At 36.6% G+C, this 144,179-nt stretch overlaps 1 protein-coding gene across 1 annotated transcript; it reads left to right on the top strand.

Annotated features, from left to right (window-relative positions):
• Positions 1–37,346: 37,346 nt before the first annotated feature.
• Positions 37,347–118,024, top strand: FGF10 (fibroblast growth factor 10). Its single transcript, XM_032851439.1, has 3 exons — positions 37,347–38,573; positions 113,286–113,389; positions 116,823–118,024. The coding sequence occupies exons 1-3, from the start codon at positions 38,222–38,224 to the stop codon at positions 117,018–117,020; spliced, it is 654 nt and encodes a 217-aa protein (XP_032707330.1). The 5' UTR covers positions 37,347–38,221; the 3' UTR covers positions 117,021–118,024.
• Positions 118,025–144,179: the final 26,155 nt, after the last annotated feature.

Below are 144,179 nucleotides of genomic sequence, written 5' to 3'. Positions count from 1 at the left end.
TTTCTTTTTCAACCAATTTCTTATTTTATCACCTTTTTTTTAAAAGTCTTTTTCAATTTTCATCTTTACACTTACATTCTATCCTTTCAATGCATTTAATTTTATTTTTGCACGTATATAAGGTTTTTTTCTTTACAATTTTGGGATATAGTTTTCTAACAAAGGGATCAAAATACATACAGAATCCAGTGTATTGCTTTGTTCTGTTCGTCTGTCTGATTATTCTCTTCCTCTCTCTCTCTCTTTTTTTTTTTTTTTTTTTTGGTTCTGGATCTCTTCTGAATTGCTTAGTGTATATTTCTCTTGGGTGGTTGTTGTCATTTCAGTATTTTGCTCTCTTGTTCATTTTTTCTTAGGGCAGAATGACAAGATGGAAAAAGTCACCTCAAAAAAGAAAACAAGAGGCAGTACTGACTGCCAGGGACCTCATCAGTATGGATCTAAGTAAGATGTTAGAACTAGAGTTCAGAATAATGATTATAGAGATACTAGCTGGGCTTGAAAAAAAAAAGCATAAAAGAAAATCCCTTTCTAGAGAAATTAAAGAACTTAAATCTAATCAAGTTGAAATAAAAAAGGCTATTAATGAGATGCAATCAAGAATGGAGGCTCTAGCTGCTAGGATAAATGAGGCAGAAGAGAGAATTAGTGATATAAAAGATAAAATGATGGAGAATAAAGAAGTTGAGAAAGAGATAAACAAGTACTGGATCACAAGGGGAGAATTTGAGAGATAAGTGATACCATAAAGTGAAACAATATTAGAATAATTAGGATCACAAAAGAAGGGGGGGCAGAAGGCATATTGGAGAAAATTAGAATGGAGAATTCCTCTAATCTGGGGAAGGAAACAGGCATTCAAGTCCAGGAATTCAAGTCCAGAGAAGGACTTGAATGGAAAAGAAAGGAAATAGGAATTCAAGTCCAGAGAACCCCTTCAAATTCAATAAAAATAGTTCAACACATCGACAGGCAATAATGAAACTTGCAAATCTCAGAGACAAAGAGAAAATCCTGAAAGCAGCTAGGAAGAAGAGGTCTGTAACCTGTAAGGGTAGAAACATTAGACTGGCAACAGACCTAACCACAGAAACCTGGTAGGCCAGAAGGATTGGCATGATATATTTAGGTTGCTAAAGGAGAAAAATATGTAGCTAAGAATATTTATCCAGCAAGGATGTCATTCAAAATAGGAGAGAAAGAAAGCCTCCAGGACAAACAGAAACTAAAAAAATTTTTGATCCTAAACCAGCCCAGTAAGAAATATTAGAGGGGATCCTTTAAGTGAAGAGACAGCCTAAAAGTAACATAGATCAGAAAAGAACAGAGACAATATACAGAAACAGTGACTTTACAGGTAATATAATGGCACTAGATTCATATCTTTCAATAGTTTCTCTGAATGTAAATGAGCTAAGTGCCTCAATCAAAAGACATAAGGTATCAGATTGGATTTAAAAAAAAAAAAAAAAAAAAGCAAGACCTACCAATTTGCTGTCTGCCAGAGATTCATTTTAGACCCAAAGACTTAGACTTTAGACTCCAGATTAAAAGTGAGGAAGTGGAGAACATTTATCATGCTAATGGACATCAAAAGAAAGGTGGCATCCTTATATCAGACAAATTAGATTTAAAACCAAAGACTGAAATAAGAGATGAGGAAGGATACTATATCATAATTAAAGGATCTATCCAAAAGAAGATCTAACAATTATAAATATATCCCTATTGGGAGTCACCAATTATATAAACCAACTAATAACAAAATTAAAGAAACACATTGATTGTAATACAATAATAGTAGGGGATTTTAACACCCCACTCACTGCAATGGACAGATCATGTACACAGAAGATCAACAAAGAAATGAGGGCTTTGAATGACACACTGGACCAGATGAACTTCACAGATATAATCAAAGCATAACATCCTAAAACAACAGAATACACATTCTTCTTGAGTGCACATGAAACATTCTCCAGAATAGATCATATACTGGGTCAAAAATCAGGTCTCAACCAGTACCAAAGGATTGGGATCATTCCATGCATATTTTCAGAACATAATGCTTTGAAACGAACTCAATCACAAGAAGAAATTTGGAAAAAACTCAAATACATGGAGGCTAAAGAGCACCCTACTAAAGAATGAATGGGACAACCAGGAAATTGAAGAAGAGTTAAAAAATTCATGGAAACAAATGAAAATGAAAACACAACTGTTCAAAACCTTTGGGATGCAGCAAAGGCAGTGTTAAAAGGGAGGTACATGGCAATACAAGCCTTTCTCAAGAAATAAGAACGGTCTCAAATACACAGCCTAACCTTACACCTAAAAGAGCTGGAGAAAGAACAGCAAAAAAAAGCCTAAACACAGTGGGAGAAGAGAAAGAATAAAGATCAGAGCAGAAATCAATGAAATAGAAATGAAAAGAACAGTAAAACAGATCAATGAAAGCTGGTTCTTTGAAAGAATCAGTAAGATTGATAAACCCCTGGCCAGACTCATCAAAAAAAAAAAAAAAAAAAAAAAAAAAGAGAAAGAGAGAGAGAGAAATTAATAAAATCATGAATGAAAGAGGAGAGATCACAACTAACACCAAAGAAATAAAAACAATTATAAGAACATATTATGAGCAACTGTATGTCAGCAAATTTGACAATCTGGAAGATAGGGATGTATTCCTAGAGATGTATAAACTACCAAAACTGAACCAGAAAGAAACAGAAAACTTGAAAAGACCCATAACCAGTAAGAATACTGAAGCAGTAATCAAAATTCTCCCAAAAAACAAGAGCCCTGGGCCCAGACAACTTCCCAGGGGAATTCTACCAAACATTTAAAGAAGAATTAATACCTATTCTCCTGAAACTGTTCCAAAAAACAGAAATGGAAGGAAAACTTCCAAATTCATTTTATGAGGCCAGCATCACCTTGATCCCCAAATCAGACAAAGACCCCATCAAAAAGGAAAATTATACACCAATATCCCTGATGAACATGGATGCAAAAATTCTCACCAAAATACTAGCCAATAGGATCAAACAGTACATTAAAAGGATTATTCACCATGACCAAGTGGGATTTATTCCTGGGCTGCAAGGTTGGTTTAACATCTGCAAATCAATCAATGTGATACAATACATTAATACAAGAAAGGACAAGAACCATATGATACTCTCAATAGATGCTGAAAAAGCATTTGACAAAGTACAGCATCCTTTCTTGTTCAAAACTCTTCACAGTGTAGGGATAGAGGGTACAAACCTCCTTATCATCAAAGCCATCTGTGAAAAACCCACAGCGAATACCATTCTCAATTGGGAAAAACTGAGAACTCTTCCCCTTAGGTCAGGAGCATGGCAGGGATGTCCACTATCACCACTGCTATTCAACATAGTACTAGAAGTCCTAGCCTCAGTAATCAGATAACAAAAAGAAATAAAAGGTATCCAAATCGGCAAAGAAGAAGTCAAACTCTCACTCTTTGCACAGGACATGATACTCTATGTGGATATTAGAGTCACTGCATGAGGGAAAATAAAACAAAACTATACATGTCCAGGTTCCTATTCCAGAATTTGGGTCAGTTGGTCTGGGGTGGGGCTCAGAATACAGTATCTTTTAATAAGTTCCCTAGGTGATAGTAATGTCAACCAGAGTTGAGAACAGATTTTAGATATAATATATTTTATTGTATTACATGAAAAAATTTGTTTTTGCTGAAATGTTAATTTCTATAGGCAGGAAGAGGCTGGTAATTTACAAATTTACAATAAAGTCAATTCACTGTTTCTCAAGTGGTAGTGAAAGGATCCCCTACACCATCTTCTTTCATGTATTAATTCGTTAGACAGCTGTCCCAGAACATAACTTTTGTAAGCTCTGTGTATTAGTCAAGGTTCTTCAGGGAAATAGAAATAAGATATATGTGTGTATAAATTTGTGTTTGTAAAATACATATATTCTACATAATATTTTTATATATTTTGGGGCTTTTTAAATTCCTAACTACAGATTTAAAGCTATGAAATGTGCATTTCTTGGCAAGTTACACAAGTGATTTTCTACTGATTCACATTTCCAATAAAAGCTTAAGGAAACAGACACAAATACAAAGGGCAAGAAAAATACAGCAACAGCCTCAAAACAAAAAGATTTAGTAACAGGAAAAACTCTTCACAGTCGAGGTTCAATAACATTAAAATTATCCAAATAGTACAAATGCTCAATTCAAATTGACGTCATGCACTAAACTATTAAGGCTTATCCCTTGAAGCTGAAAACTAGAAAAGTCACTCACATATGGAGAAGGAAGAAGGGAGAAGGAAGAAGAGAGAGAGAGAAGAGAAGATTTTAAGGAATGGTTTATGTGATTGTAGAGACTGGCAAGTCTAAAAATCTGCAAGGTAGACCAGCAGGCTGGAGACCCAGGGGAAAGTTGCCCCTCTAGTTTGCAGACAGATTGGAAATAGTTTCCTCTTCATCAGGAACCTCTGCCTCATTTTTTTTTTTTAAGCCTTCAACTGGTTGGATGAAGCCCACACACATTATGGAGGGTGATCTGCTTTACTCAAAGTCTACTCATTTAAATGTTAATCTCATCTAAAAAAATACCTTCACAGCAACATTTAGAAGAGTAGTTCACCTGGGTACTATGACTAGGTAGATTGACATATGAAATTAATTGTTATACTTTACTAACTACAACACAAAAGAAGGATGAAACAACTTGATTTTTATAAAACAGAATTGCATTTTCTTACAAATTCAGCTTCTTGGTTACCTATGTGTTCTAACCAGCCAAAGTAAAGAACTGAAAAAAGAAACCATGGTTTCCTTTATTTCTAGACCTATGCTCCTTTCTTTATATTTTGCTTCTCTTAGGAGATGTCATATTGAGAGAATCCTCTCAATTCAAGGTCTCTGGCATTAAAGAACTTATTTTTTTCCTTTTCCTCTTCATTTTTCCATTTACTGAATTAACATTCACCTGAAAATAATGGACTCACTTTTTTAAAGGCGCTCAGAAGTTAAAAACAACTTAAAGAACTATGGAACTAGAAGGTATAAGTTTCGGAAGTTTGTTTATACTAACGTGGCAGTTTTAGAAAATGGTTAGTTTTTGTTTTTGGGGTTTTTTTGTTTGTTTGTTTTTGTTTTGAAATTCCTCCTATCCAAAGGAATGTCCTCTTTCCTTGAACCTGGGAAGCCCTGTGTCTGCTTGAACAAATAGAATGAAGCTACATAACTTCAGGCAAGGTCATAAAAGACCTTGCGACTTCTCTCAGGTTTTCTCGGGATGATCACTCTGGGCGAGGCCAGCTTTCATGTAAGAAATCTATTCTGCTTGTCTGAAACTGCCATGCTGGAGGGGCCACACAAAGGCATTAATGCAGACAGTCCCCACTGAAGCCAGCTGTCCTAGGTATCACTGCTGCAGTGTCAAACAAATGAATGAAGGCATCGTAGACTCTACAGACCAGCCTATTGACTGAACATCATTACATTACTTTATTTGATACCATAAGGAGAAAAAGAACTAAAGTTCTGCCTGAATTCCTCACTCACAGAACCCATGTGATATAATAAAACAGTGATTATTTTAAGCTTCTCAGTTTTGTGATAGTTGGTTACACAGAAATATACTGGTAACAACTAGTAATCAATATAAAGGACTATAACTAAGAGCTGAGACATTTATCTTTTATCTTGAGTCAAATGTAAGAGCCAACTTACACGGAGCTGTTTAATACAAACTATTAGCTTTCCTAAAGCTATATATTCTTTGGGTAAGCTAGCACAGGTGTGATGATAATATCATTGTGTTCTGTGGCTACTTACATCTGCTTTATTAAAGATACTTCAGAGAATACATGTTAAAGGCCATTTGATTTTCTGTCCTAAACCTGACCCATCCCCAATCATCGCATATCCACCCAATTGCACAAGAAATTCAGAGTAACCCTAGCCGTCCCCCTTCCCTTCTATCAGCTCAGTAAAACCTGTCATGTCCACCTCTAAAATATTCTTCTAACCTATTCTCTTTTCTGCATCTCTGCCATCACCACCCCAGGCAACCATCATTTTTTGTTTGGTTTATGGCTGTAGCCCCCTAACTGGGTACATCACTTCCTCTCAGTTCTTTTTCACTACCATACTTAAAAGTCTCACTTTATTTTCATTATCTTTAGAATAAAACTCATTATCCTAAACTTACAATAAGTAAATAAGCCGTAGACACCTAATGTACAGCATAATTAATATAGACAATATTATATTCATATAATCATCAAACTAGCTAAGAGACTAGAACTTAGTTATTCCCTAAAACAAAAGGATAATTATGTAATGTCATAGAGGCACTAATTATCACTTCAGTGGCAATCATTTTACAATATACAAATTTATCAATTTAAGATGTTGTATACCTTGAATTTACACAATGCTATATGTCAAATGTATTCAATAACACACACAACAAAAACAAAAAACTAAAAATGTCACCATGACCCATAAGATGTTTGATCTGGCCCCTACCAACACTGGCAGTCTTATATCAAGCAATACCACTGTTTATACACCATGTTCTAACCACACCAGCTTTTTCTAAGCTCTTTGAACTTCCCAAGCCTTTTCTTGCCACAGTGTTTTTATGCTTGTTCTTCCCTTTGACTACAACACTCTTCTCATGAATGACTTCCTACTTGCACATCCCCTGATCTTCTCTATTAAAGGGCCCTTTTTATTTCCCTCATAATACTAATTTCAACATTTATGATCTCACTTACTAATTTTTATGCTATTTTCCCTATTGGCAAATAAGCCCCAAGCAGAGCCAGAGGTCTCATTTCTGTTATCACACGTGTTAACACCCATGCCTAGCACTGTCCATAAGCAGAAGAAATGCTCAGTGAATGTTTCTGAATACCTGAGTGATTGAATGAGTACTTCAAGTACTTGACACTTTACTCCATGTGTAAGTAATAGAATAATCTGATTGCCTAGAATTACCTAAGAGCATAGATTCTATTGTTGAGTCCTGATCTACTTAGCTAGAGCATTTTCAATAAATATTTTCAGTTATCAACACAGCTGTCATACATCTATTGAGTCACACATGTGTTGAATGTCTGCTTTGTGCCTGATTACAGGGTAGCATAATACAACGCACATATGCCTCACCAACCTATGGCACATCTTAGATCACGTTAATATTAGTACTCAAATATTGTTATTTCCAACTTCCCATCTGCTTATTCAGGAACTCAAATGCCTTGACCCTCTCCCCCACTTCAGCAACAAGGGTCTTCTAGGCACTCTAACATCAACTAAACCATAGCTCCCCTCCCTACTACTCCAAGCTCTGCCTTTAACACTCACTGATGCTCTGGTTATCTCATACAAGCTTCTGAACCCGTTAAGGTGCCTATTTTTACCTTTCATCTACAACATTAATGCTTTCAGCCCTAACAGTACTACAGTATGTCGGTAGCCTTTGCAGTGTTCCAGCTTACTATATTAGAAAAGGATAGGGTTCCATAGGTGGATGGGTTGGGCATCTGTACCAGAAAGGATGGACTTAAAATTACACCAAGTGGATTCAAAACTGTAAAAGGCTCAAAGCAATAAAAGTTCATTTCTTGATCATGTGATAGTACTAGGTGGGAGAACATGTTGGTGGGGCAGCCATCTCCCATATAGTCATTCAGGGACCTAGATGTATGAAGGTTCTGCCATCTTCTGCAAGTGGCTTCCAAAGTTCCCTGGGAGAGGTCTCCACTATAGGTATTAAAAAGAAGAAAGGAGCACAGAGGAGCACCATGTGGGATTTTATAAGCCAGTCCAGGAAGTAGCACTATCACTTCCTATCATAATCCATGGGATAGAACTCAGTCATGGTAATAACACATAATGACAAGAATAGTTTGGAAATGTGGTACCAACACAGGAAATCACTTTCCAATAATAATTCATAAACTTTTAAAGGACAATAGGCTAAGCCTGCCACAGCCTAGTGTTTCAGAATATAGCAGACAGCTTTTCAGTCCACACAAAGAGCACTTCATATCCCTAGGATCTGCACATGCTTCTGCAATAGATCAGATTCACTAGGATCTTTAGTCCATGTGGCTAAATGTAAGAACTTCTACAAAGGTTCAAGGTCCTCCTTGTACCTTGACTTTTGGAGTTTTCTTCTGAACCATAAATTATATCTGCAGCTTTAGTATTTAAGACAAAATGTAGTTTTCCACTTCCAAGAAACTCATCAACCCTCAAAAGAAAATCACTAGAAGCAAATATATGTTCTGACAGTCATGTTGTTTAAAATTACCCACCAGTCATATCTTATACCTCAAATCCAACCCTTCTGGGATCTTTGTTAGGAATTTGAGATGAGTCTAAACATTGGTAGGAATTTATATTGGAAGTATTTGAGATGAACCTAAGAATTTGAGATGAGCCTAAACATTGGTAGGAATATATACAGGAATAGGGACTAAAGAAAGAAATCTAGATGAGATGTAAAATTTGAGCAAAGAGCAATGAGAATTTATTCATTCATTCACTCATTCATTCAGGGTCACAGACACATGAAGAAGGTCCTGCCATCTTTTTCAAGTGGCTTCCAAAGTTCCAGTTTATAAAGCAGAAATACTATTCTTTACAAAAACTATAAACTACCTTATTATAGGTGCTATCTATTATTCTCTTGGTAATTTTCATAGAATTTACTATAAAACCTATTTCACTAAAAATTTAAAAGTCTAGGGATGTCTGGGTGGCTCAGTCAGTTAAGTGTCTGCTTTTGCCTCAGGTCATGATCCCAGCATGGCTGGGACTGAGTCCTGCATCAGGCTCCTTGCTCAGTGGGGAGTCTGCTTCTCCCTCTGCCTGCCACTCCCCCTGCTTGTGCTCTCTCTCTGTCTCTGACAATTAAATAAAAATAAAATCTTCAAAAAAATTAAAAGTCTAGCTTAGAGTTCAGAAATAATTCCTGGAAGCTTTACACTATGATTTCAATGATGATCTTCTCTTAAGATCAGAAAATTAGGACAAATTAAATAGATAATAGGCATTTTCAAGATAAATTTAGGAAATAGACAACCAAAACTAAGGCTGAAAATAGGATAATATATTTTAGAATTGTAACCATAGGCAAGAATCCATGTTCATGAAACTCAGTCTTCAGAAAACTGGTTAAACAATGACATTTGGGAAAATCAGTAAGTGGCAACTCTCCAATCCCCCTCTCTGAAGGAAAGCCTGGACAGGCCTGCCCTAGCTGGCTGGAATTTGAGGGGCCTCCTCAGAAGGTAGGAAAGCTCTTGCCTACATCTGTGGTTTAATGGCGCCAGAATCCAAATACCACTTGTGTTCCAAGAAGAGATGCCAACGGTCAATTTGCAGAAATGTGTCCAAATGTGCTGTCAAACCAAAGAAGCCTTAGAGTCAAAGCCAAGAGAATCCAGGCAAGGCTACACCAAGAAACAATGGGTCAAAAATGGGAACTGGGAGGTAATGACCAGGATCTAATGATTTTGGCCATCCTTCTTTTAGGTGGTTTGTAAAGTAGAACACGCCAGTATATTAAATAGAACAGAGCAGACAGTGAGCAAATTGGCTTTAAAACATTAGGATAAAAATTAATTCTACCAGAGAAGACTTCTAGGGATATGAAATAAATCATAACAAATGTAACTTGATTTGAGAAAAGCCCATAGATCTTGGCTTTTCCTAAACATATTCTTTATTGACTCAATTTTCAAAAAGACTTTTGAAATTTAACCACTAAAATCATTGGTGGAAAATAATCAATTACTGAGAATAGACTTACATAAAATCTGGGAACACCAGCAAAACACTAAGTCATGTATCCTCTTTTGAAACAGTTTAATTTGTTGTCACCTAACAAAGCAGAGGCCTAAAGAGTAAAGGTTTGATTATGACAGGGAGAGAATTTAATAGCAGTATTTTTTGAGTGTAACTTTCTTAGATTGGATTTCCCTGAAATAGACCCAGCTACAAGAATTCATGTGCAAGTGATTTATGAAGCAAGCGCTCCCAGGAAAAGCCAGTAAGGAGTGGGAGAAAGAGGACACAGGGAGGGGGAAAACCCAAACAAGAATGCAATTTCAGCAAAGCCCCCTGCCCCAGCAGCACAGTAGCAACCTGATTCCACCAGGGATCTCTGGAGTGTAGGCTGTACCTCAGAGTTATCCTGTCCCAGAGGAGGAGTGCCTTTCACACCCCTGTGTTGTACCAGACAGCATTAGCTAGGAGTCACCCTGTGCAGACATCAACACCAGGTACTTCTAGCTCTCTTCACAGGCAAGCAAAAGTAGTTTTCTTATGAACAAAGGTACAGGCTGCTGGAAGCCAAAGTGCAACACACCTAGGGTTGGGACTCCATGAAGGAATAAAAGACATTTGGCCGGGGCGGGGGGCGGGGGGTGGAATCTGGGCAGAAGACTGATAATTGTGGTAGTGTCACAGATGATTTATATATTTACTTATTTATTTTTAAACAAAGAGAGAGAGATCACAGGTAGGCAGAGAGGCAGGCAGAGAGAGAAGGGAAAGCAGGCTTCCTGCTGAGCAGAGAGACCGATGCGGGGCTCGATCCCAGGACCCTGAGATCATGACCTGAGCCGAAGGCAGAGGCTTAACCCGCTGAGCCACCCAGGCGCCCCTCACAGATGATTTTAATCTATGTATGTAAACTTTATTCCATGAATAATATTTTTACATAACATAATTAAATTTTCTTTTAGAATAAAAAGCAGTATCTCTTATCATATCTGAAGCAACACAAGGATATAAAAATGGGAGAAAAATTACATTCCCTAAGTCACCAAGGTTAAAATCATTAGTTGTTTATTCTTAACATCTTTACCTATATTTATGTAAACCATGAAGTCATAAAGGTTTTTATTTAAAATGGTAACAGCATACACAATATTTTTCCTTGCCCACTTAAAAATATTACACAGCCGTCCTTTCAGATAAATACACGCACATACACACACATATACAATTCATTCTCAAAGAAGAAAAAGTGTTCAATATGGATAACAAAAAATATATTAAATTATTTCCCTCTAAGTGATAACATTAAAGATGATTCTGTTTCTATGTCACTGTAAATAATGCTAAACTAAAAACTTGTGTACCTATGTCCTTATATGCCAGTGTTTTATTACAATAGGAGAGATACTAAAAAGTGGGATATCTGGGTCAAAGAGTACGTAGGTTTCTAAATTTTAAAAGGTAAAGAGAAATTCATCTGAGGACCTTGTTTCCTATTTCCCTGATACAATAGAAGCAATCAGAGAAGAATCTTCACAAATTGCCTCAGATACATTTCCCACTGGCCAGGATCTGCATCATGTACCATGTATTTCCTCTGGTCACAAATGATCCATCCATTCTCCTCTCTAAATCCAATGTCTCTGTCCATAGACTCTCTCATTCCCTGCTTTCCTGCCCAAGAACATTTTTACTCTAGCAATGCACTGCACTTTCTCTCTCGTACACGAATTCAATTTTTCCATTTAGTTTTAATATATGTTAGGATATAACCACTTCTCACTATCTTTACTGTCACAACCTTTAGTCTAAGTTATCATTCTTTCCTGGATCCTGGCCCAATCTGCCAAAATGATCTCTCTCTTTCTATCTTTGTTCCCTTATAGTCTATTCTCAACACAGGAGTCAGAGTCATTCTTAAGATATATCAGGTCTCCAGAGTGAAGATTCTCTAACAATCCTATTTGAATTTTCTAATCATCTCCAATGGCCCAATCCCTATACGGCCCTTGCTTTCTTTTGTAGTGTTTATCCCATTTAAATAAAATCAATAATTTACATATCCTAGATTATGCTGGATACTTTATACATTAATGCAAATCACATTCAGTTCTCATCATTGCATTTTTATCTTTATATTTTCCAAGATTATGAAAAATGTTTAAAAATTAGAAGGGATTCTTGCAACAGACATCTAATACGCATCACCTACATTTGACCAGTAACATTTTACCGTATTTGTGTTATCATGCTTCCTTCTCTATCCTCATTCCATACAGCCATCTTATTTTTTATACACTTCACAGTAAATTGCAGAAATCAGGCTTAATTTTTATGTCACTGATGCCTGATGATATTCGACATTTTTCATGTGATTATTGTCCTTTCATATATCTTATTTTATAAAATGTCTATTCAAATATTTTTCCTACTTTTAATTAGGTTATTTGTTCATCAAGTTACAGGGTTTCCTTCTATATCCTAGATACCACTTCTTTGTCAGATGTATGCTTTGTGTATATTTTCTTCCCATCTGTGGCTTGCATATTCATTTTCTTAATTTTGTATTTTGAGAAGCATAATTTTAACTTTTGATAAAGTATAATTTATCAATTTTAAAATTGCTGCTTTCTGTAACCTTATAAACTTTTGCTTATACACACATGGAAAGAACATTTTCCGATGTTTTTCTTTTTTCCCCTGAAAGTTTGATGATTTAAGCTTTTGCATTTTAGTTAATAACTCATCTTGAATTAACTTTTGTGTATACCAAAGTAGGAGTTAAGCTATTTCTTTTTATTAATTAATATATTTTATTTTTAGAGCAATTTGAGATTCATATCAAAACTGAGCAGAAAGCACAGAGAGCTCCTGTCAGTCAGAGTACTGTGCATTACCAGTTACCAGGCTCAGGGTGGAACTACAAATATTTCTGTCCACTGGATCTTAGTAGGAAATCACAACACAGTCAAGCACTAGATGAACTAATACTTTGTTTGCATAGAGAAAAGAAAGAGCAAAATCAGCTACCATATTTTGTGTGACACATGGCCAACAGGTCTCTCCCCACAGCCAATACAGGACAACTTGCTCACTTATATCCTTCTCTAGACTTGGGACTCTCTTGTGGAGTCTGCAATACTTGAAGCTGGGGGAATGCCTGAGGGCCAATGACTTCCATGCTGAAGCAGAACAAAGGAACACTCATTGCTCCTGAAACAGGAAAAGATACTTGCAGACAAGGTGGTAAATCCCGCACAGGCTGTGAGGTTCTTCATCTGTTGGTGAGTTACTGTTGCAGGCTCAAGGATCCTTGTTTTACAGCAGAGTGGGGATCGAAAGACTGAATGCATGAGACCGCATTCCGCAATAATTCCCACATACAGCCTGTCCCCATACATGCATAACCTACCCCCACTATCATCATCCTGCACCAGAGTGGTATATTTGTTATAACTGACACATTGTTATCAGGCAGAGTTCATAGTTTATATTTGGATTTACGCTCAGTTTGACAAATGTATAATGACATGTTTCCACTATTTATAGTACTGCATGGTAGTTTCACTATCACAAAAAACCTCAGTGATCTGCCCATTCATTTCTCCCTCCCACTCAAGACTGGTGACCCCTACTTATTTTGAGTGTCTTCATAGTATTGCCTTTTCTAGAATGTCATATAGTTGGAATCATACAGTACATATGAATCCATTTGTGATTGGCTTCATTCACTTAGTAATATGCATTTAAGTTTCCTCCATGTCTTTCATGGCTTGATATAGCTCATTGCATTTTAGTGCTGAGTAATATTCCATTCTTTGGATGTACTACAGTTTATTTACCCCTTTACCAATGAAGTATGTCTTGATTGCTCCACCGTTTTGGCAGTTATGAATAAAGCTGCTATGAACATCTCTGTGTGGGTTTTCCTGTGAACGTAAGTTTTTAAATTCATTTGAGTAAATACCAAGAAATATGACTGCTGGATCACATGGTAAGCATAGGTTTAGTTTTTTAAGACACTGCATGTCTTCTAAAGTGGATATACCATTTTGCACTCCCATCAGCAATGAATCAGAATTCCCGTTGTTCCACATTGTAGCCAGTATTTAGTGCTGTCAATATCCTGGATTTTGGCCATTCTAATAGGCATGTAGTAGTATTTTTTGTTGTTGTTGTTTTAATTTGGAATTTTCTAGTAACATGATGTTGATCAACTTTTTATATACTTACTTACCCTCTGTATATCTTCTTTAGTGAGGTATCAAAGTCACTTGCCCATTTTTAAATTCAGTTGTTCATTTTCTTATTGTTGAGTTTTAAAAGTTTTTGTCTATTTGGATAATGGTCCTTAATCAGATGTGTCTTGAAAATATTCTTTCACAGTTTATACTTGTCTACTTTTTCTCTTGAGACCGTCTTTTGCAGAGCTTAAGTATGTAATTTTCATGAAGCCCAGCTTATCAATTCTTTCTTTCCTGGATCACACCTTTGGTGTTGTTTCTAAAAAGTCATTGCCATATCCAAGGTCATCTAAGTTTTCTCCAATGTTGTCTTCTAGGAGTTTTATAGTTTTGTGTTTTGCATTTAGGTCTATGATCCATTTTGAGTAAATTTTTGTGGAGGTGCAAAGTATGTGTCTGGATTAATTTTTTTGCATGTACAAGTCCAGTTGCTCCAGCGCCTTTTGTTGAAAAGACTATCTTTGCTCTATATCTTGTCTTTGCTCCTTTGTCAAGGATCAGTTGACAGTATTTTTCTGGGTCTATCTTTGGGCTCTCTATTCTGTTCCATTGATCTATTTGTGTATCCTTTCACCAATACCACACTGTCTTGATTACTGGTAGCTTTAGTAGTCTTGAAGTCAGATAGTGTCAGTCCTCCAACTGTTCTTCTCTTTCATTATTGTGTTGGCTACTCTGGGTCTTTTGCCTCTCTACAAGAACTTTAGAACCAGCTCATACAAAATAACTTGCTGAGATTTTAATTGGGATTGTACGGAGTCTACAGATCAGGTTGGAGAAAACTGACATCATAACAATATTTAGCCTTGTTATCCATGAACATGGAATATTTCTCCATTTATTAAGTTATTGATTTCATTCATTGGAGATTTGTAGATTTCCTATCGATCTTGTGCATATTTTATTAGTTTTATAGCTAAATATTTCATTTGGGGGATGCTAATGTAAAGGTTTATTTTTTTTAAGATTTTATTTATTTGAGCATGAGTGGGGGGCAGCAGGCAGAGGGAGAAGGAGAAGCAGACTCCCTGCTGAGCAGAGAGTCTGATACAGGCTGGATCCCAGGACCCTGAGATCATGATCTGAGCCAAAGGTAGATGCTTAACCCACTGAGCTACCCAAGCACCCTGTAAATGTGTTTTTAATTTCAAATTCCACTTCTTTATTACTGGTATACAGAAAAGTTATTGACTTTTATATATTAATCTTGTATCCTGCAATCTTACTATAAATGCTTCAGCTCTATAAGGTGTTTGTTTGTTTGTTGTTGTTGTTTTTAAAGTTTTTCTACATAGGGGCACCTGGGTGGCTCAGCTGGTTAAGTGTCTTGCCTTCAGTTCAGGTCATGATCCTAGGGTCCTGGGATCCAGCTCTGTATTAGGCTCCCAGCTAAGCCGGAAGCCTCCTTCTCCCTCTCCCTCTGCCTCTCCACACAACTTGTGCTTTTTCTTGCTATCTCTATCTCAAAAAAAAACCCACTAAATAAATAAATAAATCTACATAGATATTTATGTCATCTGCTAAGTTTTCTTTCTTCCTATTCTGTATACATCTTCTTTTCTTGGGTTATTTTGTTAGCTACATTGATTGTACAATGATGAAAAGCAGTAGGTAAAAGGCATCTTTGCCTTATTCCTGGATCTAGTGGGAAAGCTTTGAGTTTCTCACCATTAAGTATGATGTTAGCTGAAGGTGTTTTGTAGATGTTCTTTATCAAGTTTTAAAAGTTTTCCCTTCTCTTCCTAGTTTGATGAGAGTTTATACCCATGAATAGATGTTGGGTTCTGTCAAGTGCTTTTTCTGCATCTACCTATATGACCATATGATTTTTCTTTTATAGTCTGTTAATGTGATGGATTATATTAATTATTTTTGAATGTTCAACTAGTCTTGCATACCGGGGTAAATCTCACTTGCTCATGGTATATCATTATTTTTATACATTGTTGGATTTGCTTTGCTAATATTTTGTTAAATATATTTGAATGAACATTCTTGGCAAATATTCTTTTCTTGTAATATCTTTGTCTTGTTTGGTATTAGGGTATGCTTGCCCCATAAAATGAGTTAGGGAATATTCTCTCTGTTTCTAGCCTCCGAAACAGATTGTAGAGAAATGTATAATTTATTGCTTTAATGTTTGGGAGAATTCACCAGTGAATCCATCTGGGCCTGCTGCTTTCCATTTTGGAAGGTTATTAATTATTGACTCAGCCTATTTAATAGATTAAAGTCAAGTTCAGATTCTTTATTCTTCTCTGGGTTCTGGCAGATTATGTCTTTCAGGAAATTGATCCACTTCATCTAGGTTACCAAATTTGGGGGCAGAGAGTTATTCATAATATTCCTTTATTATCTTTTTATTATCCATTAGATCTGTAGTGATGACTCCTATTTCTGATATCAATAATTTATGTTTGTTCTGATTTTTTAAATTAATGTGGCTAGAGGCACATCAATTTCATTGATTTTTTTCAAAGAACTAGCTCTGGTTTTGTTCATTCTCAATTTCACTGCGTTTTGCGGTATATTTATTATTTTTCTTCTTTAAATTTAATCTGCTCATTTTTTAACTTCCTAAAGTGGAAACTTAGATCTTAATTTTAGCTCTTTATTCTTTTCTAATATATACATTCATGCTACAAATTTTCCTCTAAGCACTGCTTTTACTATATCCCCCAAATTTGGTAAATTGTATTTTCAATTAATTCAAAATATTTTAAAATTTCTCTTGATATTTCTTTTTTGAACCATGTTTTATTTAGAAGTGTGTGGTTTAATCTCCAAGTATTTAGGGATTTTTACAGATACTTTTTACAGTTATTTTAATTGTTACTGACTTCTAGTTTAATTTCATTTTAGCCTGAAAGCAGATGTTTCATGATTTCTATTTTTAAATTTATTGAGGTGTGTTTTATCACCCAGAATGTGACTTATTTTGGTTAATGTTCTATGTGAACTTGAGAGGAGTATTTAGTCTGCTGTTGTTGGATGAAGTAATCTATAAATATCAATTATATTTAGTTGAATGATGGTGCTGTTGAGATCAACTATGTCCTTACTGATCCTCTGTCCTTACCTGCCATTTCTGATAGAATGTTTTTAAAATCTTCCAAATATGATAGTGAATTCATTTATTTCTCCTTGTAGTATGTCAGTTTTTGCCTCAAGTAGTTTGATGCTCTATTGTTAGGGACACACACATTCAAAATTATTATCACTTCTTGGAGTACTGACCCTTCCATCATTATGAAATGTCCAAGTTTATCCCTGATAACTTTCCTTGCTCTAAAGTCTAATATAGCTACTTCAGCTTTCTTTTGATTAGTGTTACCATGGTAGAACTTCCTCCATTAATTTACTTCTAATCTATGTGTATTTTAATATTTAAAGTGGGTGTCTTATAGTTAACGTATTGTTGGGTATTGTTTTTTGATCCAATCTGACCATCTGTATTTTAGTTGGTACATTCAAACCATTGCCATGTAAGATCTTACTGATATTGCAGGATTAATATGTATGATATTTATTACTGTTTTTATTTGTGGCTCTGTTCTTTGTTCCCATTTTTGTCCTCCACATTTTTTCAGATATTTTATGGATTTGAGTATTTTATATTATTCCATTTTCTCTCATTAGCATATCAATCATATTTAGTATTGTCCTATAGTTCAAAATATACATTACAACTAATCTAAGTCCAATGCCAAATAACATATACCACTTCACAGGTAGGGCAAATATCTTCTAATAATAAAATATTCCTAATTCCTCCCTCCTATAATTTGTATCATTGCTATCTTTCATTTCTCCTCTAAATAGTATACATTAGCATACATATAATCAAATACAGAGGGGCTATTATTTTGGACTGTTATTTGTTTTATCAATTATGAATAAGAAAAATTTAAAAATTACCTTCATTTATTCATTCTCTTATGTTCTTCCTTTTTTAAATGTAGATCAGAATTTTTTACCTACATCAGTTTCCTTTTCTCTGAAGAGTTTCTTTGAACATTTCTTACAAGGCATATGTACTGACAAACAAGTCTCTCAGTTTTCATTTGTGTGAAAAAGTATCTTTCTTCTCCACTTTTGAACAGTAATTTTTCAAGGTATATAATTTTATGTTGGCAGGTTTTTTTCTCTCAACATTTTAAAATATTTCATTCCATTCTCTTCTTGCTTACATGGTTTCTGAGATGTCAGATGTAATTTTTATTTTTTTTTATTTTTTTTTATTTATTTTTTAAAAGATTTTATTTTATTTATTTATTTGACAGACAGAGATCACAGTAGGCAGAGAGGCAGGCAGAGAGAGATAGAGGAGGAAGCAGGCTCCCTGCTGAGCAGAGAGCCCAATGTGGGGCTCGATCCCATGACTCTGGGATCATGACCGGAGCTGAAGGCAGAGGCTTTAACCCACTGAGCCACCCAGGCGCCCCGTAATTTTTATTTTTGTTCCTCTATAGGCATTTTTTCCTCTGGTTTCTTCCAAAATGAATTTTCTTAATCTTTGATTTTCTAAAGTTTATGCCTTAGTACTCTTTGAGGCTCCTGAATCTGTGATTTGGCTTCTGACATTAACTGGGGGGAGTTAATTACTGCTTCTGTTCCTTTCTCTCTTTTTTCCCTTCTCGTATTCCCTATGTGCATACATTATACCTTCTACAGTTATCCCAGTTTTTAGATATTCTTCTTTTTTTCATTCTTTTTTTTTCTTTGCTTTTTAGTTTTAGAAGTTTCTATTGTCATGTCCTCGAGCTTAGTGATTCTTTTCTCAGCCATGCCCAGTCTATTAATGAGTCCATCAAAGGTATCCTTCATTTTGATTACAGTTTTATTGTTGTTGTTCTCTAGCATTTTTTATTTTGTTAGAATTTCCATCTCTCTACTTACATTACCTGTTCTTGCATATGATCTATCATGTCATAAAATTTCTTAGCATATTAATACAGTTTTTTAAAATTCCATCTCTGATAAACACAACATTCTTTCCTTATCTGACTCTGGTTTTGATACTCGTTTAGTCTCTTCAAACAATGTTTTTTGCCTTTTAACATGCCTGGCAATTTTGTGCTGAAAGGCAGACATGATGTACTTGTTAAAAGGGACTGTGGTAAATAGGCCTTTAATAATGCAATGGTAAGCTGTGGGGAAGAGAAGCATTTTGTAGACCTATGATTATGTCTGCCTTTTGGTGAATCTACACCCCTGGACTATGAACTTCACCATGACTTCTCAGTACACCTTCCTATCCTTAGATGGAACAGGATGGCTACATTGGGACTAGATTTGGTATTTCCCTTCTTCTATATAGAAAGCTAGGGCCTGCCAGAGTTGGATATTTCCTTTCCAATAGTTAAATTAGGTTCTGATAAAACTCAGAAGGTTACACTCCTATAAAATAATTTTTCCTGAATAGAAACCTCATTAAGAAGAATGTAATGCTCTGGAATATTTAAACATGGTTTCTGTTCCTTCCTCTTGTGGAAGCTGGAGAAGATTTTTCTCCAATATTCACTGTGAGGACCTGGTAGAGTTCCTGGAAGTAAAATTCGCTGTGGAAGCCCTCCTATGTCTGGGTCCCCATAGTTTTTAAGTCTCAGAGTTGTCCTCCAGCAATTTGTCAGTAACAGCTCATATTTTCCTGCCCTGGTGCTGGTTCCTATGGAGAGAACTTCTCATGGATTTCTGCTCTAGCAAGTTCTGTTTCCTTGTATCTAACTGTCTCTCCAATATTTGGGTCAGTGGTTTGATCTATGATCTCATTTCTCTAAAAAGATCTAGGAGGATTGCCTGGGTGGCTCATTTGGTTAAGTATCCAACCCTTGATTTCAGCTCAGGTCATGATCTCAGAGTCGTGAGGGGCTCCACGTTCAGTGGAGAGTCTGCTTCTCTCCCTCTTGCTCTGCCACTCCCCTCACTTGCACTCTCTCTAAAAATAAATAAATAAAACTTTAAAAAAAGATCTAAGAAGAGTTGCTGATTTTTCAGTTTTTCCAGTTTTTGTTGTTAGGACAGTTGTTATGACTTCTACGCTGCTTACATGCTGGCCTGGAAATCCTCAATCTCAATTAAGACTTTTTTTTTTTTTTAATTTTTAATCTGGATACCCAGTTATTACAACATCATTTGTTGAAAATATTTTCCTATACCACTGGATTGCTTAAGTAACTTTGGTGAAAATCAAATCACCATACAAGCATGGATCTGTTTCTCAAATTTCTCTTCTATTCCATTGTCACTTTTTTTTTTTTTTGGACTGTCCCATGCTGTCTTGATGATGCAGAATTACAGTAAGTCTTTAAATCTTCTATTCTTCTTGAAGAGTGCTTTAAATATTTTAGATTTTTAGATTGTTATTCACATTTTAGAATCATTTTTAGATTTTTACAAATGAAATCTATTAAGACTAGGATTAGGATTGCATGGAATCTACAGATCAATTTTGAAGCAATTAACATCTTAAAAATACGGAGTCTTTCAATTTATGAACAAGGTATATTGCTCCATTTATGTAGGTCTTTTTAATTCCTCTCAAGAATATTTTGCTGTTTTCAATGTCAATATCTCGTGTATTTACTGTTTAATTTACCCTTAAGTACTATACGTATTGTGACATGATTGCCAACATAAATTTTTTATACTTTATTTTTCAATTGTTTACTGCTAGTTTGTAAAGGTACATAGGTTTTTTCCATATTAACATAATATCCTATGTTATTGTCAAATTTAATTTTCAGTACTTTTTATAGATTCCTTAGGATTTTCTATATAAATAATCATATTATCTGTGAATTACAGACAATTTTCTTTCTTTCTGATCTTTACATCTTAAAATGATTATATCTTGTCTTATTCCGATGACTAGCCGGACTTCTAATCAATGTTAAATAAAGTGGTGATAATAGGTATTTTTACCTTGTTTCCAATATCTAGGAAAAAATAATCATTATTCTATCAATTGGTATGATATTAGCTATCTATTTTTACATATGTCATTTAGCAGATTAAGGAAATCTCATTTTATTCTTTGCTGAGAATTTTTATCATAAATGGGTGAATTTTCTCAATTTTTTTCTCTGCATTTATTCAAATATTTTTCTTTGCTTTGTTAATACAGTGATTTACATATTTATTTTAAATGTTAAAATAGGATATTTTAAAAGTAAACCCTGCCTAGTCAAGATTTAACATATTTGATTTACATATTTATCTTATTAAGGGCACCTTGGCCCAGGTGGTTAAGCCTCTGCCTTCAGTTCAGGTCATGATCCTGAGACCCTGGGCTTGAGTCCTGAGTCAGGCTCCCTCTCCCAAGCCTCTTTCCTCTGCTCACACACTCTCTCTTTCTAATAAATAAAATCTTTGTTTAAAAAGGCATTTAAAACACTGTGTAGTCAAGATTGAATGTTTTTTGTGCTACTACTTATTATGCTAATATTTGGTAAGTGATTTGTCTATATTCCCAAGAAATATTGGTCTTCAGTTTGCTTTTTTTGCAATGTCTCAGACTATTAGTCTCATAAAATAATTTGGGAGCAATTTGTCCTCTTTTTCATGAAATGTTTAGTGTAACATTGGGATTATTTACTCATTAGTGTTGCTTAAAATTCATTTGTGAAATCATCTGGGCCTATAGTTTACTTTGTGGTAAAATTTTCTATAATAATTTGATTTACTTAAGAGATATACAGCTATTGCTCATGTGAGTTTGGGAGTCACTGAGCTTCTGTAAATCTATAAATCTGTGTCTTTCAGAATTCTAGTTACTATTTCTTCTCCTTTTCCCTTTCCTCCTTATTTTTGTCATATTTTCTCCTTTCTCTCTTCTGGAGTACCAATTACATATATATTAGAACTTATAATATAATGCTATAAGTCCCAGAATCTCTTTTTTGTTTTTAAAATGTTTTTCTCAGGGTGCCTGGGTGGCTCAGTGGGTTAAGCCTCTGCCTTCGGCCTAGGTCATGATTTCAGGGTCTTGCTTGGATGGAGCCTCAGGCTCTCTGCTCAGCAGGGAGCCTGCTTCCCTCTCTCTCTCTCTCTGCCTGCCTCTCTGCCTACTGGTGATCTCTCTCTCTGTCAAATAAATAAATAAAATCTTTTTAAAAAAATGAAGAAAATAAAATGTTTTTCTCTATATACTTCAGATCGTTACCATTGATCTAGTTCAGTTTTACTGATTCTTTCCTTTGGAATCTCCATTCTATTATGAAGTGACATTTTTAGTAAAGTTATGGTTTTCAGCTTCAGAATTTCTATTTGTTTCTTCTGTTGATTTTTTTTTTTGATCTCTACTTTGATTTCCCACCTTTTTAATCATTGTTAGTATATTTTCCTTTATCTCAATTTACCTCATTGAATACAAACTCTTTAGAGTCTTCCTATGCTAATTTCAACATTTGGGTCACCCTGGCATTGGTATCTGATGAATGTCTGTTTTCCTAAGAAAGGGTCACATTTTCCTGATTCTTCTGGGTAATAATGAAAGCAACCATCTCTGTTTAAAGAAGTCTTGTTTAGGAGGCATGACCAAAATAGTTAGGGATGAAGTCTAGTTGGTTCAAGAGTAAGACTGATATTAAAAGTGAAGTCAACTTTCCACACAGATGAAAGGGAAGGACATGGAGTATTTCCTTGGGATAAATTCCTAGAAATCACCTGCTGAGTTAATTTGGGTTATATACTGGATATTATGAATGATAGGCTGAGGATTCTGTTATATTCCTGACTGATTACTTTAACTGGATTCAAGTTGGATGCAAATTCTTTAGTAGCTCAAATCCCAGCTCAGTTACTTTATTTTTAGCTAGGGTCTATTCTACATATGTGTATTATAGGGTTTAGCCAGATAATTGTATCAAACTTATACAGAGAATCTGGGGCTCCCATTCTCTGGCCCTCCACTTTCCAGAATTGCTCTTCACTTTACATTGGTCAAGGTCATTATCCTGTATTTTGGTGTTTCAGACCAAAAAGTTTCTGGCTTTCCATCAGAGTTTCAGTCATCCCACATGGTTCTCACTATTGTCTGCTTCTCCCTTCAAGATACAAACTCTGCTGCAGTTCAAGAGACTGCATCTACCTATGACAATGGCTGGCTGAAGAAAAGAGGGATCTCCTTATTTATCAGTAAGATTGCCAGAAGCCTTCCCTTATGCCAGAACTATGTCATATGCCTATCCTAAATCCAATTGCCAACAAAGATAATGGTATATTATGTTTGATTCAATGAGTTCCATGGCCTTGAGGAGAAGGGTGGGTTCACCAAATAAATTAGAGCCGGTCTTAACGGGAAAAGCTGGTGATCATTCCTGGATGGCAGCCAATAGCATCTGCTACATAAACCTCTGCATTGCAAAATACCAAGAGACATTTTTCACATAGACTAACAGAGGAATGATAGAATCCAGAATTGTACAATGCGGTGCTGCTAAAACTAATGATGAAGTAATTTTATGAAAACAGTATTGAGAAATGTATAAAGTAAAAATTGATTCATTTTCATCTAACTGCATAGCCACTTAAATGACAGAGATTAGTGTTGGTTAAGAATTCAAGGTATGAAAAAAAAAAGAATTCAAGGTATGGATACTCTAAGCATGGATATACAAGAAAAAAGGAGAAAACTATAGCTGGGGAAGTATATGGAGTGATATATAATCATACTGAGAAAAAATATGGATAAAAGGATATCATTAGACTAAGATTTTATTTTTAAGATTTTATTTATTTATTGATATAGAGAGAGACACAGTGAGAGAGAGAACACAAGCAGGTGAAGTGGGACAGGGAGAAGCAGACTCTCCACTGAGCAGGAAGCTCAATTCGGGGCTTGATCCCAGGACCCTAGGATCATGACCTGAGCCAAAGGCAGATGCCCAATGACTGAGGCACCCAGGTGTCCCTAGACTAAGATTTTCTTAAGAAGTCTATGGTAGGGGCACCTGGGTGGTTCAGTGGGTAGAAGCCTCTGCCTTTGGCTCAGGTCATGATCTCAGGGTCCTGGGATCGAGCCCCGCATGGAGCCCTACATCGGGCTCTCTGCTCAGCAGGGAGCCTGTCTCCCCATCCCCCCCACCTGCCTCTCTGCCTACTTGTGATCTCTGTCTATCAAATAAATAAATAAAATCTTTTAAAAAAAAAAGTCTATGGTAAGTTTTCTCAAAAAAAAAAAAGTAAATAAAGTATATTAAAAACAAGAAATGTCTGGTAATAATGAAAGCAATCTTCTCTGTTTAAAGAAGTACCTTAGAGAAGACATGACCAAAATAGTTAGGGATGAAGTCTAGTTAGTTCAAGAGTAAGACTGATATTAAAAATTAAGTCACCTTCAGATGCTGGCGAGGATGTGGAGAAAGGGGAACACTCCTACACTGTTGGTGGGAAAGCAAGCTGGTGGAACCACTCTGGAAAACAGCATGGAGGTTCCTTAAAATGTCAAAAATAGAACTACTCTATGACCCAGCAATTGCACTACTGGGTATTTACCCTAAAGATACAAACGTAGTGATCCGAAGGGGCATGTGCACCCGAATGTTTATAGCAGCAATGTCTACAATAGCCAAACTATGGAAAGAACCTAGATGTCCATCAACAGATGAATGGATAAAGAAGATGTGGTATATATACACAATGGAATACTATGCAGCCATCAAAAGAAATGAAATCTTGCCATTTGTGACGACATGGATGGAACTAGAGGGTATCATGCTTAGCGAAATAAGTCAATCAGAGAAAGACAACTATCATATGATCTCCCTGATATGAGGGAGAGGAGATGCAACATGGGGGGTTAAGGGGGTAGGAGAAGAGTAAATGAAACAAGATGGGATTGGGAGGGAGACAAACCATAAGTGACTCTTAATATCACAAAACAAACTGAGGGTTGATGGGGGGAGGGGGGTTGGGAGGGGGGCGGTGGGGTTATGGACATTGGGGAGGGTATGTGCTACGGTGAGTGCTGTGAAGTGTGTAAACCTGGCGATTCACAGACCTGTACCCCTGGGGATAAAAATATATTATATGTTTATAAAAAATAAAAAAATTAAAAAAAAAATTTAAGTCACCTTTCTACACAGACAAAAGGGAAGGCCAAGAATTATTTCCTTGGGATAAATTCCTAAGAATCACCTGATGAAAGATTATATCATTGTTCTGCTCATTCATGCAATTTTTTGACAATTTCTTTTCAAAATATCCTACTGACTCAGAACTTTCAACTGCTGATCATTCCAGTGTCTTTGGGGACTTAAAATATTAAAAATATAAATAATCAAACACAGTGAGCTCATCAGGGATGCCTACAGTTACTCTTGATTTCTTACCTTGAATCAAATATCAGGGACTTGACCTCTAACCCTTTCCCATCCTAAAGAACCTAGATTTTTGCCAGTCTTTTTACAGTTAAGTTACATGAGAGTTTTAAAAAGCTATTAAGTCAAAGTACCCCTTAATTCACATTTGAATTTACTCACTATATTTCTTACTATATTACTATCTTTCTAAAATAAACAAACAAACCAACCTGTTTTACACTGTTTTTGCTGCCATAGATGGATATAATGAGAATAATGGGAAGTTGGGGTACACACCTTCTAAAGGTTCTCTCACTAATTTGGTGGATAATGTTGGGCAAGTAATTTTTCCTTCATGGACCACACTTGCCTCATGTGCAATTATAGGAAAAAAGTGAAGAGACCATTTGGTATTAGATGGGCATTTCTGTTCCATTATTCCATGATTCTAGAAAATAAGTTGGGTAACAAGATCCCATGTTCAGTGTTAAGTATCAACCATTTTTCTATTGCCATGGTGAAGTGCTGATAAAATACAACCTTCATTATTCTGGGTCTCATATGTTAAGAGAATTTTTAAAAAATATTTATTTATGTACTTGACAGGGAGAGAGTGCAGAGGGAGAGGGAGAAGCAGACGCCCCGCTGAGCAGAGAGCCCAATGTGGGACTCCATCCTAGGACCCTGAGATCGTGACCTGGGCCCAACAGAGACGCTTAACTGACTGAACCATCAGATGCCCTATGTTAGAGAATTTTAAAGCCAAAAGTTATTTATCCCTTTTCCTAAATATTAGTCCTAGGCCTCACAACTGTTTGTGCCAGAATCAGAAATATAATCTAGATGTCCTAACTTCCAGGTCTCATACATTCCCTCTTTTTTCACCTGAATTTGTAATAAATACACACTGACAAATATTCTGTATTGTTCTTTCCTCCCCCACGTGAACACTGTAGTTGATACTATCAGTGGAGATAATTAAAACACAGGTTTATCAAGCATTTGTCTTTCCACATCTTATTTGTTTCTGGACAGACTCAGTATCCAACAGTATGAAAGTCTTGAAAGTAAAGGCTGAGAAATTATATATTTTCCTATAAGGAACAGCTCCAGGAAATTGTCAGAAAATAAACCCAGAATAACATTCAATAGCACACAGTATACACAGCTGCTAAGGCAAAAACTGATTTGAGTTTCAAAATATTGTTTGATTTAAAACACATTACCTTCCCTTTTTATAAATTTTAAGGCCTTTTTAAATGAAAAATAATTAAAAAATCTACCGGGTAAAGATTACCTCCCTCCCAAATAAAAACATGTTACTTTTTATTAGCTTTAATAATATCCACAGAGTAGTGCTAAAAATAAAACATTATCAGAAAACAGGGATGATTTATCTAAACGATGTTAAAATGCTGTCTCTTTTGCAAACTGTGTATGGGGCGGGGGTGGGGGGGGACAACCACTCCCCTCTGTCCCACTCCTGTCTAATCTTCCAGCCCCCTCCCCAGGAACCTCACACTACTCTTAGACTTGAGCACAGTGCCTCACCCACTTTTTTCCACCAAAGAGGAAAGTTCCTGGACTCTGGCTCTCAGTCTTACACAGCTACTTTGGTGCAAGACAGGGAACTAGATGAAAGCCCCTCCATCATATGCCACTCTCCCTCCCTCCCTCCCTCCCTCCAGTGGGTGCCTATAGGGAACAGCCTCTGTGATAAAATATCTCACCTTAACCTCCTCCCTTCTCAAATGTAATTTAATTCCAGCTCCTGCTCTTTCCTGGTGGGAACTGAGGGATACATAGCTTTCTCTTTATCCTCCACCAACATAATGCCAACCACAAATTTCCAATTTTCCCTAAGAGTCACTTAGTGGGGTGGATTTGAAAAATTCACTTGGTAGTAAAGACAAGTCAAATAGGAAGGAGAAAAAAAAAAAAACACACACACACACACACACACACACATTCCCTCCAAATGACAGAAACAAATTTTTTAAGACAAAAAATTATGTAAATGAAACTGGCTCCCAAAACTTTACACAATTAATTTCTTCCTAAAACATTTGCCTGCTGTCATGTGGATACAGTCTTGTGTATTTTTCAGTAGGCCTAAAAGGGTAATGTTTATCAATAAAATGTTCCTAAGTACCAAAACTAATTATACTTTATATTGCTAAATCTGGAAGTTGCTTTATTTAAAAAAAAAAAAAAATCTGAGGTTTCTATCTTTACCAAATATGTGGCTTCCTTGCTGTCTGTATTTCATTTCCCTTGCTTATTTACCAAAAGATAAACTAGTCACATTTTCCCCCTGGCTTTGCTTAGTTATAATTTTTTTAACCTCACAGACAATTTTATTTTGGAGTTTGAGAATGGGTGATCCTCTCCTTAGGTTTACTGTGTTTGTTCCAATTTAAAATTTTATCCAATTTAAAAATGCATTAGCAGAAATTCAGCCGACACACGCAAAATACTAAAACAGAGTTCAAAATGGCTGCAGAGTTTGTTCCCCATATTCTAACACTAAAGCAGTGAGTAAATAGGGATCTTTTTTTCTGTCGAAACCCCCTTTGTTCTCTAAAAACTGACTTGGCATCATCCCCCAGGTCTTTAGTGCGCAGATTGGGATCTGGCGTTAAGAATCCTCACTGAAGGAAGCTCGGAATGCTCACTGGAAATATCCTCCAGTAGCTCAAAAAAGTTTTTTCTCCACTCGTTATGTAGAACCTATGTGCATCCATCCAGCCCTAGGTTTCTATGCTAAAAACCAAATCACATTTTATCTTTGCACAAAGCTAGCTAAGGAGTCAGGTCTCTGTTCCAAGCAAACGTAGGGGAAGAGTAACACGACACAAAGAGCACAGCCTCCAAGTTAGGGGGAAAAGCTCTCTTTACTGTTACTGTGGTGGTACCAATAATCCAAGGAAAGAGGCTGTTGTGCAGAACAAGTGTCTATGTTTAGGAAGGGAATAAAGAAGCAGAGGGCATGCTTTTGAGTATGTATTCAAAACCCAGAACTTTCTGGAAGAATAAAATCAGGCACCTGAAAGAGAAAAATACAAAAACATCAATGTAAAAAGACCCACTGTCCTTACTCCTGAGATCCTTCCAATACAGATAGCCCCAAATTTTGAAATCGACATTTCTGAAGTTCAAAGCACTCCACCTGGGCACTCCACCAGCACTTTTCTATTCACAGGATAGTGGCAAAAGATGAGTCCTGCCCCCGCCCCACTTGAGCAGGTTCTTGGACTTCAGCACCTATGTCTAAGGTCAATACTCATCTTTGCTTCCCTCTCTTATTTGTCAATGACGAAGAACTCACATGTCTACTCTCTTAGCACCGAAGTTTCTCTGATAAATCAAGTATTCAAAGTTGCCTTCCAATTACACTGGACTACCTTCTCTGTTATACTAAGTATTACGTTTACTGGTGTTATTACTGTCAATCTAGAAGCTGACCTCTAGCACAGAGAGAACCCAGCACTAATTGATATAAATAACACTCATCTGTTTTAAGTAAATATCAAACAAGTGCAAAAGCTGTTTCTATATTTGGAGGAAGGTAGTCAAAAGGTACAAATTTCCTGTTATACATAGTTACCAGGGATGTAATGAACAACATGATGACTACAGTTCACACTGCCATATGATAATATAAGAAACCTCTTACAAGAACAGATCCTAGAAGTTCTCTAAAAAGGAGAAATCTATTTTTTCTTTTCTTCTTTTTGTATCAATATGAGAAGATAGATGTTAACTAAACCTATTACGGTGAACATTCCACCATATATGGAGATCAGACCATCATACTGCATACCTTAAACATATACAGTGATGCATGTTAATTATTTCTCAATAAAACTGGGGGGGGGGGAGAAAAAGAATGAAAATGGGTCATTTTAGCTCTTGGCCCATCTTCCTAATTGATGCTTTGGAGTTAAAAAAAAATTATTTTTTCAATCAATTCCAGATAATCTGAGAGGCTTTGACTTTCAAAATTCAAAAAAAAAAAAAAAACTACATGTCTAATAAGAGGTACTTGAAGGGGTGTGCGTGTGTGTGTGTGTGTGTGTGTGTGTGTATGTGTGTGTGTGTTTAAGAAATGGGTTAGGTAACTTCTCACAGTTATGTTTCTAATTGCAGAAAATACAAGATTAAACCACTTCTTATATACACTTCCTTATTTTTAACCACAGCAAATATAGATAAAACAGTAAAAACAACACTGGCTACATAAATAAGTCCAGAAAACATTGCTCTCTAGTGCTATAAAGTAGGAAGAATATATCCTAATCCATCCACAAATGAGCATGTCTTTGGTTAAAGGCAAAACAGTATTTCTTTCTCACAAATTAGCCAAAAAATTTCTAAGCCCTTTCTCCCTCTGCCTATAAAATTTAAATGTATCAAACCCAAACATCCAAACCTCACTGACAACTGAAACAGGAATGTGGAAGCCAGAACGGTAGGGACAAGGAGCAGCCTCTGTACATACCTGAGCAAAAAATTCATTTCAAAATGACATATTTTTTTAACTCTTATCCTGAGGGCAGGCTCTTTCTTCCTTAGCTAGGATTCAAGCGAGTTATTGAGATGCTCTCCTAATTTAGGGATAGTCTAGTATCTTCTCAACCACAGGGACATGCTCTTCTAAAGGCATAAGTTGGAATAAACTCTGAGAATTTTCCAAACAACATGCTAAACGCCTTGGAGATTATGAAATGTTCTCCCTCCCTGTCCCACAGCTTCAGCAGAGGCCACTGCTGTTCCTGCAAGTGTATTACATCTTTTAAGTATGTGAAGCTTTCCTGCATCCAGCTAGCTCAGCGCAGGTGTGGTAGCTCAACACTCACGCTGGGCAGCTTGCTCCATCTTCCCAGGCCACCGCCTCCCTCTCCTCCTGTCCACCCCCCTCACCGGACCCCCCACCCCCACTTCCCTTCCAGCTTATCCTACATCTGCTCCACCTCCTCCTCTTTCTCCCCCACCCCCAACCTGTGAAGTAAGGGCAGCAGGACTGGGAAGTTCAAGTCTTTTCTGCCTATAAAGGTTCACAATTTTATCATCATTCAGGCTGATAAGGGGAGAGAATAAAAGACAAAGGCTTGATCCGAGCTCGGTAAGTCCTGGGTTATATTCATTTCTGTAAGAAGTTACTTGTCTGTGAAATTTATGGAATTATCTGGACAGTGATCAGTCCACAAAATTATCTATATATATAGTTTATCTTGGGAGTTTTTGTACTGTACTCAGCTTTTACGTGTAAGGCCAGCTGCATCTCCAGTTTTAAAGAATCGTCTTTGGAGAAAAACTAAGTAGGCTAGAAAATAATATTATTTATCTCCCTCCTTCCTTTCTAACTAAACTATACGTAAAGTTCAATGTAACAAATTTGCTCACAAAAAATTAACTTTAAAGATTAGGAAACATTTATATTTTCCATACTAAATTGAAAAGAAGAAAGGTAAATTTTTAAGGTAATTTTAATATGGAGCTTTTACTATAGCTTTCCACAGATATATGTTATTTATGAACATAATTTCTACTTAACTGGATTAATTTTCTGAAGTTATTTGTGTGAGAATATTTTATGGAACATTTAGCAACCTTTGATTTTGGACCTCAAAGACATTCACTAAATTTAAAAAAAAAAGTCTCTGCAATAATTAATCACAACTCAATACCAAACTATGTATTTCTTAAGGACAAATGCCATGTGTCATTAACTTTTGTGTAGTTCAAAGAATAGAGCATAGCAAGCAAGCACAAGATGTTCCACAATGCACTTCGTATTAAATTACACTCTTCTGTTACCTTGTACATATACAAAATGTATTACCACACACTGGTCACTCACTGCAAAAGATGTACATTCTTGTCACTGTCCTGACTATGACACAGAATTCATCCCAATTGATTCAGATGAAAAGACTTGAACAAAGTTACCAATTATAGAAGTACAGGTCAGTGAAATAGACAAGCAAGGAAAAATGATGGTAGACCAGCAACAGAAAGGAAATTTTACCACTCCTTAAGCTTATAGGGCAAGGGGAGGAAATAATATTGCAGCGACTCCATTCAAAGTTGGAACCTGCACGAGGTGTCATCCAGTAGGAAATGTGGATCTGGAAGAAGGTGGCCACTGCCGGAAAAGTTATGGTCAATTGAAGAGGAGGAGGAGTTGAAGAAATACCCAGAGCTCTCTCTCTCCTGGGCTCTGATCTTCTGCCGATCTCTTTCTCTCACCAACAAAACCAACAGCAAGTCATTGTCCAAGGGACACTGGTGAGGCACAGGTGTCAGCCCAGAGCTGAGCAGAAGAGGGCAGGAAATGGATCTGGGGACAAATCCAAGAAAAATCCAGTGCCACGAATATCACATTCTCCCAACACAATAATATTTCTAATAGTAATTATTGAAGAATTAATCTTTGTTGAAGTCCATTTAACAGAAGCAAAATTTGTCATGTAGGGAGAATGGGTTTCAGGTCAAATTATATTTGATAATACATAAGTTTTAATAGGAGGCACACAGAAGAGTATATAGGTAAGGAACTCTTACTGGGAAGTAATTAAAATAAGCTGGAAAGCATAAAATAAGCATCTAAATGTCTGAGAGCAGAAGGTAAGGAGAGCAAGTTAGGTTGAGTTGGCAGAAAAGATGCAGCCCAAATGCCCAGTCTGCAGAAGAACCTGTGAGGGATTATGTGAGGGACACGTAGCAGGAAAAGATTGAGTCTTGATCCTGTGTGAAGCCAGAAAACAGAAGTTGCAGTTTCCTCCTAGCTCTTCTGGTAGACAGTAGGACAACCAGAAAAAAATTTCAGGGGCTCTTTTTCCTCCTCTCAAATCTCTTCATTTGCTTTCTGAGTCCTAAGATAACTTTACTTTGTTCACCATTAATAATGAAGTACCTAAAGTCATTCTACTCGTTCATTCATTCATTCATTCATGCTTTTTACAAGAAATGTTGCTCTGTCTTATTTATTTGTAAAATTCCGCACCACACACAATGCCCAGCTGGCACATAATAGGTTTCCATAAACATCAGTTAAATAAAAACCAGTTAATGAATGGATGAAGAAAGAAACTTACTATAAATGTTTGTTGTAAGGTACTGCAACTTTGAAGAAAACATCATGACCTGCCAATTGAATCACAAACATGAATGACATATCAGAAGGTTTAAAATTCTGATCAAGGATACAGGACTAGGAAACCTAGAGGGCTCGAAGTGGAAGGAGGCACAGCTCTACAAAGGGACAGCTGGAAACACAGAAAACAAACAGAACGCTTCATACTTCACAGCTTTGTCAAGGGAAGGTTCTGTTTACCATCAGCTGGGAGGAGACAAATAGCAGCTTTGTGGAATTATGTTTGGTGTGTTTGGTGCCAATAGGCAGAGTTGAGTTTCCAAGAATGTTTGTGATTTATTGGATAACTTAAACATTCTTACATAATTTTTTTTTCCTTCAAAAAATCTTTGCCACTACCTTGGCCATTTTTCATTCTTAACAATAGATTGTTAAGCCTGTTTGAAAGCTTGGGAATACAAAATTTAATCTAGTGTCAAGCCCTGGAAAAAAAAAATTATTTTAGCCAATACCTGTGCTTTGAAATATCAAATTTTATGAAAATTTAATCCTGGAATAGAGAAAGCAGAATCAAATTATAAATCTACTTTTTTAGAAGATGCCATGAATTTCCTGGAGGAGCACTTATAAATTCAGATTATATAGAAAAAAAAATTCTTGATTATTCTGAAAACATGTGGCATGCATTGCTTTCTAATTGGTTCATTTTCCAAGTTTTGATAACATAGCCCCCTTTGCCAAATATGTACATCAATATTTATTCGGCTAATCAACCGGTACCCAATTAATAATTCGACACCAACTTATTTTATTACTTTTCTCTGGCTAATCTATTACAGCAAAGATTTATTAGTTTTGCATAAGTAAAGCCTCCTAACCCCTTATCATTTCCACCCTGGCAACTCAGACATTAGAGTGATGAGTGGTCAGTGATAAGAAGAAGAGGAGCCGAGAGCGGGGAAAGAGAAAACAGACAAGGCAGGTGTTACCAAAAAATTTAGGACAGTAGCCTATGGTTGTTAAAATTCGGACTCAGCATCTGAGTTCTAAACTCTGTTCTACCACTGAGTGACTTCAGCATCAGTTCCTTCAGCTATAAAGTAAATGAGCTGGATTCAACTACTGCTAAGTTTCCCCCTGGCTCTCAAGTTCTGTACCACTCTCTTGGGTTTTAAGACCTCTCTTCCTTTCAGCTGAAACCCCCTCTTAAAAAAATAAGATATCACTATTTGCTTTGGCCCAAATATCACTGACCACAAGCATCATCTCTAGCTACATCCTGGAAAGACCAGAAGCCCCAACAATGCCTTAAAACTGGCATCTTCCTGGGCTTCCTGGGCTCAGTCGGTTAAGCGTCTGCCTTCAGCTCATGTCATGATCTCAGAATCCTGGGATCGAGTCCTGCATCGGGCTCCCTACTCTGTGGAGAACCTGCTCCTCCAGCTCCTTCTGCTCCTCCCCCTTCACTGTGCGCATGTGCACACACACACTCTCTCTCTGCACTGAATACATAAAGCATAAAACAAAACAAAACAAAAAACAAAATCCTGGCATCTCCCATATCCAAAAGGGAACATGGGCTGGAACACACAGTCACAAGGACTACCCTTGCAGACTTCAAAAATGAGGCCTGCACATGTCTACTTTGTCAAACAGCCTGGCTGACTTTTGACCTGACTTCTTCTTATTTGAAGCGGCTTACTGACACTGCCAATTACATCACACATAATCGAACACACATCTTGTCACCGAACCACAGATAGTGCCACGCAACATAAAGGCTCCGGGAAATACATCCTTAAAACGTAAACCGCTCACACAGAAGAGCTACCGAAGGATCTGAAAGTACATACGCAAACGGCTCCTCTGAGGTTAAATGGTCACAGTTTAGGATTCTTCAGGGGCTGCTGCCACGCACTTGCTTTTAAAAGCTTCAGTAGCTTCTTAAGACATCACATGAAACAAAAGGCCACATCTATTTCCTCCAATAAAGAGCTAGCCCAATATTCCTGGGTATGTTTAGGACATAGAAATAAAGCATGCCTTCCAGAGGTTGGAAAAAAAAAGAAAAACAGCCTTTTAGAATTAGTTTAGGCACCACTCCAATCTGAACCTTGTACCGTCCTTTTCAATCGCTGCAGAGAAACAATTAATAAAGGAACCCATTAAGCCGTGATTATTGCTGCTAAAAAAGGAAGGTAGAATTTCAGTCCTTTGAAGTAACTGAGAATGATTCAGGCCTCATTACAGAGATATAATCTACATTCATACATTTATGTTAGTGATTCAAATCTATTGGGAGAGATTGAATTCCGTTAAATAGTGCATCTTTCCTGTGGAACTTTTCTCAGGCTTTCTCGGGGTAACCTCAGAGGTGACCTAACAATGCAAAGCAGAGGAGTATTTAGGGATTCAGCTGTGCTATAAAAGAAAGGCTGTACAGAAAAGAAAAAGAAGAATGAGATATAATCTAAAAAGCTATGTCAGCTTTTCCTTTGGGCTGTTTTGTGAATGCCCTTCCTGTCATCACGCTGTACAGAAGAACGGCGAAAGGACTGTAGAAGTTTTAAACACTGCACCTGCTGCAACTAGATTTTAATATGGAAGTCTGACGATGTGTTTTTTTCCCATTTCAAACAGAATGAAAATATGAAACTTCTCACAAAGAGCCCAACAGCTTTCTCTGTTGGAGCAGAAAGTCAGTAGATGTGGGGGTGAGGGGAATAGAGGGGGGACTACCTTCAGGGTAGGAGGGGGTGTCTTTTGTGAGTCTAAAAAAAATTAAGAGGATCTCAAGCTGGCATCAATAGTGTTGATGTCCAGTGTAGAGAAACCTCAAAATTACAACTTCCTATATTTTATAACTTTTTACTGCAGAATCTTTACTGTATGGTTTCATCAAACATTAAAAAAAAAACATGCAGTTTTAATTAGTTTTGTCAGTTCAAACATTTGGATTCTACTGAACAGTTGGACTGAAACTCAAATCCCTTAGAAACACTACGCTTTCTTCCAAGCATTCGTTAGGTCAGGTATAAAACTGTGAACTAGAAAATTAAAATTAGCACAGTGATTTCATTTTTAAACAGCCAAGCTTTAATGAAAGAACAAAACTTCGAGCATACGAATGACGTATGTTCTTTATTTAAGTTTCCAATTAATGCTACAAAAATCAAAACTAATTGTATTAAATTAAAAAAACCTACTGTGCTATTCACCACATTGTCAAAATCTTTTCAGTAAGCATTGCAATTGGTTATAAACAAATGCAATTAAAATCCTGATTCTAGCATTACATGGTTCTATTTCAAAGGCTCTGAATGCATAGGAAAGTATAAGCAGATGCAAGTAGTCATTTTTTTCAGGTCACTAAACAACGTAATTGGGCAATTATTGCTAATGCCCATCGCTAAAGTTAGATTTTTTATTTCTCTGTATTTTCTCCTCTTCACAATGAAGACTAAGGTCAAATGCACATTGTAGGGATTCTGGCTTGTTGTATATACAGACACCAGCCCCTCTGATTAGCTCCCTTCCAATTACAGTTACAGAGGTCAAACTCCCAAGTTCACCTTGAAGCGATTCTCCATCTTAGAACAGCAGTCTAACTATTAAGTTGAAGCATATGAAATTGCCGCTCTGGAAGGTCAAAAAATAGAAAATGCAGCAATTTCATATGCTTCGACATAACACTAATGTTTAACTGCCTTACAGAACACAAATATTTGACGCCATGACATCTTCAGTTCCTCCTCCCAGTCAAGCCTTCCCTACCCAGTACACAGCAATTCTTGTAGGGATCCTCTTGGAACTATCTCTTACTGGGATCAGAACCGATTATCACAGTTATCTGCGTCTCGTGCCTCTTAATTCTTGGCAAGGCTTCCTAGCCAAGGATTTGGTTCTATCTATACCTGGATTGTGAGCATTGCTAGCGACCCGGTGAGGGTGAGAAGGAGGGAGAACGGGTAGTGCAGCTCTATCCTAAAATAGAGCCCTCTTGACATTAAATGTAAGGATAGAAAAAAGAAGGACGCCCCTATTATGGCCAAGTGCAAAGGAAATCGCATGGAAAACAGCAGAACATTCGGCCAAAGCCTACGGGTAAATCTTCGCAATTTCAGTAAAGTGCGTTCGCTTTGAAGTGCACGCGTGATTCAGTAAAGGGCTCATGCTAGCAATTAGAAACTGGTCCTTTCGGTCCCCTGTTTCATTTGCGCCAAGGGAGAGGCGACTTTTAAGGGTGACGATAAATCTCCCTCAGCTTAAAAGGCAGAGAGGGCCAAAGTGTGAACTTTTTACTTCAGCAACGGAAGCGAGAAACCAGTGATTCATTAAAGCGGAGACCTCCTTGGAAGCTGGCAGAAGAGGAGGAAAAGAAGCTAATTATGTCTCCCTTTTCTGGGCTCACTCCGACCAGTTTATAATCTGCTGCTTTAGAGGGTGTATCCACGGCATCCTCCGCTTTCTCCCCCAGCCCGCCCCTCCTTCTGGGAGCCAGAGGGGGAGGGAAAACGTCCGCCAGGCGGCAAGCTCCAGGTGGCTCAGAAGCGCTTCTCTGCCAAAGGAAGGGGGGAAAGCTCCTACGCTGGAGAACAAGTGAGAAGGGGGCTCCCCAGAGGGGACCGGTTCAGGCTGGAGGACCGCAAACTTCGGAGAGCCCGAGAGGCAGCTCGCGCCGGCGGCCCGCGCAGCCCGCACGCCGCCGCTTCCCAGCAGCTCGCCGGAGCTGGAGGCGCGGGGCGGAGGCTGCGGCCGCGGGGCCACGGGGAAGGGACCCGGCAGCCCCCAGCTCCGCGGAGGCATCGGGCTCTCTCCTCCTTGCTCCCCTACTCTCCCCCCTCTCGGCCCCCTCCCCCTCCCTCTCCCTGGCGTTCCCAGCAGCCGAGGGTTTCAGATGTCCCACCGCCGTTTGACCCCCCTCCCCCCGCTTCTCCACCCCTGCAAATGAGGTTTGACCAGCAGAGGCAGAGCCCACCTCTGGCTTAGAATCACTGACATTTAGACTCCAGGCTTCAACCTGTTTACAAGCGGGCTTTCCAAAGGAAGGGGGTGGGGGGGGGAGGGAAACAGGGCCAAACAAAACACCAACCGCCATCTCCCCCAAACAAGAAGTGACTTTCTGGAGGCTTCAAATCAACAGGCACCACCAAAAAGAGAAAGCAAGAGGGGGAAGGAGACAACGGCGACCGGCAGCTCGCCTCCAGTTCTGACAACTCCAAACGGACGCGCTTTTAGAACCGGCTAGCAGGCTGGGGCTCTGCGGAGAGGGGCGAGAAGGTGCCAACCCCCGAGAGGCGCAGATCTCTCCCCCAGCCTCCCACCCCGACCTCTGTGGGTTTTGTTCACCGTGCTGTCATCTGTTTTTTAGACTTTTTTTTTTTTTTTTTTTTTTTTTTGCATCTAACATGGTGAAGAAAGGAGTGAAGAAGAGAACAAAGTAACTCCTAGGGGAGTGGAGATCGCTGGTGACCAACACCACCACCGCCACCACCAGCTCCTGCTACTGCGGCCACCCACGTCCACCATTCACCGGGAGACTCGAGAGGCGCACGGCAGCGGATCCGAGAAAGGAGCGAGGAGAGGCAGCCGGCCCTTCCGAGGAGTTATGGATGTTGGTGCATTCACTTCTGGCCAGATCCGCGCCCAGAGGGAGCTAACCAGCGGCCGCCACCTCCAGCTGTCTCCTTGCCTCGCACCAGGTCTTACCCTTCCAGTATGTTCCTTCTGATGAGACAATTTCCAGTGCCGAGAGTTTCAGTACAATGTGGAAATGGATACTGACACATTGTGCCTCAGCCTTTCCCCACCTGCCTGGCTGCTGCTGCTGCTTCTTGTTGCTGTTCTTGGTGTCTTCCATCCCTGTCACCTGCCAAGCCCTTGGTCGGGACATGGTGTCACCAGAGGCCACCAACTCCTCTTCTTCTTCCTCCTCCTCCTCCTCCTCGTCGTCTTCCTCCTTCTCCCCTCCTGCCAGTGCGGGGAGGCATGTGCGGAGCTACAATCACCTCCAAGGAGACGTCCGCTGGAGAAAGCTATTCTCTTTTACCAAGTACTTTCTTAAGATTGAGAAGAACGGGAAGGTCAGCGGTACCAAGAAGGAGAACTGCCCGTACAGTAAGTAACAAACGCGCGCTCCCCTCCTTCCAATTATCCACCCCCCACCCCACAAGGGGGGGAAAATCTGTTCCAGATGTGGCCAGCTAAATATTTACGTCCCCAACCCCTGTAAAATGATTAAGTGGAATACTTTCACACTAAATCACTCCCCCCCATACATTGTGCTGCCGCACCCCCTCTCCTTGGCGCAGCTCCCTCCACACCCCGGACTCTTTGCCACCCCTTCTGCCCCGTCTCTCCGGCTTGTCATTCCCAGGACCACGCAGGGCGCTGGAGAGTTGTTGCTGTGCCTAGATGCCCCCTCTCCGTCTCCATAGCCCTTCCGCACCTCATCTCAAGGTCCCCTCTCCCTCCCTTCTGGAAATGGCTCGAGTAAACACATTTGGTTTCTTTTCGCTGGCAATCTTATTAAGAGTTTTGGGACAGTTTCCTCAAGCTGAAAATAATTATCAGCTGTCAATTATAGGGGCTTTATGGGACCTTTATTTAAGAAAGAAAAGTCAATTCCGCTGGCTCCCCACCCCGATCTCTTTACCCCACTACCTATCTAGACAGGAGTGCAAACGTTTTTCTGGTTCTGATTTCCCCCCCCTCATGTTGGTCTGAGTGATCGCAGTCCATGAAGTCAGCTTTTCAGGCACCACCGCTGCTATTTGTCTTCTGCCTGCCTTCTCTCTTGGTAACATGATGCTCATGTCTGCATTGTCAATGGCATATGCGCTGCTTTGTGGTGTCCTGTTGTACTCCTTTCTTCTGAAACCTCTCATATTGCAGAGCCATACTACTACAGCACTGTAAACATCTGGGACTGGATTCACACAGACCTCACACAAATTTCATTGTCATTCTTTTATTTTCAAAGTAAAAGTCATAAGTCTGTTTCCATGGCTATAGTTTGTCCCCTTGGATGAGGTTTTCTGCTAAGGACGAATTACGCCCTCCGCCTCATCCCTGGATTTCTTTCCATTTTCTTCTCTCTCTTTCCTTCTTTAGCTCTTTCGCTTCTTTCTTGCAGGGCTGTGGGCTGGGTAGAGGGAGGGAGAACTAGAAGAGGAGGGGTGGATATTGTGTCTCTTCTTGAATCAGTCCAGCAAAGCCAGATTATTCCGTTGGCTTCCTTTCCTAGTTACTTTCAAGTGGTGAGACTTATTCACTCTCTATTGATTGCTGTTTGAAAGGATCCTGAGGCTATGTAATGGCACACTGAGGACAGTAGACAATGACATTTAAACATCTTTAATGACCATTTAGCACTATCTCAATGGTCCTTCCAAATTACCCTTTATGTGTCAGTTGTTTGGGAATTTCTTGCCAACTGACTTAAATACAAGGGTTGGACATTCCAAGATACCTTGGCCCAGAAAAGTATCTGGTACTAAGGGGAAAGACAGTTAATCAGAATTTAGCATTCTCTTTTTAAATAAAGATTTATAGGAATTAAGACTTAAGATTTCTTATTTGGGGATCCACATATATTCAGCATTAACTTCTGTTCCTCTTCAGCAGCTGCTTCCATTTACTAAAATTAGCAGTATGTTTAGAAGTAATAAATGTACTTGTGAAAGTATTTTAAAGTATTCCATCTTGTATTTAATATAGAGATGTTAAATAGTCCATTACCTATTTTTTTTCCATTCTGATTCATAGAAAGTGGCTGAAATAATGTCATTTATGATTTTTTTTGTTTGAAAGTCATTTGTTACCTGAATTCATTAGATACTGTGCATAGATGTAATAGTTGTTGATTAAAATTTAATACCTTTGTTCACTTCTAAAACAAAAGAGCTGTGTCATCCAGGTAGGATGATAGGGGAAGAAGTAAGCTAAACACTTGCTAAAGAGTGAGATGGGAGTTTAAAAAGAAAAAAAAAAAAATCCCCATTGACTGAAACCTTGCTTTGTATTTTTAGTTCATGGAGATAAATATATTTTCAAAGTGTTAACCTTGAGTAAAATTCCATTTTTTTTTCCTGACACTAATTTGATTTTGCTATTGGTATATTTTAAGTGTCTTTATAATGTGATACAAGGACCAATCTATACTAGTTTGTTTACGCAACTGAAATTAATATTTTCTAAAATAATAATTGTGTGTGCTTATTTAATAAAATGATTGTCAGGATACACATAGAAGTATATTTTTACAAGACTTATCTGTGAAGAGAAAAGTATATAAGTTTTATTGCATAAAAACTAGTGTGGAAAATTTCCACTTTAACTATCCAAAATATAATAATATCTCTTCCATATGATAAAGTGTAGCAACAGCCCTTGTTAAAATATCATATCTTATATAGTAATGCAATGTTAATTAATGGTTGAAAATGAAAGGGGGTGGGGCTTACTGCTAAATAATGTCAAACCAGAATAATTTAGGCTTTCCAAGAACATCTGTATCAAAACATAGCAAGTGAAAAGTAGAGGTTGAAAAAGTCTTAATTTCACATGTGGCTGGGTAATCAGAACACTGCTACAATTTCCAGCTGGACTGATTCAGCTGAACTACATGGTATCATTAAGATATTGTCTAAATGTTGCATAATTACATGTGAACAAACTTTTGCCATGCCTACAGGGTAACCAGCCAGCCAGCCCACCAAATGGTAGCCTGCTAAATATTAGGGTTTCTGAAGAGTGTCAGTTCCTTGTCCAAAAACCACTTTTCAGTAACATTTTCCTAAACAAGTTATTAATTATTCTCAATATACAAAGCTGTTCTTTTGAGGTTTGCTTATTTGAAGCTTAATTTTCTTTGTTACTTTTGACCTTAGTATTATTGCTGCTAAAATACAATAACAGCTTATCTAAGAGGTTACATGTTTGGGATGTCCTGGGTAATTAAACAACTGCTTTACTGGCTTTTTGCCAGCAAAATACTAACAAAAGGGAAGTAAGGAAATCACCCATAAGCATTGCAAAATCATTTTTAACTTCTACCTCCAAAGCTGGTTCCCAGAAATTGGATGGTTCTAAAAATATTATATGCCTAAAGAAACTCTTCGCAATTTGGGTGATTATAATTTTTTTTTTTTTTTTTTTTTTTTTTTTTTAGTGGAAGAGGGGTGGTTTTGGTTTGCTTCTATGCCATTATATGAAAATAGAATAAAGGGAGCAAAGATGAATTATGTTTTTCAGCTAGAAATCTAAGAAAGCTTGAATAATTTAGAATAGCTGTAGTGTATCTGTCACTAGGTTTGCTTAGGCTCATTTAAGTTTGTTTTATCATTCTTTACATCTAGCGCTTTGCCCTTGAAACATTACCACTCAGCTCCAGTTCTGGCCTCCTAGAAAGGCTGGATACAGCTGTTAGATACCCTTGCAACTGGGACTGGGTAGACTTACTTCTGGATGTGAGTGGACTGTGGGCTTCTCCTACGGTGGTCACTTGTAGAAAAGGGGAGTCTAGTGAAAAGAAAATGTATCCCTAAACTTGAGATTGCCGAGAATGGCTATTCTCAAAACAGAAAGCCACAGTGCTTGGGAGTCTTTGCAGGAAAGGAGCTCCGGAAACAACAGAGAAATCAGTGTAGCATGTGCTTATTTCTTCAAATATATAGATCATTTAACACATCATGGTCCTATAATTAAGGTATAACTACCCATATTTTTTCAAAGATGAAGCTGAAAAAAGGAAATTATCCAAGGTCATTCAACTGGAAACCAAATCTATTTGGTTATTTCTTTTACCTCCACTACTGGCAACATTGATGCCAATAATATTCTAATTAGATGCCTCAAACCTCTAAACAACAAATTCTAAAATGGTAATCACTTCTTGCAATGAACACAGACAGTTCTTCAGGTTCAAACTGGAACAGTAGTAAATTGGGAGAGGAACAGAAATGAAACATGTTCAAGGTATCGTCACTGCGGGTGGCTACATGGTATCAGACAAGGTTAGTGCATTCTCTAAGTGAAATATCTCTTTCGGTATTTTGTTTGGGAATATATCTGCTTATGGAAATACAAAGTACATGTACACAGATCTCATCTCTTGAGCAGGGCATTAGAAATACATGACCATTTAAGAAAAACCCGTGAATGTCATTGTGTATAGTAATTGTTTTACAGCTGAGGGCAAAATGTTTAATTGTTCCCACGTGTAATAAAGTAATTTTTTTTGTAAATACCAGTGTGAAATTGGGCTGTTGCAGAAACTTCTGATATACGACTCTAAAAAGGGCAAAATCGTAGAGACCTCAAGCTATATATGTATATTAAGAAGGCTTTAAAATGAGTCTACAAATCTAAAAGGTATTTTACCACATATAAATGACAAATTACTGTCTAGGATTGAAGGTTTGCCTTATTACTTCTGAATCAGGACTAGGACTTATTATAGGAAGTAAGGGCAAGAAAGTAATTGTTGAGAAAAATAGGGATTTGAATATCATCTCCCAATAAATATACAATGGATTTTTGGAAAGGAAACCTATATACAACTGTTATCTTATTTAAGTTGTGGTCATTTCTAGAGTTTGATTGCATAATTTACAGCTGACAGCACTTAATCATGCGCACTGAGGATTTATGCAGGTGGAAGGCACTGTATTTAATGTTTACATGACACTGTCCTGTTGCCTTTACTGCATTCCTACCATATGGACCCTCCACTTTGATGGCTTTGTTATAAATCCATTTAAAAAATGCACAGTTACAGAGTTTCCTCTTCATAAACCTGATTTATAACCTACTAGAAGAAACCCAAGAAAACAGTTGGCAGAAATCACATGCCATATTAGAGTATGAGAACTCAGAAATGCCAATTTCTAGGTAGGTCTTGGGTATTTTAGGATTCTATTAGGCAAAGGTATGGCCCATTCTTTAAAAACAGGTGTTTTCAAAATGATGATTAAGCACAGAATTTAAAAGAAAAATTGTGTCTCACAGAGCGAAGGAAACTCCATTGCATGCATATTTTCTTCTATACTTTTACTGTCTGGTTTAGAGCAAAAAGGCAGTTCATTTTTTTAGTGTTTAATGAACTTATAGTAGAATATGAATGAGCACTTTAAATTCCTGCACAGTCACCTTCATGTGCAGAGGCAAACCCCATTTATTATCCAAATGTCTGACTTTCCACAAGCCAAAAATGCTGGAAAAAAGTTGACAGCTCATTTGAAATGGAGCTAATGTTCCTCACATTTATGAGCTGCCTGTGAATATCTACATCTTTCCTAAGCCTTAAATGTCTGGATACTTATCCAAAATTGTAGTACAAATGATATTTCTTTATTATCCTTCAGAAAGAAGAGTAATACATGTGTATTAGTTCAAAGTGATTTTAATCTATCTTAACATTAATTCTGTGAACTCTGCAATGAAGAGTAATTCAGATGACATTTTTAGTATTACTATTCCAACATTTGTTCGCATTAAGAGTTGATACTTGCTTAATATAAATAAGTAAAATATTAGCATTTTCCTCCCAGAATTTAAGTTCTTTTTCAATCTTCCAGTATGATGAGACATAAGATTTATGGTTATGTAATTTTAATACAGCTTTATCACAGTCTAGAAGATAATGAACCTCATTTTGTCTCAAGTCTTTTATGCAGAAATATCTTCATTTTTTATGGTGTATTGCAATGATTTCAGACTCATTTACATTTACCATGTGACCAGTGGTGTTGTTACTTGGTTTTGCCAATCAAAAATACTTAACTTTTCATCACTGGCATTCTTTTTTTTTTTCCCCCCCCAGTGCCTGCTCCCTTTACCTGTGCCAGTCAGTCTGGATGACAAGTGACAACCTAGAACTAGGCCTCTAAAGTTAGTGAAAGAAAATGTACCCGCATCTTGGGAAGTCATCAGTAACACTCTGACCAAGAATTAATGAATATTAAGTGTCAATGTTTTATAGAATCAGTTTAAAACCAAATATTTAATCAGTACAGAGTTGACACAAATAGAAAGTTTCAAGATGCCTAAAAGGGAGTCAGGTCATTCACCAAATAATAGCCTTAAAGGCTCCCTGGCCTTAAAATCAGGTCAGTTGTGTTCTTTCTTTGAACACTGTGTTCTAATTGGAACAATAAATCAAAGAAGACACTCGGAGTAGATTCCCATGTAAGGTGGACAACTGGACAGTGACTTTTTACTGCTGCTAACACGTGCATCCAATTACCATCTGAAAGATTCATAGTGCTGGCAGTAAAGCATTGCCTCATTTTATAGTTCACCTAATAATTCTTTAGCCTAAATCTGTCCACCTTTACCTATATCTAATCTGTCAGTATGTGTGTTATCATTAATGAGGAATTTTCAAATGTTTGGCATGCTTCCTACAGTGAATGATGACATGGAGCGATTAATGAACCATTTAATTAACCATAATAGAAGAGGCAAAGTATTGATTAAGTCGATATATCCCCAACTTCAGGTAACTGTCAACTAAATATAACCTAATAACTGCACCACAGCTATCACTTAATTATGAATAGTGTGGGGTAACTGCAACTCAATTCCAAATAGCAATGTTTAACTGCAAAATTGAGAACTTTTAAAAAAGATCATTTTTCTATAATCATTATTTTCTTTCAAGCACCTGGTGTTAACATGCTTTACTGAAAAACGTATGTGTTGGTTTTCATCCTTAACCTTGTTTGATGCCTTGCCCCTAATTGAGGATAACCCGACATATTCATAAAGTCTCTACAAGTCAAGGCTCATCAACTTCTAATAGTTGTCTTTTTTTTTTTTTAAGAATTTATTTATTTATTTGACAGAGAGAAAGAGTGAGAGAGGGAACACAAGCGGGAGGGGGTGTGGGAGAGGGAGAAGCAGGTTCATTGCAGAGCAGGGAGCCCAATGCGGGGCTCCGTCCCAGGACCCTGGGATCATGACCTGAGCTGAAGGCAGACACTTAAAGACTGAGCCACTCAGGGGCCTCGATAGTTCTGTCTTGAGACATTTATACACCTGAAATATTAGCCACCTGTGGTAGCCCTGCCTCTGATACTTTTTCAGAAACCATGATGCCTTTTCAGTTCTTCATTATTTTCCTCCTCTTTTTCTCGTCCCCTCCTCCCACCCGACTTTTCCCTGGTTTCCAAACCCTTTCCATACCACTTGGGCCAGGGAAAGTCATCCATTATCATTGCTTACATGTCATATTTGGAGTCAGCAGCCTCAACCTTTTTGAATGTGCAACATCCAAGATAGATAGCTTATATTCTATGCATAAACTTCTTCAGCAATGTAAATTCCACATACCCCATCAGGAGTCGCTTCTCATGTTGAATCTCCAGTGAATTCTCTCTTATCCCAGCACTCAGGTCAATTTCTTATAGCCTTGCCTTTAGTGAAATAGGCAAACCATAGAAAAGTACCTTCTGTGAATGAATGCTGACTGGTTATTAAATCATCCTTCTGTAGTTTGTCCCAGATTAAATATTCTGTTTCCAATTACTCTCTTTACAGGTTCCTTTTACCTTTCTTTTAACTTGTTTTAGTACATGTAACACTTATTAGCTACTTTGTCAATTTCCCTACCTTTCTGTCTTTGGACTCCTGTGAGAGAAAGTAAAGACGATTTAGAGAATCAAATAACTATTTTTCTTCTATTTTAGTCAACATTTATTTCAAAGAAGATGAATGCTAACCATAAAGGTTTTTACTATTTCCAATTTCATGATTTTCCTTAAATTACAAAGCTTCTCTGTACATCCCTGCCAAATGTAGCTTTAAAAAATAAAACTCGTTTTCTTATTAATAATGATTGTCAAAAAATGTAAAATACACATGCATATATATACTCCAACCTGACCAAATATAGAAATGCATATATCTTTGTTGGAAAAATATTAAGACACTGACAGGAGTTAGAATTTGAGTTAATAGAAACGTGTTCGTATTTCTTTCAAGGAAGAGCCTTTTTGTACTGATGGCTGAATTAATTTATTTTTATTATATACAGAATCTGACTATATATGTTAGATTGCTTTGTTACCATAGTAATTAAAAGTCAAGCTTCTTTTTACAATTGACTTCAAATTAAAAAAACACAATTGGTTTCAAATTACATAAATATATAGATGTAGATATATTCCCAAAGCCTAAATTTCTTTGATTTATTAATAGAATTATTAAAAGAAAAATTAATATTTTGTACCATGGGGAAAATGGTGACATTGATATTAATTTACAAACTATTTCTCATCTAAAGTGCGCTATATTTACAATGTTATTAATAACAGTAATTACCAATTTAGTAAACCAGATTTCTAGGGCATTTTTTGGAACATCTCCATAGAAGGGTATGATTCCACAAATATGAAAAAAAAAGTGCTAAGCGTGTTGATCAGATTATGGAATAAAAACTTAATAAACAAAACTACAGAAGTGCTTTAAAGCTGAAGCAAGAGAGACAGTAAAGGACATATAATTAGAAGGTTCGAAGCCAGAGGAAAAGCAGAAGAAGCCAGAGAGCATTTAGACACAGACTGTGGAAGGAGGAGGACATGCTTTTTGCTAGAGTGATGGAGACAAGGGTTTTGAACTCCCAGGAAAGAGATCAAGCTAATGAGTAGCACTGCAAAAGGGCTGACATGACAAGAAAGGTGTGAAGGAAATATAACCCAAGCACTGGCATTTGATGGCATGTTAAATTAACTGAAATGAGAACCTGTGATCTAAAAAGAATCCTACAGAAGTAATCGCACCACGGTATCAAAGTAAGAAAGGCTAAGTCCAGAGTTCCTGCTAAAGAGGCAGTAGGAAAGAGGGATTAAAAGTGTGGGCTTTGATTAAAAGTGATTACAAGTATGGTCCTGGATTGAAAATGCGCTTTGAAGACACAGAAGTCGGTGTAGTTAAGGTTTTGAACTGCCAGACAACAGTGTATGACTTGGGCAAGTTGTTATCAGTAAAACAACAACATTAACAATACCTTCCTCTTTCCTATATGGTCGCAATTAAATGAGATTATTCATGCATGCAGCAGAAATTGGGTGTCTGCTTTGTGTCAGATACTGTGTGACACGTACATACAGTACTGAAAAACGATGGTTTTGCTCTCATAGTCTAAAGACAGTGACCGAAAGAAAGAAAGAAAGATCAAGTAAACAAAGATGTGATGAAAAATTGGGGTAAATGCTAGGAAGAAACAAGTAGTATACTCTAAAAGAAAACAATTGGGAACTATTCTAAACCTCATGGTTAAAAGGCATCTGAAGGTAGGGGGTAGGAAGAGGATGGCGAGTGATGCCTCCTCCAAGAAGTACAGAATCAGCGCACTGAGCCTGGGGTTTGGTGAGAAGTTTGGAGAAGTCAGACTTAATGAATGGACTAGATTAATAGTGCCTGGTGCCTAATAAGGCCTCATCAAATGGGTATTATATAAAGAAAATGTAAAGATGATGCTTCCCTTTGTTTTAAGGAAAAGGATCAGTAAAGCAACTAGCAGATTATTTGCTGAAGAAGGAAGTAAAAATACTGGAACTGAAGAAAGGCAGGAATTAGGAATCACTTAACATTTTTATTAAAGGGAAATATTTGGACATCTGAAATTATTTAAGATTTGCAATTGTAGTATTTGTAATGCTCTAAAGTTTGGGCGGAAAGAACAAAGATCTGATTTATTAAGAAACTAATAACAGATATTTGAAAACTGAAGATAATTTGAGGAGAGAGAGAGAGAGGAGTTGAAAATTAAGAAGATAACACAGGAGTTCAAGGACATATTGTAAAAGAACAAAGGAAAACAAACAGGGAAGAAATAGGTCACCGTGGAGACTGGAGGAAAGGAGATTATTGCAGAAAAGGCAAAAAGAGAAAAGCGATTCTAGGTGAGATATTTCAAGACAAACTATGCTTCCATTTGTGATACGATTTTGAGCCAGGATTATCAGAGAGGCTCAGCTCTCAGTAAATTCTGTAGAAGGTTCTTCATTCTCATCCCATGACTGTGGCCTTTTTGGCCACATAGCCTCAAAGGGTTTACAATCTAGACATAGATCCTCACGAGGGGTTGGAAGATAATATAAGACATTTATATTAACCACCAAAGAAGCAGGGCAGAAACAAAGCGGACAGCAACCCACGCAATGCATGAATGACATGGGCAGGATCACACTGGCAATAAGGACTCCAGCTAGACATCGATAGAACGAAAGGAGCAAGAATGTCCTAAAAGAGAGCCCAGAACCTTGTATGAAGTTTCCAGGCAATAACAGGTAGGCAAAGGAGGTGGAGCAGAGTTTACAGGCTGGGGCTACCTTATGAAACACTAAGTAACATACACTAGAAAGTGCTGTCCTGCGGGGCGGGACTACGGTATATAAATACCCTTGTATTTGAGAACTTCAATTTTCTGCTAAAATGCTACATGAACAGATTTTTCATTTAAAATTGGCCTTCATTATTTGTTTTACTTCTTGAAGTAAAGGAAAAACAAAGAGAAAGCAGAGAAATATTTTACAAGGCTGTATAAATTATAGTATAATAGATGTAGCCTAAACATACTGAAATTCTAGCTTGATCAGCAAAACAAACCAAAACTCAAAACTGACTTTATATTAGGGACACAAAATAGTTCTTATGATCCATCCCAAATGGCACTCATCGTTATTTAAAAATTTAAAATAGTCTCTACTGCAGAAGTTCTTAAAATACACATAGCGCTGGGAAGGGTTTTGTCATTTCTCAGCCGATTCCCAAAGGCTACTATTGAAGCCTCATCAGTACTTGCTCCCATTGTGTATTTCTTCTTGTCATTACTGTTCTAAATTAGCTCAGACTTACCTGGTTTAGGTGATTAGGAAAAGAAAGTACTACAGCTCCTTTTCTTGCAAAAGAATATACTTAAATATATTTTTTTAAGATTTTATTTATTTATTTGAGGGAGAATGAGTGAGAGAGAGCATGAGAGAGGAGAAGGTCAGAGGGAGAAGCAGACTCCCCAAGGAGCTGGGAGCCCGATGCGGGACTCGATCATGTGCGGGATCATGACCTGAGCTGAAGGCAGTTGCTCAACCAACTGAGCCACCCAGATGCCCTATACTTAAATATTTTTAAAACAAATGAGGCTTAAGACATGAACAACAAATATGAAACTTACACCCAAGATGAAGCCCATGAGCTCTGGAGGCCAACTTCTTGATACAGAATCGGGGTTCTAAAGCATGGCAGCTTTGTGGTCTCAGACAAATTACTACATCATGATCTTTGCAACAATTAAGTGAAGATAATAACATCACCTACCTCATCAGTGTTGGCAGGAGGAGTTTGTAAGCTTACAACTGAGACTATAAATGTGAAATTCTCGATACAGGGCTTGGCACACTTTAAGAGCTCAGTATGTTAGCTCTCATTACCATTTTATGCTAGGACTGCTGTGTTTTTTAAAATTATTTCATTTTCTGAAATGATCCCTAAGTCATGGCCTAATATAAGATTAGACAGAAAGCTGATTATCATACTACTATACTTTATTTTATAGTTTATAAGGCATTTTTATGTGTTCATGAGTTGATTCTCAGAAAAAATCTATAAAATGAATAGTCATTGTTACTCTCATACTTTATTTAGAGGAGAAAACCAAGTCTGAAAGTTATGATGCCAGGCTCAAGTGTGATAGTTAGCATAAGTGAGTCAGGATTCAAACCTAGTCCAGGATCAGCAAAGAGAACCTTCTGCCTTGGTGCTGGGACAGTCTCACCATGTACCTCTTGCCCTGGCATATTTTCAGTGGCACCCTATTCACTCTTGAAGGCCAGTTTGTTCTGTGTAAGGCACAAACCTACACAAGCTAGTTCCCTATTAAATACTTTAATTTCTTCACAATGCCCTTGAACAAGAACAAGATCTACATTCCTTAACAGGTCCTGTGAGGTCCTCAGTATTTCTTCCCTACTGATTCCCCACCCCATTTCTTACTATACTCCCCATTATAGACATACTGAGTAGATGTTAGTTCCAGAACATTCCTTGTCCCCTCATGTCCTGACCTTGTATATACAACTGGGTCTAGCTAGAGTGACATTTCTTCCCTTGCCCCTAGCACTTCTTCCTTTCAAAATCCTGTTAGATTTCATCTCTAGGAGACCTTCCTGAACACTCCCCAAACACTTTGTTTCTAGTATTTTAACACACTCTCACATGTGATTAGTTTACCCATCTAGTTTCCTGATACACAGAAGACATGTTGAGGGTAAGGACTGTACATATTATACTCACCTTCACATGCAAGCCCTCAATACAGAGTCTGGCATATAATGGGTCCTTTCTATACATTTACTGGCTAAAAATTGTTGTTTTTAACTGCTTATCCTCAATACAAATCACTTAGACTCTTTGGTTCTGTCACTTTGTCTGGAAAGCATGATTAATATACTGCCTACCCAAAAAAATGTGGTTTAAGTAAATTATCTTTTAAAATTCCATTGGGTTCTAAGTTCTACAATTCTAAGAACTCAGAAAATGTTAGGGCCATCATTACTTAACTGAATGTCAAGTACTCAAATTCACACAAACTTCTTGGTGCTGGGACAGTCTCACCATGTACCTATTATATTAATATTATGTAATCCTTGAATTGGACCCTTATTAATATTATGTAATCCTTGAATTGGACCCATATTTCTCCAGTTTCCTAAAGTTACTATTGACTAGTCAGTGGATATAAAAGATGACTTTATTATCTTTTAAAATTGATGTTGGCTGTGAGATACTTTTTTTTTTAGAGTTATAGTTGGATACTGGAATAATTTGGTAACAATTAAGAAATGAGCAATTCTTGGTAATTCATTTAGAGAAGGAGAATGTACTGCAAAGAATGGGAGTAAAAGTGTATGGTTCATAGTCTTAGTTTGTCAAAACATTTGCTGTGCAATCTTAGGATGCCATTTACTTTAACCTGACCTCAGACACCTCATCTACAAAATGAGTGCAATGAACTAAATTATTATTAAAATATTTTTACTCAATACACTCATTGCCTAGATTAAGGACCAGATTCTGCAAGCATACCAATATTAGGATATAACAACTATGATATGTTGAATAATAGCCATCCAAAGATACGAAGTCTTAATCCCTGGAGCCTGTGAATGCTACTTTTTATGATAAAATTTTTGCAGGTGTGATTGAATTAAGGCTTTGTAGATGAAGAGATAATCCTACATTATCCAGATGGGCCTTACATGCTGTCACTTGTTCTTATTATAAAAGACAGACAAAGGGAGATCAGACACACGCAGAAGGCAATTCAGTGATGGAAACAGGGGAAAAGAGACTTAAAGATGTGATGCTTTGGTTTTGAAGATGAATGAAAGAGATGTGAGCCAAGGAATGTTGCTGTAGAAGCCGGAAGAGGAGAGAGTGTCTCCCCCAGAGCCTATGGAAGTAGCTTGGCACCTTCATTTGAGCCCAGTCAAGTGGATATTGGGATTCTGCCCTCCAGACTGTGAAAGAATCAATTACTATTGCCTTAAGACACCAACTTTGTTGCAATTTGTTACAGCAGCCAAAGGAAACTAATATAGATTTGATACCTCAGAGTCCGGTACTGCTATCACAAATACCTAAAAGTGTGGAAGTGAGTTCAAAATTAGATAATGGGAATAGGCAGGAAGAATTTTGAGACACATGATGGAGAAAGCCTTTTTTGTCTTAAACAGACTTCTGTAGAAATACAGGCATTAAAAGCACTCTGGCAAGGGCTCAGAAGGATGTAAAGAGCAGAGTAGAGAAAGCCTATGTTATCTTAAAGAATACATATCTCTTCACAAATGGAATATTGGTAGAAATATGAATATTAAAAGTGATTCTGGGGGCGCCTGGGTGGCTCAGTGGGTTATGCCGCTGCCTTTGGCTCAGGTCATGATCTCAGGGTCCTGGGATTGAGTCCCATATCGGGCTCTCTGCTCAGCAGGGAGCCTGCTTCCCTCTCTCTCTCTGCCTGCCTCTCTGTCTACTTGTGATCTCTATCAAATAAATAAAATCTTAAAAAAAAAAGTGATTCTGATGACAGCTAGAGGAAATAAGGAGCATGTTACTGGAAACTGGAGGAAAGACAATCCTTGTCATATAGGGGCAGACACTTATTTGAGCTGTGTATTACAGTTGTGTGGGCAGTAGAACTTGTCTGTGGTGAACTTGCAAATGTAACTGTGAGGAATTCCAAGAAAAGTGAAGATGCAGCCTGATTTCTTGCTGCTTTTAGTAAAATGTGAGAGAAAAGAGATAAAGAGAAGAAAGAACTATTAAGCAAAACAGAACCAGAACTTGGTGATTTGAGAAATCCTCAGCCTACCCAGTTAGGAGCTACACTGGTAAGGAAGTGTGCTCTACAGAAAAGGCCCAAGGTTGGGGGCGGGGTTGGCTGGAGAGCCTTAATCTAGTGCTGGAGAGATTAGCAATGTGACTAATAGGCTCCCTCAGCCATTTCAACAGAAGCTAGGAATAGAGATTATAAAAGGAGGATCTGAGGAAGACCCTCTGACTACCAACATGGATGCCTATGACATACATAGGAGACCCACAAGATTTTGAGAATGTTGTATCAGCAGAAACACTGCCAGCTTAGACTGAAAGAGACAGAGCTGTCAGATTCCCACAACTGTACAGGCAGGAAACAGGCCAATAAAACTATTTGGCTACAAACACATGGTAGCTTTAAAAAAAAAAAAAAAATGGAAGGAAGGAAGGATCACCAGGATCACCACGAGGGCAGAGCCTTAGGCACAGAAGGCAGAACCACAGGTATAGAGACAGATACCCTAACCACTGGCCCAGAGATAAGACCCATAAGCTATGGATGACTATTCTAAAGCACTAAAATCTACAGGAATTTTCCCTACTAGATTTTGAAATTGGTTGGGACTGGTGACACTTTTCTCCCTTTTTCTTCCTTCCACTTTCCTTTTTTGGTAATGGAAATGTCTGTAACTGCCATACTATGCCTGTCCCACCATTGTATTTTGGAAAGAGATACTTTATTTTCTGGTTTTACAGATTCAGAGATATAGAGGAATTTTGCCCCAGGATGGAGCAGTGTCTTTCCCACAACTGATTTAGATTATGTAGACGATGAGCCTTGGGATTTCTTAACTGATGATATTTCAATGAGATTTTGGAGTGGAGTTTATGTTGTGTATAAACTTTGGGGGATGTTGGGATAGGACGAATATAGTTTACATAAGAGATGAATGTGAATTGTGTGGGTCCAGAAGGTGGTATATTATGCTGAATAATGGTCATCCAAAGATATTGGGTCTTAACCCCTGGAACATCTGGACGTTATCACATATAGTGTTTTTGCAGCTGGATTAAATCAATGATTTTGAGGTGAGGACATTATCCTAAATTATCCAAGCAGGCCCTAAACACCATCACAAATGTCTTTACAAAATAGAGGCAGAGGGAGATTGGACATACACACAGGGTAGAGGATGATTGATGATGGAAGCAGAGAGAAGATTTGAAGATGCTGTACTACTGGCTCTGAGGACAAAGGAAGGGCCATGAGCCAAGGAATGTGGCTCAAGAACCTGGAAGAGACGATGTATGGTTTCTCCCCTAGAGAGCCTTCAGAAGGAATGTCACCCTGCCAACCTTTTTATTTCAGCCCAGTAAAACTGATATTGGACTCCTGAAGTTCTGGTTCCCAGAACTGTCAGAAAATAAATTTCTGTTGTTTTAAGCCACCAACTTTGTGGTCATTTGTTATAGCAGCCTTAAGAAGCTAATACAGTCACCTGTGACCATTTTATGTGGACCAAATTAAAGATAATTTGACAAAAATAGTGTCTTATCATGGACAGTACTAAGCATTAATTCAGATGTAAGTGCGAACACTTTATCCACTTCTTAATTGTCTAAGTGTCTAGATTCTTCATCTGATCAATAAAGAGTAAAATTTCTGTAAAAGTATCTAGCCAATTATCAAGCTTATAACAGAACCTCAAATTTTAGTTGAATCTAAATTGACAATGAGTTTAAATGACCATGTATCTTAAAACATTGTTTAACAAATACAGTTTATCTGCACATAGTAGCTTGATTGCTGGTCACTACCAGGGCCAAAGAAGGGCTTTGATTGTTTGATACAGAACTGTGGCCTGACTTTTCCACTGGGTTATAAATTCAGTGTGGATTAAAGAGTATCTGTTCTCTTTCTCCTCAGTGGTCTAAGAGCCACACTCCTGAACCACATGCTAAGCCCATGGAAACCTTTCCAACTTAAAGATGCCCTTTTAGAGTTAAAGGTGACAGAAGATCTACTTAATAAATGGATAATATAGGGGCACCTGGGTGGCTCAGTGGGGTAAGCCTCTGCCTTCAGCTCGGGTCATGATCCTGGGGTCCTGGGATGAGCCTCACATCGGGCTCTCTGCTCCACAGGGAGCCTGCTTCCTCCTCTCTCTCTGCCTGCCTCTCTGCCTACTTGTGAGCTCTGTTTGCCAAATAAATAAATAAAATCTTAGAAAAAAAAATAAATGGATAATATAATTAAAAGGTAAACAAGTGGTACTTTCCAAAGTATTTCAATGTCTCAATATGTTGAAGCCACATTTGCTTTCTTTGAAACTATACCCTGCATCCTCTATCCTCTGTCGCTGTGGATAAAATTCAATAATATCCTAGTTTAAGCTTTTCACATCACAAAAACATTTCCATAATGGTGCCACTCTCCTAACATTTATTATCATGACTGTTTATATCACTTAAAATTTTAAAGCTGGAAAAAAGCATGGTTCTAAAACTGGCATTTCCTCTTACAGAAAATTAGTTCCTCTCACAGCAGTAGGGGCTATGAAGTTGCAGACAGCAGATATGTGTTTTGTTGTCATGTCTTAGGGTAATGGGGCTTTTTTTCCAAGCTTAGGCTGATGATGACACCTCCTAAGTTGGAGTTTGATGGCACTCATTCCTTTTTCTCCTTCACACTCAGAGTTAACAGAGTGTTGGGTCTATAGTAACTTGAGAAGAGAGGGAATGGTAGTGATATTGGGAAAGGTGGGTGCAATTAGGAATAGGGCTGTCATACAAGGGACCTGGGTAAAAGATCTGATCCACAGTTATCTTCAGCACAATGAGCATGCTAGGCATGAGGATCAACCTTCCCATCCCTGGTGGCATTTGAAGATTTTTACTTCTAGTTTCTGGGACTGCGCAAATAGCTTAGGTCCCTACAAACCTACAGGAAGCTTCCAAAACACGCTTAGCAATACAATAGAAGTTGTCAGCTCTGACTTGAGAGGCAGTCCCTACCGAGTTCTCTTAATAAAAATAAGATTCCTTCTAATAAGTACATAGAAAAGACATTTGGAGCAAAAAGAGCCAGAGAGGCCAGATTTGAAATAGCTAGTATTAAAAAGCAACATTAAGTATTCTCAGAGTTGGGCCTCTGGACCACATGATCAGAATGAACTAGGGTATTGGCTCAAAATGCAAATGGTAGGAGTCCTCTTCTGCAGGGACCGCACAGGGGCAGGGGAAACTGGTAAGAGGTACACACCCAGGAATCTGAACTTTAATAAACACCTCAAGTGATTCTTAATACCAACAAACCTCTAAGAAAAAGTCAAATTAAGGATGACACTAAGTTAGGTGTGGAGGTGAGGAGATAAAAGGCCAAAGGTGTCTTGAGCTTGGAATAATCTGAAAAACTTGGCAGAATGAGTTTTGTACACATACTGCATGTTTGCATATTTTCCATTTTTGCACATATTCTGGGAATGGGGAAAGTGTCAGTGTATTTTGTAAAGAGAAAGTAATTTTAAAAGTGAGCTAAAACATATGCTGGAATGTAAACACTCTCTGGTTGGTGGAAGTTACTGGTAAACCTGAGGTGAGGTCAGTTCTCAGCTCACTGTGTGACAGTCTGAGGCACGTGGGCCAAGTCTGGGGTGAGGGGAGAGATGATGTGACACCTGTGTGAAGCCGGCTGTCTTCTCCCCATGTCGGAGTGCCCTGCCACGGCTATTTATGAGCAAGAGCTGGGGATGCTACATCAAATGACAATGGTGTAAACAAGCTTTCAGTGATTCAGGGCTCCTCCCCACTTGTTTTGTTATTATTATTATTTTGAAGCCACAGGAATCTGTGTACAAGCACCCCTAATCCCAAGAGTGTTAGCAGGAATGGAAACCTCCAAGTAATCACTTGACTTTGCTGCACAGTTTCCAAAGCTAGAATCCTGAAGCTAGAATACAGATGATAGTCTAGAGTTGCCTGAAAATGATCTTTCAAACCCCAGCAGCTCTTTAATGACTTAGGCATTATTGAGAGGAATTCCTCCCTGTTGTGAGGCTCTCTTTCCTTCAGTTGTGGAAATTACCTCAGCACCATTTCCCATATATGACCTTTTTTTCAGGTGATTCCGACTGGCAGGCACTACAGTGAAGGCTGTGTGATATGCCCACCTTGGGTATTCCATGAGTATGCAAATAATGGCTTCCCTTCTGGTTCAGTGACATTTCTTTATTCCTACAAAAGATATCTTGGACCAGATTTACAGTTCAAATAACTTACAGAATGTCTCTTGCAAAGTCACAGGGAATATGAATCTGGAAATATTAATAAAAAATCAACAATTAGCACACCCTTTGATGTATCTTTTTTCCCATGTTTATTTCTTCTTACATATTTTTTCTTTGTACTGAAAGCTTCAAAGTCATTTAATAAGATGAGCCAGAATATGTCCATCTGAGTTGAGCTATATGTAATCATAATTTATTAATCTGAAATGGCTACTGTACTGACCAACCTCAAGTAGTGTGGTTCCGTTTTTCACAGTCCAAAAAGACTTCATGGGGTTTTAAACTATTTGTTATAGCCTGCTGTTCCCTCTGAGGTATCTGGCCAAAGATGTTTTTGCCCTAATGTCCTGTGTTCCAAAGAAGGCATCAAATTTTTTCAACTTTTTAAAAAATCTCATATTGAACACTGCTGTTTTATTCACCAGAAATATGCCATCCATAAACTGTTATATTATTTTCCCTTTTGATGACAAGGATTATAGAATAAAGCATCCTGTTCTGGACCTTTCTACTACCCCATGGTCTTATTCAGTGACTGACACTTAAACTGAATTAAAGTTTTCAACTAGTAATAGTAACCCTTTGTCTTACAGTAAGAAGTCCTTCTAGAAAGAAACTAGAAAAAAAAAAACAGAAAAAGTTGTATTCTTAAATTCATTCTTATTTTACCTTAAACATAATAAACATTCAGTAATACTCTTACAATCTCTTAGATTAACTGCATGGAAAATCCCCGTTTTTCCATGTTGATCACTGAAAATGTTTGGAGGCAGTTCAGTTTTAATCAACATATGGGTTCTTCATGTCCCACTGATTGTTTATCATTTTGGATATCAACAGAATCCACTGAATACCCAGGTAAAGTTTTATTTAAAAAACAATATAACAGCAATTTTATTAGGCAACATTGAATGATTGGCGTAAACTGGGGGAACAGTCTTAACTACTGATACCTAGCTCCAGAGTTGTAGAGATTGTTTCAATTCTGTTTTTAGAATGGGATAAAAGAATAACAACTATTGGCATGCCATTAGTTGTTTAGTTAGTCCTATGCTTAGTTAGTCCTAAATACTTCACATGTGTACTCATTTAATTTTCGAACAACCCTACTACCACACTACTAGTATGGATACTAGTAGTGTCATCCCAGCTTGCAGATGGGGAAATCTAAAGGTGCCAGGAGGCTGAGTAATTTCACTGCAGTCTTAACAGCTGATAAGAGGTGGAGCTGGGACTCGAACCCAGGTAGAGTGGCCCCAGTGAGCATGCGCTTAATCAGTATGCTACAGCGCCCTTCCATAGGATACTACTTACAACCAGTCAGATTTGAAATCCTTTAGTCGAGCAGAGGCAAACTGTCAGTATGGGACATTAGGAAATTAAACCTGATAGCTGGAGTTTTATGCAGTGTTCTATGCTTTCTTGACCCAATTTTGCCTACTAAAGACCAAAGAAGATCTCTTCTTGCTATCTACCAATTTGTACCTGCATCTTCAAAAGGCTGATAACGTTTGTCTTGATACTCAAGATGACTAAAACAGAAACAGAGCAAAAAAAAAAAAAAAAAGTACTAGGGGCGCCTGGGTGGCTCAGTGGGTTAAGCCTCTGCCTTCGGCTTGGGTCATGGTCTCAGGGTCCTGGGATCGAGCCCCACATTGGGCTCTCTGCTCGGCAGTGAGCCTGCTTCCCCCTCTCTCTGCCTGCCTCTCTTCCTACTTGTGCTCTCTCTCTCTCTCTGTCAAATAAATAAATAAAATCTTTAAAAAAAAAAAAGTACTTTTCCAACAATAAACTTTTTAAAGAATGATAAACTGGAAATGTTTTAAAAAAACAAAGTATTATAGTACAAATTTATTTTTCTATCAGTTCTTTCAGCTCTAAATTCTTTATGTCATTTATGTACGATCAAAGATGATACTTTTGACCTAATCGCCTATGAGGAAAAAATATTGTGTTTTCATGCAGTTTGGGAAGTACTTATCTTGAAGCCAAACTTCCCAAAGATGTATTCTTTCACTAAGAAAGCATAATTTTAAGAGTTCCTTTTTCCCTTTTTATTTAATGTCCCCATAGTTTCCAAGTTCAAGACTCTAAGTATTCTCTTTATTAAAGAAAGTCATTCAAATTAAACCCCTATACCTACATGTAGCCATTTTTAAATCCAAAGGAGAACTTAAAAATGATCCAAATATTGAATCAAATAAAAGATTTACTCTCCTGTCTTAACAAATGTCTTTCTTAATGAATTTCAACCAAACTAACCTAGACTCAGCTTTTGGCATACCTCATGCAAATGGTAGATGTGCTTTCTGCTTTTGAAGGCGAATTGATATTCACAAATCATATGTCACAAGCCACTAAAAGTGTCAGAACCCCACAGCAGGCCCTTGGTGGCTTGTTAATCTCTCCTGTTTAAAGGAAACAGACTAATTCACTTAAATCTAATGAAAGCCATGCCTGCTCTAGCCCGGTCCCTCCGAGTGTCAGCCCATGCAAGTCCTGCCTTCTTTCTTCACCTCCTTCTTTCCTGGCTCCGACAATTAAACATGAAACTAAGAAGCAATGATCTCCTTACTGTTGCCATGTCTGAGTTATTTCAGATGTCACATATGTACAAAATATTGAATTTTTTTTCTCATTGAAAATACATACAAGAAGGTACCCCCACCCACCTTTCACCATTGTTCTCCACAAAGCTTAAAAGATAAACCAGGATGCTAAATGGAGGGACCAGATGTATATATAACCTTTTGCCCTCATTATTCTAGTTGGCTTCCATTAGGGGAAGAAGGAAAAAATAAAATAGTATGAAATAGGAAATAATTGATACAGAGGTGTGAGAATGAACTTTTACAGTGGATTGGCTAAAATCTGGAAATATGATCTGAATGATGGAAGAGTTGTTTACAAAAGTACCAAACCATAGGTGATTGGTATGTTGATAGAAGGGAAGGAAAGAATTTCTTTTAATTCTATGTACCCAGAAATTGTCCAACTGTGGTCAATCATGCCTAAGCTACATTATTTTTCAATATTTCCCTTTTTTACATTTTTTTAATACTTTGTAAGAAGAGTCAAATATTCTCTGAATCTTTTTGCCCAAATTCACACAACCCTCATTCTTTTGGCTAATAATTATGCCTGTAGTTAGCTTCCCCCTTCCAATATTGGGTATTTTTCTCTTTTAATAGCATTATCTATAGGTGGTTCTCCATGCTGAAACTAACTGAAATCCATGGTAAGGTGAGATTTTTCTATCAAGTACCTTAGTGGCAAAGGAAGAGATCTGGGATAGGGATGAAAATAGATCTTTACTTTTAACATATGTCCTAATCAAGCTTAAAGTCATTAAGAGTGAAAATCTGGAGTTAGGACATTTAAAGGGAAAAACAATTTTCATTGCAAGCATACTGTACATGTTAGTCATGGCTCAGTGGAGTAGAAATTTTATGGAGTAAGAAGGGGGAGGTGTAAGAAGAAGGTTTTGAGTTTCCTTCCAAATGTATTTTTAAAAAAGCATTACAGAATCAGGATTTATTGAAAAAAAAAAAAAAAGGAAGACAATAATGAAAAGGAAGCTTTTTCTTTGGCAAATTACCTGAGAACAGAATTGACCACCAGTAAAGGGGCATGAAGAGACCAAAAGAAGACAATTAACTGAAGGGCTCCCAATGTGGCAATGTCTGGAATCCCACAAGACAACCTTCCAGAGACTGCTGACGCTAATCTTGGGGCATAAAGTCTGAGTGGAGACTGCAGGAAGGGAAGGAGCTTTCAGAGGTCATTTAGGTCACCTCCCCTGTCTCTCCACAAACCACATTCTTTGTCATTTTAGATATCTTAAACCCACACTGATATTTAAACATCATCCTAATTGGAAAATCAATAGTTCTCACTAATAGCCAATTCTAGCTTTGAATATAATATCTGGAGATATATATATATATATATATATATATACACACATACATATATACATACATATATATGTATATATGTATGTGTATATATGTATATATGTGTATATGTGTATATATACATATATATGTATATATACACATATCTCAGAGAATCAGAGGGTTAAGTTAAAATTTTTCATATATATAAAAAATTATATACATATACACAAAAATTATATATATATATATATACACACACACACATATATATAGGAAAAATTTTAGCAACCCTCTGATTCCCTCACTTTAGTTCATTTTATCTTGTTTTCTCCTGAGAAATAACTGAGTCTAAGTAAGCTAGTTAAAATCCTTACATTTTCCATTTATTTCTGTCTCTTTCAATTCTTTTGTTAATGCCTTAGCAGTTTTCATTGTACAGGTCATTCATTTTCTTCATAAAATGTACTCCTAAGTATTTTATTGGTTTTGATCCTGTCATTAATGGGATTGTTCTCCTTATTTCTTTTTCAAATTACTGGTTGTTAGTGTGTAGAAACACAACTGCTTATGTTGATTTTGTATCCTGCAACTTTACTTTTTCCATATAAAAACCATCTATAGAAAACCATCCACAGAGTATATAGTGTCATAATTCTACCTTGACTTCCTTAAATCAAAAGGATTGACATAATGGTTGAATTCATTTGGATACTTTGGCTTAGAGGACACTTTCACATAGATGATCTTATTTGATTTTCACAACAGCTCGTTTAATCAGGCAGAGTAGGTGATAATATCTTCATTATATGTATGAAAAAACTAATCATATTGCACTTAAATTAGAATTCTCTTTCTGATTTCTAATTAATAATCTTTCTGCTGTACTATTCTATTTCTCCTAGATCAGGCTTTCTTAGCCACAGCACTGTTGACATTTTGGGTCAGATAATGCTTTGTGGGAAGCTGTCCTGTGCCTTGTAGGATGGTTAGCAACGCCCATGGTCTCTCCTCACTGGATGCCAGCAATAGTCCTGTCCCAGTAGTAACAATGAAAAATTACATTGTCACAGGCTGTGGGCTGAGAGATTGACAATCAGATTGTATCTGGATAATAAGAGTATTCAATTCCTATAAGGTATCCTGAAATTTCCTAAATGTAAGATGTGTATTTTCCTGCTACTATACGTGGGATTGCTGAGTTGTCACCTCTTTGATCACAAGGTTGTCTATTCACTCACAGAGGACAGAATCTACCACCTTCCCTTTATCCTTCTAAGGCCTTTAGTTTCCCATCATAAGGTCATTTTCCATCTTTACTTTAGAAAGAGTCACAGTAAGAAATGTTCTTTTTCTTTTTTCCTCTTAAAAGTTTAAATTCCAAAAGAAGAAAATGTACCTTAGATAAATAAGCTTTGAAATCTCTTAGCCACCTAATCCCTGGTCTATTGCCAAGATCTGAGCCTTGAAGTCTTCTTTATTATTTATTTATTTTGTCTCATTTTGAATTCTTTTTTTTTTTTTTTTAGTATTCTCTGAAGCCGAGAGCTTCTGAAATATATAGCAAATTTTACAATGAGATTCAAGAAATCATGTTTATTACCAGTCAAGTTGTTGCCTCACTACCATGTGATCCAGGCCTATCTTATTTGTGTAGTTGGGGGTACATGAAAGAGCTGGAGAGAAAAATTATGGGGGAGACATTTATCTGGGGAAACCAAGAAAATAACTGACAAGAACAAAAAGAACGACTAAGATTTCCCATAGACTGAAAGTGTATGCAAAATTACGAGTGATTACAAGTAGATATGTAGACAGTGATATTCTATTTTCTAATTTAATAAATTTCTTAAAGTCATAGAATATATGCCAAGTGGCTAAAAATTATTTTCTTCATGTGGTAAAGAGGGTTTCATTAATCAATGAAGAAAGATATTTTCAGTGACCTTACTGGAAAGTCACATTTAAAGTGGACAAATCCTTCACACTTTATTTTCACTTTTCAAAAAATATAACTTCTTTGGTGCTTCCTGGGTGTCTGAGATAATTTGTTTCAAACCTCATACTCTGAAATTTGCTTGGTTCAAATTCTTATGGAAAATTTATAGCAGTCAAGCTTTACTTGAAATGTCTTTAAACCTTACAGCCTATAGATTTTTTAATTGCTATTGATTCCAAGAATACCTAATGGCCGAACCTCGCTGGTTCTCTCATAATTTTCTTTCCTTATGAAAGCTTAAGTATTTAATTCATTACTACTATTTAAGTTTCCTGGTAACAATCACAATTAGCTATTAAAAGAGAATTATGTTTAACTGAGATTCAATAGTTATTCCAATGCAAGTTTTTACTTAAAGAGCCATATTTTTTCTATTACAAGCTGAAAACTATAGTAATAGTGCATTAAATGATGGGCATTTAGAGATCTGAAGCAAGTGAACAGATTTTTTAACTAACATGTCATTTTTAGGTAAATTATCTTTTTCTCTTGTTTCTCCCCCAGCTGAACTCCAGGAAATTGATATTGTTGTGGAATACTGGACAAGTTACAGAGCATACTTACTCAGGAGTATATTCATTATTTAGCAAATACTGAGTACCCACTACATTCTAGGCCCTATGAAATATTTTGGGGACAACAAAATTAGTCATTGCTGTCTCCCAAATAGAGCTCACAGTCTAGAACCAGAGACAGACACAGACATAATTATACAGTACATTAAGAACAAAAGAACAGTGTAGTGAAGGCACAAATAGAGAGAAGAGTTAAGCCTGCCTTGGTCTGAATGTCTTGGGCAGGAACACACAGAGATGCATGATGGGAATTCGTGTCTCTCCAGGGAAGAATCTCTTCAGCAGAGAAGACAGGATATACAGAATATCTCCAAGAGGTTAGGGAAATTGTGAAGAGAGGGAGAGTAGCACATACAAGGCAAAGAGGAGTATAACGCAGATTTGTTCTCTAGCACATAGCACATTTCTACTCTAGGATCTCTCTATATGGGAGAGAGATTATGACAAAATGGATACAGAACCAGCTGCTGTGAATGTTAATATTGTCAAATATGAGGAAATACTAGAATAGTTGCTATGCTATATGCTGGGTTATAGGAGCTTCACATATGTGTTGGTTAATTCTATCAAAAATAGTATGGAACAGATTTTTTTTCATTTTTCAGAAGAATTAAAAGATAATTTATTGAAGTTGATAAGGACGGTGAATAGCAAAGCCCTGATCCCACGTTAGTCTGCTGAGACCCAACTATTATGGAATCTGTCCCTTTGCTATGTGTGCTCTGTGGCTGAGTAAGATTTCTTAGAGAATAGTGTCCCCGGAAGACTTGCGGAAATGGCAGCAGAAAGTGTAAGAGCACAGAATTTGAACAAAATAAACACAGATCGCCTTGGGTAAAGGGAGCAACTGAGAGAGCAGTAGGAGGTAGTTTTGGGTGTATCTGAGAGGAATACTTTTTGCAAATGCAGATATAAGTGAATGAAAAATGATATCGAGGTGCTCGGGAGGTGGAAACTACAAAATGCTGAGCAGACAAACTGAAATCAGTGAGAATTCAAGTAAACTTATGGAGAATATCAAATGCAGATTTATTAACTGCAACATAATAATGAGTTTGTAAGGCACAAAGAATCTGTAGAAGCCCAATATTTCCAAGTTTTGCCAGACTATGCAAGACAGACTTCTCTCTCCTCCCTGGCTCAGCTCCTAAACAGAGCTATTATCTGGAGAGATAATTCCAGATGCTCTGACCCCTTCCAAATTCTTATTTGATGATCAGTCATCTGGAGTGGAACTCTTACTCTCCAATGGGTTTTCTGAGTGATACACCAAGCTTTGCTCTCCTAATTAACACTATGGGTCGTCTCCATGCACCCAGTAGTTCTTGGAGACTGTCAGAATTCTCAAATCTATGACACTGCCCCTGGGAAGGAGTGGGATGGGTGGACCCCTTGAGTGGCCTTCAAATGCCTCAGCATTAAAATAGAAGTCTCTCATGAGTGTCTGAAAAGTCTCAGCTGTTATTCTTCCAACCTAAAAAATTTTTGAACTCAGAAAGCAATAAACTACTAACTAAGAAGGCCCAGAGAGCTTCTGTGGGACAGCAGAAGCTGTTTTTAGCTGAACTAGCAAACTCTGATTGTCATCATTCCAGTCAAGATTTCAACACTGAAGAATAATCTTGATACAGTTGCCTCTGCAAGACGACTCTTTCCATTTAAAAATTTGTATTATGTTTGTAAGTGCAATAACTTTTAGTATAGACATTTCAGGGCACTTTGGTTTGTATTCTGTATTGGGTCAATGAGATAACTAGGAGGACATTTCATTCAGAAAAAGTGTCAGTTTGGAAAATTAGAAATTCACCCGTGTTTTCATCAGCATCCATCCTCCTTAGAAGACCCAAATCTTGAAATGTCATTAAGACAGAATGTTTTCTAGATAAGGTTATGCCCTTAATATTCTTTGACAGTCAGTCAACTGGAGATAGGGTTGCTAAAGGTGTCTTGTTATTTTTAGTGGTAATGATAATGATTGTCATGATGTGCTGAAAACATTAAGTACCTGCAGCAAAACACGAAGTGACACAAGAGTCCAGGCCCCAAGCTTAAGGGTCTTACAATCTAAAATAGGAGACAAGGTTGGCATAGCTGTTAGAATGTATAAAATTTCCTAATTATAAATACAAATGGAATGGTGTGTAAAGTCAATACAGAGGCAGGCATGAAGAAGCCATGGGGGCTTGAGAGATGCTCTTTAAAGGAAGAATGCAATCTAGAAAAGTGGCTGAGATGGCAAGGAATTCAAGATGGTGGCCATGGCTTCAAATAGATCTCTGACTAGTATACTATGTTCAGATATCTAGGACCAGCTGGATTCGCAGAATGAATGGCTGCCCTAGGAAAAAGAATGTGAGGTATTAGCAGGAAAAGCTATACTGACATATCAAAAATCATCAGAATATCTTAAATGTCAGTCCCAATAGGAAAGTCCAATTAATACATTAAATGTCTTACCCTACAAAACTGCTTCTCTTGATAAAGTATATTTTAAACAACAAAGTCTGTTTTAATTAAAGATGAGTCTTATGATTAAGATAATGTCATTTTATAGTGGAATAATGAATTGTAACATTTGGACTTCAAAATCCTCTGAACGTGTCTTGGCAAATGTCATCCCATGAAATCATGATATGTCATTATGAGCCAAAGTGTTGAATGAACACTGGTCAATACAAAGCCTTTTTGTGGTTTCTAAGACTTGAGGATTTGGGATGATTTTAAGGCCAAATCTAAGGATTCCTAAAAGGATGCAGATAATCCAAAAAGAAAATTTATTCCAGGGAAACAGTATTTTCTAAACAATCACAAGACTAAATATAGATTCCGTATTTTTAAGCTGGAATTAGGGTTTGCAGTCCAGTCAGATTAGACAGACCACAATTACCTAGCCAGCACAAACTACCTTAACTAAGGGACAAGACAATCGACCATTAAAGAGTATCTGCCATATGCAAATGATTTACATGTGCTGTTGTATAGGTCCCTACTGAAATGTCCAATGAACAACACCCTCCCTCCGATGCAGTCTACACAATTGTCCCAAAGAAGGTACTTCCAACCTAGACTCCTCCTCTCACCAATAAAGTGGAAGGTTTTGTGAGTTCCCTGAAAAGCTGTATAATAACAAATGCCAGATAGAATAATTAAGGATTACTTTCCCTAGGAGATCCAAAATGTCATGTCAGTGTCCGAATACGTATCTGATTTTTTTTTGCCATCCATCCATCCATCCATCCATCCAGTTAGTGTGTCAATATAATTTTTCTTTACAAAATCCATGATTTAAAAATGTGCCAGTTCCAAGCACACCTAATAGCAGGAAGAAAACCCTGAAGACTTTACTAGCACAAAACTAAGTCTAAGCACTCAGCAATGTACTCTGTACAGTTCAAAAGAAGGACAAGATGGTACTCCCACCTTTCCAAGACTTTGAATCCTGCTAGGGGGTTCTCAATGGGGTATAATGAGCAGCTGAAAGACTTGGGCCTTTGTGCATACTGAGGTTTGGAGGCTTGGGCCTGTGTACATTGCATCATACAGAAAGAAAAAAATGTACCACAGTGTCTTTCTTGGTGAATATCATTCTGAAATTGTCTATTTTGGGAAACAAATCCTATTAATTATATAATATCCATTTTTTCTTGGCTTTTAAAATAGATATGTCAATTTAAGGTACAATGTACTAGCTTTTTAGCGTTCTCATGGGTAGAGCATGTACCATTAAAACTGATGTGTGGAGATAATATGCACCACATGGTTTCTTACTGTCTATATGTCTGGCTTTAATCACAGATCTTCATGAAATGTTGCAATCCTGGAGTGAGCTAGCTGTGAGATTCTTCAGGGGTACAGGCTGAGCTGTGGATTATAGGTGAAACTGCATTACGAGGCTACTGAGGTTAATTACGTCTGAAAGTTTCCTGTACAATCCACATCAGTTCACAGTCCATGCATGCTACATAAACAATCTGGAGGGAGTCCTTTATTAGCAGAGTAAGAAAGCAGCTAGCTGTCTATGTTCTATAAAGTCCTTTTGATTTTTAGAGATTTTGACTCAAATAGCCCTCTGTTTGCTTAATGTATGTTTATTCAAATCTCTACTTATTAAGCCAAATAATGAAAAGCCAAGAGGATCAAAATATTGAATCTACATTCTCAGTCTCAAAGAAGACTTCTTAATTTAAGATCATGTGCCCCAAGATAGCAGTTCAGTGCACCACACGGAAAGCATCCCAGTGTTGACCCAGAACTCCACAGTCTGTGCTGGAGTCCGGCTGGGAGCCTTCCTAACCTGCAGAACTTTTGTAAAGAAGTTAGCCAACAAGCACAAGTTAAATGTCTCCTCCCCTGGGTATGCTGTAGCTTATTTATTGGAACTTCTACCATGTGGAAGTCTCCTAATTCTCAATTATCTTGACCCTCTTATCTGTGACACTCTTTCAGTGTCCAACAACAACAACAACAAAAAGGGCAGAAAAACGTGGGGGTGGAAGGGGGTGGCTCAAGAGTCTAGGCTGGCCTGGAAATGCTTTTGTCTTCCATCAAGTCTCTTGACTTTGCAGTCACTCAGCCTTTGGAATACATCAGGTCCATGTTTCCTCCAGCTCTGTTTCATCATCTTATCATCTGGTGGGTATGGCACATTCTGGAGGAGACAGAGGGAAATGTAGAATTCCTACAGGTCTTCTGAACGACCTCTGTAGGAGACAAGGTCAGTAAGCTTGTGGGTCCTGAGGACCTTGTAAGTAAAAAGGTACTGGGCTCATAAAGAAAACCCTATATTTACCAAAATGTGAAGAAAGGAGGAGAATTTTTCCCTCAGTTGGCATCTTTGTCGCACCTTACAAAGAGAGGTCTAAGAGCACAATGCCCAAGATCAAGGATCCTGGATCCACTCTGAATCATGGCTTCACCACTTAGCATGTGACCTCAGACATGTTAACTAAACCCCAGGTACCTCTTATCGCTCAAATAGTATACTAATAGAATCTCACTTATAGGATTATTCTGATGGTTAAATGACTTGACACGTTGTGTCACTGGTAAGTGTTCAAATTTCAACTGGAAATGATCAATCCCCTCCATTTCTCTGACATCAAATTCATTGGTATCCATTTGCATATACATTTTTAAATCTGGAAACTAATGGGAAAAGAAACACACATAGATTACAAGATATCTAATTTTGTATCCCAGTACTAGTGAACTGTGTGACCGTGCAATTGCTTGATCTTTTTGGATTCCAGTTTCCTCAGCTGTAACATGAGGAGGTTGAAGTAGATTACTTCCATGGCCCCTTTCAGGTCTAACATCTAATTATTCCAACCCTAGAGTTTTGTCGTTGCCAAGTCAAAATAACTCATCATGTTTCCAAATTGCTTTAGAGTGTTTGTTTTTCACCAAACCTTGGGAAATTACAGGTAGTGTTAGTGATCTAAATGGCTTCCTTCACCTACACATATACAAATGTATTTTTTCTTTGTAATGATCCTTCTAAAAGTTTTGGCAGTTGGAGCAGGGAGAAGTGAAACATTAGATTTTTGAAAGCAAAGTATATTGCAGGGAAAGGGTTATAAGGTCACCTGGTTAGTCTGAAGTGTGTAATTCTTTTCTCTCTCACCTCATTCTTGGTTCCTCAGAGTAGCAGTTGAGTAATATCGTATCAGTTTGATAAGGCTCCCTTGCCCTTCCTAACAACTAAAACCATCCTGGACACCTTTTCATGGACACTCCCTCCATTAAAGCATCAGAGAACTTTAGAACTGCTTTTAAAAACAGCAGATAAATTAATGATTTTCTTGAGAAATATTTTCATGAGAAGAGTCTGACTAAGAAAGAGTTGATAATGCTGTGTAAGATCCTTACACTGAGTAAAGACATGGGGCATTTCGGCCTCCAGAAATGCATTTAGGAAATATCCCTGAGATATTGATATTAGAAGAGGAACAGACGCAAACTCCACTATGTTTGGCTGCCAGTAAAGAGCTCGTTTTGTTTACATTATTACTCTCCAAAGAAGACAAGATGAGATTGTCATTATCCAAATGTTGTCCAGTGTTTTCCAACTCAGTTCCTGAGCTGAAGTAAAAGATTGCCAAAAATCATGTTTACAACATTGAATGCATTGTGTAATAAAGTGTTAGGTAGATCAGCTAATAAAATTAGTTATTTTAGACTTAAATCTAAGTTGAATTTGGGTCTAATTCTCTTCCCCAAAGGGAACAGAGAGAGTTGATTTTCTGATAAACTGAAACATATCCAACTTTTTGTTGATAATAAAGGGGTGAGATCCCTTATCTAGATATTGCCCATGGGAACCACTCTTTTTCAGTGGGAGAAGTTGGCCAATCTCAACTGAATTGCTAATGGTCATCTTTCTAATTGGTTTTGATTCTCAAATTTGTTAAAATGAAGTTGGCAAAGAACATTCTTTATTGTCCCTCTTGGCTGACCTATGGACTCTGAGCTGGAATGGAGTTGATAAAAGTTTAGGAATGGAACTGAAATTACATCCTTAGATTCCCATCATTAATTTCCTAGGGGAGACTGTAACAACTTCACCTCCCACCCCTTCCTGACGCTGAGAGTTGTATGATCAGCATTCCCTTGTTAAGGCATTAGTGGATCAGGCCTCTTGGGGAAAGCACTGATGTGCTTTAAATATTTGACACAAATTACCACTCAGGATAATTCATCTCAATTTATTCTACTTATAAAATGCCCATTAGGAAAACTGAATCATGATGCTTTAAAATAAATGCACCCTATTCTTAAAATAGTCATGAGGAATCTCACATAAGAAGTCTTCTACGTTGTGTTGTACTTATTGTTATTTGAGTGTTGCTCAAGTATTCCAGAAAAACATGGGCCATTGGAATCTCCTTGTTTTTATGATACCTTTGTAAACTAACAATTAGTCATCCTTCACTTTGAAGCTCAGAAACCTGAGATGCTGATTCATTCTCTACTTTCTTAGTAAAGGATACCATTTTAGTGTAGACTGTAAATATACAGGATATATCTGTAAATATATCTACAGAATATATTTACACTTTTGAGTCCTCAGCAAGCTTCCCTGTGCTACTCAAGACTATTCATATCAGAGCCTTGTAAGCTGTTTTCTCTTTCTGTTCAGTGTTTTAATATGTCCACAACAAAGACATTATTCCATGTAGAAAGGGAATATACCTTGACTTTTCCATAAATACTCCGTTTAGAAGACCATTTGTAATATTAGGTTGGGGCTGCATGCAGTAGAATGTTTTGGCAGATGCTGAAGAATCCAGAAGCCAAAGACTATACTTCCTAAACCAGTTGTCTTCTTCCCTACACCACTTTCCCCACGCTAAACACAAGTTCACTAAGTGTTCTCGTCAACCCTATTTTCCTGTTCATGCCACTTTGACCGTAGTTCTGCAGAGTATGGACGTATAGTTTAGAGACTGGGTAGATGTAAAGAGAATAAAGTCACTGCCTTTTTAAGATCCAAGTTTACATCAACACTGCCTAGCCAGAGAGAAAGCCTAATGAAGAAAAAGGGAACTGGTATTACTATGTTAGTGAATCATAAAACCTAATAAAACCAAGATCCAACCAAAGCCGCCTCTGGGAGTGAGGTTTTTAAGGAGCAGGCAGGAATGTGCACTAATTATCGGATTGTTAATATGTTACATGTGTTTTGGAGAAGAGATAGTGTGACTCAGGGCAGGCAGTAGCTGACCCAGTAGCACTGGGTTTTAGCTATCACAGATTTAGTATTAAAACACCAGCTGCATGGAACAAATTCCCATATGTCCCCTGGTGCTACCACCAAACACCTTACCACTTTCAGAGATTTTAACACTTCTATGAGGACTAGGGACCATCTGGACACCTTCTCGACAGGATAGGAAGTTTAGATATGTATGTTAGAGGATGTTTAAAAAGTTTTGCTATGACAATGAACAAAACTTTGAGGGCTCTCAAGTTCTTCATGAGCAATTATATGTAAGAGAAAAGTGGTTATTTGACTTAAAGCCAATGTAACTGCCCTTTAATATGAGGTGGCTGGAGAGTCAGGGAAGACATACTATTTTAAATACAATATAGTACATATTATATGTTTAATAAGCACTTCTAAATAAAAATGTACCTTCCTCTTAATCAATATGAGAAATGTCACCAATTACAATTCTAAGGTAATATATATGCTAGACAAAAACATTTAGTAAAAACCGAGAACATCGACATTGAACATGTCACCCACTCTCTAATTTCCATTTAAGAGTTTAACTTGAAAAGGAAACTTAAATCTCACAAGAGTGCAATTTAAGAAATGTATATATTCTTTGTTATGCAGTATGTTTGTATTCCTCAAAAAAAGGGGGGGGGGTACTTTGTAACATTCAAAAGGTAAGGTAGATCTAACATACTCTAATTCACCTAAACTAAGAAGAATCTCCTAGGTACAGCTTCTTATTCACTACCTTACTCTGCTTTGCTTTATACTTAGCTGTGTTACTACCAGTGCAAGAGACAAAAATAAAGGGGAACATCTTCAAATTACTTATGAAATAGGTGCATTTGTTACAGATTCATTTCAGTTCAGAGATGGAAATATATGAGCTAGCTGGGTAAACTAGAAGTACTCTTTCAAGCATAGCTGCTTTCTAGCAAGGAAAATAAGAGCTGTTTTTTATGATAAATGGCTGAGTTTTCTCTCCCTAATGATGACTTAGTAGACAGTTGGCTTACTCTTAAAGCTAATAGGAAGAGACTGTAAAGCCCCCACAAATTTCCTTACCTCCCAGCTTCTTTTGCTGAAGAACTATTTTCCAGATACATTCAATTTTACTAACAGAATCTTCTATTTAGAAGGTATCTAAGAAGCTCTTGTGACATTTGGAAAGTACCCTCAGGATTTCTTTCCTTTATTATTTCTACCCAATTACCAAAGGATTTGAAGCAATTAAAAAAATAAATGCAAACCACCACCACTAAAAAAAAGGAAATAAGAATAGGAATTACATAATAAGGGTTTTTGTTGCAATAGTTTTATTAGAAACTATGCTAGAGGTTGCTATTAAGCATAACATTTAGCTCTAAGCTTATTGAATGTAAAGAGAAAAATAGAACAATGAAATAGTTCTCAAGAACAACAAAAAAGTAAAACAAACAACAACAGTGCGATTGGACAGTCAAAAGCATATCTTTGGCACTGGATTCTTTGGTGGATACTAAAGAGAGAATGACTTATAAAAATGGAAACCAAGTAAGTAAGAAGAGTGTATTGACCAGACATTGTTTTAGGTACCTACATGATTTAATTCATAAATATTACAAGATCCCTGTGAAATGAACAGTATTTAACTCTATAGGAAAGATGAGCACACTGAACCTATGTGATTTAATTCTACCTACATATGGTACTATGTCACATTAAAATAACTTTTTTTTTTAAATTCCAAAACATGTTTTCTAAGTATTACACCCATTCTTGTGACATACCTAGGATATAATAAGAAGAAGCCTTAAAGTTTATTTTTAATAGTAACAAAACAACTTCTGTTAGCATTTATTGAGCACACACTATACATCAACTCATTTAAATCTCAGAAAATCACTCGTTAGGTACCTTAATATCTGTATTTTACTGATGAAGAAAAAGAGAGATCAACTTCCTCAGTCCCCATAATTACAGAACCTAGAATTTTCCCAGGGTAATATCTAAATCATGTACTCGCGGTGATCTAAATTAATGCTGGTGTTCATCTTAGAACACTTTGATGTTCTTGGGCTTTCGACTGCCAATCTCAAGAATCGGTTATCTCAAAATTCTGACAGGAGTTGGGAAGGAGTCAGGCAAAGCTTCTTAAATGCACGGTTGAAATTTTGTTCCCAAAATGTAAGAGCCTGGCTTGCAACCTGGCCCAGAGAAGCATCATGCCAGCTCTGTTGCCTTTTGTGTGTTGCCTTTTGGAGATATGGAAGGTCAGGTATGAGTTCCCTGTGGCAGCTTTTGTATTGTATACAAGCAGCTTTTTTGCTGAACCCTTGCGTTCTGACAATGGATTTCAATACACCCTGTATTTGTGCATCAGAAACTTCAGAAAACTCCCTAGAACCAAAGCCTTCACCCCATTAACTAGGTCAGTGGCATGGTGCTGTGTTTGTTCAATCAACCCCAATGCTGTGACCAGTGTTGAATGACAGTCACCCACTCACCTGTCAGTGTACCTCCAAATGGGCTCCTCTTTCATGGAATATGATTCTGATTATTTTGGGCCCTTCTCACCCTGAGATGGAATCACTAATAATAGAATGATTGATTGATTCTACAAATATCCATTAGCTTCTAAGTTTTACCACTAAAGTCACAATTCTCAGTTGTCAGAAAATTCACAACTTAGAGTACAAAACAGTAAGGCATAAATCAATAAATATTTAACTCTAGATTGTGTATCTGTGTATGTGTGTGTGTATTTAATTTGATGAAAGGCACAAATTATTAGATTGAATCAAGTAACTATATTCCTCTAAATCCTATCTATAAAAATTGAAATTCACATGGTTCAGTCCAATAGCTCCAAACAACAAACTATTAGTAATAGCAAAGTAGCACTGGAAATGTTAGCATAGAAATTAGTCAGTGGTGACCTGGATGTCTTCTTTCCTTAAAGAAAGGAAGCTCCTGATTCCAGGAGCCCCTGGGTAGCACAGTGGGTTAAGAGACTGAGCTGCACATCAGGCTCCATGCTCAGTGCGGAATCTGTTTGAGATTTTCTCTCCCTCACCCCCTCTCCCTCTGTCCCTCCAACTCACAGGTGTGTGCTCTCTCTCTCTTTGTCTCTCAAGGAAGGAAGGAAGGAAGGAAGGAAGGAAGGAAGGAAAGAAAGAAAGAAAGAAAGAAAGAAAGAAAGAAAGAAAGAAAGAAAGGCCAACAATGAGCTGCCCTGAAAAAAACACCTACTCATGGTTTTCAGAGGGAAAACACCCATTGTAGCATGTTTCTCTTTAATTAAGCAAACACAGCATTTATGATCATCTGACTCAAGTTTTACTTGTAATTCCCAAATCCTCAGAGATTTTTCTGTTGTTAAATATTTGGAAAACCACGTAACTTTAAAAACAAAGTAGATTATGTTAAATAAGATAAATCAGAGAACATGACCTGTCTTTTATCAAGCACAGCCTCAAAGCATAAATAGTATGAGAATGAATCACTGACTTATTTTATCTAGTATCTATCTGCTCACTTATCTATTGTTGAATGATATAGCACTTTTTTATGTAAGAAAATTGGAAGACACTGTCATGTCTTAAAGCATGCCTCATGCAGCTGATTAGTGTATTTTGAGAATGATAAATAAAAAACTCATATCATGGATTGTTATCTTCTCTCAAAAAAGAGAAAATAAGAGTATTTAAAATCCAAGAGAATTTAAATTTTAACATGGGCTAAACTGAATTAGCTTATGTTTATCAATTTAACAATGCCAGAGAAAGCAATCTGACCTGACCTGAGATAACCAATGGCTATTCGCCTATTTTAAGTATTTTCTAAGTTCTTAGCTATAGGGGTGCCTGGGTGGCTCAGTGGGTTAAGCCTCTGCCTTTGACTCATCATCTGAGTGTCCTGGGATCAAGCCCCACATAGGGCTGTCTGCTCAGCAGGGAGCCTGCTTCCCCCTCTCTCTGCCTGCCTCTCTGCCTACTTGTGATCTCTCTCTCTCTCTGTCAGATAAATAAAATCTTTAAAAATAAATAAATAAATTCTTAGCTACAATATAATACATATAAGTTTTCTTTGGGCATTACTTTCTAAGCTACCTAATGATGCAAATATACATAATTTTCTCAACATGGAAGTTACCAAAAATCAATATTCTTCTGAAAAAATAACTGCACTGCCATCTAATGCATGAATCAAAACCAAGAATGACCACAGTGATTTTATAAGCTCTCTGCTAAAGCCAGATACTAATTTTTCCCTTATAATGAAACATGAATAAAAGTATTCTTAAAAAAACTCTTACTGAAAATTTTAAACTGGATATATTTCTTGAATTATATGATATATAATTTAAGAGCATGTATAACATATACTCACTTATGCATTTCATAGGTGTATGTTATCCATATGTTTATGCACACATAACTTTCTCATTGCTAATAGTATTACATGTTCATTGTTAGAAATATGTAAGATAATGAGGTAATAAAATAATTATTCAAAATTTCAGTACCTAGAGGTGACTGCTGTCCTATGGTTAATTTTCTTTTATTCTTTTTTCTGCATCTATAATATTCTATATTATGTGGATATTCCTGGTGGATATCATGTTGCACATAGTACATTTTATCTTGGTTATAGTTTCATTTTTCCTCATAGACACTTTTTCATATTGCTAAGAATATTTATAAATAGTAGCTTAAGACTCCTGTAAGATTCTGACTTATAGTTGTATCATAATTTACTTAACCACTTATATCATATATTTATTATACATAGTTAGGAAATACATATATATCATTATTTAAATACTCAAAATAATCCTACTATTTTAATATCCTTTTAATTCCAATCTCAGATAAACAAATGAGAGTTAGTTTTCCACAGCTGACAGACGGCAAAACTAGGATTGCTTGTACAATTCTAAATGCTGTGCTCTCAGCAACTCAACTTCACTGTCTTCAAATGATCGTCTAGAAGCCAACCTTTGAGATCAAAGAGCACTCAAATTTTTAAAGTTACTGACACATATTCCCAAATAGCTTTCTAATGTTTTCAAAAGATATTTATCCAGAGCAAAATTAGAGTACCAAACTATTTTCAAAAAAAGGATGAATCAAAATGATACGACATATCCACCTAGACAAAGTCTAACTTGACTCCAAAATAGGGGCTACATTCCAGCAAGGGAGATAACAGGATCTCACTAAAGGTGGTGGGATACAGATACACATAAGCACACACACACATACAGGTATTTTTCTTAGGGAAGAATTGCCATTTAAAAAAAATTAAGGCCTGTAAAACAATGTTAAACAAGATGAGGTAGCTAAATTGCTTTGCATGTGAACTCAATAGAAATCTGGCTGCTAGGGTAAGTAGCAAGAGAAGTGAGAAGCTTGCAGAAATGAAGAGGAGGTGAAATAAAATAGAAGGAGGCAAAAGATTACTGAGATTAGTGGATAATGAGAAATGTGCTCATAGTGGAAAGTAGGAGGAGGGCAGAGTGGGATTGAAGTAGCCTGGAAAACAAGCACATCTTTTTTTAATCTTAAATTATTTACACTACTATGACCTGTATCCCCTCCCTAGTTGCAAACGTTAAAGGAAGCCCACTACATACACGATGACTTGCGTGAGTTCACAGAAAAGGAACTCAGTTTCACAATGCAGTCAGTATACGGCGTCCGGAAGAGAAGATCCATGGAAAGTGAGATTGAAGTTGACAAATAAGATTGAGTGTTTAGTACAAGCAAGAATTTAGAGACAGAGGTGAGGAAGAGAAGCAAAACTCATCACTTCCCAGCATCCTCCCCAAGCAGGGTTGCCAGAAAAACTACAGGACTTCCAGTTAAATATGAATTTTCTTTATAATCTCAGAAAGCAGGGCAAACCCTAATATACATAGTATCAGAATGACTGTAAAACACAAATCCCATGGTAAGTACCTGCTATGGCCTGAATGTGTCCTGTCAAGATTTGTCTGTTGAAATCTTAAATTCCATAGTCGATGATATTAGCAGGTGGGACCTTTGGGGAGGTGATTAGGTCATGAAGGTGGAGCCCTCAGGAATGGGAGTAGTGCTCTTATAAAAGAGATTCACAGAGCTCCCTTCCATCCTGTGAAAACATGGGAAGTCTGCAACCCAGAAAAGGATTCTCATTCCCATTCCAGCACCCTAATCTCAGACTTCCAATCTCCAGATCCAAAAGCAACAAATTTCTGTTTATAAGCAGCTGAGCAGGTCAAGACAGGACCCCGTTTCTGTCCCTAGTTCTGCTTCTATTAGGATAGGGACTATTTTACCAGCAAGTTTTATCAATATTAGCTTTAATAACTAGATTTCATCCTACTATTGATTTCATAAAAGAAAATTACACTTTTAATAACTCACTGCTTGCCCACCTCTAAAGGCTCAACTCTTTAGCTAAGATATTTCCTTAAGGAAATTCTGCAAGCCTAGCAGTGCCTTGGTAACTATTTCACCTGTGGTTCAGCCAGAAGACAGGTAGAATCTTTGGGATCTATTAACTATCCTCATATTTGTGAAATATTTTCACTCAGATGGGTTCTATTTACATTTTATGCCACATTATGACACCCCTAAGAAAAATGACACACTGCAGAATGGTTGTACAGAAGACTCCCTGTATTTAACGTTTTAAATTTAATAAAAACATGGTCCCAACCAAAATAAAATCATATTACGACACTAAAAGTAATTGTTCTATAGAAGAAAAATGGAAAAAAGAAATTGTTCTTCCATAGGAACAATAAAAGTCTTGAACCAGAGACATTGGGTTCCATCCATCATTATAATGGAATCCTGCTATAAAGGCATGAGTTTAATTAACAATTAACAATTATTGGTGGAGCACTAACTATGTGCTACAGATAGAACTTACGCTCTGTGTAAGGTTACAAAGTAAGTCACAGTCCCTGAAACCAAGAACCATATACTCATATAGGAATCAAAGTACGGGTAAGATATAAAAGGTGTATCAAAAAAGGAGTGATTTTCAGCAAAAGAAGGAAGATTTGCCAAGGGTGAATCACCATACAGAGTATACCTTCACGTTTTTGAAGGATACATTAAGGGTCTACCAAACATGAAAGGGAAGTGTTCAAACCAGCTTGAGATGTGTGAACACTCCAAGTACTTCAGTATTACTCGAGGGTAAGATAGGAGGTAAGGCCGGCCAGCGAGGCAGAAGTCATCGTATCAGTAAGGGATTCTCATGCCATACACCAACATGTTTTAAGCAGTAGTGTGTAACTTAAACAATCTCCTAGATGGTGACATGAAGGAGAGATATAAGTGAGGCAGACATAGTCCAAGGAGGATAAACCAGACACACTATGACACAGGCCTAACTTCAGCAAGAAGCAGAGGGGATGGATTCATCCATTTATCCATTTTTTTCTTCGAACATTTATTGTACCTGGGTTTGACTCGACACAATACCTCTTTATTGAGTAGATCAAAAGGAAAAATTACAAGAATGGCTGTCTTACCAAGAGTGCCCAAAAGAATAGGAGAAAAATCCAGAGAGTGTGATATCCCAGAAGATACAGGAGAAAACTGTTTACAAAACTATGGAAGAATAGCTACTCCAAATGCCACTGACAAAAGACTTAGATGAGAAGAGACCATTGGAACTTGGCAACATGGAAATTGTTGGCACCTAATGAAAAGGTGCCAAGTGGAAGTCCAGTCCTGTTGAGCTGAGGAAGAGAATAAAATGTGGGACATATAGACAACTTATGTTCTGCTGAGATAGGGAGGAAAAAAATGGAGAGAAACTTGGTAAAACCCCGAGGTCAAATGTAGGTTGTTTTTCTCACACCTCTCAGAATGACTAAAATAAAAAAGATAAGAAACAAAAGGTGTTGGCAAGGATGTGGAGAAAAAAGGAAACCTCATGCACTGTTGGTGGGAATGCAAACTGGTGCAGCCACTGTGGAAAACAGTATGGAGTTTCCTCAAAAAGTTAAAATAGAACTACCCTATGATCCAGGAACTGCACTTGTGGGTATTTACCCAAAGAATAAAAAATATTAATTTGAAATGATATATGCACCCTTACATTTATTGCAGCATTATTTATAACAGACAAATTATGCAAGTAGCCCAAGTGTCCATTGATAGAAGAATGGGTAAAGGAGTGGTATGTATATATACAATGGAATATTATCTAGCCACAAAAAAAAAAAGAATGAAATCTTGCCATTTGCTACAACATAGAGTTAGAATAATGTTAGAAGAAACAAGTCAGAGAAAGACAAATACCATATGATTTCATTCATATGTGGGATTTAAGAAACAAAACAAACAAAAAAATGAAAAATCTCTTAACTACAGAGGGCAAACTGATGGTTACCAGAGGGGTGGTGGGTAGAGGAATGGGGTACAAAGAGGTGATAGGGGGTAAGAGAATACACTTATCATGAAGAGCACTGAGCAACCTATAGAATTGTTGAATCAGATGTTGTACATCTGAAAGTAACATAACATTGTGTGTTAACTATATTGGAATTAAAATTAAAAACAATAAAATTTTTAAAGTACTTGAAATCTAGGTGGAAAAAAGGTAGGTTGTTTTTAAGATGAGAGATACCCAAACATATTACAGAGAATAATCCTGGGTTGAAATTGATGATGGTAATGGCCATTTGCTTTAGCTAATATGAACAGAACTTTAATAATAATGGGAATTTTAATGTATTAATATTCTTACAAACAGAAGAATAAAAAATATGGTTGAAATTCTATATCTTGGGAAATACGATCTTGGTTCAGTTTTATTGTACTTGTTTTTCCCCAATGTATCTTCAAATTGAATCTTCTTGTTTCCTCATTCTTTCATTCATTATTTTTTCAATAAAACAAGTAATATACTGTCAGTAATTCCCTATCTTTTGGCACTTGAAGAAGACCATTTTAAAGGTCAAGATATTTTGCAGACTCCTACATGGAATCACTATAATTACATAATGATAAAAAGCTAGTATGCATGCTTTAAAATAAATTTTATCACTACAAAATATTCACATGCTTGGGAAATGAGGCATATTAGGTTATAGGCCATGTGTAATGTGACCACTGATCACAATAACTGAAATCCCATGGCCACAGGTTGAAGGTGCCCATACAATATGAAAAGAAGAGAGCCAGCAAGTAATTGTAATTACTACTGTAGCCTGAATCAGGGAAGTTGCTAGGAGTTTACAAGTGCTTTTATCCAAATTCAAAAAAGTTATTTTTCAGATGAGATCCTTTCAAAGTCCGAACACTTCCTTCCCTTTACTGACCCCTAGAAACCACTGACCCAGTACATACCAAAATCAGAACAATGCTGAAACTGTTATTATTAGCAAATGTTTCACAGAATATAATCTTGAAGGAAAACTCAGATTCTCTAATACTAAGTGTTGGAAATACAAAATATTTTTATTCCTGGAAGCAAAAGTGGGTCAGGGAGTTGAAAGAAGAAAAATAAGAAAACTCTATTTTGGTAAAACGAAAAATTATTGCCCAATTATAACTCCACTTTAATCTGGCATTTTTACTGTGTTTGATTTACATTTAGGGAGCAAAAACATTCATTGAACCTTTTTAAAAATTTCAAATGGTTTTATAGCAACTTAGTGAAAAGTACAATTGCTCCAAATGCTGTTTTGCTAACAAGTTTGTCTTGAATGGAGCATGGTACCGTCATCTACCTGAATGTATCCCCATGCAGGGATAGAGTTTACATAACCCCCTAAACTGAACTGTGAGGATGGACCACATTCAAGGACTTGGGCTGGGAAAGAAGCAGACACCTTACTGTGTTGTCATGCACATGCCCTTCTCATTGTTCTCTACGAACATCCCTTTGTTTGTTTGCTGCCCAGATTTCCAACAGAAATCCTGTCCTCTTGTCTTGTCCTCTTGGTCCCAATGTCTGGATTCACATCTGTCCAACTCTCCTGTTCCTTAATCCATAGCTTTCCCCTGAACTGTCTGCACACAAGATTTTTTACTCATCCAGAAGAAATAGTGACACCCTTAAGTTTGCAGACAACACTGAACTCTAAGGAGAAACACACCTCAGCCTAAATTACTGAAATATCTCCAAGTGTGTAACTGATTGTTTTAAAATGTAAACAAACTTTAATATGGGCAATGTTACATAGAATTTTCATTTCCTTTATTCTAAGGGTCCCTTAGCTCCCTCCTCCTACCTGTGTTTTACTAGACGGCTTGACCTAGAGTTGGCAGTCAGTAAATATTTTGAATAATGGATTCTGCTTTCTCCATAAAACCTGTCACTTTCCAAATCCAAAATCCTCGTTCCTTGAATTTCTGTTGAAGTTATTGTTTGTACTATGACCTGTATACTTACAGATGGATTTGTGACCACTGTATCTAACATTTATGAACTTTTCACAAATTGTTTTGCCCCTTGACAGGATGTGCCCAATACAGTGTTCAGCGAATTTTCATGGCTGAACTAAGAGCAAGGTCTAGATGCAAGAGTGTGACTGCTACTTCCTGCAGTAAATGATATATGGTACTTGACAAGCAGTCATCGATTTGTCTGTGATGTTTATGAAATCAAATTTAAAACTAAAAGAATATAATTTTAGAGAGGAGACAACTAAGGAATAAATAGCAATATGTGGTACAGACTGAAAATATGCATCTACCAGCTTCCAAATAGGATTAACTTCATACACATCAAACGAACAATGGCGTTAAGGGATACATACCTAGTTTTTAAAGCTTATGTTAGAAAAGACAGGGCTGCCTTTCCAGCTCTGCCTCTATAGTCACCAAATGGCATTTCTGCAAAGCCTACTGGATTAGAATACATTAATAAAAATAGCCATTATTTGTTAAACATTTTCCATGTATTAAATAATTTATTCCTTATATGAAACGTATGAAGTAGGGTTGTTTAGTATCACCTAAAATAATAAAATGTAGAACTGGGTTCAGGTCTTTCTGATTTTAAATTCTATGGTCAATACACTATCCTGTAATTTCTTCCCCATCACTTCCGATCAAATGCAGTCATGTTTCTGTTCTTACAACTGGGTCCTACAATAGCAGTGCTGAGCTACACTGATAGTTCTCTGATTGATTAAGGTCTCCAAATGATGGTGTGAAATATCTTCAAAGACAATCCCCTTATCATCGAGGTGGTCTGTAATGTGGACATTATAAAGCTTTTATTGTTTTGACCAATGTCCTGTCATTTTATATCTTCCCTCCCTTCCCTCCCTTTCTCTTTTTCTTACCCTCCTCTCCTCCCCTGTCTCTTTATCATCTATCTACCTGAATATGTAAAATAGTGAACCATATTATGTTGGCCTTTCAATGTAATCAATAAATCAGATCCATGACCTAATAGGTAGAACTAAGTGATAGAGTTTTACTTTAAATTCCTGTTGCTAAGAATTCCTTAAAAGCTAAATCTAAGCAATTTTTATTTTGCCCAGTATTTATTATATACATCAAATTCCAAGAAGACATGTTCAATGATTCTGCATAATAAAAATAGGAAAGAAGCAAATTCCATTATAAAACCTGATACTGTCAGGCACCTGGTTGGCTCAGTTGGTTAAGTGTCTGCCTTGGGCTCAGGTCATGCTCCGAAGACCCTGGGATCTGACCAGTTGGGGCTCCCTGCTCCTGCTCCATGGGAAGCCAGCTTCTCCCCTTACCTCTCCTGCTGCTGCTCCCCCTGCTTGTGCTCTCTCACTCATCCTCTCCCTTACTCTCTCAATTAATAAATAATTTTTTTAAATTTAAAAAAAACTTATACTATCATATTTATTAGATTAATACGTATTTATTGCCATTTATTTCACCAACAACTCATGTGCAAACTTTCACTCTGGAACCCAGACATCAGACAGACTCCAGAGATGGTAAAAAATAGAAACAAAGAATTGATTAGAGTAAATGTTTCCCTTATTAGATAGTGATATAAGTCAGATCATCACATAAATCCATCCTAATTTAGAGAGCTTCTCATGTTAATCTAGGGTATTTATAGGGAAGTAGATTCTTTTTTTCTTGGGCTGATTTTACTTTTGACTTCACATTTTTCTTTTTCTTTTGGATAGAGGAAAATACATAAAATCCTAATTCTTTTTTATCTTTTTTAAAAAATTTATCCAATGTGGCAGATTCTAGTTCTTAGAAAGAAGACTAACTGTGTATCTAAAACAGCTATCGCATTGGAGCCTAAATTCTCAAAAGGCATTCTCTTTCAGAATTTAATGTTTTCTAACACTTTTCGGTCATAAAGTGAAAGAGATGGGCTAGCAATCATTTATGTTGATATACTTAGAATAATGAAGAGTAAAACTATCACACTGGCAAAAGACAACATCTAATGCCATCATTACACAGAAATAATTAACTGTGTCCTGGGATTAGCTGTGTCTTAAAGCCTGCATATGCCATGTTCTTTAACTTTCAAACTTTTATTATGTCTCATAATATTTTGTTATTAGGTCAGTGCTGGGTGTTTTTTTAAAGAATTAAAGGAAAGTATCAAGAAGTTGAAAAGAGAGGCATTTTTTGGGTACAAGGGTAGATTTCAAAGGTTTATGACTCTCACTCAAGTTTATAGCTCTTAGGCAATCCTTAAAAGGATTGGGAAAGAAGCAAGCCCAAGGAATGATATTCCTGTTCTTTGGGCCACTCTTATGTCACCTTCCAAATTCTATGTTGATGCATACTCTTGCTTTTCCCCCCACACCCATTACTTCAGCTTCATCTGCTACTATTATTATTATTATTTTTTTATATATTCCTCTCCTCTTTATTGCCACTCCTCCTTAACTAGCTAAAGCAGTTAATGCATGTGAAGTGGGAAAGTTCATGGTCACTTCGGCAGTAGTGGTAATTTAAATGGGAAAAGATCATATTCTAAAATGATCTATATTCTAAAATTCTTCCTTCCTAGTCTTCCATAAATTCCAATTTTTACCATTTTCTGTCCTATTAGCCTAATAGGGAAGAAAACAAATGTAAAGTTAAGGGAAATGAACAAGGTTGCACTTACTTTAAAGAGGAATGTAAGAATGGAGACCTAAGCCTTTAGAAGCAAGAGATGGGTGTTGATAGGAGCATTAAAAAAATGGGGGCAGATGGCCTGAACTGGCTGGTAGTCCTTTGTTCAAGATAATAAAAAGCCTGAAAAAGGGGGAGAATTCAGTCAAAAGTGAGAAGGTGAGAAGCTTAAGAGCAAAGGGCAGAAAGCAAGATGTTAAAGATAGGGGTCAAATGGCAAGAGGAAAACTTTAAGAGGATACCGTTCAAAGAATTTCAAAGTGGGAAAAGAATAAATAAGTGGAAATTTCTCAGCATGGGCCTAACAGGTCTCTGTTTCACATGTAGTGTATTGATAGGAGGTTCTCACTGCCTTTCAGGTAATTAGCAAATAATACAACATGAAAAATTCTCTTGCTAGGACAGAACATAAGCCCATTCATATAAAGAAGGATAATTTCTCTTACAGGGTGCTGTATACTAAAGTTTTATTTTTATTTTGTGTTTTTCCTATTTTACTCAACCCCACATTTCTTTACTATATTGTAAGGACAGAAATGTCATTTCTACATTTAAAATTTAAACCCCAGTTACATTATAGTATGTGTAACATTTTTGAGGGCTGGGTTAATTTATACTTGCTTGTACTACCAAATTCTAAAATATCTAACTATTCTGATCATCACATTGCAACACTTAAAACCTAAGATGTACAAACTTCAGATGAAAATAAGTAAACAAAATTTTTAAAAGTTCTTTGTGCTTGGATTTTAATCTCTGTTTTGAGACAGATTCAATATTTTAGAAGTTTTCCAAAAATACCCTCTTTAAACCATATTAATTGTTTGCTTATAGAAAGGAAAATGATAAAAGGAAAGGAACTTTTTAAAATTAAATGTACTTTGTGTTAAATGAACAGAAAATTAGGTTCATTGATTTGGCTTTACGTGAACCTCTATCCATGCTCTATCCACACATTAGTAATACGCCCTTTCAAATCATTATTAGGTAGCTAGTTAGATAATCTTAATCTAAATACAGTTTGCTATTCTAAATTAATTTTCTACCTTATAACATTCCTCATTGGAAATAACAATAAAATTTCTCTATTATTTGTCTTTGATACTTGAAATCACAAATAGCTAATGAAATAGAGAAACTCAGCTATTGGGGCATTTCTGATAAATAAAGTTACAGATAAACTTTACATTGTAATTCAAAGTGAAGGGAGGCTTTTGTTACAATTTAGCCTCTTCATAATAAACGTTTCTTTGAACTTGTGCTGCAATGAGAGAAGGCAAGGGGAAAGCTCAGCTGATCTTTTAAACACATCAAAGCTTGGGAAGCCAAACACGCTGGACAGGTGCTTTTGTCAATCTGAATGGTATCTGTCCCCCATCTTCCTATACAGATAGGGCATTTATCTCCTTTCAATGGCAAATAGGAGCTCCCATCACTTCAGGAACTCTAGGAGGACTACGCAGAGCTGCATAATTTCTATGTCTTTTAGTATCTCTCCACTTTGATGATCAAGACATCTTTACTGACTACATGGCACTCAGAAAAAAAATGTTTAAAGTACTGGCTGTGGAAAATACAGACGATTGAAAAGGGAAAGGAAAATCACCAATAAGGCTATCACTCAGAAATGATCAGTTACTTTAGATTATCTTCCTCCTTTCTGATAATTGTAAGTAATATATAAGATAGGTACCGAATAATAGCTTTTAGAGAATTGCAATCATACAGTATCATGCTTAGAGTTTACATTACCAGCAAATCCTATCACTAAATGATGCTATTTCTAACATTTTTCTAACATATTTTCTATGATTGCCAGTGGAAATATAACAATAATATCATACAATAATAATTTAACACTTATGTTTAGTTGGGCATTTGGATTGTTTTCCATTGTGTTACTACATATAATGAATTCAGTGTACTTTTTAATACACCAATCTGTTTTTGTCATTCCTAATTTTTTTGTGTACAAATTTCTAAAAGTGAAATTATTTGGTTAAAGGGTTTAACCGTTTTTAAGGTTATTCCAGTAAGTTGCTTAATTGCTTTAAAATGTCCCAATTTAGGGGCTCCTGGGTGGTTCAGTTGGTTGGGCCACTGTCTTTGGCTCAGGTGGTGGTCCCAGAGTCCTGGGATTGAGTCCTGCATTGGACTTCCCCTGCTCTGCAGGGAGCCTGCTTCTCCCTCTCCCTCTGCCTCTCCCCCTGCTTGGGCTCTCTCTCCCTTTCTGTCAAATAAATAAATAAAATCTTAAAAAATAAAAACAAAACAAAACAAAAAACCTGTAAAAAAATTCTTAAAAAAAAATGTTCCAATTTACACACCTATCACCAGTTTACCAAACCCATACCAACACTGGCTCTCATTGGTTCTTTTTATCTTAGCTAATGTGATAAGCAAAAATTTTCTTGTTTTAATTTGAATTTCTTTTATTAACTAAGGGAATAAATATTTTGTATGCCTAAAACCTGTATTTTTCTTTTGAGTTGTATTTTTTATGTCATTTGCCTAATTTTCTGTTGAATTTTAGTTCTTTTTCATTGATTTATGTGAACTCTTAATGGACTGGGGTTAGTTTCCTTGTCAAATTTATAGTAGAAATGTTCTCTTTCTAAATCTTTTTGTTTATTATGCATAGAATAATATATGGAATCATTATTTTTTTATATTCAAATCTATCATTTTCACTTTGAGAGTATGTCCTTGTGTTTTATGTTTTCTCATGCCCCAGGACAGGTTATTTCCCTATATTTTTATATCTGATTACATGATAGTATTGCTCTTCAAAGTTAATGCTTTCATTAACTCAGGGTATAACATCAGTTTGAGGACAGGATCCAATCACTCCCCATTATGTAAATATTTAGGTAATTGCCCAGCATCCTATAATGAATCTTCTGTTTTTCTTGCTATCTGAATCATAAACTGTATTTGACACACTAATTATTTATTATTTTCTTACACTATGTTTAATTCCAATTTATTTTAAAAGCATGTAAAGATAAAGGATAAAATAAAGGTAAAATGAAGCAAAGAAAAAGTAATAGTTGAAATTATAGATGGAGTTAAGAATCAGTTAACATGAATTTTTTACCTTCAAACATAATTATTCAAGGAATGGACTGTAAATAGTGTCCCTTGGGTTTTCAAGCAGCTAGTGAGAATAGACAAGTTTAGTATGCTGTAGGATTCAGGACTCACAAGTATAAAAAAAACTTAAAGCCCTTAAAAATTACAGATTATCTGCTTGATGAAACCATAATGAAGGACAATGTTACATGGTAAAATGCATTCTTTATTATATTTTTGTAACAAATGGAGCAACACTAAAAAAGAAATCTATTTTTTACTAACATACTATTTTCAAGCCCATAGTTTTGGCCTTCTGGTAAGTTTAAGTATAGTTTTAAAAATAATTCTTATAAGAATGGATCCTATATTCCTCAAAATTTTTGATACTGCTGTGATTTTTTAAAGATATTGTGTAGGCATAAATTTAAAAATATTTGACCTGAGACGTCCTTGCAATGCCTCTAATGTATGCAAACAGTTGAGGGCAGAACAAGGATTAACAATTTGAAGAGTCGGGATGGAAATGACATTTTCATGAGTAAACTGAGAAGTGATAAAAGGTCATGTCATATTTCCAAAAGAAGTCCACACTCCCTCTGCTTGATGGAAATGTTTATATGCAGGATAACTAATGCCCCAGCTGCCATCCCATCCATTAACCTTTGTGCCACTGTCACATTGTTGAAGTTATTATATCTGTATGATGTATTTTACTACCTGATAGAAAATGTTTTCCTCAAAATTACATATTTTTAAGGTTAAATTTTTGTTATTCTTAAATATTTATTTTTTCTAATGTGATATAAGACTGCTTTACTAAGTTAAAACATCAAAATTGTATCAAGTACATAATAAATGAGAAAGTGAAATGTTTACAATATTCCTAACTCTTTATAGTCATCCTTTTGTATCTCTCAATATTTTATTTCTTCCTATGAAGTCCTGCATATTTTGCTCATGATTGCTTCTTATTTTTTATTTCTTATGATTTATAAAGGGATTATCTTTAAATATTGGTAGGCATACAGAAAAATTATTAATTTTAAGTATCTTGTATTGAGCAACTTAAAGAACCATTAAGGTTTTCAGTAGATTATTTGGGTGTTATAGTTAGGTAATCCTATAACCCAAAGATAATGATAGTATGGCTTCTTCTTTTCAATATTTATCCTTCTAATTTCTATTCAATTTTGTATTTCACCAACCTGAACTTCTTGGTTAATATTTTTTTTTAATTTTTATTTTTAAGTAATCTCCACACCCAACATGAGGCTCGAATCCATAACACTGAGACCAAGAGTTTCATGATCCACTGACTGAGCCAGCCAAGCACCCCCTTAGTTAATATTAAATAATAGTTGTATCAGAGGGTGTAGTTACCCAATATTAAGCTATGTTTGAATTTCTGGATAAATCTAATTTAACCACAATGGCATCTTCTATAGTGTATTATTGAACCTGATTAATATTTAAGATGTAATGGTAGCTTTCTCTTTGTGCTATCTTCATCATATCTCAGGGTCAGTGGTATGCTTTTTCTTTTCCAAAATAAAATAGGATCATTAATAAAGCATGGGCTTACGTGGTTTAGAAAACTAAATAACATTCATAATTACAACCAGTAGATCCTAGATCCATTGTTAGCACTTAGAGAAATTGCTGACAATTGCAGTGGTAGTAAAGGTAGTATTCTATCTTATCTAAAATCAATTCTTTTCTCACTTTGAGTCAGGTAAGTTCTAAGGATATTTGAAGGTCACCTCTAGTATTGAGGTCATTATCATTATTAACATTCACTAATTATATTTTAATATTAAAGAATATAAATAAATTATGAGTTATTAAAGTGGGTCTGCATATGTTATAAAGTATATTCTATACTGTCTTTCCAGAATTATTTTTTTCCATTTTCACAATCCGTACTTTTCCAACATATATAGTCAACAGGGAGGAAAACAGTAAATTAAAGCTTGATATATAGACAACATCTAAGCATATATCTTCACTATTATGTAAATTTTTTTAAGTATTTTTATTCACATATAATGTATTATTTGCCTCAGGGGTACAGGTCTATGAATCATCAGACTTACACATTTCACAGCCCTCACCATAGCATATACCCTCCCCAATGTCCATAATCCAACTACCCTATCCCTAGCCCAGCAACCCTCAGTTTGTTTTGTGAAATTGAAAGTCTCTTATGGTTTGTGTCCCTTCTGATCCCATCTTGTTTCATTTTTCCCTTCCCTACCCTCCAAACCCCCCACCCTGCCTCTCAAATTCCTCATATCAGATAGATCATAGGATAATTGTCTTTCTCTGATTGCCTTACTTTGTTCAGCATAATACCCTCTAGTTCCATCCACGTCATTGCAAGAGGCAAGATTGCATTTCTTTTGATGGGTGCATAGTAGTCCGTTGTATATATATATCACATCTTCTTTATCCATTCATTTGTTGATTGACATCTAGGTTATTTCCATAGTTTGGCTATTGTAGACATTGCTGCTATAAACATTCGGGTGCACGTGCCCCTTTGGATCACTACATTTGTGTCTTTAGGGTAAATACCCACTACAATGTAAATTTGTATGAATGATTTGTTTTCCATGATCAGTTTCCATGTATTAAACAATAAATTAATACAAAACAAATAGAACTATACTGATTTCTATTAATGATGCTCAAGTTGTAAATCAACAAATAAATTTAGCATGTCAAAAGTTATATTTTGCATGTAGCCTTGGGATCATAAAATCTGAATGTTTCCTCCCAGGAGAATTCCCAAGAAGGCTGTTTACATTTTCTTTTGATAAGGTATACTGAATATGAAATACTTCTTTTATTATATACCAAGATATTTAAGTAGAATACTAGCTGTGAACAGGACTAAGGATACAGTCAAAACTGAAGATTTTAAATTATCAAAATTATCAAAATTCTTGATTAAAAAAAAAAGAGATCTGGAGACTTTTCCAATCTAATAGTGCTTGCTTGAGGGAAAATGGAGAAGGTCATTTCTTCTCATGAGGATGCACAAGAGTCTCTTGGCGAATGACTACTGATCATTGTTTTGTTGTGACTCACATATTCCCACCTGTATGCATCTGTCCTTATAACTTGGTGGTTAGAAAAAGACAAAGTATTCCGATCTTCATGATTTGCTTGCTGTTATTTACCCTTCCTTATGTTTAAGTTAAAATTCTGACTCTAGCACTAGTGAAAGAGAAAAGTTCTGTGATATAGAGATTTTCTGACATTCAGTTATTTCCTCTCAGTGTTTATAATTATTTCCATTCAGTCCTCCTGAGGTTGGTTTATAACCAGAATATTTATTTGCGAGCTGATTGAACAATATCAGGCATCAGTTTTCTTGTTCTCCTGGCATTACCATCTTGGTAGAAGCTACTTTGCATAGTATCATTTTTCTAGAGCTAGTAGAAAAAACATTAGGCTAGGGTTAGAAAAACCTGGCTAACCATTGCTGTATAAATAGTTATATTGCTGTATATAATAGTTATATTCATTTAATATGACTAAACTTTCCAGTCTGTCCAATTCAAATTACTGACATTCTTCAATATAACCTCTAAAGACACTTCTGTTGATAAGCGTCTAAGGTATTTCTGAGTGTAGTTTTTGTGTGAAGTGATTATATTCCCCTTCATAGTTGGGATGATAATGTGGCAAGCATTTCTTTTCAGTCAATCGGGAGAAAACTTAGGTTGGTATTGGGTTTCAAGAAATCTTTGCAGATGATTCCTAAGAATATTCAAAACACCCTTGAGAAAAGGCTAGAAGCAGCAGTATTTTTCAGAGAAATTCTCATTCTAGACTACAGGGATAATACGGCAAAATAGGAGAAGATGGAGTCCCAAAGTTACAGACAAAACAAGACTGCACTTATATCCTCATTCAGAAACATGATCTGGGGCATCACAAAGTTTCAAGACAATGAGATTTACTGGAAGCAGAATGTGAGGAAGATAAATCTGGAATAACAGCATTAGTGTAAGGAAGTGGTGCCCTTCCTAACTATAGGTGCCAAAGAAATGATAATCACCTTTTTGTACCCTGTGACCATTTGCTTCTGAAAAGAAAGCGAGGCCCAGAAGAGTTGGAGAATGAAAGCTTGGATGGAGGAATAGGAAGTCAGACCTAAAAACAGATGAGAGGGTCAGGCTCTGCCTTCTCTCCTCCTGCCAGCTCCTCCCCTCTCCCTACAGTCAACTCCCCAAACATAAAATACAAACGTAGAGATAGTGGGATCCAGACACACATCATTTATCATTCAAACTGGCGGTCTTAGCATCATCTCCTCCCAATGCACTAGAAGAGGCAGCTGCTGAGGATATGGAAATCAAATCACAAAAAGGTAAGGACTCACTTCATCTGTTAGTCAACTGGAGTTAACATTTTGAAAACCAACGAAATGCAACATAATCTAGCAGTAAAGAGCCTACACATTTGATGCCTCATTAGAGTTTGGACCTTGACTCTGATCTTTCTCAATTTCAGCATATATATATATATATATATATATATATATATATGTACACATACTAGGGCCATCAAGGTAAGGACCACAGCGTGCTTGGCACAGAGTCAAGTACAAGTGCTTTGGACATAGATATAATTTTTTGCTGCTAAACTTAGACTATTCTTCTGTCTGGAATGTAATCCTACTCTGTAAGAGTTCAGTGCATCTGGACATATGTACTTATTGTTCCATCAACTCAGCTTCCTTCTGCAATAAATTACACAAATATGGGGAATATTTTCTGTCTAGACTGATTCTAATGTGTTTTTACATAACTATAGAAATGTCTTTCAAATTAGGTTCAATTAGTCCTAAATTTTTGTAGGCCTACCTATCTTTTAATTAAAATATAATAAATTATTAGTGGTATCCTAAGTCCTAATGTAATAGTCATATTAAGCCTAGAGTTAGAAACTTTCCCGAGATGGCTAGTGATCAAGAGCAATATGGTTTTGCCAAATGAGCCCTTTCAATCTGGTGGTCTTGTTTTCCTCTCCTCCTCCTCCTTCTTACTCTCCAATCCTTCTCCCTCCTCCCCCTTTCTTCTTCCTTTTCATCTTCTACTAACTACAAACTTACTTCTCAGCTCACACTGAATGGGTTTCCTTCCTTACTTGAACAAATTATGTGCCAAAGAACACTCATCATTTAAACTCTTCCCAGTCAAAGTGTGGTCCTAGGACCAGCAGCAATGAAATCACTCAGAAATTTGTAATGCAGACGCTGAGCACCCCCTCCCCCCACCTCATGTGATTAGTTTGAGATGCCGCTCTTCACCTATTCTGTGGGTGAGCTAGGGAAGATATGGTTTCACCCACTAGAGGGCAGTAGGGCATGTGCACCATTAAGCACTACATTTACTTCCCAAGTATGATTAAAAGTTCTTTTAAGAATCACCTGCAGTTGCCAAAGGGATAGTATACTTAGTTCCTTTAAAGAAAAAAACCACAAAGTCAAACCGGGTTACACAGAGAAATTCAACATGTGAGATTAATGAAAGAAGCTGTTCATGGTACCAGCGTAGTAGAAAATCAGGTGCCAAATCCTAAATTGTATTTTTGGCTTTTGTTCGTAGATCATAGAATTCTAAAGTTGGAAAAGACTTTGATAATCACCTCTGGGGCAACCTCCTTATTTTCCAGATGAGGAAGGAGATTCTGAGGGGTTAGCCGGCTCTTCTAAATTTATTTAGCTCACGACCTGCCAAGCCAAAGCTGGAACTACTATCAACAGACTCCCTACCAAGAGTAAAACGTTTTTAACAAAACACTAAGCATAACTCTGTAGTATTCAGTAGTAAAATGGAGTTCATACTTGTGCTTTACACATATGTTGGATTTAACACTATTATCTGTTGTTTCTCAAAAGGGAAGACAGAAAGGGAAGCATTTGTATTGTTTTTCCTTCAGTTATTTATATTCAACAGCACTACCATCAGAAACAAAACCTAAATGTCTCCAGTTCTAGCCCCAAAGTGTCCACATGTAACTATCAACCAATCATTAAGTATTGAGTAATCGTAATAGCTATGGCACTGTTTCGCATTCCTTTTAGCATGATGCTAGCATGATTTCTGCTCTTGGTGGTCTTTGGTTATGTGTGTTATAATAGCTTGGCTGGTAACTGTTTCTAATTTTCAGTCCCATGTGGTTTTTTGCATGCAAAATGGGATCAACAACATTGTGTCAGACCCAGAGATACAGAAGGTGATGAAAACTGAGCTGGTAGATCCTCATTCATCTAAGACACTGGCAAGTCTTTACAGAGAAAGGAACCCTAATTGCACATACAACACCCTCAGTACAACTTGCTCACATGTCTTCAAAATGACCTTTTAAAGAATGTTTTAAATGTCAGTGCTTTTTTAGAAAACATTAAACCAAACATGGAAATTGCATGAGAACAATTTCTGAGTCTCTAATTAAAGGCACAAAGCTACATTTTCAATTTCCTCTTCCTTTTTCTCTTATCAATGCAATTATTTAATAAAAACTAAAATCACGTAAAGTTAGTAGACATAAGTGTTGGGATGTGGATGGATATTTATGCAAGCAGTTTCTTAGAGTCTCAGTTACTGGGCAAAGCTCCAAGATTTAAAAAAAAAAAAATGTGGTGAAACAAAGTCTTAGTGGGGAGACCCCAGAAAGAAAGAAGCTCCAAAATAAGTGCATACACTTTTAAGGAAAGATCTAATCTTGCTTAATTTCTACATTGACAAAAAAAATGTAAATCTAGCTCCCAAATAAATTTTTCAGGGTCCCTTCCCATTCACCCATGTCTCTTTTGACCTTTAGCTATCCTGTATAAATGATGTCATAACCAACAGTAATCATTTTACCAGTCATAACTATTTATAGTGTTACTCACAAGATCATTTTTAATGATCAGAATATGAATGCAAAATATAACTGCTAGGATCAAATCAGTTCGAATAAAAGATCCAAGTAGGGTTTTTCCTATTTTAAACTAAACAGACTATAATCTTGCAAAAAATGGCAATGTCTAATCAACTGAGCTAATAATCCCTACCCTATAAGCAATTTAAATTGTTTTGATATTTTCCTGAGAGACCAGGTTATATACTATTTCTATAGGGTCTGTGTTTTCCCTACCATAACAACAGTATAATAACCATAAAGAAAAACAGTAGCATTTAATAAACTTTTATTAGCATTCACATAAAAATGCATATGCAGTTATTTTAGAAGAATATTACCATTTGGACTTGTGCTATCTATTTCATCTGAGAATATTCTTTTTTCCCCCCATTGTATAAAAGAACAGCTCTCAGTTATTGCTAGTAATAGTAGCGGCATACTCATGTTTATATCTCAAATATGTTTTTAATTTTCTGAAGCAGAGGCAAACTGCTGTTGATATCTTAACGTTTAGAGGTAGTTAATGCCAAAAGGCTTGGACCTGATCTTAAACTGAATATTTCCCAGGTGTGTGGTAGGTTGAAAAGTGGAACAACTAACAGAAACCAACTTCCTATTCATGTTAGACCTACTTAGGAGAATTTTAAGTAAGGATTAATTAGACAATGAGACTTTATAAACAGTCAACCTCACAGCTCCCAGAGATAAAAGCTGAGGACCTGCTCAGTTGTAACATAAGCCATATGTTGAGAAAGAGAAGTATCAACTACCACTGTCTCCTTGCACCTTGTTGATAATGTCTTTTTAGTCAACTTTCTTTTGAAAATCCAATACTTTGGGAAATGTTGGAAAGCTATTGACTAAAGGATTAAAGAGCCTGCCGTTTTTTGAGTAAGTGTCAGCTATTGAAGTAGTAAAAATATATGCAAAACATTTAACTCCTGCGAACGAGCTCATAAATATAAAAGGACAGCTTAAGAATGACAAGAGGAAACTGCTATTAATGTGGCTTATCCGAAGCCAGCTTTGTACTAGCAGATACCCTGGGGATACTAAGGCTCTAAAAACTCTATGTCTCCATGGGAAGCCAGGCTGCCTATTACAGGAGGAGGAATTTGGCACAAATTCACAGTTGTTTGTCCAGATTCAGTAGAGACGAAAGATGAACTAGAACAAGACCTTGCCAGTTATCCATTCTGAAGGGCTGGGTTCTTTCGCTCGACAAGACTTTGCCACCTAAAACAGCTGTTTTGTGTTGGAGACTGGATGGTGATTTTGCCAGGACTACTTAGAAGGCCTGAGCCATAGATGTCAAAACAAATGTTTCTGATATTGAGTGTATGCTCATTCTGTGATATTTTTCACTTATCATGTGAATATGGCTGCTGGTTGAGGATGGAGATGTTGATGAAGAAGACAGTGATGTCTGGTTAAAAGCCCATCATCAAAATACACCAACCAACTAGGAAGAGATCTGCTTCAACAAACATAATAAAAACTAGACTTAGTGAAGTCAAAAGAATTCCTTGAGATATACTTATTTGCTAAAAGTAAGAGCAAAATCTTCATCTGTAATATCAATTCTTCACATAGCAACAAGTTATTCTGGATAGGAATCTACTTGAAATAATTTTCCTTATATGGGTTTCTTCTCCTTAAACTTCTTTTCTTTTTAAAGATTTTATTTAGTTATTTGACAGACAGAGATCACAAGTGGGCAGAGAGGCAGGCAGAGAGAGAGGAGGAAGCAGGCTCCTTGCTGAGCAGAGAGCCTGATGTGGGGCTTGATCCCAGGACCCGGAGATCATGACGTGAGCCAAAGGCAGAGGCTTTAACCCACTGAGCCACCCAGGCACCCTCTCCTTAAACTTCTTAAAAGTATTTATTAACGTAGGTGAGATTGTCAGTCTATGGTCAGAATTAGGGGAAAAAGTACAGAATCTGTCTGAGAATGTATCTTCCAAAGAAAGTAACTACATATTTTTTCTGCTTCTAATAAGTTTGTCAAAAAAAATTGTCTATTTAAAGACCTAGTGTGTCAATACTTCGCTTCAATTTAAAAGTCAAAAATACCTCTGACCTTCCAAGGTGATTACCCTACAGCATAGCCAGCTAGCAAGGGCAATTGAAGAAAGGAAACTATCAGGTTCCAATAAGTCATACACTCCTCACTCTACAAGGATGCCAGTATTTTTGGAAGAGTTGAATGAAGGTGAAAGAAGATAAAACATGAACACAATGGTGAGGCACAGGCATTTACCAGGATCATGTGCAGAGCCCTTGAAGTCTGGGAGTGGGAAGACAGCTAAGCAAATGTCTCTGAAGCGCTCTTTTCGGAAATCAAGTTTGTGTAACTGGACAAGACATGTGGCACAAGTCTGTGCAATTAGATCACAAGAGCCTTGTACCACAAACATAATTATTAGCAGCTGTTTTTGTTGAATGGCAGGTTAGAGAAACAATAAAAAGAGGAGTTGATGATGATGAAAGAGGAAGGGCGTGAAATGATGGGACTCTTCTAGGAGCTTTTAAGTCTCCACATGAAGAAAAGACTGTCATCCTCTCTGAACTTAAAGTGTTGACTGAGAAAGCAAAGAGGGATGAGAAGGCTGTTTGTAGGCTAGAGGAATAAAGATAGGATCTCCCACCATGTCAGAAAGCTGTTAAGCACTCAAGGTGAAACCATCCCTCAGGGTTTTAGAGTCAACAAGGACCTGTTTATATTTGGACATTTGCAGCAGGCTTCATTGCCTTAACATCCTTGACCAAGTTTCTGAAGCAAAGGACATCCAGGATGTGGACTGAGATACTAGGCTTTATGGTTAGGGGACTTTTTTTTAAAGCTTTTCAAACACGTTCTTAGGACTGCACACTTATGTAAGGAGAGAGAATAAAGTGGTCCTTTTGTTGTGGTTGAAGCAAGTGGAATATAGTAGGAAACGACTGGGCAGAATAATTCTGCACTTAGGGTTGCGACTTCATTTTTTTCTTTCTCTTCTGATACCATGAAAGCCACAGGGGTTCTTTTTATGCTTGGTAGGTGGTTTTACACAGTAAACATGAAATTGTTTTAAAATTTTATTTATTTATTTGACAAAGAGAGACACAGAGAGAGCGGGAACACAAGCAGGGGGAGTGGGAGAGGAAGAAGCAGGCTCCTGCTGAGCAGGGATTCCAATGCAGGGCTCCATCCCAGGACCCTGGGATCATGACTTGAGCCGAAAGAAGATGCTTAATGACTGAGCCACCCGGGCGCCCCAACATGTAATATTTTTAAAATATTTTCATAGGGTAATATTTGGTAATCAGTCTCTTGAGGTAACAACTCTACTTTTGAGTTGAATACATATATACACAAGATGAATGTGAGGGACCAGTCTCTGGGTCCGTTAGAGACCATGCTGAGAATGGGAAGACAAACTGGGGCAGTCAAGGGGGGACACTCTGCATTCCTGTCTGCCCTGGAAGGTGAACATGAACTGGCTTTGGATTTTACCTGAGTACTCAGAGTTGCACTGGCACCCTCAAAATATGGAATCCCTGCCAATAGTTTTCCCTCCTTTCCTCTTTCCAGAGGAAAATAAGTTTGCCAAAGTTGCAACAGGTACTTTACACATGAATTTATGGAGATAAATTAATTTGTTCCATGATTATCTACTGGGCATCTGCTGGGCAAGATGCTGATAGTACAGATGTGGCCCACAGGGAGAAACAGAAGAGTCATGTTTTCAATAAATAAACTCAGGGCAAATGGAGACTCTTCTTACCTCTGGCCAACTTCACTCTCCTCATTCTTCACCATACTTCTCACTTCTGCCAAATGATCCCAGATCAGAGTTTTGAAAGAATCTGAAATCTGCATACTGAACATTTCTCCTTGATAAGAAAATTAGTCCAGTTCTTTTATCAATGCATCAAGAATTAAGTTCAGCTACAGAGTAGCAGTAACCTATCCATTAATAAAAATTGCTTAATAGAGTTCCATTCCTGAGCCCCATTTCCATGCTACCATAGTTTAGTCAAGTTTTGTGAGCTTTTTCAGGGCATGTCTATTTTTATTTATTTGATTAATTTTCTTAGTGTTTACAATTGTATTTTAACTGGTCTGTTTGTATAAGACAGATGTGCATATTTCTATTCATCTATCTATTTAATAACACTGACCAAGAAATGTAGACTGTATTATGGGTTCTGAATTTCTGGGTCTGTTTTGGTAAAATGTGGAGATTTTAAATATATCTCCTTCTAAAATCAAATTATGACACTAGATTTGAAATCTCTTTGGACATCATTTGTAAAGCTTCTTATATGAAAACAAACAGGGTTTACTTTGAATCTTACCCAAGAATAATCTACACTGAAATATTTCAGTCTGTAGTAAATTAAATTATATTACAGTCAGAGTTTTCTTTTGGTCATCTAGAATTAGTAGGAGAGGAGGAAACATTTACAATAGGAATTGAATAGTGTGAAACTACTTAATGTTACTTGTTCTTCATAGATGTTTCAGTTAATTTACTAACTTCACTTGCTAAAAAGCCAACCACTTTACCTAGAATTGTATTTTGCCATTTTCATGGCAATCTGACAAATTATTTTCAAATTTCTAGCTTCCATTTTCCCCTATGCCATATCTATGCACCAAAATTTTAATCACCATAAATTATTAAAAATTATCTTATTTCAGTTGAATTTAATAATTATTTGACAATACTGTATAAACTGGTCTGAACTGAGCAAGTTAATTCAAATTCTTTCTTAAAATTGATTTTTGAATTGAATAATATTAATTGAGTCTTCTGGGGAAATGTTTTCAGATTTTGATAAATTAACATAAACGGAAACATTTCTTCAAAACATAATATTGTGGCATCTTTTTCTGGCATAACTGAGGTATGCTACAAAGAACTTTAAGATCACTTTTCTTTGAATACTATTTTCCCCCAAATTTTTAAAGGTTTTAACAATTTCTTTACTTGAAAGAGCAAAGTGAAACATTTACAGTTGGCATAGTTTGAATCAAGTCAGTTCAATCATTTTATTTCTCTCAGTGTTTCTCCTCTGTTAACTTTTAGGTTTTGGTTTTCTGTTTTTGTTTTTTTTTTCTATAATCTGGATCCTAGAAATAATATATATTTAAGAACTCAAGTACATAGTAGTTGTAACCTATCTTCTAGTCTTAAATATTAAACTTTCAGCATGCTTTGATGAGAAAAGTTTACTAAGACCTACACAAAGAAAAGTATAAAATAACACCTGTCTAAAATATGCATATATATTTCTCTACTTAGTTGCCTCTCAACATTTTTAAGTTCTCCAAAGTGTTCCTGTTGATTATCGGGGACCACCACCTACATATAATCTTCCTTTATAAGCCACCAGTTTTTATTTTCAAACTTGGATCACATAGCTCATGTTTTCTCTTAAAAGATATGTGCACTTTCTCAAGAGCATACTATTTTATTTTTCTTAAAAGATTTATTTATTTATTTGAGGGATAGGGAGAGAGAGAGCATGAGTGGGAGGGCAGAGAGAGAGGGAGAGAGAGTTGCAAGCAGACTCTGTGCTGACTGTGGAGCTCGATGCAGGACTCAATCTCCTGACCCTGAGATCCCAACCCAGGTGGAAACCAAGAGTTGGTTGCTCAATCCACTGCACCATCCAGATGCCCCAAGAGCATATTATTTTAAACCAAACTAAGCATTGGTTTTTAAATAAGATGTGCTATTGAGATAACTCTTGGTCATCATTCACCATGGGGAAAAAGATATAATGTGCCAAAAACAATTCTTCTTGTCTAATATTTTCTTTGTAGATAGCTATTAACTCAACATATAATGAAAACAACAAAAATATTCAGTAAAGGTTTAAAAATCATACATAGCATTCCATTTCTCATGTATAATGACAAAGAACAATAAAGGATATGCACTGGGTTCTAATATCAATCCTTAGTTGCATCTCACTAGAGAAGGAATAATATCGCCCCATCCCCTGCGATCCCACATGTAGTTAAGGTAACAGTATCTGTTCTTAGAACATCTCCTCTTCTCCCATGTTGCTTTTCCGATGTTGTCTATGCTAGAATGTCAGACTCTTACATGGAGTTTTAATCTTTGTTTTTATGCTTTTTCCAAATACCAATTTCAAGTACCAAGAAAACACTTTACATTAATTTCTATGAAAGCATTCCTTCCAATATGCTTTGCAAAATACTGGTGATGTCCTTTACTTCATGATCCGAAATGAATGTGTGATGCTGTCTTGTATTTCCAGCCCAAGAGATCTGTATTCTTTGCCAGCTGTGTGTTGTGGCAACAGCAGGGCAGTTCTATGGACTCTGGGGATACAGAATCACTTTAACCTTGGTGTATGGCCAAAAAGGGGAAATCTTCAGTCCAGAAGGCCATGAGCTTCCCATCTTGATTAAGCCCCCTTTTCAACAGAAGCCAGAATTCCTCACTGCCAATATCACAAGTCACAGAAATATATAGTTTCATATATGGTAAATTTTTGGTTTGGCCAGTATATAAAAAACAGGCAAATTGTCTTTCCACACAGTTAGATAAAAATATATATACTAATAGTAGTATTTATATTTCTTAGCAATATAATTACCCACTATTTAAGTATCGATGGAAAAAATCTTTGAAAGAGTTAAGATGATAATTATAAATTATTTCATACCACATTGAAAGCTTAGAAAATTTACAATATATGTGTTCAAAGTGAGCCTGAGTTTGAATCCTAAAACTTGTTCTACATTAAGTATTTTAAACTACTTAGGGATGTTCATGCTTAGCGAATTTGTGAACTCTTCAATGCATCAAGGAAGACTTTTTCTTGCCAGAAACCCAACACCAAGATGTGTTCTACTGACCCACTTTATTCTTTTCATTAAATTGAGAAAATATAGTCTATATCATATGTAATTATATTAAGGAAATTCATAAAAACTTTAGTAAATGTGGTAGACATTTTATAGGAATGTCTTTAGGCTAAATCTGTACTGATATGGTGCTCATTTAGTGAAATATGCCATGAAGTAATTTCTTCAACCCTTTCTGTTGGCTTTTAAGTTTTTCTTCCTTTATAAATAAAACGCAGTGGTCAAGCCCAACTAGAATGAATTATTTCTGGGTAATGAACAAGATAAATTAGTCTATAAAACATTAAGTAGATATAAAATTTTTGCCTGGCTGCCAACAATTTGTAAATGTTTGTAGGAACCTCATGGTGTAGTAGAAAGAACATGGACTATTTCAGTCCTAAGTAATCTTCTAGAGGTAAGCTCCTCAATGGCCCTGGATATCCTAGTGTCATCTACTACAGAAGAGAACCAGAGATGAACCAGACAACTGTTAGATTTTGCCAAGCTCTTCTCGGACTCTACAGTTTACTAAAACCTAAATTTTTCCTTTTCTCTCTCTTCTTTTTTTAAGATTTTGTTTATTTATTTGACAGGCAGAGATCACAAGTAGGCAGAGAGGCAGGCAGAGTGAGGGGGGAAGCAGGCTCCCCGCGGAGCAGAGAACCCGATGTGGGGCTCGATCCCAGGACCCTGGAATCATGACCTGAGTCAAAGGCAGAGGCTTTAACCCATTAAGCCACCCAGGTGCCCCCAAACCTAAATTTTTCTTAACCCTTATATGATCTAAACTTTAATCATTAAAAAATATGAGACCAGATTTTCTTATTTAGTAATTTTAGTTGATTTTTGAGGCTTTAAAATCTGTGATTTAAATTAGACTGATCAGAAATTTAGATTGAATATAGAACACTTCTCAAAATAATCTATAATAACTTGGGGGATTTTTTGGGGGGTTGGGGGGTGAGGAAGTATTACAACTGACTTTCCTGACCACACCTCCTTATCATGGTAGATCTAATTTAGAAACTCAGTGGACTTTTACTAGAACTAACACATTTCTAGTGCTATTTTGTATTCTCCATAGATTTTTTTTTTCCAACAGCAAAAACATTGCAGTAACTGTCCCTTACTTTTGCACAGTTAGTATTTAATAGCCTTCCTATACGTAATGCAGACTTTCCTTCTCTCCATGGCTCAAGTGAAGAGACACATAACTCAAGGCCACATGAGGATTCCGTCAGGTTTGTTTCCCCAAATGTGAAACGCAGGAGGCATAATAAGATAGGGCCAAAGTTGGGCGTGGCTAGGATGCCCTGGATAAGAAACGAGGATTTCTAATTTTCTAAATTTATTCCTGAAGAACTGATTTTACTTAAAAAAATGGGGGAAGGAGGGAAAGGCAAAACTCTAAATAGCTTTATGCCTTTATATAAAATATATTTTCTGGTCCAGAAATAAGTTGAGTTTTTGGGAAGAAGTAGTTTCAGTATCTACTCTCAGCCTTACCCACTGCCTTCTTACCATTCAAATGAATTGTACTGGGCTTTTCTGATGTTATCTTCAACCTCCTTTTCTAAACTCTTTTGTTTTATGCTATTTCCTACCATCTGTCCCATTGTAAAATGGGATCCAAAGTCAGTTATCCTGGGTCACAACAAATGACTCAAACATGTAAGCATTTTGTTGTTGTAAGCAGCTTGTTTGTTTTCCAGTTGCTGGTGGTTGAGAATAACAGGTATGATTCCCATTTCTAGGGGCACACAAGCTTTTCTAAGTCTTTACTTCATGCAAAGTTAGCCATACAATCTTTTCTCACTTTGCAAGTTAGTTAAATTTATATCAACACTTACTGTGGACAATTCTCAAAGATTCCAAATAAATTCTCATCCTTACAAACATTTAAACTATGTCTTGTCTTTGGGCATGCAACCTTGAACACACCCGATCTCATCTAATCTATGTCTCACTGTGAATATATCCTAAAAACACAGAAGGTAACGTTTGAAAACATGGCACTATTAAAATGTTGATAACTGGGGCGCCTGGGTGGCTTAGTGGGTTAAGCCTCTGCCTTCAGCTCAGGTCGTGATCCCAGGGTCCAGGGATTGGAGCCCCCACATCAGGCTCTCTGCTCAGCAGGGAACCTGCTTCCTCCTCTCTCTCTGCCTGCCTCTCTGCCTATTTGTGATCTCTCTCTGTCAAATAAATAAATAAAATATTTTTTTAAAAAGTTGATAACTATTTCTTGAAATAATTCAATGAAGTGGACAAAAGACAATCTCTGGAGAGGGAAAAAAATAGAAATTGTCACATTTACGAAATCTATTTAGTAGAGAGACACATTAAATGACCATCTGCAAACATTTGTTGACTAACTGATCAACATGGAAGACTCTAGCATCACATCTCATTTGCAATTAAAATGTAGTATGATATTAATCTTTAACACACTTTGACAATTAATTTACAACTGGGACTATTTACAACTGGGACTATCAGAAGTAGTTTCTGATACTTTTCATGGTAGGTCACTGACAATGGTTAAATTACAATAATGGTCAATTAAATATAGCCTTAAATTGAGGAATGTTTTAGAATCTACCACTGTATTCCTCAGTAAGACCAAGCTAATGACTGCATTTATCTTTGAAGCACCAGCTGAAAATGTAAAAGGTCACTGATCTTTAGCAAATTGAGAAAAATACCTATCTTCTTATATAGAGATGGTAAGAATTTTCCGCTAACATAGGTCCTGTTTCTGTCTGCAATTTTAAATGAACGTCAAGGGTATCCAAAAGAATTATGGATGATGGAGAAACTAAATGTCTCTGTTGCATTATGCTGAAAGGGCATCTGAAGTCTAAAACAGTTCAAGGTGGGCCAAGATTAATGATTAGCCCACGGCAGTGTCCTCTTTTTAAAAGTGGTGAGATCATTCTAGAACAAGTATATGCATTGAACTCTGGGTGGAAAATATGGGATCAAGTGAATCCCTACTGATTTGTAGCAATTTCATGGCCATCAGTGTAACTTCAAAGGGGCCACATGGTCCCTCAATTTTTTAGAGTGTTGACACCATTAGCCCTCTGAAAACGCATGTAAAATACTTAAGGGAGTAAATGAAGGCACTTAAGTTTCAACCAACATTTGCATACCCTTAGTGAGGGAAAGAAAACAAAGATTATGGTAATCTTATTGCAAATCTTTAAAAAAAAAAGAAACGGTCTCTAGACAAAAATGAAGTGTACTTGTACACAAATTCCAAATCCACATAATTCTAGTTAGGCAGATGCTGAGTCCCACACCTATCAAAAATACACAAAAGAAAAACCTAGCACTTCCTTACCACATTCTTTAAAATTTTTTCATTGATGTTAAGCTGCTGTCATTTTTTGTGTCTATTCCTGTTTGTGGATCTGCTTCTCTGCACATGTTTCTGTCAATGCTTTTTCCTATCAAAGGCTTTCTCTGTCTCTGAATCATAGTGTATAGAACACTGTGTGGTCCTTGGACCAGCAGAATCAGCATTTCCTGAGAAATGGTAGAAATTCAAATTCTTTAGCCCCACCCCAGATCTACTAAATCAAAAATCTCAACAATCTGTATTTAAACAAACTTTCCAGATGATTGTAATGCAGGCTCAAGTTTGAGAACCACTGGTATGAAAAACTGGCTGACACCCTACCATCCTGATTCAGCAGACAGTAAATACCTATTGAATACCCACTCCTCCAGATTCTATGCAATCCTGTGAGCTGTAGGCAATTAGCCCCAATTTGCATATAAGGAAACCAAGATTCAGGAATTATAAATGACCTATTTAAGGTCATACAGTTGGTTAAGTAACAAAGCTGACATGTTAAGTTCTTTTGCTCTTTTAGAGATATTTCCTTCCTGTTTACACCTAAACCTCTCCATTAATTTTGTCACATAAAATATGACTTTGATGTTCCCTTTAAAAATTGGTGTGTGCATATGTGTCTGTGAAGTTATTAGCTACCCTGTGTGTGTGTGTGTGTGTGTGTGTGTGTGTGCGCACAGGTGCATGCACAACTATGAGTGAGAGACAGACAGTGGAGGGCAGTGTGGAGAGAAATGGGAAAATAAGTAGATAATACAAAAAATAAAACTCGTATAACAAATGTTCCTGTCCTCTCAATATAGAGCAATAAGATATATTTTGACATTCTTTCAAGACAGTTAACTTAGAGTCTAGGTGCACTTTTTGAAATTGTTGAAAGTCAAGCAAATACGTAATCCCAAACAGGTCTGCTTAAACTAAGAGATACTAATATATTTGTTACCCCTGAGCTATGTGCTCTTCTTTCCCAGTCAGTCTTCAAAAATCCATTCTCCTCTTCCTTTTTGCATTCACCACTCATGGACTATTTTGCTGGGCACATGCTAACTATCAATTTGGTGAAAGTTTTCTATTCCATAATCTCTGTGAAATTATTTGAGCTCATGCAACTATCCAGCAAACAAATAGCACCAGATGCTGGTTAAAGGTGATAAGACAAACTACTGTAGGAAGGGAGAGAAACTACAATATTAATTGAAATCAACTCCAACTAAGACAAAGGTGATAGAGGTTTTTAAGGGAGAACAGAGAGGGATTACAGGAAAGTGGAGAAGGTGATTAAAAAAGAGAGAGGGAGAGAGGGAGAGATGAGAGACTGTGGAAGTGAAATTTACAGAAAGGAGTAGGTAGGGAATTACTGAAAATGGTTTGGGAAGGTGGGTTGGGACAATGTATGATTTGTAAATGGACAGCATTGCATTTTCTTAAGACTCAGCATGGGACCTTTGGTCACCTTTAGGGACACAGCCTAGTGCAGGTGGAAGACAAGCTTAAATTTGGTCAAGACTCTTAGCATAGTATTCAGGAAGATCCTTTGTGATGTGTGAGAGTTCAGCAGTTCACATAATGTGTTGAGGCCTCAATTAATTTAACTCTGTTTCACATTAAAGAAAAAATATTATTTGAAATATTCTTAATTATCATGATAAAAATTATTTAGAAAACTACTATGTATTTTTTCTGGACATGTCCTTATAAACCTAGAATCTATTGGACTTTCTAGATGTAAAGTAGCATTTCACTGTCAAAAACCATGAGTGGAATCAGGTTTTCAACCAATTCAAGGGTTATCAGTGAACTACCAACTGAAATAATAATTGCTGTGTAGTTTTTTCCACATCAGTATTTATGAAGCAAACGTATACCCCATTAGATCATTTGCAAATTATCATAATTTTTACAACATAAGAAAATTATTACATGTTTTATCATAGATATAAAAGATAAAACTAATGTAGCTTGTTCTAGACATAAACCTAAATATTTTTGTTTCCCCAGAATTCTGCACCATATTTGTGTAGAATGTCACTCTCTGGAATGTAATGGAGAATCTATCAAAAAGAGATCCTAGGATTTCTACACAAAACCTCATATTCTGTACTCAGAAAAAAACACCACCAAGTTTTGCCCATAATTTTGACTCAATTCTAACCAGATTTCATATTAAATCATCGGTTTATTTTAATGGAGGTACTCAGAAGCTCTTTAGAGCATTCTCCTTTCATACCAGAGAAAGTCATTAGAGATAATGTTGAAGTCCATTAGTCATCAAGAAAAGCATTACATTATCAGTAATCTCCATAAATGGACAAAGAAGTGAATGAACTTGGAGATGAAGGTATCAAATTATTATTTAAATAAATAATGTCTAAGGAGCTGTAAAATTTTAGCCACCTAAAAAATTAATCTATATGGAAATTAATCGCTTTGTGTTAACTAATCAGTATGCTTCTCTAAAATAATTTTGAAATCTACAAATCAAATGTTTGCTAAAATATGGAGAAGTATTCAAAATAGATAAAATGTTCCTTATCATTGCCTTTTTTATTTTGCTATCCTCAGCTTTATTCAACAAAGCCTGATTTAGTGGAAAGAGAATGGGCCTTAGATCCAAATACCAAATCTACCATACCCTAGGTGAATATATGTTCATCAATTTATTAATTTCTCCAAGGCCCAATTTCAACATGTGTAGAACATAAGGCTTACCGGATATATTTTGTGAGACTCAGGTATGAATATTAAAGTATATAACATATGATAGTTACTCTGTATCATCCTTGATTTTTGTGCTATTACTGTCTTTAAATTCAACTTACCCAAATAGTGCTTTCCTTAACCAAGAATGTTGTCTTAAGACCTCACACTCTAGATAGACTTTCTGACCCATGTTTTAAAACTCTTTCTCACAATTTTAATAATAGTTGAAGAGACATACATATATTATTTAGAAAATTTAAAGTAGTTTCAGATTTTTAATAACTGCTTATAAACAACAAATATTTATTTTTTGTAATGCAATGACTTTTCCTTTAAAGTATGCTCATTTGGGCATTTCCTTTTACTTTCATTTTCATTTTATTTGGATGTAGACTTATTATCTCAAAGTTTTACAAATTTGACAACATTATCAAAAGAAAAAAAAATCTGGAGGTGCTTGGTTGGCTCAGTTGGTTAAGCTTCTGCCTTCAGCTCAAGTTGTGATCCTGGCGTCCTAGCATCGAGCCCCACATCAGGCTCCCTGCTCAGCTTCTCCCTGTCCCTCTGCCCCTCTGCCTGATTGTGCTGACTCTTTCTCTCTCTCTCAAATAAATAAAATAAAAATCTTTAAAAAAATTATTTTAAAAAGAAGAAAAATTCTGTATTTAATGAATACTGAATGTTCTTTTACTCAGCCAGTTGCTGGAATAATCACTCATTGATCCATTCAATAAAATAATTCATTCAACAAAAATATATTGAGCACATATTATGAACTATGTATATATACCCTGCTCTAATAAACAGAAGAAGATGACCACTGCAATTGCTATGGATCTTTGAGAGAGATACACACTTACAAAGGTATGATCTATGATGATTCTCAAAACCACATTTGAAGCCATTAAGCTCCACATTCCAGAGTATGGCTATAAAATCTCTGAGGTGTAGAGCGTAAATGTGATAACACCTCTGGGGAGTTCCATAGGCGTTTTTATAATATAGGATCAGGATAATCAGGATATAATATAATCTATGTGGGACACTTGACAACAATTCATGAGAAAGAGATTTAGTTCAGAGAAGTTAGGATTTGTGTATTACATTATACTAATTATATTTCATCACATTAACTAAAACTATCAAACTACATAGCATGATAATTCTGAGTAAAATATTTAGAACAAAATAATAGGACTGATTCTGAATTCATGAGGCTCTGACATTTCTTGAGCTGCTTCCAAGTTTCACAACAGGTTCTGAAAAATACATTCCTCACCCAGGACAGCACTACCACTACTCAATGAAGTACAATCTACACTTTTACTAAGTGGTCCCCATGAAAAACGATTGGTATGGAGAGCCAACCATAGCTCAAATAAACACTGAATTCTTTTCCCTCCTCCATACCTATCTTTCTTTACTCCTTCATTTTTCTCTGTATAGACTATTCCTCCCAACTTTTCAAATTCTCACCTACTAAAATCCTACCCCTGAAAGGTTCACCTCGAACATCAACCATCTTCTTCAGGACAACTTTACTATTTAAAACCAAGACAATGTATTTTATCTTTCATGTACCTCTCAGAATATTTTCTTTGTATTGTGATTACTTTAATTATACATGTCCTTATTCGACCCAGTTTTAAAACTTCTTGAAGGTAAGGACTGCGTCTTGTTTGTCTGTATCCTCCACAGTAAGAGTTAACACAAATCCTACATGTTGGTGCTTAATACATTATTTAATTTACTCAAAGAATCTCTAGGATTTCTTTAAATATTCATATTTTATTCATTTAGGAGAGGATGATGGGATTTTGCATTTGTTTTTTACATCTAGCTTTCTCCTGTCTATAACCATTTTATTAAAGTTTTTCTTGCCTTTTACTTTCTCCATGAAAAAAATGTTTCAGGAGAAAGTTAATCACATTGGCCAATAATCTGTTTATTCTAATAGCCCAAAGAGAGAAGTAGTCTCGGATTGCCAGGGAGAAAATGGGTCAGATAATTCTCTTCTGGAGAATGATGAGAAGCATAAACTGGGAAAGAAACTTGTGAATGGCCCTCCTCAGATTAACTACTCAATGATTCATTAAAACAGAACTCATGCCTTGGCAAGCTAAAAGAAAAAATGATTTATGTGAAAATTGTGACTTCTAGGTTATTTCCATTTGCATTTCATCAGTTTGCAAAATCCTCCCCATTACTATGGTGATGATGCATTCTTAACGTAGAATGTGCCATTAACAGGAGCTGATTTATGCCACATCACTTGTAATGTTGATAATCAAACTTTATTATTTAGGATTTCAAATATAATTGAAAATAAACTTTATAGCTTGCTATTATTTACTTAAATAAATTTGCCAAATATTGGATCTTTCTAGTATGTTTTTTAAAGTTATATATTTTTAGATAAAACACTTCCTATATGCCAAAATTCTTAGCATCTGTACAAGATGGTTGCTACCTTGAGTCTTACATAACTCCCTAACCTCACTTCTTGTGACTTCCTGCCTTTTTCCCTGTTCTCTAGTTGGTAAGTCAAACGTGGTTTTTCTGAAAATACCACACTGTTGCACCTTATTGTCCTCCCACCTTAATGTCTTCCCACCTTTCTCACCTGGATGCTTCTTATTCAACCTTCAAAACCCAATTCAAGTCTCATCCCCAAATAGTAAGTCTGCCTTGGAGCCCCAGCCAATATGATGAACTACATTTATTTTTGCCCCTTATGTCTTCTATCTTAGCTCTTACTATCACTTAATATGTTCTATCATAATTCTCTGCATATTTGTCTTTTACTCCCAATATGGCATAGATTTTGCTCAAGGAAAGCCATAACTTGCTTGGCTTTATTTCCCATTTCCTAAAAGAGTGCCATTCTCCACATAGGTCTTCCTATGTTTTTTAACTGTCCAAAAGCTCTCAAACAGATTTAGATTACCACCTGGTATATTCATCTTTCAAGAGACATCAAAACTGATGTGGTTAAAACTTTATGTAAGTAATAGAATTTCACTACAAGAATATGTCTTCAAATTTAGAAAATATCTGACTTATATGAATGAGAAATACAATTTTTGTTCCCTTCTATTAATAATATAATTTTCAGGTATAAGTTTCTTCAAGTAATAAAACAATAATTTATAACTTTTTAGATAATTATAGATTCACAAAAATGGTAAGAAATATAGAGAAATCTGTATATCTTTCACTTATTTTCCCCTAGGAGGTCTTCCTTCAATTGGCATTTAATTTTGCATCAAAATATACAAATATAGAATGCTAAGTCATTAGCCCAACAACCATCAAGTAAAATTCTGGTTCTCTTTTTCAAAAATACTTTCATGAACAAACTTGATCATCCTTACCAAAGAACAGAGAACACTGGAGAGATTCTTTATTTAAAAAAATTGACAAGTCCTCTACACTTGAGCCCCTCAGAAAGTTACTTTCACATTAACAGATGTTTATCATAGAGACAGTCCTTGTTCATTACCACAAAATTATCAGATTATACTTTACTAACATACCCAAAAATTTCTTTTCAGAATTTGAAAAAACCTTAAATCATCTAGGTCTTCCCACTTTCTATTTTGAAGCATAGTGAACTTTTTCCACACTAGTCTTAACTGGTTGCAGAGTTGGTTAATTGATGGATGAATTCTTTGAATACTGAATTCCCAATCTGGGCAAAGCAGAAAAACCTAGGGGTTTCCAAACTAAATATGATAAATCCTGTGCGGTGCACTCTCAAAAATGATTGGTCAAGGACTGAGGAACATTTGTAACACGTTCTTCCTTTCGTCACCTTCAAAAATCCTACTTTAATCTTTGCTAAAACCATCCTTCAAACTTTTCATCCTAACAGTTTTTGGTCACAAAAGCATACATAGGGAACAGCTAGCAATTTCCTGACAATGCTTTTTTCTTAGGCAAAATAAATACCGGCCTAAATATTTCGCCCAAGATTTCAACCTCTTGCCTTGCTCTGTGTCTTCTCTCTGTGACATAAAGTACGTTAGATTCCCTTCTCTGATATTTAGACATTTTCCTCTGTGGCATGCCTATTAAAGACTGTTATCTCGATGCATCATTTTGTCAGATGGTTTTCCAACAGGATTCCCTTGGGAGAGTGGGAAGGAGTGGGGAGATGTGATAGAGAGGCAAACAGACATGGAGGGCAAAACAGTCTGAAAGCCAAAAGCTCAGGTGTTGGATCCATCATTATTGGCCTGTCACTTTATTTTTTATTTTTTTAAAAGATTTTATTTATTTATTTGACAGACAAAGATCACAAGTAGGCAGAGAGGCAGGCAGAGAGAGTGGGGGGGGGCGGGGAGCAGGCTCATTGCTGAGCAGAGAGCCCAATATGGGGGTCAATCCCATGACCCTGGGATCATGACCTGAGCCAAAGGCAGATGCTTTAACCCACTGAGCCACCCAGGCACCCCTGGCCTCTGTCACTTTAACATCTTATGTGTGAATTAGACAATCTCATGTCCTGTTTTTCATCTGTAATTAAGAAGAGCAATGCCTTCTTAGAGGACTGTTGTGAAAATTAAATAAACTACAAGAAAGCTTTTTTAAAAAAATATTTTATTTATTTATTTGACAGGCAGAGATCACAAATAGGCAGAGAGGCAGGCAGAGAGGGTGGGGGGGGAAGCAGGCTCCCTGCTGAGCAGAGAGCCCGATGCGGGGCTTGATCCCAGGACCTTGGGACCATGACCCGAGCTGAAGTCAGAGGCTTTAAACCACTGAGCCACCCAGGTGGCCCCAAGAAAGTATTTTTAAAAATGCAAATAAACAGGGCGCCTGGGTGGCTCAGTGAGTTAAGCCGCTGCCTTCGGCTCAGGTCATGATCTCAGGGTCCTGGGATCGAGTCCCGCATAGGGGTCTGTGCTCATCAGGGAGCCTGCTTCCCTCTCTCTCTCTGCCTGCCTCTCTGTCTACTTGTGATCTCTGTCTGTCAAATAAATAAATAAAATCTTTAAAAAAAAATGCAAATAAACAGATGTATTTGTTTGTACCTTAAATGTAAAATATTGAATCCTTTCCCTATAGTTACCTATAGACCTTGCTTTTAGATGCACCAACCAAAACATGTGTATTAGGGAAAAAGGTTCTCTTTTCTATCAATTACAAATCCCTCAGTTTTCAATTCTTTCTAGGGGAAAAAAAAAAAAAGCCTTTGTAAATGCTGATGGATATTGGATATTCTCCCAACCCAAAGTAGTGATTTTGTTAATTTAAAGACAGTGTGGATGTTGGGATTAGTCTCTCTGTATCACAGAATGTCAACACATTTTCCAAAACTGAATTTATCAGTTAAATGTAGCCAAGAGATTTAGTTTATCTAAGTGTCCTACAAAGCAGAAATAGTTTACCACTGTTTTTACAGATTGAGGCAAATCTGACATATTATTGACATATGCTATGGATTTAATACCATAGTACAGATGTGTGCTCTGATAAGTTTTTGTGAAATCTAGGCTAAGATAGAGTTGTTTCAATATTTATGGGGTTGAAAATGCAGAGTTAGCAAAGGAAGCATTTTAATTAAAACAATATTTTTCCTTATATGTTCAGAGTAAAATATAAGGGAATTCTTTTAAAGACATTACAGTTTCAATATAGTTGTTGGGTTTTTAGGCACACCAAAAGAGATTTGGGTTTTTTTCCAATTTTTAATTTTTAAAAAAATTTTTTAAAGTTTTTTTTTTTTTTGAGAGAGAGAAAAAAATGCATGGGGGGAGGAAAGGGGCAGAGGGAGAAGAGAAAGAGAATCTCAAGCAGACTCCCTACTGAGTACAGAGCCTGAAACAGGGCTTGATCTCACCACCCTGAGATCATGACCTGAGTGGAAATCAAGAGTCGTTTGCTTAACTGACTGAGCCATCCAGGTGCCCCCAGTTTTTTAAATCTACTAATTTTAGAACTATCATAAATTAAAACTCAATAGTTCTGATTTTTTCTTTCACCTAAATGTATGTGACCCCTTATCTTTTTTTTTTTTTTAATTGTATGTTTTAGGTATCCTAGAGATAACTTCAGTGGAAATTGGAGTCGTTGCCGTCAAAGCCATTAACAGCAACTATTATTTAGCCATGAACAAGAAGGGGAAACTCTATGGCTCAGTAAGTATTCTGCCTTAGTTTTCCAAGTCCACTGCAGTAAATCATTACCACAGTTTTGGAATGCTTCCCTCAGACATTGAAGAGCTTTGTTATCATTCTATTGCTAGTGAATAGAGCCACGGCAGGCTGGTCACCAGAGTTTCGAGGGCTGGCAAAGCAGCTCTTGCAATTCTGTAATTTCCTCTGTTGTTCACCCATCAGTCTACCACACAGGCTGTTGCTGGCATTCGTCAGTCAATACTCTGAACTGTTAATGGGTCAGGCTCTCACGGAAGCATCTGGTCAGATTGGCACGGGTGCTACAGACAAGTTGGAGAAGAATCTTTGAAAACAAAGATCTTAAGTTGAGTAGGAAACCATACACTGTGTGTGTTTTAAAGCTGAAGATAAAACAGGGGCTTGGTATTTTGTATTCTGCTAAAAGATGAGATGGGGAGACAGATTAAGAAATTCACTATTTGCATGCCTTCAATCAACTCCATAATTTTATTCACCTAGACAGTAGTCATTAATTCCCTGATGTAGCTGGTATCCAGCCCATGATTAGGGTACATACACCTCTGTGTTTCTGAGCAAGTATTAAGGAATATCACTTCAAAATGTGTAAGTAACCTTATTTTGTTGATTAGCATAAGAACAATTGCACTGCCTACCCAGAGCCAGTGGCTCCCAAACTCAATCACAATCATTGGGAAGATTAAAACACACTTCTAGATTTTTTGATATATTAAAGCTGTCCCAAGATCTAAGAATTTGCAATTCTAACAAGGTTCCAGGTGTTCCTGATGCAACAATTTGATAACGCAACTTAAGGACCACTGGTCTGATTATAGAATAGTCTTATATTTCATTTGGTCTACTCATAACTGGGGAGTTAGGCACACACACTGTGGGCCACTCCCTTTCTCTAGGTTAACTGCCTTTTGCATGGCAGGGTGAGGGAGGTGGTTAAAGGAATTTAAGATTTTTCCATTATGTGCAGTTCTGCTCCTAAGCCTAGAAGAGTAATGGGCCATTTTAAAAAGTGGTACCATTTAGGGGTTCATAGCATAATCACTTTTGAGGCATTTATTATTTATTTTCTTGAATGAACATGACTGAGTCCCTCCTTAATCTAACTATTATAAGAATCACTGGGGAAGGACCAGGTTTATGCTCTTTGCAGAGATACTAAAACACTAAGTCAAAACTTAAGCTTTACAGTAAAGCCAGATACATGAATTTAGATTGAGAGAAAAAAAAGGTAAACAATTTTAATTGCAATAAAAGATTGAAATAACTTTCAGTTGATAAAGTATACCTCTTTAAAAAGGTAACCTCAGAGAGAAATGGAGCATTCTTAAATGAACAGTGTCATAAAAATACTTAATAACCTTTTTCTTCTATCCCAACACACTTCACATACTGTGCCTACGCTTCCTACTGAACTCTAAGACGTATGAGTTGTTTCATCCCATTTCTGTATCTAAAGTAGATACCCATTGCTTTCTATCATAGCACCCCCATGCAGTTATCTGCAATGAGATTTATCAGAAATTCTCTCATGAATGTGCTTATTGTTGACAGTCTTCCCCCAATATATTGTGAACTTAAATTGGACAGGGGCTGCCTTGTCCCACAATATACCCTCAGCACTCAGATCCATCCAGAACAGACCCCCAAGACCTTTTCTTTTCTTTTGACTTTCATGCTGATGATTCGCCTAAATGCTATAAACACGTAGATCCCTAGGTCCCTCCTCCAGAGATTCTGATAAATTTGAGCTAAGGTGTAAATATTTAAAAAACAACTGAGATTAGGAGTCTGCTAGAGGTGTACCTCACTTTGAGACATTATTCTAGGGGCACCTGGGTGGTTCAGTCAACTGAGCAAATGACTCCTGGCTTCAAGTCAGGTCACAGTCTCAGGGTACTGAGTTCAAGCCTGGCATCAGGCTCTACACTCAGTGGGAATCTTTTTGAGTCTCCCGCACACATGCTCTTGCTTTCTCTTTCAAATAAACAAATCTTAATTGCTCTATAAATTTATTTTGGGGAGAGAAAAATAAGTATCTACTGCTGCTTTTCTGTACACAGCTCTGCTGCAAATATAAAATCATTTCAAATAACCCCAATTCTCCCAGTCTCTAAACTGCATCCCTTTTATTAGAATGAATATAATTATTCACATAAAAAATCATCTCTGTTTCGAAGCCATATAGGTTTAGACAAACTATGTTTGTGATGGTTCTGATAATGTTCAAAATGATGATCTAGTTCATAGAAACCCAGACACTTAAAAATACAGATATTTAGGAATTGAGAATTTAGTTAAAAAAAAAATTAAATCCCAAGGTGAGAAAAACTATTTGAACTGCCCAGGAGAGGCCAACTTAAAGATCCCTACAATACCTTTGGTTTGGATCGGGAAACGTAGAACCAGAAGAGCAAAAGCCCCTATTCCTTAGCTTCTTATCTGCTTTAGTGTGGATCTAAGAGAAGAAGGACATTTCTAAAGGCAGAGTTTTGAGATTGGTGGTTACTCTTCATCAGTAATTCAGAGTGAGATACTGGATTTATGGAATGAAGGCAACATGAATTCTTGTCCCAAAGATCCTCTTAAAAACACATGGCCACTTGAAACAAAGCCAAAGGACTATGGCTATAGAGTGGAATTTCCCAGGATCAAAGTCTTAGGTTTATACAATGAAGGTAGTGATAGTCACCGTGTTTGTAATTTCTTTGATATGGTAATTCACAAAGTGAGGAATTCCATGTCCTAGTTTTCAATTACTTCTAGACCTAAGAGTAAATCTATTAAAATTCCAAGTTATGGAAAATTATATATTATCTACAAAATAGAGAAATCTAGTATTTGTAAAATAGGAAGACATACCCCCACCCCTCCCTGGTCTCTTGGTTATCTCGAATGATTATGATTTTGCTGTAAGGTCTGTTTTCTTGTCTATATGGGTGTATTTATTATGGATTTATAGGTAAAGTTTGCAAACCTGATAAGCCCAAGTTTTTTCTGTAATTCTGTTTTTCCCATGAGAACCCTAGTCATTACTCAGGGAAAAAAAAAAGGGGGGGATTATAAGACTATTCTTTGTCATTGACTCATCATAAATACTGTTAGAGAAACGTCTGCTTCTTAATAATCATTCTAGGCACTTAAGGCATGTCATAGTCAAAACACAACAGCTTCTTAAAAGGGCCCTAACATGTGGTTATGATGATCAATTAAAATGAATCATGAGCCTTCAAACACAGATTCTGTTCTGTGGTTGTGAGTTTTACTCTTCTATTGTTGACATGGTGCATTAAATACATAACCAGTGTACAAATGGCAACAGCAAACAAAACTCTTGAATTGGAGTTCTCTGGATGGTGTATGTCAAATGGAAGTAAGTATCATCATCACAGAAATAAAAGATTTTATTTTTCTCTTGCAGAAAGAATTTAACAATGACTGTAAGCTGAAGGAGAGGATAGAGGAAAATGGATACAATACATATGCGTCCTTTAACTGGCAGCACAATGGGAGGCAAATGTACGTGGCATTGAATGGAAAAGGAGCTCCTAGGAGAGGACAGAAAACACGAAGGAAAAACACCTCAGCTCATTTTCTTCCAATGGTGGTACATTCATAGAGGAAGGCAATGTTTGTGGATGCAGCAGAACCAAAGGTTCTTTTGCCAGGACTAGTTGGTATTCTTCACGAAGACAGTAGCTCAAAAGGCAGAGACACATTGCAGATGTCTGCTCGCTTGAAAGAAAGGAAGTCTTTGAAGGTTTTGTACTCACTGCTGACATAGGATGTTCTTTTAATTAGTTCTGTGTCATGCCTTATAACCGAGATAATAGGCAGATTAAATGGGATGGAAGTTACTCCTAAGCGAACAACATTGTATGTTGGCTGGGTTTTTGGTGAAGTTTTTGTTTCTGTTGTTTTTTAACCTCTGAGATAGAACTGAAAGGACATGGAACAATCTGTTGAATGATCTTCGGGAAAGTTATTTATGGAATACGAACTCATATCAAAGACTTTCATTGCTCATGCAAGCCTAACGATTCAATGAGCAGTCAGACACGCAAGCATTTACTGGAAAGCACTTGGGTCACGTCATATGCACAACCAAAGGCGCTTTGGGCATGGCATCATGGAAGAGTTGGATAAGATTTTAAAAATGTAAACATGTTAGTGTAAAACTGTTCTAACAAAACAAATAGTATGGTATGCTTGTGCATTCTGCCTTCATCCCTTTCTATTTCGTTCTAAGTTATTTATTTAATAGGATGTTAAATATCTTTTGGGGTTTTAAAGAGTATCCTCAGCAGCTGCCCTCTGATTTACCTTTTCTTTTTCTTCAGCACACCACATGCATGTTCATGACAAAGTGTTCTTAAAACTTGGCAAACACTTCAAGAATAGGAGAGGAGATAGGGAAGCAGGGTGAGAGCCCCATGTGCTATGAGTTAACTTAATATCACTTCTGCAATAAGAACCATCAACAATAAATATGACAGTGTCGTGGCACAGCTTGATGAGAGATATCTGCCATCATTTAAAAACATCTATCACTCCTAAGGCTTCCTTTCATAAGAAATAGACCAGAAGGCCAAAGTCTTCTCTTTCAATACACCAATGGGGCTCCAAGAAGGAAAATTATTATAAATAAATTTTAGTAGCCCAGCCTCATTATTTACCAACGATTTTTTGCCATGTGTCATGGTGGTTAGTGATGAAGAGGCTATCTGCATATATAAGATCCCTTTATAAGTCCCACATAGTGCATCTCCCCCAAAGGAATTATCAAGGAATTTGAAGTGTAACTCTCCCAGGGGCTTAAACTGAGCAACTATATCCTGGTATATGTGTAACCATATACTGAAACCTGTTCGAGCTGTATGATCTAGTCTTTACAAAACCAAATAAAACTTATTTCTTGTCAATTTAAAGAGCTTTGGAAGACTCCATCATGTAATCATATCAAAATTCATTTTGTTAGAGCAGGTATAGAAAACAATACATAGGAGTATACCAGTCATCATCACATTGTATTCCAGTAAATAAATACATAAGCCTTATTTGCAGTGTCTGTAGTGATTTTTTTTAAAAAAGTGTAGAAAAATACTACTTGTTTTAAATACTTTAAGTGATAACTATAAGATTATATTGATGCTGCAGTTTTATCTTCATATTTCTTGTTTTGAAAAGGTCTGTTTATTTTTATTGTTTGGACACAGTATTTTGGTACAAGGGAAACACTCAGTACATGTGTCTTTTTACTAAAGCTTAACCTCTAGAAAGGCTGGTGTTTTGTGATCCTCTCTTATAACTTAATTGTGTCAATGCTTAACCAGCACTTCCAGTTAATCTGTTATTTAAGAATTAGTTTTATTAAGAAACTTAACATAAAGTCATCCCATAAAAGGTCTTATTTTTTTCATTCCTTAAAAGAGTCGGGATTTCAAAAGGTATGCATTTGAGGCAGAGAGTTTTGGGCACATGACTAAAGCTGCATTTCATAGCACTTGGCTTCCAACTTGCTTCTTAACAAATCAGATTCTAAAAATGTTTAATTTTTGTGGTTGGAATCTGTATGTGAAAACATAATTGGTAACTGAGTCTGAGACCTATAATGTAATGTATTGCTATCAGAACTAGATTATCTTTGCTCTTTTATTCTAAAATAATAATTGCACCTGACACATGAACACAGACCACCCAAAACCAAAATTAAACGTTTGGTGAGACAAATACAGGATTAGATGACTGCACGAACAGCAAATAGGACACAAACTGGATTCATATTTCACATAGCCACTTAGATTACCAAGGAGACTATGTGTAAACAGACATCATTATCGGACTCCAAACACTAAAACAGCTTCTAGCAAAATATATCAAAGCTTACAGAAGCCGAAAATAGAAAACATCTCCCTCATCTCCCTTACCCTAACACCACACACACACACACACACACACGCACACACACGGACAAACAGTTTGGTAAGGAGAATGGAGATTCTCCTGTATTTAAAAATGGCATCTTTGCTTGATATTGAGGTAGAATTCTGGTCCCCTTTGCAGCTGGTTTGTGCTAATGAAGAAAAAGCACTTCCAGCCCTGAATATTGTATGTTTAAAAAAAAAAAAATCATCATGATTTTGGGAGCTCAACCTCTGTGGGAAGTGTGGTCCCTGGCCACGATGTCAAGATGAGTCAGCCACAAATGTGTGCCCATCTGAGTGTTGGTTCTGAGGAGACGCCTCATAAAGATATAGAACCCCTCCCTCCTCCTACCTCCCAAAAGGCTGAACAGTGTATAGTATGTTACATTTAAATAAATCAATAAAAATGCTGGGAAAAGAAAAAAAATATATTGTCCTGGTTTGTTTTATTAGCCTATACCGAACTCTACCTGCTAACAAAAAGAGAAATTCAAGTGTTCTGTGCGTGGCAGGATGTGGTGAAATGCCCCACAGTCCCAAACAACAACAAAAGAAAAAAAAAAATCATTCAAACATTTGAGAGTTTTCTTTAATGTTTTACATGTGTGAGTCAGCTATCCTTACTCTAATAACAACCAAATGCTTTAGATTTTTCCTAAGTATTCAGGTCCACCTAGTTTACACAGTGGATAAAGAAGGATGAATTGAAAACAAGGATGGCTTGTGAAACAATGAAAGACTTTTGGAGGAAAGCCAGGAGGTTGCAAACTCTGATTTCAAGGGGAGAGAGTAAGCCAATGAATTTGATTTAAAAAGTAGAGAGAGAAAACTATATAATTATGCAAGCTGGGTCCAGAGCACAAGCAAGGTTATGGACACTATCTAAATTGATCAGCATTAATGCTGCACAATTCCAATAATTTGGATGTTGTTAATTCAGGATTTATGATTACTCAGCAAAAAAAGAAAAAAAAAATTACCTTGTCCTTATCAGTGAAGGCTCTAGCTGGTCCAAACTTTGTTTAAATAAAAATATCTGTAGGAAACCATGAAATACTTACAATACCTATTGCTTTAGAAGTAACCCATGTATGGGGCGCCTGGGCGCCTGGGTGGCTCAGTGGGTTAAAGCCTCTGCCTTCGGCTCAGGTCATGATCCCAGGGTCCTGGGATTGAGCCCCGCATCGGGCTCTCTGCTCAGCAGGGAGCCTGCTTCCTCCTCTCTCTCTGCCTGCCTCTCTGTCTACTTGTGATCTCTTCTGTCAAATAAATAAATAAAATCTTAAAAAAAAAAAAAGAAGTAACCCATGTAATACAAACAAATACCGTGTTGATTAAGAATTCTTGTCCGTTTCACTTGACAGGACTTTGCAACTTAAACAAAGCAGTTAAGAAAAAAAGAGGAGCATTTTGGAAGGATACTGGAAAGAAATGTGCAGGTCTGAGTTCCATCAGAACCAGGACACAAAGCGACTAAACTCTGTACTCATTTCCTCTTACCTCTGACTGGCTTTATTTGCTAGGCTACTGGTTGCCACCAATTTACATTTTTCCAACTCTTAAAACCCAAAACCTCTTCTTCTGAAGATCCCCAAATGGAAACATCTTAGGTATTACTATTATTGGCCAGGACTGGATAGCACCCCAACCTCCAGAGCAAATAGTCTGACAAGGCATAGGGATGTCGGGATTGGCCAGGTTTGGGTCATGTGATCAGAGAGCTGCAAGGTGCAGGTTTTGGCAGCCCACATAATTGGAAGAAATGAAGAACAGGGTACCAAGGGAAGGGCGGTGCTGGACAGAGGCAAAAACAAAAAAGGCTCTTAGTTACACCTTGTTTAAATGAGACCAATGACACAAACATATACCATTTTCCAGAACACGTATCATTTAATCTTATATTTTTCATTAATTCTAATTGGCCTTCATATAATTTGTTCAAACTGGAGACATTTCAAGATGTTTTTCTTTTATGTGTTGGTTTTTTTTATGACAGAAAGACTACATTTGTTTTGTTTTGTTTTGTTTTGAAGCCAAGAGAAGGGCCCCGAATATAGTCAGAATCACTATAATTCTGCAAACTTTAAAGAATAACAATTGAGATGAATGCAATTTTTCACTAAATCAAAAGGTAATCCTACTATATATCAACCTCTACCATAATGACGTCAAAAGTATTTCTTTACCTCAAAAGTATGTACCAGTATTTTCAAGTTAATCAACACATAGAAAAAACCTGCAACTCAAATGCCATTCATTTTTTTAATGTAGAATAAAAAAGAAAAAAAACCCTGTTTTATGTCTTCTACTATGCCTTGTATGCATTCACTATATGACAAAAGAAAACTTCATAACATGCATTTCTGTCTTTTGCTGATTAACACCTTTACAAACACCACATCTTAGTTAAAATGGAATAATCATGATCAAACTAATGAGATCAAAGGAATTGGTTTCATTCCTAAGTGGCTCCTAATGAATATTTCCATGTGGCTGCTCCATGATATCAGCGAAGGGCAACAATTCAACACTCAAAGAGAAAAGCCATATGTCAACCATATATGCATGTGGCATGTATTATCTTACACATTTTTATTATCCTCTACAAAAGAGCCTATGTTCATGTTTTAATATAGGCAATTGCATCCTCTAGAGATGAGCACAGCAAATGAAGAATCAAAACATCCCATGTTCCTCATTACAACTGTAAATTGAACATATGCCTTCATACAACTTAGGCAGTGACCCCAGCTGTAGAATAACCAACTACAGTGAGGTCTTAACCCTCCTAAAGTTTGTTTTTAATTACCTTATACACATCGTAAATGACTAAATAATCTTATAATTTTCTAAATTAGTTATCATTTCTGTGCTCAATTTAAGCTGCTGACAATGCAAATATTCCCAGGTCTTTCAAGGAGAGTAAATTAAAATCAGTGTTTCATAGGTATTATAAATCAAAAAAAGACTGCCTTTTATGGTTACGGGAGGCATTTGGGTTAGAGGTCGCTTATCAATTCAATTCAACAGTAAAAATATTTTAACATCTGGTATTTAACTGCCAGAATTTTCCATACCCATTGTTTTCAGCGATATGATGAATATTTTCAGACATTAACAATATTTAAGCCAATATCTGTGAAACTGATATAAGAAAAAAATCTGGTTTTTAGTGAGCTTTCCAACTAACAAAAGAAAAACACTGAAAAATGACATTGCAAATAAGTTACAAACAATATCTTATTTGTTTCCCTGATATATTGATAGTAAGTATAAAATGCATTTTATAATGCAAGCTTAACCTCATACAGGAAACAAATGAAATTTAATAGGGTTTTTAATAGGATTTTTAAAGTCAGATTGGACAATTTCCCTCTTCATCCTACCCTAGGAGAAAGTTCTGCACTCCATCCTCTAAAATCTCCTAAGAAATAGTGAAATCACCACGTTATCAACCATGTTTTCTCTTTTTCCTCATTCTTAACTCCAGGTGATAGTAAATAGCTATGTGAAATCTATTTCCTTATTAAACTCACAAGAAGATAGATTTTATTTAGACCCATACCTGCCTTCAATTACTTCAAATGAGTAAAAGACTCCATAGTAATGTTAGTAAAGGTTGTTGGAGGCATCTAATATTGGGTACCTGGAACTGTTATTTTCGCTTTTCTGATTTTATTTATTGTTTCATTTCTATTTCTCTCTATGGTTAGAAATATTCCCTAGTGATAAAATTTGTGCTTCCTAATCATTGAAATCATTCACTCTTACTTTCGAGAAAAAAGAAAACCAAAATTGAAACATAAGACCTGTTAGGGGTTGTAGTCCAACAGCCCCCAACATTTTAGAATGTAGACTTATTAAGAAATAAGGCCTTGGGGTGCCTGGGTGGCTCAGTCGTTAAGCATCTACCTTCCACTCAGGTCATGATCTCAGGCTCCTGGGATCAAGTCCCGCATCAGGCTCCCTGCTCAGCGGAAAGTCTGTTTCTCCCTCTGCCTTTCCCCCCTGCTTATGTTCCTTCACTCGCTGTGTCTCTCTCTGTCAAATAAATAAATAAAATCTTCTTTAAAAATTTTTAAAAAGGAAATACAGCCTTTGCAGATGTAATTAGTTAAGACCAAGTTAAACCAGAGTGGACCCCTAGTCTAGCATGACTTGTGTCCTGATAAAAATAGGAAACTCGGACACAGACATGCACACAGGGAGAACACCATATGAACACAAAGACTGAGACTGGGGTGAGGAATTTGCAAGCTAAGCAACAACAATGATCACCAGCAAACCATCAAAAGCTCTTCACTCACAGTCCTCAGAAGGAACCAACCCTGCCAATACCTTCATTTCAGACTTCTAGCCTTCTGTACAATGAGACCATGAAATTCTGTTGCTTAATGCACCCAGTTTGTGGTATTTTGTTATGGGAGCCCTGGGAAACTAATAGACAGTCTGTAATGTAAGTCCCACAGAACTCCCAGGAGGATGTCTGACACACCTGGAATCATAATGCTTTCATGTGAATACACAGAACTGTTTGACACCAAGCATCATATCAAACCACCTTAACCAACTCCTAAGCCACGGCGGCACTGCAAAGTCTAACGCATGGTTTTGCTCAATAAATCTTTACTTAACCTATAGATGAAATATCCCCACAATGTCACACTTTTCCCCCAAATTTTGCAGTTTGCTCAATGCCCCAAATATGATAGATTCAAAAAACGACACTTGACCAAAGTCTCAAAATGCTAGTCAGATGAAACTGATGGAAGCCAGAAAACTTAGTGAGTTCACTCTCCCAAGTAAACTTAGTGAGGAACAGATATACTTTCGGGAGTTCTGATATTTTTAAATCTTGACCTTTGTTGTTTACTAGAAGAACAACAAAATACAATCAAGTTCGGACATACAAATATAAATCTACATATGGTAGCCCCCATTAATTCCTGAAGATTTATGGCAATTTTAGGAATTAACATCTCATATGTGAAATATTTATAATTAGACTATAAAAGAGACAGGACTTAATGGAATTGGCTAATATATTGAAATTTACACATCTAATGAATATTGCCCACTTTAGAGACATTAGGAGACCATATTTATATTAATAATATTCTTCATCTTAAAATCAGATGTTCTCAATTCCTACCTCCTTTCAAGGGCATGAGCTGATGCAAGTGACTTTCTGTTCTGTCCCATCCACAGCGGTTTACACCAGAGATAAGTACCTGTGCTCACACTCATTTACAATCCTAGCTTCCATCTTTGTAGTCTTAATTTTCCCAGTAGAATTACACAATTAGCTTTTGAGTCCAAATATATTACTGAATCAGTTCCTATGATCCCACAGTAGTTCAACCACCCCCCTTCTCCAAAAACCTTAGTAAATCCATCCGGAACCAACAATGTATAAACGAGGAAATATTTGTGTTAAGTACCCAAAACTACAAGGATCTTTTGTAAATATAGTCGCATTTGCCAAACCGTTTCTCCTAATTTGTTTATTCCTCCTCCTTTGATCATTTACCATCTGAACTTCCATCTTCTTATGTACAACTAGTAATCAAATAAGCAAGAAGTCAGCATCAAAATAGACATCTGCTATGGAAACAAAATGACTCCCAGATAACCCAGTGCTGTCAGTGCTTCATACAACCACAGGAGCATTCAATGTTCAAAGTATCACAGTTTGGTTCCAGGATGCAACGTAGCCCCATCACAGGAAAACTTGTTCAAAATTTGTCTCCTATATCAAATGCAGTAAATCAGTGGACAGGTTGAGCTATCTCGTTCTGCTTTTATGCCCTAATTTTAGAAATGACAAGACCGAGGTTCAGTTTCTTCACTAGAGCTCAATGTGAGGTAAGGAATACAGGTCTCCTAACTCCAAACTCACTGTTCCCTCCATTATATGGACACTTTGCCAAGAAAGAAAGAAAGAAATGAAGACCACACCATTTATAGCCCAATGTATATATTTTGTTTCGGTGTACTTCTAAGGATAATGAAGGTGTTTCCTTTACTGACACATCTCTCTTAATGGAGGTTGTTTGAGAGAAATACATACACTTTTGAATCAGAGAGAGATCATTTTTAATCCTAGCTCTTCCACTCTCTGGCAGTGTAAACTTACAAACGTTATCCCATTTAAGATAAAAATGAATGAACAAAAATGTGAATAATAAGTCCTAACATTTGGGACAGTGGTAAGGATTGAATATTCATATCTGTTAACGGTTTTCTGCAATGACTGGCAAGCAGTAAGTGCTCAATACAAGTTGACTTTCTGCCCTCTCTTTGGTCAATTGCTAATATTTATAGAACATTTCCTAATGTGCTAAAATAATGACTGGGTCACTTTCAAAATCTCCACATTTCTCAAGAAGATTACTTCGTTACACAGATTTCAGGTTTAATTCATGTCTTACTTCTTTCTTCTCCAGAAAACCTTTTTCTGACTATTGACTAGATCATCAGTGTATGTTAAAATCGTGCTTCTCTCTACACTGTTGATTACTGGGCTCTGGGCCAGCTCATGAGGAGGAACTTTGGTTCTGAAGTATAATTTTCTCCCCTGGAAAAAAAAAAAAAGGGCTGAGGCATCAGAATGAAGGAGGCACAGAAAATGTAAAAAGAACATATGCATGGATATAGCTTTCTTACTTCAGATATGGAGATGCATCTCTATGGAAAGTCTGGTTTGAGAACCAAGAGGGATTGATGTTCACTTGGAAGAATAAACACCTTGATCCCAAGGGTTTCTAGTCAAATTCTAGATGCTTTAGTATAGCAATGTTTTAGCAGCTTTTCAGCTTTTTGTCAACAACTAATAGAAAGCCTCACTTTCCTAGAAAGTGAAAGTGATAACTATCCAACCCACAGTGAATAGCAAGTACAAAAAAAAACACACACACATACACACAAAATATTTTTCATATCTCCACTGTGTAGCCACCTGCTTTCTGTTACATGTTTCATCCTTTTGCAAGTAAATTGGGAAAAGAGGGAAACTATGCCTGTCTATCCTCTGTTTCCAAGCAAACTGGTTAGCTTTTAGAATCCTGCATACTTAATGGATGGTATACTGCCCAGGTCCCCTTTTCAGGACCTAGGCACTCATTCCCTAGATGCTAAAGGCAAGTTGTATGCTTCCCCTGGCCCCTGCTGTGGCAGCCACATCCAAAGACCACTCAGCGTCAGGTATAAAAGCCTTGGCCCCTTGCTCAGTTGGGAATTAGGGTCATGCCTTATTTGATGGGTCATCACTGTGGGATCAGCTGAGACATCTGTTGTGACTTCATCTCAGATCAACATTTTCCCCCCTCTGCCTAGAGCTATTTACTTCACCTCTCACAGGTGTTCATTCTGAGAGCACACCCCCATAAACTTCCTACATGCAAATCTCCCATCACAGAGTCTGTTTCCTTTGGACCTAGTTCTAAGACTTCCTATTAAGCATAGTTTGTTTTTAAGGTAGGGACTATTTGATAAAACTGTAGCAAAACAACTAGCCCTTCTTCTGAATGATGGTTGTCTCTGTTTTTAACTCAAATAACATGTGAGTTTAGTAAGTCCACTGGAGAAACCTAAGGATACACACAGAATACTTCCTAGGAATAAACTGATAAGGAAAGCAGCCATTTTTAGGACTGGCTTGGACAGAGTTAACAGCATAAGTGATTAAGAATGGGTTTGCGTATCTAGTTCCAGGATATGAACTACAGGCCCATGGGCACTACGCTATGTGCCAACATCATGCAGAGGCAAAATGGCAGTTGTCTAAATATCCTTCCCTTTTTATTTTATGAAAGAACCAGCTGAGAGAACCTATGATATGATAGATGTAGTTCTGTTGTGGAAAACCTGAAGGTTAGAAAAGTATACTCAGACATTTTTAAAGTCATATTCCTAAATGTTTTCTTACCGGGAAGGTCGGAGAGGGGGAGTCAATATAAAATGAGAGATGTGTAAGTATATGTATTTCACGGTAAGAGAGTTCATTTCAATTTACCATGAGTCCAGAAAGCAAAGGATACTAGTTTCAAAACTAAGAAGTGTTCCAGAGCAGCCCCTCCAAAAACAGTTTCTAAGTATTTGTATTTTTGTGAAGAAAATCACTGATAACAATTCGCTATTATTTTTCCCCAATGTGCTATGTTGAAATTCCATTACAGAGAGCCTCAAACATCATTATCCAGGACAATTCCCTATTATTATGTTGGAAATGGAACTTAATTTTAGGTTTTCAATTCCAAGCCCTAAGTGGGAACTAAATGTCACAGAACAAAATGTCACGCAATGAGATCGGATACTCAAATATGTGACAGTAACCAGATGTTTCCTTAACAATTACCACATAGCAAAACCAGTCAAAGAAATGAGGTACAGTGCTTCTCACAAGTCAGAGGGCTCCCACACTGTTTTGTGGCATGCTGGTATTTGCCAGTTTATATTCTGATGAGCCCACCCTGGATTGCCTCTGAAGAAATACAGAATATAAAATATGGTTATTTCTGTGAGAGACTTTTTTAAAGAAATTTTTCAAAGAAGTCTCAAACAGGGCAACCCATAGTATTGACAATAAAATCCAGGTTCTCATTAAAATAGGAAGTAGACAGAAATAGGTTAATAATCATTCAACTAAAATCCTTATCACGATCATCCCTGCCCTAACACTCTCCCATTAACTGCCTTGCCATTTGTGAGGCATGAAAAGAGGCTAAAAGAAATGGGATTTAGGAGACAGATGTTCAGCTCAGAGATGAAGAAGCAAAACTAGAGCAGACCTAAGAATATGCTGCCCTCCACTTTGGATACTATTTATGTCCAGATCCCGAGACTCAGTCCTTGGACTGGTCTCAACATTAACATGAAATTGCAAGTTTCAGGGAGCGAGAGATTGGTTTTAGGACAGATATCCCTTCAGCCTCTTGATAGACAGTTTTAACACTGTGGGAAAGTGGTGGCCAGTAGTGAAACAAAAGATGAAAAGCAGAAACATTCTTCAAGCCCAATGGAGATAGATACCTAAATGTCCATGAGACAACGGTAAATATTAGTTTACAGGATTTATTAGTTTAATGGATTCGAGAAAATATTTTAATAACCCAAGTCAGAAATTGGATAGAGGGAATACACAGCCTTTTGACATAAAAACAAACTTAGATTAAAATAAATCTTAGAGATAGTCATATGGTATAACAATTTTAACCCAAGAAAACATAAAATCCATTTAATTCACCTTATATGTGCAATGTTTCTTTTCTGGAGGCTGTCAAGGATTACTTAAACTAGTATATTTGTATTAATATGTATTAGTTCAACACCAGACAGGATGACAGTTTTGGAAGTATTTAAGTTCTAAAACATATCCTTGAACAACTTTTTCAAAAACCTCACTCTTCATTGTATCTAAGATATCCCTGGGCAGCTAAAACACAATATAGTGTATGTTGGGTGTTGTTTTTGTTTTCTTATTTATTCTGATCCTGTTAGTAAATCTTAAAATATTAAAGAATACAGTGTCCCTCTTTGTCTACTTTCACAAAAATAATCTTTGATGAAATTTGCATTTGTCTTCAGCAGCCTTGCTATGCAAAATGCAAGAAACAGGTGATTCCATCAATTTGGAGAGAAAAAGGCCAAGATCTTTCCATGATTTCTTGGAAATTTTAACATGGTACACTTGTTTTAACTGCTGAATGGCATTCCATTTTATGAAAATAACATTATTTATTTATTCGTCTATACTCAAACTGATGCACATATAAGGTTGTTTCTAAATTTTTATAACCACTGATACAGTGAAACATCTCATCCAAGTCCCTTGGTGTCCAAGGTCAAAAGGCCTTTTCAGTGTGTAATTAGAGATGGACTCTAGAGTTTTATCACCTTTGAACTTTCCCACATATTGTCCAGTTGCTCTCCAAAAGAAAAACTTTTCATTTTAACATGGTTTATGTTTTCATGTCATTTTAAAGAGATTCTTCCCCCAACTTAATGTTATAAAGCTTTTCTTATAATTTTTCTAAAAGTTTTGAAGATTTTATTCATATTTAGATTTTCAATTCATGTGAAACTTATTTTTTTATAGTGTAGGATATGGATAAAATTTTTTATGGACGGTAATTGGTATCCCTATTTGTTTTTAGGTCCATTCTTGTCATATATATATAGGGTGACCATATACATTTTTTCATCCAAACCAAAAAGCTTTCAAAATTAAAGGGGGAATTGTTACTAATAATGCTCAGTCAAGCATAAGAAAAACTGTCCAGGCAAGCTGGGACATACAATCATTCTACTCATAATCTACATTCAAATGTGTGTGTGTGGGTCCATTTTTTTACTACTTGGTTTCCTCTGCTAAAGTTTATCTATTCTTACAGCTGCAACCCACAATTTTAGTGATGAGCTTATAATGCCAGATAGTTTCAGGCCAGTTTTAACAAAATGTTAAGACATGATCTTACAGTTTAAAACTATTTCATAAAAAATTCAGATTGAGTGGGGAGTACCCCAGTGGCTCAGTTAGTTAACCATCTGTCTTCAGCTCAGGTCATGATCCAGGGTCCTGGGATTGAGCCCCACATTGGGCTCCCTGATCAGCGGGGAGCCTGCTTCTCCCCTTCTGCCACTCTGCCCTGCTTATGTGCGTTCTTTCTCTCTCTTGCTCGATCTCAAATAAATAAAATCTTAAAAAAAAAAAAAAGTTCAGATTGGGAACAGTTATTTTCAGCATATAACACTGAGAAAGATTAATATGCAGAATGTATCAAGAACTCCTACAAATTTCTGTGAAAATAAAGAAACCACTTCACATCCATCAAATTAGGAAAAATTGAAAATTCTGGTAACACTAAGTGTTGGAGAAGATTTGGTGAAATGGATAATCTTAGGTACTGCTGGTGTCTTGTCAAACAAAGAGGAAAAAGGGAGAACAATTTACTTACCTTCTTCACCAGAAATGTCCCAAAACGTTTCATACCCTTTTTTAGTTTACAGGAGTTTTCAAATCAACTCATCTTTTTCCTCTAAAAACTGGTTTCATCTGAGTTAGTTTTTCTGCTCTCAACTGTTTGCTTGCAGAGGAGAACACCAGTGAATTTAAAGTATTGACAATGTTGTTTTAATGCACCAAGGAATACATGTGCTTTACTACACCAAGGGATACAAATGGGTAGAATATATGGTACTATGACAGCCATGGTGGAAACATGCATGGGGAACTGTGATATGAGTGACAGAGTTCAGATGCCTCGAGCTGTCCTCTGGGATCACAGTGGTCATTATTTTTTAAGCTCTTACACTTATATTTTGTGATACTTACAGATTTCACAGGCAGTTGTAAAAAACAACAGAGCAAAAGCCTGTGGATCCTTGGGCTAATTTCCCCCATGGTAACGTCTTGCAAAACTGTAATAGATTATCACAACCAAGATACTGGGATGAAGAGAGTCAACACATAGGACGTTCTCATTACCACAAGCATCCTTTATATTGCTGTTTATAGCCACGCCCATTTCCTTCTCACCCCCCCCCGCACTTAACATCTGGCAACCATTAATCTGTTTTCTATTTCTATGGTTTTGTCGTTTCAAGAATGTGATATAATGAAATCATATAGCATGCAACCTTTTGGAAGCAAGGAAAAGCAAGAGAGGGGGTAGGGGAGGAGAAGAGAAATAGGAAGCATCATTTTGGGATTTTGACTGAACTATTAAAAATGGATAGCCTATTTAGGGGGAATTTGTTTTTTCTTCAGTCATCTCCTTCTCTTGTTTCAATCAGTTTCTACTTCTTCTCATGCTTTTATGTTTCCCCCTTTGTAATTGCATCCCTGCCAGCTGTTCTGACAAATTTGGTGAAGGGAACAGTCTGATATTCTAAACTCATGTAGCAGAGTCCTTCCAGGTATACTGCTAAATCATGGTGGACTAGCCAATATTTCAGTGAATGTGGTGGTTACTATTTCTTTCACTCACCAGCTTATAATCTAGACTCTAACTGAGAACTTCTTTCTTGCTAAAACTCTGAACATGACTTTTACCATTTCCTCCATGTTCATTCATCTCCACCATATTGTTCTCACTGCTTCTCAAATACACAGGCATAAGGGCACCTCAGGACCTTTGTGCTTGCTGCCTCCTTTGTGGGACTCTTTCCCCACGGCACCTATATGGCTAATTCGCCCATTTCAATCAGGTCTCTGCTTAAAGGTCACTTTTCAAAAAAGTCCATTCCTAACTATTCTCTGTAAAATATTTTTGTATATGAATTCATTTTTATGCCTGGCCCTCTATATAATTTAACATATTGAGTATTTGTGTGTTTACTCTCCACTGGCATTTAAGGTCCATAAGAACAGATTCCTTTTGTTCACAGTTACATATCAAAACTTAGACTACCTCCTGGCACATAGTTGGCAAGTAAACATTTGTTGGGCAAATGAACAAATAAATGATAAAAGGAATTTCCACCCCTTCAAATGCTTGTCTATCCCTAGTGATGTGACACAGGGAGATCTTACTGCTGCTCATTTTTAAGGCAGGAATTCAAAGAAAAAGTATGGGGAAGAAAATCACAGAAATAATAACAAAACAAAGAAGAGAACACAAGCTTCAGGATCCAAAGCTTAAACCCAAGCACTCCCATGAACTCTGACCATTCTCTACTTTTACATTATTATCTAAATGCTATTATCTGAAACTCTTGCCTCTGTTCAGCCCACTAGAAATTTCATAGGCAGAACTTTTTTAACATAAAATTTATAGCAGGGGTTGGTTTCCTCAAATCACGTCTTAATTACCCCAAGAACAAGCCTTTCCCCATAGTATTTTGGCATTTCCCCTCCTGGCTCCAGTCAGATCCCAGAAGCCAAAAGGTGTTCCAAAATGAAAAGCAACAGGAAGGAAAAATTAACCAAACCCTTGAAGCTCCAAAACTATTGGTTTCAAGTTGCATTTGCATTTTCGTAGGGATCAATCACAAGAGATGAAGGGGAAGGGTTATAATTCAGCCTGAACATTCATGTTTCAGATAATTTCTTTTGTTAAGTTTTACTTGGAGTTTCTTTGTTTAAATCTCCCTTGTTTCCTGCTGACAATTCATTTTTAACAAGGTTCTCCTTCATGTATATTTAGGTAATTTTCTTAACGGGAGCCAGAACACATTTAACATAATCAGGATGGACCTAATTAAATGGAGGACAGATGTCGATCTTTCCATAATACATAGAAAAGTTGTAAGATTTCTTTTTAATTGAGCATGAAATTTGCACCAGATTTGTTGCCCCGTATGTAGAGTTACAGATTCAGTAAGTGTATGTGATAGTGTCTACATACATATACAACAGTTTTCAAAGATATGGGAAAATAAAAAATAATCACTTGTAGAAAATATTTTACATGTAGTTGTTATGCAGGTCAGGCTAAAACCAAACTTAGGAAGTTTGAGAAAGAACTACCTTTCTTTCCTTCCAGTGGTATAAAAGTTCATTCACTGTCCAGTGATGAAAATCATTATCACTTCTTGCCTCTTCTCATTCCTGACACCCTCCATCCCAAGGTAAAGTAACAACACACTTTTTCATAAACTATTTAACTGGTTTACTAAAGAACAGGCCTGAAAAATCAGTGTAGTCGAGATAATATGGGTATTGGAGTCTGACATACCTGTATTCAAATTTTGGCTTAGTCATTTAGCTGACTTTAAAGGAAGTTTACTTATGGTAAAATAGGGATTATAATTCTCTCCTCGAAGGTTATTATAAAGATCTGAAACAATGCATAAAAAGCTCCTAGCACAGCTTCTAGTTTACAGAAAATGCTCAATAAATGCAAAACCAATTGAATTCTTAAAGGTCCTTACTGATATTTGTTTCACATAAAAAACTGACTTGACCCCTAAATTTTTCAAGCCTGGCTTCAGAGTAATGACAAAAATTCACTTAAAAAAATGAAATTCACAATTCCATGACTGAGCACTTTCATTTTTCTGAGGTTTTTCCTCTCACCTCTTTTCATCTGGATATTTCTTAGAAGTCCTGTGTTGAAATTACAACTTAAATATAATTTTATAGTTTGTTTTTTTAAAGCCCAAGATTTAAGAAGTAGGAGAAGAAGAAATGAAGAAACCCAGGAAAAGAGTATTCCTTTGGGGGAATTACTGTTGTTTGAGGGTCTCAAAGTCTGGTTGGCCAAGTATCTTCACATTTATACTCATGCTTGGTTGGAATTTTCTTTTTTTTTTTTCCTAAGCAAATGACCACTGTGATCTTAAAACCATGATCTTCAACCCAAGATAGTAGAGAGGAAAATCATATGTGTGCATTGACTGTGAAAAAGTTTCTTTATGAATTCTTCACCTCTTCATGCTGCCTTAACAATCACTAGATTAATTTATAGGATCTCAAAAGTGGAATGTAGAAATTATCTGTGTGATGCGAAAAACTGTTAGATATTTTAAATGAAAAAGTAACAGAAACTAAACGTTCATAAAATCCAACAAACGTATGGACACTGTAGACCTCTGCAGTCCTTTTGTCTGACAGCCATACTCACTCAAGGTGAGATGCCTTGAGGGAGGAGCAAGGCAGTGAGACCCTCAAGACTTACTTGTTTTCAGCATGTTAGCATATAGTGGACTTTACATGTGGCCAGTTAAGGGGATTTACTAGGTTATATTAGCCAGCTGTAATTCAACGAGCCCTAATAAGATGAAATGGACAAAAGACCACAAAAGCTTTCCATAAACATGCAGAATAAAGATAACCTTCCTCCTAGAAGCACAAGCAAACAATAATAGAAGTACTTCTATTCCTAGACCAAGCTTTAACTTCATCACAAGTTTTAAACAGTAACTATGCAACCCAATCTGACATGGAAAGATGGCACAGTTGTTGAAAATATGAACAGTCCATTTCTCCAAAGTAAAATTTTATCAGTGAACTTCAAAATAAGGCTTTGTTAAAAAGTACACTCATTGGGTGGTGAGGGTAATTTGGAAACAGAGGCTTGGAAATGTTTTTACTGTTACATGATTTTATATTGAAATTTGATACATTTATTACTTTTAAAAACTCAAGTATCTGTGCCTGTGCATACACATGAGCACACACGCAAACACACACACGGTGAATCTTTTCTCCTAATTCCATTTTCATAGCTTTGCCACTAAAACAATCCTCCTCTTTATATCCTGTTTAAAATTTGGAAACGCAGAGCAAAGTGTTCTCCCCTCTTACAACCTCATTATAAGACTTTTATGGGTTTTATAATAAAGTGAATTTTGGTCTAAATATACAATTCCATAAAAAAGTTCATTTGTACATATTCTAGGTGCTTTACTAAAGGCTGTGAGGTTGTAAACAATTAAGGACTTATAATCTCTGAGATGGTAGCGATCTAAAAGGAATCCTGGACGAATAGATAATCTTTCACAAAATATCATGTGATAATATAGTAATATATTACAGAAAAGACTGTGTAAATTCTGGATTATGGAGAAAATGTATTAATTCTGGATTATGGAGAAAATGTATTCAAACTTGGCTTTTCAAAACAGGGTAAGGTTTAAGCAGGTGATATTAGGTAAAGAGAAAGAGGAGAAGCAGAAAGCCAAATAAATCCTACCATCAAAAGGAGAAGGATACTAAGGGAAGAGGGTGCTGAGATAATCAATGTCTGGTTTTTCATTAATAGTTTTATCACATATGGATGTACTCCTAAGCAACTTACTGTTTAGTTTAACTTACTTTTGAACCTTATATGAAAAAACCAAACTGTATGTATTTTGTAAATTTTTCCCAAATGTGGGTTTGAGACTCATCCATGTTGAAAAATTGGCTGCAGTTAATTCATATTTATTTTTGCAGTTCTATAAAGATATCAGTAATTAATTGTTCTAGTATTAAAGAATCTAGCTTTTGTTTGCTTATTTTGTTTTCTAGTTTTGCTGCTACAACACATCATCTAGTACATGCATGCACAGGAGTAGAATTGATGGTATGTGTGCATTTATTACCTTACCAACTATTATGAGATGGTTTTTCACAGTAATGGTAATCATTACAGTTGCACAATGCTCCCATTCTAACACATTCTCACCAAACACGGTGTATTTTTAGAACTTTAAAAAAATATTTTAGTGACCTGGTGGTGTGAAATGGTAACTCACTGTTACCATTAATACTCTTGAAAGTAAAAGTTAGTTAACAAAGATGAGTATTTCATCGGTTTGTAGGTCATTCCTAGCAGAAGATATGTCCTAGGCGGGGCGCCTGGATGGCTCGGTGGATTAAGCCGCTGCCTTTGGCTCAGGTCATGATCTCAGTGTCCTGGGATCAAGCCCCACATCCGCCTCAGCATCCCTGCTGAGAGGAGAGCCTGCTTCCCCCCTCTCTCTGCCTACTTGTGATCTCTCTCTCTGTCAAATAAGTAAATAAAATCTTAAAAAAAAAAAAAAGAAAAAAGATATGTCCTAGGTAACTGTTTCTTAAATTAATGAATAAAGAAAAATCAAATAGCATTATGTGAATTCTATCAAAATCACAAGTAGTATTACAGCAAGACCCAACTGTTTTTCTGAGGGAACCAAGAATTTTGAAAACCAAACCCATGTTATTTGGCAAGAGTTGTTATATATCTTTGAGGGTTATAGCTGATTCCGAACAAACAAAGTAGAATGGTATGTTTCTTATTTAACTCCAATTTTTCTTATCATTTGAGCTGGATCTATAACACTATTTGCTTCTAATTAGAATAATGCTCCCAAAACATTAGCTTGCCCTTAAATTTCTCAAATTGTTTGATAGGCAATTTAAAATTAGACTTGCTAATCATTATTTAACAGATCTGTAGTTACAGATCACAGGAATATTTAAAAATCAGGACCACAGATCAGTTGTAATTGCCTGCTCTACATCCACTCTAGAAGCACCCCTAATGCTCTTAAACATAGGTTCCAGCCATGATGACCTTATTTCAGGTTTCTGAATGTGCCATGACCTTTGTGCCTCCAGGTCTTTAAATATGCAGTTCTGTTATTAATTCCTCCACCAGTTTCTGGGCCCATGATTTCTTGGACTCTACATATCAAAAAATCACCTTTTTTAATATTGACATTAACCCACTGTGGCAGATCTTCACAATCATTTCCTCTTTCCTCTTTTCACACAATCATATTCTACTTTATCATTCTTCCTCATTGTTCTTTGAACAGGTAAAAATCATGTAAAAAGCTATTATTTAAAAATAATATTTTTCAGATAATTTGTATATGTTTTAACAATATCCACAGAGTCCAAGAAGCCATTGGATATTTTTCTTATTAAAGACATATGTTAAAATAAAATTAATGGTGTAGCCATCAGAATCTTTTGTTTGTTCTTTACACCTTTAACATTTACGAACAGTTATATTTTTGCCAGTATAAATTTTATATATCTATGACTATTTTCTTTTTTTTTATTTTAAAGATTTTATTTATTTATTTGACAGACAGAGATCACAAGTAGGCAGAGAGGCAGGCAGAGAGAGAGAGAGAGAGAGAGAGAGGAGGAAGCAGGCTCCCCGCTGAGCAGAGAGCCCGATGCAGGGCTCGATCCCAGAACCCTGAGATCATTACCTGAGCTGAAGGCAGAGGCTTAACCCACTGAGCCACCCAGGTGCCCCTATCTATGACTATTTTCATAAATATATATTAACTATTTGAGATAATCCCATTTGGGTTTTTCCACTTAATAAAATAGTTCAAATGAAGAAGAAAATGTTTAATTCACCATTTCTATAAGGGTAGTAAAAACTAAATAATTTCCAGAAAAGAAGAATCAAGTCAATAGAATCAAGCAGACACCGAAAATGTTTTGTTTTGTTTTGTTTTTTTTACTTATCCAAGTATGATGATATCATTCTATATAAGAAAATGAAGTTTCTTTCCTGAAGCCAAAACAACTTTCTTGGTGAGCCCTTTCTTTTCCCTTCCATAAAATGCAGAGTATAAGATTATTTCTTAGAACTTCCCATTTTGTTTTGGTTTTCTATTTGCTTCCCCTTGAAAGAGTGTGCCATTTCCCAGGTTTTAGACATTCCTATTCATCTATGTTTATAGTGTTTAATATTAGAAACATGCTATTTTGGAAGGGTATGTATATGGTATTTTCAACTTTATGCTCTAAACATTTTTTTTTAAGATTTTATTTATTTATTTATTTATTTGACAGAAAGAGATCACAAGTAGGCAGAGAGGCAGGCAGAAGTGAGAGGGAAGCAGGCTCCCCGCTGAGCAGAGAGTCCAATGCGGAGCTCGATCCCAAGACCCTGAGATCATGACCTGAGCCGAAGGCAGAGGCTTTAACCCACTGAGCCACCCGGGCGCCCTCTAAACATTTTTCTAGACATAAAAGATTAGTTCTGCACACAAGAGGCAGAAATGTTTCAAATTCTATCCTCCTACTCCCAACATTCAAATTCTTCCCCTAGACTGTAAGGAAGGCTGGAAAACCTCTGGGTACTTCATCACCACCTGCCTCCTTTTGCAAGGAAAGTTTCCCCTGACGTTGAGGAATTATTGGGGTTGCCTTCTCTGAGACACTGTCATTCTATACAAGGAGTTGAACAAGCATTTCAATTCTGTTCCAAGAATGTCAAGCTTTTCCCTCACCCTCTAGTGTTCCTGTCGTGATGAATAACTTAGGTATTTCAAAAACACAGTATGTTATCCCATGAGTAAAGGGATATTATAAAGACACAGAGACAAGGAGTCTAGCTCTTTCTTTCCTGGAGTACATAATGTGATGTGCTGAGTGCTGCACTGAAGGCTCTTCAAATTGGCCATCCTTATATCCTCCTCTCAAAATACTAACCCATTTGATATCTTCCTTATGTTTAATTTAATGAAACAATCTCTTTAAGTCTGACTCTAGTCATTTTTCTCAGATGTTTGAATGTTTTGTATTTTATTCCGTATTACTGAAAACTACCAATTAGAGCTTGATTTGGAATTAGTTACTGTTTTTATTTAACATTTGATAACATGAGTATAGATACTAAAGAAACAATATTCTTTGTACTTTCTTATATTATGTCAGTACATCTTGTTAAAGAAATTGTTTTGTCACTCCACCCTGAATCTTCCTTTGTGTGTCAATTAAAGCAATTTACACACCCACACTTGCATAAGGAAGCAAATCCTATGAATTGGATGAAATCTAATCTTTTGCATGTTCTATAATAATTCCCACTGAATGAACTGAATTAATTTTAAATATTTCTTGGATTTTTTAAGATTTTATTTTACAATGCTGGTGTTTTGCAAATTCTTCAAGTAATTTTATTAATTTTATTACTTTAAGTTATCAAATAACTTTGGTGGTTAACATATAACTTTGTGTTTTTGTGTCTGTATTGGACAACACTCTTATCATGGATGAGTAGCCTATAAAATGAATGCAAAAGTCTAGCTATAAGCCATTCCAGCATAACTTGGGCCTGTGAATCCTAGGGGAAAACATAATTCAGCTTCGTCTCAATAGCTTGTAGAATAATTAGGACCCTTAGGTTTGGAATTTCACCTAATCAATTCCATTCACTACTCAGAATTCAAAAATGTTATTTTTCTTGTAACCTCTCTCACACTGTGATATGAGGAGAATACAATACAGCCCATCCTTGACCAAAATTAAGACAACCCACTATTGTGGGGCAAATATCACTTGAGTGCCTACTGTGGATCTGACAGTAAGCATTTTTGTCTGATGATCAACCATTTCTCTTTTAAGAAGTTCTCCAATCATTTCTATTTAGGAATATGCCTAAATAACCCATTTCCATTTCCCAAAATTGATCTAAGGGGCATTAAGAGTGGTAGGACAGAGAGCAGCAAATTGAAAACCTATGGTCTCATCCCAGCCACTAGTTTTTGTTTGGTTTTGCTTTTTCAACATTTATTCCTAGCAAGGATAATACTATGAAGTAAGTATATGACAATTTTCTATTTTAATGGAACTAGTGGTCTTCCTGGGAATAAAAGAATTGGAGACAAGATCTACAACTGTGAAACAGAAATTTAAAAGTGAATCAGGTCTCAGCCCAGTGTTGGTACCCCAACTAGAATACACGTGGAATGCCAACAGGGGCCTTGGCTGTCTTACTCCGCTCTATCCTCAGGTCCTGAAACAATACCTGGTACACAGTAACGACCCACTCTGTGGTCTGGACTGTCAATGATTATCACCTTGACTGTGAATGTGGCAGCATGTGAAAAAAAAAAAAAAAGAAAAGAAAAGAAAAAAGGAGAGTTCATTTGGCCTGGAATGCTTGGAAAGACTCCTTGGAACAAGCAGGATCTGAACAATCAAGTGCATCTTTGATATTTACAGAGCCATTAACTCGGAACTAATGAACATTTGTAGCGACCAATAAAGAACTCCTCAACCATACTCCACTGACATCCAAATCCTACACCACATTTGAAAACCATTTCCTCTTCTACCAGCACTACTACTACTATACTGCTACCAGTAATATTTAGGTAACTTTTAACATGCTTATTTTTGAAATATTTCCCCTTGTGAGCTTCCTGTGCACAAAAATTCTATTATTTCCATTTAATATTTTTGCACTCCATCATCACTAGGTGTGATAAGGTGCTGAGAGTATAAATATGAATGAGACATGGCTCATTCCTCAAGGACCTCAAAATCCAGTATGGTTAAAATGTAACTCCCATACTGAATAATAAATGCTATAGTAGGAAACAGAGAAGCCAGATATTATTGGGAACCAATTGTGTTCCAAGCTTAGGATCAAGCAATATTCTATGGCTTTCCATGATCTTGCAAGTTAGGTTTTGTGTAAGACCTAATGTTAAATCTGAGGATTCTCTGTTCACAGAAACAGAACATCTTCCCAAAACAAGAACTGGTACTCCCTGGATCCATCCTTCATTGTGCTGACTACCCTATTCTACAAGTTGTACCTCACTCCCCAACTCCCATTACACTCCAGAATATTGATTACCCCATAGTATGTTGTCTCTTCCATCTGTCTCTTTGCTACCCCTCCTTCTCTGATCCCCTGGCATGAGGTAAAAGAAATACATAATTATCCAAGCTTAGATAAGACAAGCTTAGGTAAGATGTTTTTAGAGTCCTAAAATTTCTTGTCATCTTCTCATCATTTTCATTTTAAATGAAACCATGTAATTTGATACAGTGACCTCATATTCTGTGTTTTAAGAAATGCAAAACTGCTGTTGGGTTATGGAAATCTAAGGCACCACTAAAGCTGATTCAAATACTGTTTAACTGAAGAGGCAATGAACTCAAAAGGAGTATGTTCCCATAGCTATTACAAGGCTTTGGGCAGTTAAGCTGAATCCCTCTTTGGACAAACAAGAGCCTTATGTCCAAAGAAATAATTTCAAAGTGATAGTTTCCCTTAAATCTGCTAGATGGTTCAAATACTTAAATTCATCTGTAAAAACCCATAAGGACTTACATATATTTCTTTTGGTTTTATCTGAATGGAGAGCACCAGATTGTAGGTTTTAAAAAAATGCACTCTGCTAAATAGACCCCCAAACTTAAACTGTGAGTTCAAAACAAGCTTGTAAAAACTAATAAATGCCATTTATGTGTCCTAACTCTTGCCTCCGATTTTATAAAATTAGTTTTCCAATGGCATCATTCATTTAAAAGAAATATGTTTGTTTCAAGTTTTTCCCTCTTTTCTACATTTGTAGTAACTATTCACTCCTAGTTATTAATATCATAATACAGAAAGTATACTTCTCCGAACAATGGTGTGGCTACGGAGGCTGGGAAAATAGGAGAATTTGCTTACAAAGAATTAGCCACCAAAGCAAATAAACTGGTTTTGAACTATACGAGCTGCCCACAAAATGTTTCTGGGCTTTTTGACCCTGTTTTTCCTTTGGGTAAACAGAACTCAAGGACATGAATACCAATGCTGACATAAAGTTCTTAGACTTCACTTACTGAATCCTTACTTTCACTTGTTTCTGCAATGATGCTACCCCTCCAGCCAGTAACAACAATCTAATATAAATCTTTAAGGCCAATCTCACTTTCTTCAGTTCAAGTACATTTTAAAGTTATTTTGACAGAAGAGAACAGTAGAAGCTAACATATCATTTTACCTTTCTGGCAACATTTCATGTTTTAAATGTTTTACATATTTATATTCTTAACTGAAACAAAGAAGTAGGAAATAAAATTGTGCATGACATTCATAGAACAATGATAGTTGTAGGCCATGTGATGACAACTGTTTTTTATATAGATTCTGTCTCTGACAACAGAAGGAAAAGGCAACCTTACTTGTACCTAGAGAACTAATCTGAGTACTATATTGCCCCTGTATTTGAAGATTCTGTTTCTTCTGGACTGACTAGTTCTTAGAAATAATTCCATGTAATTTGCTTCACTTTGCTTCCTACACAATTATTTCAGTATCTCGGTTCACTGTCTCAAGTATACCACTTCTCAAACATTTGAAGAATATTTGAGAGAAATATTTGAACAAACGAATAATGTATATTGAAAAATAGTTAGGAAAAAACAAAAACCACACCCTGATGGAATATATAATGTCCCTCTAAAATAACTACTTAACCTGCAAATGGGTCGCTTTTAGTGTGTTTACCTTTCTACGATACTGACTGCAGAAATACCAGATGTTTTTACTTAGGTCACTGTGGTGGCCTGAAAATAATTATTTCCTCTTTTGAGGGCCTTGCAGACATGTGGCAGAGAAAAAATACTCAATGCCTCATAGCTCTGGTGGAGACCCACTTAATGGTACATCTATCATCAAGGTAGCTATGAACATAGCTTGGCACCTATGAACATAGCAGTGCCGTATCATATAACGTGCCTTGTAAAACAGAGGCCAAAAAAATCTTTATTAAGGAGAGAGGAATCCACCATGTTTCAAGTCAATGTTTTGAAGAAAATTTAACATTTAAGTTAAAAGTAAATAAAAGCTGAACCATATTCAGACCACATCTACGCTTCACTTGCAAGTTATTATCTATAAATAGGTTCACCCTGTAAGCAATTCAGAAAGACAGATTTTTTTTTTTTTTTTAATGAAATTCACAGTGACACGTTGGGTTCCAAGAGATCTGAAGGCCTTTTCAACTGTCACCTTCAACAAGCTTGTTCAGGAAATCTTTCTTTTTTCCTTTCTTTGTTTCTTTCTTTTTTTGGGGGGGGGGTCCCTTCCTTATAGCTTATTAAGCATATGTTTTTGGGTGATAAGATACCATGATGCAGATGACATGCCTTTTCTGTCCACAAATTATTTGAACTCAACCAAAACTATTTCAGATCTATTGTTGAGAACAACAGTTCTTGTCAATCTGTGTTGCATATAACAATTGCTGAGTTGTGAGTGCACTATCAGAGATTTGAAATAACGCCAAGAGTATGTTGAACCATGAGAAGTCCAAACCAATGAATAAATTATTTTCTTTGAAGGGCTCTGAAAATCCAAATCAAATCTTGACCAAGCTTCTAAATAACATCCTGTATGTGGAAAAATAAGTTAACTTTACTAAATTAATTAGTGTCCAGTCATTAAACTCCACTTTAGAATTTTGTTCAATTTCAAATTCTTCATACTAGTACATAGCAATACAATTGATTTTTACATGTTCACTTAGTTTCCTCTGACCTTGCTAAACTCAATTTTTAAGCCTAATACCTTTTTTGTAGGTTCTGGGTACACTCTTCATAGACAATCATGCCATCTATAAGTAGAGTACATTTTAATCCTTTCTCTCCATTCTGTAGGGCATTTATTTATTTACCTATTTACTACCCTTGTTGCACTGGTTAGGACTTCCAACATAATGTAAAATTGGAGTGAAATGAGACTGAGCATACTTTCTTCTCTCCCACTCTTAAGAGGAAAGAATCTCATCTTTCACAATGAAGTATTATGTTACTCTATTTGAGGTGATGGGAGGAGGGAAGAAGATCTTTTTATTGGGTTGAGAAAGTAATCTTCAGTTTTTAGTTTGTCAAGAATTTTATCATGAGTGGATGATGAATTTTGTCAAAAGTTTCTTCTGTATAAATATGATCGTATGGATTTTCTTCTTTAATTATTGATATCCTAACTGCATTGATTTTGAGTACTGAACCAGCCTTGCTTTTCCAGGATAAATTCCACTCAATCTTGGTGTCATAACATTTTCTTAAAATTGTTGATCCTAATTTCATTTTATTTTACTAAGGATCTTTTTATCTGTTTTCATGAGAAATACCAGCCTACGGTTTTCTTTTGCTGTAATGTCTTTGTCTGATTTTGTTAAAAGGCTGACTTGGGCATCTGGGTGTCTCAGTTGGTTAGGTATCTGTCTTCAGGTCATGATCCCAGGGCTATCGGATTGAGTCCCACATTGGTCTCCCTGCTTGGTGGGGAGTCTGCTTCTCCCTCTCCCTCTGCTCCTTCCTTTTGCTCATGTATGCTCTCTTGGTCAAATAAATAAAATATTTGAAAAAATAATGATAAATAAAACATTTAAGAGACTTTAATTTCTCCTTCACTACAGAAGGATAATTTTGCTGGATATAGAATTCTAGGTTAGTGAGTTTTTCTTTCAAACTTTAAATATTTCAGTCTCCTTTCTCCTTGTAGGCATGATTTCTGATGAGAAGTCTGCTGTAATTCTTATCCTGTGTCTCGATAGGTAAGGGGTTTCATTCCCTCTGACTTTTTCATTACCTCAAAATTTTCTCTTAGCCTTTGATTTTCTGCAGCTTGAAAAGAATATATCCTAGGAGTATATATCTATATTTTTTTTATTCCGCTTGGCTGTAATTT

Source organism: Lontra canadensis, unplaced genomic scaffold, assembly GCF_010015895.1.
Source record: "Lontra canadensis isolate GAN:19392208 unplaced genomic scaffold, GSC_riverotter_1.0 scaffold5, whole genome shotgun sequence".
NCBI lineage: Eukaryota > Metazoa > Chordata > Mammalia > Carnivora > Mustelidae > Lontra > Lontra canadensis.
Note: the sequence above shows the minus strand (reverse complement) of the source record. Positions and strands in the feature narration are given on the sequence as shown.

Bases quoted from the DNA above. Each gene is read 5' to 3' on its own strand.
- FGF10 (XM_032851439.1), top strand. From the start codon at position 38,222: ATGTGGAAATGGATACTGACACATTGTGCCTCAGCCTTTCCCCACCTG. The intron at 38,574-113,285 runs GTAAGTAACAAA...TGTATGTTTTAG, and splicing joins GAAGGAGAACTGCCCGTACA to GTATCCTAGAGATAACTTCA. The intron at 113,390-116,822 runs GTAAGTATTCTG...TTTCTCTTGCAG, and splicing joins AGGGGAAACTCTATGGCTCA to AAAGAATTTAACAATGACTG.